A 142502-nucleotide genomic window follows, 5' to 3' on the forward strand; every position below is an offset into this window, starting at 1 on the left:
ACCACCTATCCAAGACAAGAGGAAGACTTGATCCATTGTGTGGAGCAATGGGAAGATACTTGTGTGTAGAAGCCGGTTTAAGAAGCGCAGGCCACGAGGTTGTTGAGCTCCTGGTTCAAGACACACAAGAAGAATACTTGATCCATTGTGTGGAGCAACGGGAAGGTGCTTGTGTGTAGAAGCCAGTTTAAGAAGCGCAGGCCACGAGGTTGTTGAGCTCCTGGTTCAAGACACACAAGAAGAAGAAGGTCATCACCTAAGTCATGAGGAAGGACGGTGATCTGAGGGTACTTGAAGCTGAAGGCAAAAGGGTGGATCAGTGATTTAAGCGCAACTGTTAGGGTGGTGTGCTCCTGGTCTTGAAGTTCATTGAGGCTCATTTCAAGCTTGAACCTATACTCAATTCAAGCTTGCGGTGGGGATTCAAATGAGCAACCTGAAGAGCCAAAGTTCAAGACTTGTTTCCTCCTTATCATTACAAGAGAATAATAAGATGAAGCCTATTGCCAACATTCTGTGGAGAAGTCCACAGTCTGCTCCAAAGAGGGTAGAGAGGATGTTGTGACCATGGAGAGATAAAGCCTATTGCCAACATTCTGTGGAGAAGTCCACAGCCTGCTCCAAAGAGGGTAGAGAGGATGTTGTGACAATGGAGAGATGAATCTTATTACCAACATTCTGTAGAGAAGTCCACACACTGCTCCAAAGAGGGTAGAGAGGATGTTGTGACAATGGAGAGATGAAGCCTATTGCCAACATTCTGTGGAGAAGTCTGCAGCCTGCTCCAAAGAGGGTAGAGAGGATGTTGTGACAATGGAGAGGTGACTTGCGGTTCTGTCCATGGTGGTTTAGTCACCATAGCCTACACATCAGATGAGTGTAGAGAAGACAGTAGACATGCAAGGAAGAGCATCACCAGGAGGGTGATGCAATTAAGACCAAGACCATTGCAATCTGATCATGGAGAAGTGGGGCTGTAAGCATCAAGTCGGAAGAAGATGGAGGTGTTCCCACAAGAATGATCATAGAGCTTAGTATGCGCTCACCTTCAAGCTTGGACCTTCCCTATACTCGGTCTCAAGCTTGAGGGGGAGTGTTGGTGAGCTTGCATGATACAAGGAGCTGTTAAGCTCAGCAAGTAAGGGATTCAAGTGACGAGCCAATCCAGTCACTCCTCACCAAAACAAAAGGGAAGTTTCCCTAAACTCAATTCAATTCATCATTTTCAAGTATTTAGTAATCTATTAGGAATACTAGTGTTACTAGACAGCAACATATCTAGTAATCTATCAGGAATACTAGTTTTACTAAAGACGGTCTGTCGAGAAAAAAAAAAAACTAAAGACGGTCTATAAGCATCATTTGAATTTGAATTGATTGAGTTATGTTACTTGATAAGTACTAATACACTTGTGGAAGAATGTATCAGGTAGCTTACTTGGAGATTCAATGGAGAGGATCAGGTCGCTCCTAGCCTTTCAAGATGGCATGAAGTCCGGTGAAAGGGGGAGACACTAAACCGGTTCTATAAAAGAGTCCAAGAAGGTGTGGTAAAGTGTGCGCAAAACTTGAAGTGTTGCTGCACCTGTTTAGGCCGTGATCTAGAGCTTCTTGTGTCCAACCACACTGGTTCTAGGGCACAAGAGCTCACTGGCCAATCCTTAGGCCTTGTTGGCTCTACTCTTTTTCCCTCATCAAGGTTTTGTCCCAAAGGGTTTTCCTTGGTGAGGTTTTTAATGAGGGAGTTCTTCAAGGTTCCAAGCTTGACTTAGGATCGCCTAGAGTCAAGCTTGAGGGGGAGTGTTAACTTGAAGAAAGAAATGGATCCAAAGGAGGAGTTGAGTTGAGTTTGAGTCTTGTGCAAGAATAGGGCAAGTCTTCCAGAGATTGTCTGATAGGCTTCAGGAGTGTTATAGAAGGGCTTCAGAGGAGTCTAAGATACTATGAAGCTGGTGCAAAGATAGGGTCAAGTCCAGAAGGGACTTAGACACCATTTGGAATTGTTGGGTGATGGTGCGAAAATAGGGCGAGGTACGGACAGGTGGTCCGTACCATCGACCGTACTTGTTCCGGATCAACCCGAAGTGAAGAACGGCAAAGATAGGGTGCTGGTTCAGCAAGAAGAGAGGTGACTTGAGCTGTAGCAACTTGTGGACGTTTGTGGATAAGGCCAGGCTGTCATGAGCTGAAGTGAGTGTTGGGGTCAAAAACGGTTACGACGAAGTTAACATTCAAAACGTCCGAAGAAGAAAATGAGAAACTTTCTTCGACAAATACTTTTTCGAAATAGATTCTTTCTTACGAAAAGCTTTGCGGAGGAAACACGAGACATCGAAAAAGGTCGCTACGCAGCGACCGAGCTCTTCCGAAACGTCGATACGGCATTAGTCCATGCATTCTCGTCTACCCTTCGATGCTATCTCCCGAAGACCGTAGCGAACCCATTTCATGTTTCCCGCCATTCTAAGTCATCGATCAAACTTTACCATAAAAACCCCGGAAAGTTCATTCTTTATCGAAAGAAGCTGTAATAAACGCTTCGAGTCAGAAGACGGCCCAAAGGGACCTAAGACATGACTCGAGGCCCAACTTATGATTTCTTAACAAACAGCCCGTAAGCCGCATGATGGTTTATGCTTGTTTCGCAAGGAAAGGTAAATGTCAAGTTTCCGCGGATAAATACGAAATTTTGAAGATAATTACGAAGATCGGAAAAAATGGAATATCTCAATTTTTGCACTATGACGGCTTAAGGGCAGAAGAGGAAAAGCGCAAACCGGCCTAGGAGCCAGTATATAAGGAGTCCTAGGTGAGAAGCATGGGGGAGACTTTTTACACAGCAAACTTAGCACTTAGAGCATTTAGGCAACTTTCCGTTTTTGTTATTTCGAGCTGCAACTCAATTAGGTTTAGCCGTCTTGGGGTTTTTAGAACTAGGAATCTCACCGACAGCTCTCGAGCCCAGGCTTATACCTTGTTGTAAACGCTCATACGCAAACTCGGAATAAAACTTCTCTTTACTCTCTTTTTACAATTTCTTATATTTTATCGTTGTTATCTTGTGTTTTGATTGCTTGGCGTATGGTATTAGCAGATATCAGGGACCTCTGGGAAATTAGGGTTTTCCTATTTTCTTAATTTAAATGGAAATCAAAAGTGTGAATTTCGGTTCCCACCATTTGGCGCTAGAAGGAGGGGGCTCTACGGATCAATCTAACCCGCAAAAGCCACTCAACGATCAGGAACGATATGCAAGACTCTACGTGCGCGAATGTCATCTCGTTCAAGGGGGAGCAACGGTTGATCGAGCCAAACCTCGAAACGACCTCCTTGTTATCGAGCTGACGATCCGAGATGTCGACGTCGCTAGGGTGCTAATCGACACCGGAAGTTCGGCCGATATCATCTTCAAGGATACTCTCGAAAAAAATGGGGATCGATCAATTCGAAATCGTGAAATACCCTAGCCCACTACTGGGATTATCGGGAGAAACAACCGTGGCCTACGGGTCGATTAAACTCGCGGTCAAAGCCGGAACCGTGACAAGAGTCACAGAGTTTCTAGTCGTTGACCATCCCGCATCTTACAACGTTATCATGGGAACCCCATGGTTGAATGCCATGCGTGCCATCCCATCAACGTACCATCTTTGCCTTAAGTTCCCAACCCCTAACGGAGTCGAGGTAATATGGGGAAACCCAAGAGTATCACAGGTGTGTTACGCCGCAGAACAAAAACGAAAAAGACCAGACCTCGAAACCACTCCTAGAAAAGCGGAGAAAAAGATCTCCAACAAGGATTCGCGAAGTCAAGATTCAGCGGAACTCTTCTGGCAGTCTCGTAACATCACGGCCCTAGAGGAAAAACGCAAGCCAACTTGTGAACCTGTGGTCACAGTCTGTCTCGACGAAGCATTTCCGGAACGATGCGTCGAGATCAGAGCCAATCTCCGTGAGCCTTTGAGGACAGAGCTCATAACCTGTCTAAAAAAGAACCTCAATACTTTCGCATGGGCCGCAGAAAATATGCCAGAGATCGACATTAACATAACGTGTCACGAATTAAATACCGATCCGACCTTCAAACCGGTCAAACAAAAAAGGCGGAAGCTAGGACCCGAACGGGCTTCCGCGGTAAACGACGAGGTCGAAAAATTGCTTAAAGTCGGGTCAATAACGGAAGTGAGGTATCCAGACTGGCTCGCTACCCTGTAGTAGTCAAAAAGCAAAACGGGAAATGGCGAGTTTGCATGGATTTTACTGACCTAAACAAGGCATGTCCAAAAGATAGTTTCCCTCTGCCATACATCGATCGATTAGTAGAAGCAACGGCGGGTAACGAACTTATGTCTTTCATGGACACTTTCTCAGGTTACAATCAAATTATGATGAACCCTGAAGATCACGAGAAGACTGCGTTCATTACCGATCGCGGAACCTATTGCTACAAGGTAATGCCCTTCAGCCTCAAAAATGCTGGAGCAACTTACCAACGACTCGTGAACCGTATGTTCTTCAAACAACTCGGTAAAACGATGGAGGTTTATATCGACGACATGCTCGTCAAATCCCTCCAAGCAAAGGATCACGTATCACATCTCGAGGAATGTTTAGCGCAGTTAAATTCCCATAACATGAAGCTCAACCCGACAAAATGCAGGTTTGCCGTGGCATCAGGGGAATTCCTCGGCTACTTAGTCACATTCTGCGGCGTCGAAGCTAATCCAAAACAGATCAACGCACTGATCGAATAATAAGCGGGAAGTCCAAAGGCTGACCGGTAGGGTCGCGGTACTTAACCAATTTATTTAACGATCAACGGACAAGTGCCTGCCCTTCTACGATGTCTTACGGGGAAATAAAAAATTCGAATGGACGGAGGAATGCGAAACATCCACGCTTACTGCGACTCCCAATTAGTGGCAAGTCAGTTCAGCGGAGAGTTCAACGGATGGACGCGTACCTCAAACTGGTCCAAAATCTAGCTCAAGAGTTTGACTGTTTTGCCCTTACGCGAATTCCCCGTTCCGAAAATGTCCAGGCAGAAGCTCTCACGGCCTTAGCATCAAGTTCTGACCCAGGACTTAAAAGAGTAATTCCGGTCGAGTTCAACGAACATCCGAGCATCGGACCACCAATCGTCGTCAACCTCATAGAAGGTCAAGATGACGAGGAAGAAGAAGTTACAATACAACCACAATCGGAGCAATCTGATTACGGCTGTGATATCCCATGGCTGCAGACAATTCGAGACTACATTGTCAACGGACACCTGCCCACCGAGAAATGGGCAGCCCGCAAAGTCCGAACACAGGCCGCGCGCTACGTAACAGTGGACGGCGAAATTTACAAATGGAGATTCTCCGGACCACTCATGACGTGCCTGGAAGGGGAAAAAGTAAGAAAAGTTATGGAGGAAGTACATTCTGGGTCCTGTGGCAACCATTCCGGTGGCAGATCGCTGACATTGAAAATCAAACGCCATGGATACTACTGGCCGACGATGATCGGAGATTGCGAGAAGTTCGCACGAAAATGCGAAAAATGCCAGAGGCATGCTCCAACCATCCGACAGCCAGCCGAAGTTCTCTCCTCCATCACATCGCCCTATCCCTTTATGCGTTGGGCCATGGATATCGTTGGACCCCTTCATAATTCAAAGCAAAAGCGTTTTCTTTTAGTCCTCACTGATTTCTTTTCAAAATGGGTAGAGGCAGATTCGTACGCGAGTATAAAAGATGTCCAAGTCGAAAGTTTCGTATGGAGAAACATCATCTGTAGGCATGGAGTTCCTTACGAGATCGTAACCGATAATGGATCTCAGTTTATCTCCACCCGGTTCGAGGCGTTCTGCAAAAAATGGAAGATACAACTTAACAAGTCGACGCCCAGGTATCCGCAGTGTAACGGACAAGCTGAAACGATTAATAAAACCATTCTCGACGGACAGAAGAAACGCTTAGAGGCCAAAAAAGGCAGGTGGGCCGACGAACTCGAGGGAGTCATCTGGTCCCACCGTACCACCCCGAGGCGAGCAACGGGAGAAACCCCTTTCGCTCTGGTGTACGGAACAGAATGCATGATTCCCGCAGAAGTAGAGTTCCCCGGTGTTCGAAGAAGATTTCTTCCCGAACGAGAGGAGCTCAATAACGTCATGCTCCTGGATGATCTCGATCCCATTAACAAGCGCCGAGATCGAGCGCTCATCCGAATCCAAAATTACCAACACGCAACCGCAAAGTATTATAATTCCAACGTACGGAATCGCAGATTTAATCAAGGAGATCTGGTCCTTCGCAAAGTCTTCCAAAACACCGCTGAACGAAATGCGGGAAAACTTGGAGCAAACTGGGAAGGACTCTCTAAAATCGAAAAAGTCGTCCGACCGGGCTCCTACGAAATAGCCAACAAGCAAGGCATAAAAATCCCAAGGACCTGGAATGCGATGCATCTAAAAAAATACTATCACTACACAAACCAACTCGCAATGACCAAACTACGAGACGGCTTGATCTAAATAAAGGAGTACGTAGGCAGTTTGTCGAAAGACAAATTCAGCTGTCCCCCCCTCATTAATAAAGGGGGGGGGGGAGAAGTGGATATGTATACTCGTATACCCTAAAATTCGAAAACATCTGACCACGCATTCGATGTTTCCAATATATCTTAACCAAGCAAATTATTTTTTATCCGCAAAACATTTTCGAGACGTCGCAAGAGATGCCTCGAGAGTTACTTGATGTCTCGAGTTTTAACCCGATTATCTAACTGCAAGTGCACAGTAAAGTACGCAGTAGTAATACGGGATCGAATCCACAGGGACCGATGATCACACGTAGAGTTGCAGACAAGTTAATAGCTACAGCGAATCAAAATATATTTTTGATGGTTTTTATTTAATTTTCTCTAGTGTCACAAAGCATAAACAAGCATGTGAAAAGATGATTTAAACGATTTGAAAACTATTTTAAAACAAACGTTGGGCATTGGGAATTCTCAGGGATTTCTTTTTAATCAAGATACAATTAATGGAAGACACAGGGATATATTAAGAACCGTCTAGAACTCAAACACGATATTAGAATTAACCTACTTCCGTAGCGCTAATTCTCTATGTTATAGAAATCTCCACACTAACTTCCGCTGAGTTTCAATTTCTAAACAAGCATTAAGAACAGGTTCAATATGTTCACAAAGCGCAATAACATCAACTTCCGAGGGTTAAGGACACTTTGCTCATCTAAAGTATTTTCGGAAGTTCAAACAATCACTTTCGGTGCATCAAACAATCTGAAATCATGAACTAAGTGATCAATTCAGTTCAAGCAGTAAGAAATCCATTAGATGAAGAACCAAAACGTAATCCCTTAGTCTACACACGTTTTATGGATCAAAACATCAAGAAATCCCCTATGAGAACCCCTAAACCCAACTAGATGACTACTCACACATAACTAAGCAAGAACAAAACGATTTTGATGAAGAAAACATGATAAGATTGTATTAAAACAGAGTAAAGGTTCAGAAGATCTTCTCCAAATGGTTTTGAGATGAACTCCTTTACAAATCTTCACAAATCACACCAAAACAAGTACAAAACACTCAAATCTTCTCTCTAGAACTTGTAAATCTCCTCCTTGGTCGCCCCTGGTCTTTTCTGAGTCTCAAAGGTCGAGTTCTTCTCTGAATTATTGAGGGGAGTGGGTAAAAAGGAGTGAAAAGCTCGTTTGTGCGTGTGGAGCCCGTAGAGCCTGAGATCGGTCGATCCACATAGACCGGATCGGTCGATCTAGTGCGTGAAAGCATAGGATCGGTCGATCCACATTGACCGGATCGGTCGATCCACATTGACCGGATCGGTCGATCCCACGTCCTGTGCGATCAATACTTCATTCGGTCCATTTTTCGGTCTATCTTACTTCTGAATAAATCCGAATGTGTTCTTTTCTTTCAAGCTATCTAGTAACCTGCATATTACACTTAAGAACACCAAAACGCATCAAATAGACCAAAACATTAATTAAAACCGACCATTTAATTGCTCCAAAACGAGTTTAAAACCGTTAAAAACACGGAATATCATTACTTCTTCTGAATGACGAAAACGGACACTCCGTCCAAAAAAATGATGAACATTTTAACACATATTTTGCGCAAAAACTCCAAACGACGGCATCTGCCGCCAAGTCCGGTGCTGATCACATCAAACTCTCGAACGTCCTAAACAGACATAGCCATCTCACGAAGATGACTCTTGTACATCCGACACAAGGATAATAGCGCTATAAAAGAAACCCAAAATTTTGGTCCAGCACTTCCGGTTGGCTTAAAAATTGTCTCCGGAGAGATGCTCGATTCATATATAACAAGTCATGTAAGCCGAGAACCTATCACGGACTTTAAATCGGTACGAATCAGGTTAAAATTGCGACAGATAAATCGATAGCCGGCTAGTCACCGCATAAAATCTTGAAACCGAAAGTAAATTTAGGTCTTGCCCTAAACCCAGCGCATTGGTCTCTAACATCTCAAGGCATGATATCCAAAAGTTACGAGATCCCAAAACCATGCCTCTATGTTTATATTCGACATCTTCAGATATCCCGCGAAGTCTATATCTCGCAGAAAAACTCTCGAAACGGATGATCGAACAAAACATTTCACATCGTAGAAGGATATGAGACGACAACTCATCACCCTCCTTCCACGCCATACGTAAACTTATGAAAAATGCAACTCGATCATCTTGTCATATAAAGAAAGCCGCAGAGCGGCAGGGATTCAAAGCCACATACGGCCAGTCCCGAAATATGAAATAAGGCCATTTAAAGCCGAAACATCAAACAAAAAAAATCTCTCGCAAGAGATCTAACCAAAGTCATCCTCAGAACTCACGCTCCCTCTTCACCCATCACTTCGTCCAAGTATGGAGCCGCATCACCTCTGCTTTCTCCGAGCACCGGATCTTTTCCCTCTGGGCCATTTGAACACGTCGCAAGAAAGCACGCGGATTTCATGTCAGCTAGGATGAGATCGAAATCTCCATCCACGACTGCCAAATCTCCCTTGCAGCCGGACAGTCGGGCCTCTTCGGTCTCTAAGGTCGGAGGAGTCTCACTCTGGAACGACTGAACCACGGCCACCCCACCCTCAATCGTCGCCAAGGCTAAATTCTTGTTCCGGATGCACTCGAGGGAGCCCAGAAAGGTAGAGATCTTCGCCAAGCGAGCCTGAAACTCAGAACGAAGAGCGTCATTGGCCTCTCGGATCCCGCGGCTCGCTAATCCTGCATCGCCCTCGATCTGACGCTGAAGCCGACGCACCTCCGAAGATTTGGCCTTCCTGGCTTTCTTCTCCTTAAGCAAGGAACTCGCCGTCTTCCCGAGGTCCCTCTCGAGCTCCCCTATTGCGACCTCGAGTTTCGACACTTACACGGAGTGAGAATCCTTGACAGCCGTCAGCATGGCCTCGGTTTCAGACCATCTACCCTGCAGCTCCAACAACTCCCCGACAAGACGACTGGCCTCTGAACCGCACTCGTTGATCATCCCATCGATCAACAACATGAACTGCGAAACGAGAAGAAAGTTAGGGATTTTTTGTCTTTTAGAAAAATATATAACAATCAAGAGATTAAGTGAGCGACAAACCTTTCCGCGAAGCCCCGACGCTATGCTCGAGCCTCCTTGGTGCGAAGATTCCCCGTCACTGCCCTTGGTAAACTTCCTCTTCCGGCCCTTAGGCTGAGCAACCGGAACAACACTGGGAGCGTGCAGCGCTAGAACGATCTCTTTCCTGGCCGGAGGAGGAGGCATAGAGTCAGCAGCCCTCTCCTTATCCTCGACGAGAATCGGAGTCGTGGACGATCCGGCAGGTAGAGCCGAAGCTTCCGGAACGCCCGAGCCTGCGAGAGATCCCGCGTCTCGCGGAGTTACGAACTCAGTCCCGGGACCCGGAGCAATGGCCAGTGCATAAGAGGATGGGAACTCGTCGCCAGCTCGAACCTGTTCCTTCTCGGCTTGGTGACGAACTAATCTCTCTCGAAAGGAGAGATGGTCAGCAACGCAAGCCGGCGCTTCGACCGGAGAAGTCGGAATCGGAGCCAGAGAGGTGGCCTCGCCCATCTCAACATCAGAGCTTATCTTGTCACCGTGGGAAGAAGACATGTTGGAAGCAAAAGATTTGGAGCTAGAGAGGTTTTGGAGGTTTTGAAGAAGGGAAGGTGTGAAGCAAATGAATGACAAGAGCTCACTACTTATAGAAGTATGGGCTCTAAATTTTATATTTTTAATATATGCTTTCTCAAGAATTTTCTTCCGCGGAGTTTAAAGTAAACTTCGTCCAATATGCCTAACTTTGCCAAAATCGTCAAACCGCGCGCTAGAGTCTCGACTCTAACAAGCTGGAGGGCTAACTGTTGGGGTCAAAAACGGTTACAACGAAGTTAACATTCAAAACGTCCGAAGAAGAAAATGAGAAACTTTCTTCGATAAATACTTTTTCGAAATAGATTATTACTTACGAAAAGCTTTGCGGAGGCAACACGAGATATCGGACAAGAGCTCGAAAAAGTTCGCTACGCACGACCGAACGCGTGTTCCGCTCGGTCGCTACGTAGCGACCGAGCTCTTCCGAAACGTCGATACGGCATTAGTCCATGCATTCTCGTCTACCCTTCGATGCTATCTCCCGAAGACCGTAGCGAACCCATTTCATGTTTCCCGCCATTCTAAGTCATCGATCAAGCTTTACCGTAAAAACCCCGGAAAGTTCGTTCTTTATCGAAAGAAGCTGTAATAAACGCTTCGAGTCAGAAGACGGCCCAAAGGGACCTAAGACATGACTCGAGGCCCAACTTACGATTTTTTAACTAACAGCCCGTAAGCCGCATGACGGTTTACGCTTGGTTCACAAGGAAAAGTAAATGTCAAGTTGCCGCGGATAAATACGAAATTTTGAAGATAATTACGAAGATCGGAAAAAATGGAATATCTCCATTTTTGCACTATGACGGCTTATGGGCAGAAGAGGAAAAGCGCAAACCGGCCTAGGAGCCAGTATATAAGGAGTCCTAGGCGAGAAGCATGGGGGAGACTTTTTACACAGCAAACTTTGCACTTAGAGCAATTAGGCAACTTTCTGTTTTTGTTATTTCGAGCTGCAACTCAATTAGGTTTAGCCGTCTTAGGGTTTTTAGAACTAGGATTCTTGCCGACAGCTCTCGAGCCAAGGCTTATACCTTGTTGTAAACGCTCATACGCAAACTCGAAATAAGACTTCTATTTGCTCTCTTTTTACTATTTTTTATACTTTATCGTTGTTATCTCGTGTTTTGATTGCTTGGCGTGTGGTATTAGCAGATATCCGGGACCTCTGGGAAATTAGGGTTTTCCTAGTTTCCTAATTTAAACGGAAATCGACAGTGCGAATTTCAGTTCCCACAGTGAGCTGTAAAGTTAAAGGAGCATGGACCATGTATCTGGTCTGATACATGGGAAGGTTCATAGGAGCCTATAAGCAGCCAATCAGAAGCCAGCCCTTGCCTTGACCAGATTTGAATTAACCAATCAGACACCATCATCTATCATCCAATCACAAGACATATAAGATAGTGATTTGATGTTGAAGTTCCTTATGGGACCAATTATAAAAAGAAAATTACCTTATTATTGAAGTTCCAACGCCCATTTTCAAGGAAAAGGTCCACTCATTGCCTGCTTTCAGATGTTTACAAATATAAAGATCATATGAGACAATAACATTAGTGACATCAAATGTTCCGTAATCAAAATGAAAATGACTATGGGAGAATCAAACCGGATCAAAAACGGCAGTCTCATGCTGAGTATCCTGGTGTGCCTCCATGGATTGCCCACTTGGATTCGTAAATACCATGACTGGGATGAAGGGGAAGCAAGTTGAGATAGGATTCAACATGGGAAGATCAGATTGTGGATTAGATCCTTCTGGGAATCTTAATCCAATCCAAATTGCTAAGAATACAGAAAAATTTGCAGAAGAAGAAATAGAGATTGTGATGGGATACGATGAGTTTTTGGTTAGAGCGCAGCGTCTTTAGGATTATTAAGAAAACAAACGAATATAAAGTGATGGAAACTCAAAAGATACTTACAATTATCGATTTAGGTTTTATTTTCATATTTTGTTTTAAATGATATGGTTCTAGAACAAATTGTGATTGGCTGATTTTTTATGCCTACGTGGACACCATATATGTTGAGTATATTTGGCTTTTAGTATTGTAAGATTGCTACTTGGTTTATTTTTTGGAAAAAATGGGAAAAAAAGGACATTCTCAACTTAGATTTGTTTCAATGGGATTTTTAGAAGATTATTTAGGAAAATAAGATTTTAATTCTTGTAAATACCATAATACCCTTAAAATAAACCAATTAATATGAATTATAATTATAACAATGATTTTCGTAATTGATTTAGAATTAAAAATAAAAAAAAAGGAAAAAAAAGATACGGTTGAGGTAAAACCCGTAAAGTTGCCCTAATTTTTTTTTAATCTTCTTTTCTCTGCCGTAACTCTTGACTTCATCCATGGCGGTTTAGGGTTCTTGGAAAATCATTGTTCTTAATCGGTGTTTCGTCAGATGGTTCGTCTTTAATCTCGTTTTCGTCATCCTCCTCTTCGTTCTCACATACGAAAAAACGAAATCGTACGAGTTTCGACGGTTCATTACAAAATCAAAGTGTTCTTAGATTAATAAGTTCTTGAGTTAAGAAACTTAATAGTTTTAAGTGTGTTTGAATCTTGAATTATAATCATCGCAGGAGCCGAGAGTTCCTCTGGCAAGGACACACTGCTCACGCCACAAAAGAAGACGCAGATAAAGAGGTAACACTAGTTTTTTCCTTTGTGATCTAAACCTTAAGCACTTCTATACTTGAAAAACATGTTAATTTCTGTGCTTAATTTTTTTAGGTTCTTGAGGCTTTGGACCATTACCGTCACATTTATGAAGAGTATTTTGCAGTCCCAGTTGTAAAAGGTATGAAGAGTGAGAAGAAGTTTGCAGGTGCACGTTATACCACAAGGGTAGAGGTAAAAATTACATTTAAAAACTTGGACTGATGTATTAAGAAGTTGTCACGTAATCTCTTTATTTACAAATCAGTAAATGCGATTATGTTTTAGGCTTTCATACCAGAAACTGGTCGTGGTATACAAGGTGCAAAGATGTTTGACATCACATTCACAAATAAAGAAGGAAAAAATAAAAGGTGTGGCGGAATTCTTGGGCTTATAGTGCCAGAACGGTAAGAAAATCTTGAAAATCCTTTTTTAGTTTTGTATAAAAGTATTTGTGCTTGCTCATATGGAACTTACTATTGAAGTTTCTAACATTTGTTTTGAAGATTGGAGTGATGATATTGACTTATGAAGATGACAAAGGATTGGTGAATCCCCCTAACGTTGCACCAATCCAAGTCAGACTCAGTGAGGAAGGAAATGGTCTTGATGTCTGTGATAACTAACCAAGATTGAGCTTAACCGAAGTTTGTGATAGCTTTGATGCAAGGGTCTTGATGTGATCAAGCAAGCTCAATCTGGAACATAAAGACAGCTATGAAATTAAAATCTGGCGTTTTGCATCAGCTTTTACACTCTTGTTCAGTGCCAAGCTTTTGTTTTTACTCCTACCATGTAATGTTAGCTCATTGCAGCCTTGATTCACTTTTTTTTTCCATAGCATATTGTTTAAGTTGTTTGCATGAAGTTGATCTTGAATGTTTGTCTTGCTTTTCTTGTTGGCATGAAGTTGTTTGACGTCTTCACACAATACATAAATTTCATAAATAATACGATACATGACATACATTATATTTCAAGAAACAGTAACAAACAAGAAAATGGTAAAACTGGACAATAAAGGTAAGCAAGTGGCAACATTTAGTAGTCATCACTTACATAAACTCTCACCGTTAACTTTGTAGAGTAAAGAGGCATACAATCTCGGTATTTTTGGTAAGAGAATGATATAATAAACAAGACAAAATAACATAGATTAAAACATTGTTGTATTGATAGAGAGAAAAGGTGACTTTGTGGATGAAGAAGAGAGAAACACAAACGAAGAGAAAAAGATCGTGGAAGGAGGAGAAGGAGAAGAACGTGGAGAAAATATTCTCAAATATACTTTGAGAGATTTATGGTAGATTTAGTTTAGATTTAGAAAACTTCTTTAACCGAATATGGAAGTTTCCATATTTTCACGATTTGCCTAGAATATGTACATTACCTAAGCAGAACACCGTATACTAGGTGAGAAATGTATTCTTCCTTTAGGCTTCATATAAGGTAAAAGTCAGAACAAATTATGTCACGTAATATAACTGACCTATATCATTGAGTTGTGGCTATATATCGTTATCGAGCTGTAGGTATACCGAAGACATCTTTCTTGATTATAACGTAACCGATTCTATCTTTGTTAGAATATACAAGAAATGTTAGTTTACGGTATATACCCTTGATATATCAATGTTTAAAACTTAGAATCGGACATGTAACCTAGGTAGATTACCAGAATGAGTATTCTAACTGTAGTTAGAAGATAAAATAAAATATGATTCCAATTTTTTTTTAAGTTTAAACATATATATTCTCATACTTATGTTTCCAACAGTTTTCATATTTTTTTATATTTTTAAAATTTAATTTACTATTTTTTCCATTAAAGAAGGGTAACACATGTCCAGAATTGCCAAAAGTATGAAAAATCTTATTGTGACAAACAAAAGTTCAAAGTGTCTCATTTTTCCAATTCTCCCTTATTTTTTAGTAGGTCATAACAATCGTAATAAAAAGAAAGAGGAAACTGTTTTTGAAAGATACAGTTACCAAATAAAAGATAACGTGGTAGTTAATGTTTAAAAAAAATAGATTAATTATATAAAGAGAATAATTAATGGTTCCTTAAATAAAAGAAATAAATAGTTGGACTCAACTAATATCAATGGGACATGTTCCTGTTTTAATTGTATTGATTCATAATTCATCAATCAACCTAATATGAAGGTTAACACACAATGTTGAGCCTCATGAAGTATATTAGCAGTCTTTTATACTCTAAGTACCATGATACCAAGTTCCAATATAGGTTTTGAATCATTATTTTAAGGTCTGGCAACCTATATATATATTGTAAGAAGTGATAATTTTTTAAAATGCTGCTAATTCAATTAGAACTTCTACAGTTTCGGTTAAAACATATAATTGGAGTAATAAATATACGGGAGTTGAATCACTAATTAATTAACATACCAAATATACTTGGACAGTAGATAAAAAATACTATGAAGAATTTGTGTTAATTAAATCAAATATAAAGTGGACTTGCTATGTAATAAGTGGGGTTTATGGTCTTATATGGAAATACAATACTTGATTTCCACTAAGAACATCATCGATTAATTTCAATTGATTTTTAACATGTTTACAACCCTTCATAATACATATAGGGGTCATTGGTGTTAATTGTGAGTGCTCTACACAGCAATAATTTTCTCTAGAGCAATAAAATCAAAGCAATTAAGCTTTATTAATAAAAACTAAAGGTAGAGCCCAAAATCTTTAAAAAGAAATATAATTGCTCTAGAAATCAATTTTTCTACAGCTTTAGGTTTAGTGCTTTTAAAACTTTGAAATAAACTTACAGTAATAAAATTTAAAGCCACAAAATCAACAGCTTAAATTTTAAAGCAAAAAATTCAAAGGTAGAGTCTTTACCAATCAACCCATATATACTAAACTTAAAAGCCTTTTAATTTCTAAACGTATTTTAATTTAGTGATAATTATAAACCAAAATAATTAAAAATTTATTAACTGCAAATGCACATAAGGTAATCCTAAATTTTTAAAACTAAAATTTTAATTTTGATAAAATATATTTTAATTTTTTTCACACTGCGGCATGTCATCACCTAGTATATATATTACTAGTGGTATTCCCGCGCTTCGCGCGGGATTTTGTATATTTAGTTGCATCTAGATTGTTGTCATTAAGTTTAAGCCGTAGTTAAATTTCAATGTTAATGTTTAGGCGTTAGGCATCTGTTCAGATTTGGTTAAGATTTAGTCGGGTTTGGATTTTCACAGCTAAAGATTTAAGTCTCACCTATATACTTATCAATTTTTGTTCGGATTCAGTACTATTTTGTCTGGTTTAATTCGATTTGGTTCTTTGGATATGTATATTTTGCGTAGTCTTACTAATATTGGGCAATGCAGAGAAGATAGTGTTATGATGAGAAATAATTATTTGAGTGGTATTTTGTTTTTTTTTTTTTTTAGTCATTGAAGCTTTTTTCATACGTGGGATTCTATGAGGAGAGAGGGGGGGGGTTACTATGTTGTGTGTGGGGGCACTGGTTTTATTAGTTTAATTTAGACATGCTTATTATGTTCGTACGTAGGCTTAAAAGTTAATAATTGTTATCGTTTAAGTTTTCTGCATGTTTTTATTTAGTTTGACGAATGTGGCGTTTTTATATTTTAAATACTGTAAAGTACCTTTGATTCCTCTGGTGGGACGTGATGAACCTGCAGGCGAGTTGCACATACCTTGCAGAGAGAGCCTTTTATGGTCAGTGTTTTTGAAGCCTTGAGTGAGTCATCGGTTCTTGCAGGAGGGGGTTTCTTAGTCCTCTTGTGTAAAAGATAGTGTTGTTGCCTGCCGTGGAGGTTACGTTTTTTTCTTTTGCTGACAAAATACATAGGAACTTGTTAATAAATTGAGGGGTTAGAATATATTGGTGTTAGTGTTTGCAAGCATGATCAGGTGATCATAAGCACGGAACCTGAACATCTCTTTAGGAATAGGTTGATGGTTTCTGCTATTTCAATGAACTTTGTTTTCTCAGTGAATCTTATAGCAATGTGGGAATCTGAGACCTAAAGTTTTTTGTTGCTCTTTGTTACATCGAAGCTGGAGAGCTCATATATAGCACATGGCTTAGGAGGTGGTGGAACTTAATTAGTGGAGGCCTGAATAAGGTTAGCCTGCGATCAACCGAAGGAACCATACATAATAAGTTTGAATTCTACACTAAAACAAAAACAAACTCGGCTAAATTACAAGTAGGACACCCCCCTTCTTAACTTTCCTTCGCCTCCCAAAAAACGCAAAACCTTAGTGACAACAGGCTGCCTACACCGGAAGAGTTTAAAGAGGCTGAGAATTGGTCATTGTTAGCTGTGCTGTTTAAGAGAGATTGTATGGTACCAAAAAAAGACAAAGAAATATGTGAGCTAGAAGCCTAGAACTACCTGTGGGTCTATACATAGATTGAATGATTGTACTGTGGAAAGTGGTGAGTCTCAATTCACGAAGACGTAGTGGGAATCTCGGAGTAAATGCCTTTATTCATTAGCAACTGAAGCAAATTTAGTGGAGTTGAAACGTTAGGGCAACGTCTTGGAAGAGACGACTGTAGCTACGCAGAAAATAGTAATATGACTGCATTACTTTCATGGACCTTGGCCTAACAACTATGTCGTTAACGGATACAAAATTATTAATGTAATACGATGCCCTTATAGACCTTTACGAAAATTAGAAGCCAATACATTTAGGGCCCGTTAAGCTATAAGTGACAAAACAAAGCGACAAAATTTTAATAATTTTGGGCTTAAATCAATAAAAAACCAGTTCAAAGTAAAGAATAAAGAAACCCGGCAGGATGCAGAAAATCGCGAGTGGTTAGTGTGCCGACACGTGTCGCCAAAAGCCCCATTCTCCTCGATGACGTGGCTTAATGAGGAGAGAGGCAAGTCTACTTTATTGTATAAGATAACCTCCGCAAACATTTGAGACATTTACGTAAGAAAGACTAATGAGAAGATTAATTCGTAAGCTATAAACTTTATAGTATAAAGTGAACAACATTCAGATAGAAATGGACATACTATTCTGTTTCTTTTGGAGGGTCTACAAGTTTTAGAATCCAAAGAAGAAAAGTTAAACCAGACAGGCAGTACACATATGGTGGCTTAAGCAGCTTTCATGTCATCCATACCAACACTAGCCTGCGAATAAATAAAACAAGAATAACAGAATGAAATCTGAAGACATTGCAATAATTTGAGGTTTTTAAAGTCCATGTTTACCAGAAATTTGTGATTTTCTTGAAGGAACGGACCAAACTCTGAGCAAAACCTTTCCATGTCAGCATTGATGTCACCAGAACCAGCTGTAACCTCCATGAACTTCTTCCTGTCTGGAGCAAGCTTTAAACCCATCTGATAAAAAGAAAAGGTTTACCATTTATCAGGAAATTAAAATGAGACACGGTTTGTAGAAAATGTGGTTCAAACAGTGAAAGGAGTGACATAAAGGCGCAAGTAAAGTTCGTACAGAAGAGGTAGAGCTAGCGAACCATCCGTGCCATTTCTTCAGTGTTTTTTGGTACGAGTCACCACAAGCTTGTGACATTGACCAGTCTTGATGTGCTACCAAGTTGCGGCATAACTCCACTAAGAAATCCATTGCCCTGAAAGAATCAATATATGTTTATCTGTTTCTGAGAAGCAATCATTTTCGTAAGAAAAGTGTGTATTGTGTTTACATGCCGATATTGTTTACCTGGTTAACCAGAGAAGACCATTGGTACAACTAGACGATCCTTTTGCTGTCCCTGACTCAATTTCACCTTGAACAATGGTGTACAAGTACTTGTACTTTTCTGGATCAGACAAGTAGTTCTTCTCCAACCTCTACAGAAGAGACAGACAAACAATTTTATATTGTAAAACAACAATCCAATGTACAGAGGTCGTGACGCAGGTACAGGACATTTTCTCTACATCAGAGTTACACATTACTAGGTCAGAAGAGTAAGAACTGAGACAATGCACTTTTACCAATGGTTTGTACTACGCATGCTAAACGGATTTGTGATCTATGATTACCAAAATCATGGAAACTAGAAGAGAACTTGATATGAACAAAAAGCTTAATTCCTTTTAACATAATCTATCTTAGAGATTAAGTTAATTCTTGAAGCTTGTATATTATTAATCATATGAAACCCATATATAGGAATACAACTTTATAGAATACTGAAACCTCTTATACTAATACAGAAAAAATAAAACTTCAAAACCAATTATTAATAGAAATTACCAAAACTTTTAATGTAAAATATACTAATCTATCTAACGATAGTCACGTATCAAAACTTTACCGTTATGTTGCCACTAATGTCAGATTTCACGATAGTCATAGCAGCTCCAAACTTATCTGGGAAAACAGAAACCAAAAAAATAAATGAAGTCAACTAAAAAGTAAACAGAACAAGATATACACGTGAGCTTATATTGCTGAAGAACAATGAACAATCATCCAAAAATGTCAGAATCGCCATTCGGAAGCATTTAGAGAGCAGAAAAGTATAATCCTTTCGTTACCTAAAAGGGAAGAGGGTCTTGCAGAGGTCAAGAAAAGGCATAGTAAGCATCTCGCCTTGTTCAGATTTGACATGCTTCATTCCTTCCAAACAGGCGTGAACACAGTCCCTTCCATTTCCAACTCTTGACTGAACTGAAAGCGAGACAAAGAGGAAATCTCAGATATTATTATTACATTTCCATGTTTAGACACAACACCAGGATAACATGCACAATGGAAAGTCTAATGAACCTATTATACTGACCTCAAAGTTACTTCCATCTTCATCTCTCTTTCCATTTATAAATCCTTCGTTGATCCAATACTCTATCAACTCCTCCTTCTTTATTTCATAATCTTCCGGGAACAAGACAATATAGGAAGCATGATTTCATTCTCACCGTTTCGTCCTCTAAACCATCATAGCTGAACTTCAAATTGAAAGAATCTTTTCTTCCATACCTGGAACTTGTGCCCTAGATGTATTGAGAACATCAATGCATGACGCCATTCATGTACATCCTCTTTACATGACATGGCCTTCGCAATCACATTGAGTGCAAGTGGCAAGCCATAACATTTTTCAGAAATTTTTTTTGGCAAGTGTGGGAATATCTGGATGCCGCTTTAATGAGACTTCTCCAACTACATTTTGGAACAGTTCCCACGCTTCATTCGTTGACAAAACATTAAGTTTTAACTCATCATCAGCTTCCATGTATCTGCAAACTTCCTTTGAGCGAGTGGTGAAAACTATCTTTGATCCATTTTCTTGAGTTGGACGTGGAACTCCAATCTGTCCAAATCTACCTCGCTCCACAGATCATCTAATAGCACTATAAATTTCTTTCTTCCTAGGATTTTGTCTATGGAAGATGTTTTCTTTCTCCTCTTCTTTTCTTTTCCTTTTCCCAGTCCTTGTCAACACGTAATTTTCCTAGAATCTGATTCCGAATGCCGTTGTATTGCAAATCTTTAGAGACCACAACCCATATCACAACATCAAGTTCATTCACCTCTTCGTTGAATTTGTTGTTGATACGAGCTAAGAGGGTTGTTTTCCCAACTCCCCCCATGCCATAAATACCTAAAGTTCTTCGTTCAGGTTTCATGATGCTGTCCCATGCCTTTCTAACCATTGAATCCAAACCTATTGTTGTTTGGATACTTTCTTCACCACCTTTGGTGCAGGTCTTTTTCCGGCCAACTCTTCAAAACTCCTTCAGACAGAAGCTCTTTAACTTCTTCCAACTTCTTCCATACTCTTTACCATACTTACGCTTGATATGCATTTTTTGGAAAAATATCCAAAATACACAATCTTTTGATTTCAGTTGGTTTAAACCTAAGCAGATCACTGACCTGAGAGTCAATACTCGCTACCTTGAAAACCATCCTTCAACTTGAGGTAGCCGCTCCAAACCTCTACCTTCTTCTATGGAAACTCTTATTAACAGATCCTCTCGCCTTTCTTGAAGTTTTTGCCTAGCGTCTCCAGAGCCTCGAGATTAGCCTTCATCATAAAATGTAATTTCTATTACCAAATAAGCAGCTGCAGGTTTGATTCACACCGCTTGATCACATGAGAAATTTAGTGCTACACAGCCTCCCTCTTTGCTCAAACTTTCAGAAGAAACCAAAACCCAAACTCACTGTTTTGATTAATGAACAAGAGAAAGAGGAACACCAATAATTTTGATTGAATTGGGAGAAAAGCCACCAGCGAAGACCAATAACTCTACCCAATAGTCCATAAAATAATAATGAAAACACTTGGATTATATTATCATGAGATGAGGTATAACAGCCAGACAGTATTAACCACTTGTGGACTTTAGTTTAATTTCCTTTTTGTCATCTAATTAACATGAGATGAGGTACAACAGCCATATTATATATTTATATTAACCACTAGTGGACTTTAATTTAATACTTTTTGTCATCTAATAGATAATATTAACATTAGATGAGGTACAACAGCCCGATTATATTAACCACTTGTGGACTTTCATTAAGATTTGGGATTTTACGTTCCAATCGAATTTGTTATGTTTTTTTCCAGAGCAATTTAGTGTAACGAAATGTGAATTGGCCTTGGTTGCAGTGCAGACATTGAATCAACATCGTTGTATATCACCCACTACTTTTAGATATTTCAAAAAAAAGGATGATTACTTGCACTATAAGATATGTACTATGTATATATAATACAGATTTTTCTATTCTTTAAATATTTTTATTATAAAAACTCATTAAGTTTATTTAAAAATAAAAAACTCGTTTAGACCAGACACAACACAAATAATGGTTCTGGGACAGAAACTAGGTTCAAAACCGCTAGCAGCTTGAAATGTCAAGAAAGTTTAGGATTAGCTTACAACCAAGGAACCTGAAAAGTTTTCTTCTTGAAAGGTTTTAGCTTGGAAATGAGTTGATACACACCTTTAACGGACATGAGAGAAGAAGAACGACCAAGAGACACCACCATAGCTTCAAATAGGCCTGGACGTTCGGGTCTTCGGGTCGGGTTCGAGCCGGTTCCTTTCGGGTCCGGTTCCTTTCGGGTCCGGGTCTTTTGGGTCCTAAATATTTAGACCCAATAGGTACTTGAGAATTTTCGAGTCGGGTTCGGGTCAGTTCTTTTCGGGTCCGGGTCGGTTTAGGTCTATAATTAAAAATATCTATAAAATACCCGTAATTTTTCGGGTCCATCTCGGTTCCTGGTCGGATCCAGGTATTTAGGATCTGAAAAAGACATGGCATGCCCAACGCGATCAAATTTAGTTGATATTTGTCATATATATCTAAAATTTTATAAAATAATTTAAATGAAACTATTAATAATTAAAATAAAACAGTTTTAAACACTAAATTTTACATTTTAAAGCTTCATATTACTTAAAAAAATGTTACAAGATAATAACAAATATTGTTAACAAAAGATATTTCAACTAAATCATAAAATAATATATATAAAATAGAACAAAAAAATCATAGTTTTAGATATACATGTTTTTAAGTCGGGTACAAATCGGTTCTTATCGGGTCGGGTCTATTCGGGTTAGGTCTTTTCGGGTCCGGGTCTATCTGGGTCGGTTCCTTTCGGTTCCGGTTCTTTCGGGTAAAAGAAATTTAGACCCAAAATGTACTTGTAAATTTTCAGTTCGGTTCCGGATCGGGTATTTTTTAGTCGGTTCCGGTTCGGATTTTCGGGTTCAGGTTAAAATGCTCAGGCCTAGCTTCAAACACTTTCTTTTGAAGCGAGAGAACCGGCCGGACATCTTCAATGCCACTACAAAAATATCGGTATTGGTAGCACCCGAAAAAACGCTACTATAGGGCTTTCGTAGCGTTTTTGTAAACGCTCAGACAGCCGCAGCTATAATAAACCTCCCCTTTATCGTAGCGTATTTTCATGTGCTATAATAATAATAGAGATATCGTAGCGTTTAAGTTTTGTTATATTAAACATTTAATAGAACCGTAATTTTGCTATAATCAAAAATAAAATAATAAAAAATGTTTAAATTAATTTATTAAAATTTAATTAATTAAAATAAAATTAAAAATTAATTCATATATAAAAATTAAATTTTATTGATTAAAATCAATATGCAAATAATTAAAGAATACATTAAACCATAAACAAATTAAAAACATTAAACCAAACATGATTAACCTAAGGTTTACACATAAACCCGGTTTAGAAATTAAAAAAAAAAACTAAACCAGCTTAACCTAAAAAGAAAAAATCCTATCTCTGCACCAACTCTTCGCCGCCGTCAACCGCATCAATCTTTACTCTTCCACCGCCATCAAACTTCTTATCTGTATCTCTTCCCTTGCCTCTGAACCAACTCCATCTCTTCTCTTCTATATTTCTCGACTCCAATTCCATTGACGCTTCAAACTCCCACCACCTGAATCATCAAAATTTGCAATTTATCAGAGCTCCAATGAACATAAAAACAGAACATACCAACAAAATCTAAAACTATGGTTACCAGAAGAAGTTCACACATGAATATAAACAGATTCATGTATGTAATTAATTCCAGTCCTGCATACCACCATATATTGCTCTGCTAACGACCACCAGCTCTGCCCATGAACAAAAAAAACAGATTCAAAACACAGAGAGAGAGAGATATAGACAGGCGAACCGACGAGCCTCTTCCCATGTCTTCTCCGACACATCTCTATCAGACCCGTTCACCTTCTCTGACGCCTAACGAGGTTCAATCAAGGGTGTGAGAAAGGATAGTACCGGCCGTCGCATCTTCTCCTCTCTCGACCATCTCCATCTCTTCTCTCTCTCTCTCTTTCTCTCGTCTCTCGAGAACGAGATCTCGGAAAATAATTAAAAAAACAAATTAAAAACAATTAATCTCAAGCGTTGATTCGATACCATCTAACGGTGCAAATGGTAATCCACGCCTAACCAATATAAACAAAAGGTGAGAATAGATAGAAGAGTTATTTTGGATCTTTGATCTAAACTTATCAATGGTTCAAAATAAACAATACAAATTATCTTTTTATTTATTTATAATTAATATAAAACTATCTAAAACTTTAAATAATTTGGTATTATAATTTAAAATTTGAAATCTAAATTTGTATAAAAAATTCCACATGTTGTGTGATTGATTAAATATTAAAAGTAAAAATTTAATATACTTTTGTTCTAGTAATTACTTTTTATAAATGTTCATTTTGAAGTTTATTATGTATTGGATGTTGAAGTTCAAGGCATGTTTAGGGTTTAGATCTTGAAGTAGAAAAATAAAAAAATTATAATTTATTACTAGTATAAAATTTTCTTTTTACCATGTTACTTGTTGTGTTATCTTTGGATTTTATGATGAAATATTCAAAATTTAGGGTTTAGGGTATGATGAAAGTTAGCATTTTTTATTAGTATTAGATTTTTTTTAAAAAATTAAAATACTGATAAACAAAACTTTTTTAAAAATAATCTGATACCATAATTTAAAATTAGAAATCTAAATTTAGTATTCAAATTTGTTGGTTGTGTGATTGACTAAAATATTTAAATAATAAAATCTAAATGAAAATATTTCTTATATTTTGTGTTTAGATTTAAGATTTATTAGACTTTGAGGTTAAATTTAAAATTTGAAGTTAGTAAAAAATATTAGGTTTTGGCTAAATATTTCAATTTTAAAAAAATATATATATTAGAATTTGAATTTAAACTTAAGATGTGAAACTAAATAATAAAAAGTGATATTATTTCAACAGGATATAAGGTTTGAAGAATGTAGTTAGGGTTTAGGGAATGTTTAGAGTTTGTAGTTAGGGTTTAGGGCATGTTTAGGGTTTAGAAGTCAAAGTAAAAAATATTACATTTGTTTTTTTCTAATTTATTATAAGTTTGAAAAGATTAGATTTATGATTTTGTATATATGCAAGGTTTAAGTTTAGGGTAACAGATTTGGAGTGTAGGTTTAAGATTTAGTGTTTGATGTTTAGAATTTAAATTTGAAATTATATATTTAAAGTGATTAAATTTTGAATTTAAATTTAAGATTAAAACTATATTATGAAAAATATTAAAATTTAGAAGTTTATGTTTAGGGGTTAGGGTTTAAAACCCCAATTAATAATATACCCAAAGGCTAACTAAAACTCTTAAAACTCTATTTTTTATTATTTGACTAAAGGTTAACCCGGGCTACGCCCGAGACTATTTTTCTTATTTTGAAAAAAGAAATTGATTTTTTGTTAAAATTGTAAAAAAAAAATACTAAGCTAAACTATAAAATTGTAACAGCATTTTCCCAAAAACCTGTAAAAACCTGTTCTTTTATGAATGATGTTGATATGTTTTTCTATGAATGATGCTGATATTTGCATTGATATTTATCATCTTTTGAGTGGTGCCGATTTCCATTGATTAATGAAAATTTTGTTATTTTGTTACGTGAATCATATCTAATTGTTGTGTAATTTCTTTTGTACTTATATAATTATATTTTGTATATTTTTCAGATAAATAATAAAAAATATATAATAACAAAATATATAATAATAAAAAGATTTTCAAAGTTAATTAATTTACAAAAAGGGATGCGGTCACTTTCGGAGTAATACACGGAATCATCATTCTCATCTTCTGCATCGTCTGCTTCATCACCATGGAAGGCGCCTGCTGTAACAACCGCCGCCCCTCTTAGTCTCTCCCTGCATTAGATCAATCAGATGTCGTTCTCACCTATAAGACTGGTGATTCTGTTTCGATATTCAGAAATAAATCAGCTGTTAGGGAGAAGCTGTCTTTGGCATCGCGAGACGTCGCAAGAGATGCCTCGAGAGTTACTTCTTCTGAATAACGAAAACGGACACTCCGTCCAAAAAAATGATGAACATGTTAACACATATTTTGCGCAAAAACTCCAAACGACGGCATCTGCCGCCAAGTCCGGTGCTGATCACATCAAACTCTCGAACGTCCTAAACAGACATAGCCATCTCACGAAGATGACTCTTGTACATCCGACACAAGGATAATAGCGCTATAAAAGAAACCCAAAATTTTGGTCCAGCACTTCCGGTTGGCTTAAAAATTGTCTCCGGAGAGATGCTCGATTCATATATAAAAAGTCATGTAAGCCGAGAACCTATCGCAGACTTTAAATCGGTACGAATCAGGTTAAAATTGCGACAGATAAATCGATAGCCGGCTAGTCACCGTATAAAATCTTAAAACCGAAAGTAAACTTAGGTCTTGCCCTAAACCCAGCGCATTGGTCTCTAACATCTCAAGGCATGATATCCAAAAGTTACGAGATCCCAAAACCATGCCTCTATGTTTATATTCGACATCTTCAGATATCCCGCGAAGTCTATTTCTCGCAGAAAAACTCTCGAAACGGATGATCGAACAAAACATTTCACATCGTAGAAGGATATGAGACGACAACTCATCACCCTCCTTCCACACCATACGTAAACTTATGAAAAATGCAACTCGATCATCTTGTCATATAAAGAAAGCCGCAGAGCGGCAGGGATTCAAAGCCACATACGGCCAGTCCCGAAATATGAAATAAGGCCATTTAAGGCCGAAACATCAAACAAAAAAAATCTCTCGCAAGAGATCTAACCAAAGTCATCCTCAGAACTCACGCTCCCTCTTCACCCGTCACTTCGTCCAAGTATGGAGCCGCATCACCTCTGCTTTCTCCGAGCACCGGATCTTTCCCCTCTGGGCCTTTTGAACACGTCGGAAGAAAGCACGCGGATTTCATGTCAGCTAGGATGAGATCGAAATCTCCATCCACGACTGCCAAATCTCCCTTGCAGCCGGACAGTCGGGCCTCTTCGGTCTCTAAGGTCGGAGGAGTCTCACTCTGGAACGACTGAACCACGGCCACCCCACCCTCAATCGTCGCCAAGGCTAAATTCTTATTCCGGATGCACTCGAGGGAGCCCAGAAAGGTAGAGATCTTCGCCAAGCGAGCCTGAAACTCGGAACGAAGAGCGTCAGTGGCCTCTCGGATCCTGCGGCTCACTAATCCTGCATCGCCCTCGATCTTACGCTGAAGCCGACGCACCTCCGAAGATTTGGCCTTCCTGGCTTTCTTCTCCTTAAGCAAGGAACTCGCCGTCTTCCCGAGGTCCCTCTCGAGCTCCTCTATTGCGACCTCGAGTTTCGACACTTACACGGAGTGAGAATCCTTGACAGCCGTCAGCATGGCCTCGGTTTCAGACCATCTACCCTGCAGCTCCAACAACTCCCCGACAAGACGACTGGCCTCTGAACCGCACTCGTTGATCATCCCATCGATCAACGACATGAACTGCGAAACGAGAAGAAAGTTAGAGATTTTTTGTCTTTTAAAAAAATATATAACAGTCAAGAGATTAAGTGAGCGACAAACCTTTCCGCGAAGCCCCGACGCTATGCTCGAGCCTCCTTGGTGCGAAGATTCCCCGTCACTGCCCTTGGTAAACTTCCTCTTCCGGCCCTTAGGCTGAGCAACCGGAACAACACTGGGAGCGTGCAGCGCTAGAACGATCTCTTTCCTGGCCGGAGGAGGAGGCATAGAGTCAGCAGCCCTCTCCTTATCCTCGACGAGAATCGGAGTCGTGGACGATCCGGCAGGTAGAGCCGAAGCTTCCGGAACGCCCGAGCCTGCGAGAGATCCCGCGTCTCGCGGAGTTACGAACTCAGTCCCGGGACCCGGAGCAATGGCCAGTGCATAAGAGGATGGGAACTCGTCGCCAGCTCGAACCTGTTCCTTCTCGGCTTGGTGACGAACTAATCTCTCTTGAAAGGAGAGATGGTCAGCAACGCAAGCCGGCGCTTCGACCGGAGAAGTCGGAATCGGAGCCAGAGAGGTGGCCTCGCCCATCTCAACATCAGAACTTATCTTGTCACCGTGGGAAGAAGACATGTTGGAAGCAAAAGATTTGGAGCTAGAGAGGTTTTGGAGGTTTTGAAGAAGGGAAGGTGTGAAGCAAATGAATGACAAGAGCTCACTACTTATAGAAGTATGGGCTCTAAATTTTATATTTTTAATATATGCTTTCTCAATAATTTTCTTCCGCGGAGTTTAAAGTAAACTTCGTCCAATATGCCTAACTTTGCCAAAATCGTCAAACCGCGCGCTAGAGTCTCGACTCTAACAAGCTGAAGGGCTAACTGTTGGGGTCAAAAACGGTTACAGCGAAGTTAACATTCAAAACGTCCGAAGAAGAAAATGAGAAACTTTCTTCGATAAATACTTTTTCGAAATAGATTATTACTTACGAAAAGCTTTGCGGAGGCAACACGAGATATCGGACAAGAGCTCGAAAAAGTTCGCTACGCAACGACCGAACGCGTGTTCCGCTCGGTCGCTACGTAGCGACCGAGCTCTTCCGAAACGTCGATACGGCATTAGTCCATGCATTCTCGTCTACCCTTCGATGCTATCTTCCGAAGACCGTAGCGAACCCATTTCATGTTTCCCGCCATTCTAAGTCATCGATCAAGCTTTACCGTAAAAACCCCGGAAAGTTCGTTCTTTATCGAAAGAAGTTGTAATAAACGCTTCGAGTCAGAAGACGGCCCAAAGGGACCTAAGACATGACTCGAGGCCCAACTTACGATTTCTTAACTAACAGCCCGTAAGCCGCATGACGGTTTACGCTTGGTTCACAAGGAAAAGTAAATGTCAAGTTGCCGCGGATAAATACGAAATTTTGAAGATAATTACGAAGATCGGAAAAAATTGAATATCTCCATTTTTGCACTATGACGGCTTATGGGCAGAAGAGGAAAAGTGCAAACCGGCCTTGGAGCCAGTATATAAGGAGTCCTAGGCGAGAAGCATGGGGGAGACTTTTTACACAGCAAACTTTGCACTTAGAGCAATTAGGCAACTTTCTGTTTTTGTTATTTCGAGCTGCAACTCAATTAGGTTTAGCCGTCTTAGGGTTTTTAGAACTAGGAGTCTTGACGACAGCTCTCGAGCCAAGGCTTATACCTTGTTGTAAACGCTCATACGCAAACTCGAAATAAGACTTCTATTTGCTCTCTCTTTTACGATTTCTTATACTTTATCGTTGTTATCTCGTGTTTTGATTGCTTGGCGTGTGGTATTAGCAGATATCCGGGACCTCTGGGAAATTAGGGTTTTCCTAGTTTCCTAATTTAAACGGAAATCGACAGTGCGAATTTCGGTTCCCACAGTGAGCTGTAAAGTTAAAGGAGCATGGACCATGTATCTGGTCTGATACATGGGAAGGTTCATAGGAGCCTATAAGCAGCCAATCAGAAGCCAGCCCTTGCCTTGACCAGATTTGAATTAACCAATCAGACACCATCATCTATCATCCAATCACAAGACATATAAGATAGTGATTTGATGTTGAAGTTCCTTTTGGGACCAATTATAAAAAGAAAATTACCTTATTATTGAAGTTCCAACGCCCATTTTCAAGGAAAACGTCCACTCATTGCCTGCTTTCAGATGTTTACAAATATAAAGATCATATGAGACAATAACATTAGTGACATCAAATGTTCCGTAATCAAAATGAAAATGACTATGGGAGAATCAAACCGGATCAAAAACGGCAGTCTCATGCTGAGTATCCTGGTGTGCCTCCATGGATTGCCCACTTGGATTCGTAAATACCATGACTGGGATGAAGGGGAAGCAAGTTGAGATATGATTCAACATGGGAAGATCAGATTGTGGATTAGATCCTTCTGGGAATCTTAATCCAATCCAAATTGCTAAGAATACAGAAAAATTTGCAGAAGAAGAAATAGAGATTGTGATGGGATACGATGAGTTTTTGGTTAGAGCGCAGCGTCTTTAGGATTATTAAGAAAACAAACGAATATAAAGTGATGGAAACTCAAAAGATACTTACAATTATCGATTTAGGTTTTATTTTCATATTTTGTTTTAAATGATATGGTTCTAGAACAAATTGTGATTGGCTGATTTTTTATGCCTACGTGGACACCATATATGTTGAGTATATTTGGCTTTTAGTATTGTAAGATTGCTACTTGGTTTATTTTTTGGAAAAAATGGAAAAAAAAAGGACATTCTCAACTTAGATTTGTTTCAATGGGATTTTTAGAAGATTATTTAGGAAAATAAGATTTTAATTCCCTGTAAATACCATAATACCCTTAAAATAAACCAATTAATATGAATTATAATTATAACAATGATTTTCGTAATTGATTTAGAATTAAAAATAAAAAAAAGGAAAAAAAAAGATACGGTTGAGGTAAAACCCGTAAAGTTGCCCTAATTTTTTTTTAATCTTCTTTTCTCTGCCGTAACTCTTGACTTCATCCATGGCGGTTTAGGGTTCTTGGAAAATCATTGTTCTTAATCGGTGTTTCGTCAGATGGTTCGTCTTTAATCTCGTTTTCGTCATCCTCCTCTTCGTTCTCACATACGAAAAAACGAAATCGTACGAGTTTCGACGGTTCATTACAAAATCAAAGTGTTCTTAGATTAATAAGTTCTTGAGTTAAGAAACTTAATAGTTTTAAGTGTGTTTGAATCTTGAATTATAATCATCGCAGGAGCCGAGAGTTCCTCTGGCAAGGACACACTGCTCACGCCACAAAAGAAGACGCAGATAAAGTGGTAACACTAGTTTTTTCCTTTGTGATCTAATCCTTAAGCACTTCTATACTTGAAAAACATGTTAATTTCTGTGCTTAATTTTTTTAGGTTCTTGAGGCTTTGGACCATTACCGTCACATTTATGAAGAGTATTTTGCAGTCCCAGTTGTAAAAGGTATGAAGAGTGAGAAGAAGTTTGCAGGTGCACGTTATACCACAAGGGTAGAGGTAAAAATTACATTTAAAAACTTGGACTGATGTATTAAGAAGTTGTCACGTAATCTCTTTATTTACAAATCAGTAAATGCGATTATGTTTTAGGCTTTTATACCAGAAACTGGTCGTGGTATACAAGGTGCAAAGATGTTTGACATCACATTCACAAATAAAGAAGGAAAAAATAAAAGGTGTGGCGGAATTCTTGGGCTTATAGTGCCAGAACGGTAAGAAAATCTTGAAAATCCTTTTTTAGTTTTGTATAAAAGTATTTGTGCTTGCTCATATGGAACTTACTATTGAAGTTTCTAACATTTGTTTTGAAGATTGGAGTGATGATATTGACTTATGGAGATGACAAAGGATTGGTGAATCCCCCTAACGTTGCACCAATCCAAGTCAGACTCAGTGAGGAAGGAAATGGTCTTGATGTCTGTGATAACTAACCAAGATTGAGCTTAACCGAAGTTTGTGATAGCTTTGATGCAAGGGTCTTGATGTGATCAAGCAAGCTCAATCTGGAACATAAAGACAGCTATGAAATTTAAATCTGGCGTTTTGCATCATCTTTTACACTCTTGTTCAGTGCCAAGCTTTTGTTTTTACTCCTACCATGTAATGTTAGCTCATTGCAGCCTTGATTCACTTTTTTTTTCCATAGCATATTGTTTAAGTTGTTTGCATGAAGTTGATCTTGAATGTTTGTCTTGCTTTTCTTGTTGGCATGAAGTTGTTTGACGTCTTCACACAATACATAAATTTCATAAATAATACGATACATGACATACATTATATTTCAAGAAACAGAAACAAACAAGAAAATGGTAAAACTGGACAATAAAGGTAAGCAAGTGGCAACATTTAGTAGTCATCACTTACATAAACTCTCACCGTTAACTTTGTAGAGTAAAGAGGCATACAATCTCGGTATTTTTGGTAAGAGAATGATATAATAAACAAGACAAAATAACATAGATTAAAACATTGTTGTATTGATAGAGAGAAAAGGTGACTTTGTGGATGAAGAAGAGAGAAACACAAACGAAGAGAAAAAGATCGTGGAAGGAGGAGAAGGAGAAGAACGTGGAGAAAATATTCTCAAATATATTTTGAGAGATTTATGGTAGATTTAGTTTAGATTTAGAAAACTTCTTTAACCGAATATGGAAGTTTCCATATTTTCACGATTTGCCTAGAATATGTACATTACCTAAGCAGAACACCGTATAGTAGGTGAGAAATGTATTCTTCCTTTAGGCTTCATATAAGGTAAAAGTCAGAACAAATTATGTCACGTAATATAACTGACCTATATCATTGAGTTGTGGCTATATATCGTTATCGAGCTGTAGGTATACCGAAGACATCTTTCTTGATTATAACGTAACCGATTCTATCTTTGTTAGAATATACAAGAAATGTTAGTTTACGGTATATACCCTTGATATATCTATGTTTAAAACTTAGAATCGGACATGTAACCTAGGTAGATTACCAGAATGAGTATTCTAACTGTAGTTAGAAGATAAAATAAAATAAGATTCCAATTTTTTTTTTAAGTTTAAACATATATATTCTCATACTTATGTTTCCAACAGTTTTCATATTTTTTTTATATTTTTAAAATTTAATTTACTATTTTTTCCATTAAAGAAGGGTAAAACATGTCCAGAATTGCCAAAAGTATGAAAAATCTTATTGTGACAAACAAAAGTTCAAAGTGTCTCATTTTTCCAATTCTCCCTTATTTTTTAGTAGGTCATAACAATCGTAATAAAAAGAAAGAGGAAACTGTTTTTGAAAGATACAGTTACCAAATAAAAGATAATGTGGTAGTTAATGTTTAAAAAAATAGATTAATTATATAAAGAGAATAATTAATGGTTCCTTAAATAAAAGAAATAAATAGTTGGACTCAACTAATATCAATGGGACATGTTCCTGTTTTAATTGTATTGATTCATAATTCATCAATCAACCTAATATGAAGGTTAACACACAATGTTGAGCTCCATGAAGTATATTAGCAGTCTTTTATACTCTAAGTACCATGATACCAAGTTCCAATATAGGTTTTGAATCATTATTTTAAGGTCTAGCAACCTATATATATATTGTAAGAAGTGATAATTTTTTAAAATGCTGCTAATTCATTTAGAACTTCTACAGTTTCGGTTAAAACATATAATTGGAGTAATAAATATACGGGAGTTGAATCACTAATTAATTAACATACCAAATATACTTGGACAGTAGATAAAAAATACTATGAAGAATTTGTGTTATTTAAATCAAATATAAAGTGGACTTGCTATGTAATAAGTGGGGTTTATGGTCTTATATGGAAATACAATACTTGATTTCCACTAAGAACATCATCGATTAATTTCAATTGATTTTTAACATGTTTACAACCCTTCATAATACATATAGGGGTGATTGATGTTGATTGTGAGTGCTCTACACAGCAATAATTCTCTCTAGAGCAATAAAATCAAAGCAATTAAGCTTTATTAATAAAAACTAAAGGTAAAGCCCAAAATCTTTAAAAAGAAATATAATGGCTCTAGAAATCATTTTTTTCTACAGCTTTAGGTTTAGTGCTTTTAAAACTTTGAAATAAACCTACAATAATAAAATTTAAAGCCACAAAATCAACAGCTTAAATTTTAAAGCAAAAAATTCAAAGGTAGAGTCTTTACCATCAACCCATATACACTAAACTTAAAAGCCTTTTAATTTCTAAACGTATTTTAATTTAGTGATAATTATAAACCAAAATAATTAAAAATTTATTAACTGCAAATGCACATAAGGTAATCCTAAATTTTTAAAACTAAAATTTTAATTTTGATAAAATATATTTTAAATTTTTTCACACTGCGGCATGTCATCACCTAGTATATATATTACTAGTGGTATTCCCGCGCTTCGCACGGGATTTTGTATATTTAGTTGCATCTAGATTGTTGTCATTAAGTTTAAGCCGTAGTTAAATTTCAATGTTAATGTTTAGGCGTTAGGCATCTGTTCAGATTTGGTTAAGATTTAGTCGGGTTTGGATTTTCACAGCTAAAGATTTAAGTCTCACCTATATACTTATCAATTTTTGTTCGGATTCAGTACTATTTTGTCTGGTTTAATTCGATTTGGTTCTTTGGATATGGATATTTTGCGTAGTCTTACTAATATTGGGCAATGCAGAGAAGATAGTGTTATGATGAGAAATAATTATTTGAGTGGTATTTTGTTTTTTTTTTTTTTTAGTCATTGAAGCTTTTTTCATATGTGGGATTCTATGAGGAGAGAGGGGGGGGGGGTTACTATGTTGTGTGTGGGGGCACTGGTTTTATTAGTTTAATTTAGACATGCTTATTATGTTCGTACGTAGGCTTAAAAGTTAATAATTGTTATCGTTTAAGTTTTCTGCATGTTTTTATTTAGTTTGACGAATGTGGCGTTTTTATATTTTAAAAACTGTAAAGTACCTTTGATTCCTCTGGTGGGACGTGATGAACCTGCAGGCGAGTTGCACATACCTTGCAGAGAGAGCCTTTTATGGTCAGTGTTTTTGAAGCCTTGAGTGAGTCATCGGTTCTTGCAGGAGGGGGTTTCTTAGTCCTCTTGTGTAAAAGATAGTGTTGTTGCCTGCCGTGGAGGTTACGTTTTTTTCTTTTGCTGACAAAATACATAGGAACTTGTTAATAAATTGAGGGGTTAGAATATATTGGTGTTAGTGTTTGCAAGCATGATCAGGTGATCATAAGCACGGAACCTGAACATCTCTTTAGGAATAGGTTGATGGTTTCTGCTATTTCAATGAACTTTGTTTTCTCAGTGAATCTTATAGCAATGTGGGAATCTGAGACCTAAAGTTTTTTGTTGCTCTTTGTTACATCGAAGCTGGAGAGCTCATATATAGCACATGGCTTAGGAGGTGGTGGAACTTAATTAGTGGAGGCCTGAATAAGGTTAGCCTGCGATCAACCGAAGGAACCATACATAATAAGTTTGAATTCTACACTAAAACAAAAACAAACTCGGCTAAATTACAAGTAGGACACCCCCCCTTCTTAACTTTCCTTCGCCTCCCAAAAAACGCAAAACCTTAGTGACAACAGGCTGCCTACACCGGAAGAGTTTAAAGAGGCTGAGAATTGGTCATTGTTAGCTGTGCTGTTTAAGAGAGATTGTATGGTACCAAAAAAAGACAAAGAAATATGTGAGCTAGAAGCCTAGAACTACCTGTGGGTCTATACATAGATTGAATGATTGTACTGTGGAAAGTGGTGAGTCTCAATTCACGAAGACGTAGTGGGAATCTCGGAGTAAATGCCTTTATTCATTAGCAACTGAAGCAAATTTAGTGGAGTTGAAACGTTAGGGCAACGTCTTGGAAGAGACGACTGTAGCTACGCAGAAAATAGTAATATGACTGCATTACTTTCATGGACCTTGGCCTAACAACTATGTCGTTAACGGATACAAAATTATTAATGTAATACGATGCCCTTATAGACCTTTACGAAAATTAGAAGCCAATACATTTAGGGCCCGTTAAGCTATAAGTGACAAAACAAAGCGACAAAATTTTAATAATTTTGGGCTTAAATCAATAAAAAACCAGTTCAAAGTAAAGAATAAAGAAACCCGGCAGGATGCAGAAAATCGCGAGTGGTTAGTGTGCCGACACGTGTCGCCAAAAGCCTCATTCTCCTCGATGACGTGGCTTAATGAGGAGAGAGGCAAGTCTACTTTATTGTATAAGATAACCTCCGCAAACATTTGAGACATTTACGTAAGAAAGACTAATGAGAAGATTAATTCGTAAGCTATAAACTTTATAGTATAAAGTGAACAACATTCAGATAGAAATGGACATACTATTCTGTTTCTTTTGGAGGGTCTACAAGTTTTAGAATCCAAAGAAGAAAAGTTAAACCAGACAGGCAGTACACATATGGTGGCTTAAGCAGCTTTCATGTCATCCATACCAACACTAGCCTGCGAATAAATAAAAACAAGAATAACAGAATGAAATCTGAAGACATTGCAATAATTTGAGGTTTTTAAAGTCCATGTTTACCAGAAATTTGTGATTTTCTTGAAGGAACGGACCAAACTCTGAGCAAAACCTTTCCATGTCAGCATTGATGTCACCAGAACCAGCTGTAACCTCCATGAACTTCTTCCTGTCTGGAGCAAGCTTTAAACCCATCTGATAAAAAGAAAAGGTTTACCATTTATCAGGAAATTAAAATGAGACACGGTTTGTAGAAAATGTGGTTCAAACAGTGAAAGGAGTGACATAAAGGCGCAAGTAAAGTTCGTACAGAAGAGGTAGAGCTAGCGAACCATCCGTGCCATTTCTTCAGTGTTTTTTGGTACGAGTCACCACAAGCTTGTGACATTGACCAGTCTTGATGTGCTACCAAGTTGCGGCATAACTCCACTAAGAAATCCATTGCCCTGAAAGAATCAATATATGTTTATCTGTTTCTGAGAAGCAATCATTTTCGTAAGAAAAGTGTGTATTGTGTTTACATGCCGATATTGTTTACCTGGTTAACCAGAGAAGACCATTGGTACAACTAGACGATCCTTTTGCTGTCCCTGACTCAATTTCACCTTGAACAATGGTGTACAAGTACTTGTACTTTTCTGGATCAGACAAGTAGTTCTTCTCCAACCTCTACAGAAGAGACAGACAAACAATTTTATATTGTAAAACAACAATCCAATGTACAGAGGTCGTGACGCAGGTACAGGACATTTTCTCTACATCAGAGTTACACATTACTAGGTCAGAAGAGTAAGAACTGAGACAATGCACTTTTACCAATGGTTTGTACTACGCATGCTAAACGGATTTGTGATCTATGATTACCAAAATCATGGAAACTAGAAGAGAACTTGATATGAACAAAAAGCTTAATTCCTTTTAACATAATCTATCTTAGAGATTAAGTTAATTCTTGAAGCTTGTATATTATTAATCATATGAAACCCATATATAGGAATACAACTTTATAGAATACTGAAACCTCTTATACTAATACAGAAAAAATAAAACTTCAAAACCAATTATTAAATAGAAATTACCAAAACTTTTAATGTAAAATATACTAATCTATCTAACGATAGTCACGTATCAAAACTTTACCGTTATGTTGCCACTAATGTCAGATTTCACGATAGTCATAGCAGCTCCAAACTTATCTGGGAAAACAGAAACCAAAAAAATAAATGAAGTCAACTAAAAAGTAAACAGAACAAGATATACACGTGAGCTTATATTGCTGAAGAACAATGAACAATCATCCAAAAATGTCAGAATCGCCATTCGGAAGCATTTAGAGAGCAGAAAAGTATAATCCTTTCGTTACCTAAAACAGGGAAGAGGGTCTTGCAGAGGTCAAGAAAAGGCATAGTAAGCATCTCGCCTTGTTCAGATTTGACATGCTTCATTCCTTCCAAACAAGGCGTGAACACAGTCCCTTCCATTTCCAACTCTTGACTGAACTGAAAGCGAGAACAAAAGAGGAAATCTCAGATATTATTATTACATTTCCATGTTTAGACACAACACCAGGATAACATGACACAATGGAAAGTCGATGATCCAGTGACCTATTATATCTTCCTCAAAGTTAACAATGAGGACAGTCAACATCAAAAACCCAAAACTCATAAACAATTCACTAAAGGATCTGAAACTAAAAGTCATCAAACTTAGAAACACATTAACTCAAACACAGAGAAATAAAATGGACTAGAAACACGAAAAAGGAGAAATATCGTACCTTTTGGTAGTGTTCAAAAAAAAAAAAAAAAAAAAATCGTACCTTTTGGTCTGAGAATCAAAGAAAAGTGGGATCAGATTCTGCTAGAGTCAACGAGGTTTCTTCTTCTTCGCTCTATGGAGTTAAATAAATTTCAAATGATTCTGTTATACCCCAAACCTTAATGAAGTTTCTGATAATATCCCTAGGATTTATTAATTTGTCAATTATATCCCATTTCATACGTGAAGACGAAACGGCGCAGTTTCATTGCATTTGAAATGAGAATTTTACTTGTAACGTTTGCCGTCAGTAACAAGACATGGCTCTAGTAATTGTACTCTGCTTTGACGTTGAAGCAACCTTGGATTTACTTTTGGTTGCTTCATCTTTTCATTTGAATTCAAATTTATGAACAAATGTTGTGTGTTTGGTTGTAGAACACTCGACTCCGCACATGTTGATAGGCTACTGCTAATATGCATGCAGTTAAATGGAGCTGGGAGAATTGGTTGACCAGTGAAATTAGTTAATGGCAGAAGCTGAAATAGATTTTGCCCTAGACGTAAGTTTGTATGTTTGTGTACGTTGAAATATGTTATATAAATAGTTTCAAAGTCTTAAGTATATTTAATTTCGTATAAGTATAAATATTTGATTATTTGTATTTTAGTAAGATATGCGTTTATATGATAATTAAAAACATGTTAATGTATTTATATAAATCAGAAACAATCATCACCAAAATTTTAATTGGATAAGATGAAAAAGTATATTAGTTTCTATAAATTCAAATTTGTAATAATATATCAAAAGTTACTTTAGTTTAGTGATTAGTGTGCCCCTTTTAAATGGGTATCAAGACACATATTCGAGTCTTAAAACGAACATATTAAAAAAATTAGATTTAAGCATGTTTGGTTAATTTTTTGAATTATAATTGAGTTAAAGTCATATTTAATATTGATTGTTTGATCGGATTGTATTTTGATTTGTTCGGATTGTATTTGGCACACTAAAATTGTTAGGGTTTAAATCGACACTTTCCCCTCTCTTAGATATTAAATCGAACATTTGAATCAACTTGAGGGCACACGTATCTTAAGTTCTTAACAGAGACGTCGTTTCTTTAAAGTCATATATAAAGTCCCAAAGTTTTGTCAGACGCACTATCTTTCCCTCTATATTTGCTTGTTCTAGCTCTTTAATTCAAGGAAGCAGGGAGAAAATCCATTAACCAACTTCAGAACCCGCAGCCATTGTGAGCATCAATCAAGTATTATAGCAATTTTTGCCGACCATGATACCCGATGCTGACGAAGTTTAACCGCTGCAGAAACTGAAGAAGACGAATGCTCAGCCACTGTCGTTTTCTTACTATTAACAATGAGGTTTTTCGTTAGAGATGCATGAATTGGAACACAGACACAAATGAAAGCTTTGAGGAAAATGTACCAAATGGATACAAACTGGAGAGAAGTGGAAATGCAACAATGATAAGTTTCCAGGTTTGAGAAATACAACTTTGACAACAATGCCATTAAAGTAAAAGAAGAACATAAAACCAAACCAAGTTTAAGAACTGAGAGGATACACTCACACACATATGACATATGCGACGGGGCTTCGGAGCCTCATTCATCAACTTCATTATTCCTGTTCATGTCTCGGAAACTCTCTGTGGCAGCTTTCGGCAGCTTTCGGCAGTGTTCGACAACAATTTTTTTCAGGGATGGAAGAGTTGGAGGATTTGAGCATATTCTCTTTAATTCATCCAAACCCCTTAAACTGAAGGATTCTAGCTTCTGAAAGGGAACCATCATATCAGGATGCACATTGCTAATACGCATTCCCTTCTCCTTATTTATTATTTCTTCTAGGCTTCCTGAATATGCCACCTCTAGATGCTTGAGATTTGGAGCAAACAATAACCAGGTCAATTCTTTTGGACCTTCCAAACTGCGTAAAAAAATACTTGAGAGGTGCTTGAAGCATGGAGAACTGTTACATGGAAGATCTTCCTTCTCTTTGCTTTTCAAGTCTATCTTTATCTCTGAGATTCCGGACAACTCAATATCAAGTTCTCGAAGACCACCCAGAGCTACCGTGTTAAATGTTACAACCTTGGCAGACAAATTGATAATCCAAAGGCGTTGAACACAACTCGCCAATCGCTCAACTCTTTGGATACTTTCCAACATTAAAGCATCTACCACGTTTCCTGTTAAAATCTTCAAGTGCTCTAAAAGTTGAAGCTCTTCAATTGAACGTGCATCAATAAAAACAGGAGAACGATATAGTTTCAACACCTGAAGATTTGGTAAGCTTGTTCCTATTCCATCAATGCTTTCAAGCCAGGTAAACTCCAGGTCTAGGCTTATTAGTTTCCTCAACCTCTTCAAACCAACCGATAACGAACTTATACGTGTGTGTGATAAATTGAGGTATCGCAAGGAAGTCAAGCTGCGAATTCCTTCCGGCAATTCACTAAGATCACGGTTACGCGAAAGATCCAAGACGACAAGGGCTGGCATAAACTTAAAGAATTTATCTGATATACCCTCCAACTTGTTATCCCCGAGAAATAGAGTCGAAAGGTTGGGGCATTTGGGACAGCAAGATACCTGTTCAATTTGATTACTCACCAATGAGATCCTTCTCAAAACTGACCAGTTGATGTCCTTTGGTATAAAGCTTAGCTTCACACCGGTTTTGACGCACTGTTTTTCTTCCTCTTTTCCAAACGTAGACCCTACCCAAAGAGCCATTTCACGTAGCACATCATGCATTTTCACAGCGGGTGTGAATTCTTTTTCGAACTCCATCAATAGATGCGCACGAACTAATGAACCAATTATAACATGACCTTGGTTGTTACTTCCATCTTCATCTCTCTTTCCATTTATAAATCCTTCGTTGATCCAATACTCTATCAACTCCTCCTTCTTTATTTCATAATCTTCCGGGAACAAAGAACAATATAGGAAGCATGATTTCACCTTTTCGTCCTCTAAACCATCATAGCTGAACTTCAAAATTGAAAGAATCTTTTCTTCCATACCTGGAAACTTGTGCCTAGATGTATTGAGAACATCAATTGCATGACGCCATTCATGTACATCCTCTTTACATGACATGGCCTTCGCAATCACATTGAGTGCAAGTGGCAAGCCATAACATTTTTCAGAAATTTTTTTTGCAAGTGTGGGAATATCTGGATGCCGCTTTAATGAGACTTCTCCAACTACATTTTGAAACAGTTCCCACGCTTCATTCGTTGACAAAACATTAAGTTTTAACTCATCATCAGCTTCCATGTATCTGCAAACTTCCTTTGAGCGAGTGGTGAAAACTATCTTTGATCCATTTTCTTGAGTTGGACGTGGAACTCCAATCTTGTCCAAATCTACCTCGCTCCACAGATCATCTAATAGCACTATAAATTTCTTTCTTCCTAGGATTTTGTCTATGGAAGATGTTTTCTCCTCTTCTGTTTCCTTTTCCCAGTCCTTGTCAACACGTAATTTTCCTAGAATCTGATTCCGAATGCCGTTGTATTGCAAATCTTTAGAGACCACAACCCATATCACAACATCAAGTTCATTCACCTCTTCGTTGAATTTGTTGTTGATACGAGCTAAGAGGGTTGTTTTCCCAACTCCCCCCATGCCATAAATACCTAAAGTTCTTCGTTCAGGTTTCATGATGCTGTCCCATGCCTTTCTAACCATTGAATCCAAACCTATTGTTGTTTGGATAACTTTCTTCACCACCTTTGGTGCAGGTCTTTTTCCGGCCAACTCTTCAAAAACTCCTTCAGACAGAAGCTCTTTAACTTCTTCCAACTTCTTCCATACGTCTTTACCATACTTACAGCTTGATATGCATTTTTTGGAAAAATATCCAAAAATACACAATCTTTTGATTTCAGTTGGTTTAACCTTAAGCAGATCACTGACCTGAGAGTCAATACTCGCTACCCTTGAAAACCATCCTTCAACTTGAGGTAGCCGCTCCAAACCTCTACCTTCTTCTATGGAAACTCTTATTAACAGATCCTCTCGCCTTTCTTGAAGTTTTTGCCTAGCTGTCTCCAGAGCCTCGAGATTAGCCTTCATCATATAAATGTAATTTCTATTACCAAATAAGCAGCTGCAGGTTTGATTCACCGCTTGATCACATGAGAAATTTAGTGCTACACAGCCTCCCATCTTTGCTCAAACTTTCAGAAGAAACCAAACCCAAACTCACTGTTTTGATTAATGAACAAGAGAAAGAGGAAACACCAATAATTTTGATTGAATTGGGAGAAAAGCCACCAGCGAAGACCAATAACTCTACACCAATAGTCCATAAACAATAATAATGAAGAACACTTGGATTATATTATCATGAGATGAGGTATAACAGCCAGACAGTATTAACCACTTGTGGACTTTAGTTTAATTCCTTTTTGTCATCTAATTAACATGAGATGAGGTACAACAGCCATATTATATATTTATATTAACCACTAGTGGACTTTAATTTAATACTTTTTGTCATCTAATAGATAATATTAACATTAGATGAGGTACAACAGCCCGATTATATTAACCACTTGTGGACTTTCATTAAGATTTGGGATTTTACGTTCCAATCGAATTTGTTATGTTTTTTTTCCAGAGCAATTTAGTGTAACGAAATGTGAATTGGCCTTGGTTGCAGTGCAGACATTGAATCAACATCGTTGTATATCACCCACTACTTTTAGATATTTCAAAAAAAAGGATGATTACTTGCACTATAAGATATGTACTATGTATATATAATACAGATTTTTCTATTCTTTAAATATTTTTATTAATAAAAACTCATTAAGTTATTTAAAAATAAAAAACTCGTTTAGACCAGACACAACACAAATAATGGTTCTGAGACAGAAACTAGGTTCAAAACCGCTAGCAGCTTGAAATGTCAAGAAAGTTTAGGATTAGCTTATAACCAAGGAACCTGGAAAGTTTTCTTCTTGAAAGGTTTTAGCTTGGAAATGAGTTGATACACACCTTTAACGGACATGAGAGAAGAAGAACGACCAAGAGACACCACCATAGCTTCAAATAGGCTTAGACGTTCAGGTCTTCGGGTCGGGTTCGAGCCGGTTCCTTTCGGGTCCGGTTCCTTTCGGGTCCGGATCTTTTGGGTCCTAAATATTTAGACCCAATAGGTACTTAGAAATTTTCGAGTCGGGTTCGGGTCAGTTCTTTTCGGGTCCGGGTCGGTTTATGTCTATAATTAAAAATATCTATAAAATACCCGTAATTTTTCGGGTCCATCTCGGTTCCTGGTCGGATCCAGGTATTTAGGATCTGAAAAGGACATGGCATGCCCAACGCGATCAAATTTAGTTGATATTTGTCATATATATCTAAAATTTTATAAAATAACTTAAATGAAACTATTAATAATTAAAATAAAACAGTTTTAAACACTAAATTTTACATTTTAAAGCTTCATATTACTTAAAAAATGTTACAAGATAATAATAAATATTGTTAACAAAAGATATTTCAACAAAATCATAAAATAATATAAAATAAAATAGAACAAAAAAAATCATAGTTTTAGATATACATGTTTTTAAGTCGGGTACAAATCGGTTCTTATCGGGTCGGGTCTATTCGGGTTAGGTCTTTTCGGGTCCGGGTCTATCTGGGTCGGTTCCTTTCGGTTCCGGTTCTTTCGGGTAAAAGAAATTTAGACCCAAAATGTACTTGTAAATTTTCAGTTCGGTTCCGGATCGGGTATTTTTTAGTCGGTTCCGGTTCAGATTTTCGGGTTCAGGTTAAAATGCTCAGGCCTAGCTTCAAACACTTTCTTTTTGAAGCGAGAGAACCGGCCGGACATCTTCAATGCCACTACAAGAAATATCGGTATTGGTAGCACCCGAAAAACGCTACTATAGGGCTTTCGTAGCGTTTTTGTAAACGCTCAGACAGCCGCAGCTATAATAAACCTCCCCTTTATCGTAGCGTATTTTCATGTGCTATAATAAATAATAGAGATATCGTAGCGTTTAAGTTTTGTTATATTAAAACATTTAATAGAACCGTAATTTTGCTATAATCAAAAATAAAATAATAAAAAATGTTAAATTAATTTATTAAAATTTAATTAATTAAAATAAAATTAAAAATTAATTCATATATAAAAATTAAATTTTATTGATTAAAATCAATATGCAAATAATTAAAGAATACATTAAACCATAAACAAATTAAAAACATTAAACCAAACCATGATTAACCTAAGGTTTACACATAAACCCGGTTTAGAAATTAAAAAAAAAAAACTAAACCAGCTTAACCTAAAAAGAAAAAAATCCTATCTCTGCACCAACTCTTCGCCGCCGTCAACCGCATCAATCTTTACTCTTCCACCGCCATCAAACTTCTTATCTGTATCTCTTCCCTTGCCTCTGAACCAACTCCATCTCTTCTCTTCTATATTTCTCGACTCCAATTCCATTGACGCTTCAAACTCCCACCACCTGAATCATCAAAATTTGCAATTTATCAGAGCTCCAATGAACATAAAAACAGAACATACCAACAAAATCTAAAACTATGGTTACCAGAAGAAGTTCACACATGAATATAAACAGATTCATGTATGTAATTAATTCCAGTCCTGCATACCACCATATATTGCTCTGCTAACGACCACCAGCTCTGCCCATGAACAAAAAAAACAGATTCAAAACACAGAGAGAGAGAGATATAGACAGGCGAACCGACGAGCCTCTTCCCATGTCTTCTCCGACACATCTCTATCAGACCCGTTCACCTTCTCTGACGCCTAACGAGGTTCAATCAAGGGTGTGAGAAAGGATAGTACCGGCCGTCGCATCTTCTCCTCTCTCGACCATCTCCATCTCTTCTCTCTCTCTCTCTCTCTCTCTCTCTCTCTCTCTCGTCTCTCGAGAACGAGATCTCGGAAAATAATTAAAAAAACAAATTAAAAACAATTAATCTCAAGCGTTGATTCGATACCATCTAACGGTGCAAATGGTAATCCACGCCTAACCAATATAAACAAAAGGTGAGAATAGATAGAAGAGTTATTTTGGATCTTTGATCTAAACTTATCAATGGTTCAAAATAAACAATACAAATTATCTTTTTATTTATTTATAGTTAATATAAAACTATCTAAAACTTTAAATAATTTGGTATTATAATTTAAAATTTGAAATCTAAATTTGTATAAAAAATTCCACATGTTGTGTGATTGATTAAATATTAAAAGTAAAAATTTAATATACTTTTGTTCTAGTAATTACTTTTTACAAATGTTCATTTTGAAGTTTATTATGTATTGGATGTTGAAGTTCAAGGCATGTTTAGGGTTTAGATCTTGAAGTAGAAAAATAAAAAAATTATAATTTATTACTAGTATAAATTTTTTTTTTACCATGTTACTTGTTGTGTTATCTTTGGATTTTATGATGAAATATTCAAAACTTAGGGTTTAGGGTATGATGAAAGTTAGCATTATCTATTAGTATTAGATTTTTTAAAAAAATTAAAATACAGATAAACAAAACTTTTTTAAAAATAATCTGATACCATAATTTAAAATTAGAAATCTAAATTTAGTATTCAAATTTGTTGGTTGTGTGATTGACTAAAATATTTAAATAATAAAATCTAAATGAAAATATTTCTTATATTTTGTGTTTAGATTTAAGATTTATTAGACTTTGAGGTTAAATTTAAAATTTGAAGTTAGTAAAAAAATATTAGGTTTTGGCTAAATATTTCAATTTTAAAAAAAATATATATATTAGAATTTGAATTTAAACTTAAGATGTGAAACTAAATAATAAAAAGTGATATTATTTCAACAGGATATAAGGTTTGAAGAATGTAGTTAGGGTTTAGGGAATGTTTAGAGTTTGTAGTTAGGGTTTAGGGCATGTTTAGGGTTTAGAAGTCAAAGTAAAAAATAGTACTTCTAATTTATTATAAGTTTGAAAAGATTAGATTTATGATTTTGTATATATGCAAGGTTTAAGTTTAGGGTAACAGATTTGGAGTGTAGGTTTAAGATTTAGTGTTTGAAGTTTAGAATTTAAATTTGAAATTATATATTTAAAGTGATTAAATTTTGAATTTAAATTTAAGATTAAAACTATATTATGAAAATATTAAAATTTAGAAGTTTATGTTTAGGGGTTAGGGTTTAAAACCCCAATTAATCATATACCCAAAGGCTAACTAAAACTCTTAAAACTCTATTTTTTATTATTTGACTAAGGGTTAACCCGGGCTACGCCCGAGACTATTTTTCTTATTTTGAAAAAAAAAATTGATTTTTTGTTAAAATTGTAAAAAAAAAATACTAAGCTAAACTATAAAATTGTAACAGCATTTTCCCAAAAACCTGTAAAAACCTGTTCTTTTATGAATGATGTTGATATGTTTTTCTATGAATGATGCTGATATTTGCATTGATATTTATCATCTTTTGAGTGGTGCCGATTTCCATTGATTAATGAAAATTTTGTTATTTTGTTAGGTGAATCATATCTAATTGTTGTGTAATTTCTTTTGTACTTATATAATTATATTTTGTATATTTTTCAGATAAATAATAAAAAATATATAATAACATAAAATTGAAATGTGGTTAAATCTATGATTGTAACTTAAAATCTGATTATGACAAAAATAATTGAATTTGACCTGAAATTTAATTGAGAATTCAAAAATAGTTCGAAACACTTGAACGTGCACATCCACCCAATCTCATAAAAGGGGCTTTTCTGGCTATTTAGAAAGTGAGGGTTAAAATTACAAATAAAGAAAAAGATTTTCAAAGTTAATTAATTTACAAAAAGGGATGCGGTCACTTTCGGAGTAATACACGGAATCATCATTCTCATCTTCTGCATCGTCTGCTTCATCACCATGGAAGGCTCCTGCTGTAACAACCGCCGCCCCTCTTAGTCTCTCCCTGCATTAGATCAATCAGATGTCGTTCTCACCTATAAGACTGGTGATTCTGTTTCTGGATCTGTGCGTAGAGACGCTGGACTCTCTCACTCAACGCCGGCGTGTGAGGATCACGTGCATCATGACGGAGGTGCGTGTAGTCACTTGCATGATCACGATCATCATCATGAGGTGGTGAAGATGAAGTTGCCGGAGGAGCTGGTTGAGGAAGAGGATATGAGGTTATGTGGGTTTGAGCCTTGTCTTCATCATGACCATGATCATGAATCAAGTTCTAATATTTCTGGATTTGGTAATTGGTTTATTGAATTTTGCAAACTCGTAAATGAATTTGATGTTGATTATTAGAGTTCTCTTTTCTTGTATGCAGCATTTTGGTTAGCTTGGCGTCGCTCTTTTGTCTGATATTGCTGCCAGTTATGTTCGGTAAGCGAATCTCTGAGGATAGTGTGAAACAAAAAGGCATTTCGGTGTTGACTGTCTTGCAAAAAATGGTTTGTATATTCATGTGTAGCCAGTTTATTTTTCAGTCTACAGTTCAAGGGAAGCCTGCAAAATGGTTTGTTGATGCATTGGCTTGACACACAACTGCAGCAGATTTGGCCAGATCACCCTATCCTATTTGACTTCTGGCGAAGAGGTTAGTAAGTCTCTGTATACCATTCCTGCAACAAACTTTTAATGCAGCGACACCATTTACAGAGCATTCATATATGTGCTCGTCACTTGTGAAAGTTAATGTGGACAGGAAAGTATGGAGCTCGACTTGTTCTTCTGATCTAGCTGGTCGAAGAATCCATCTGTCTTGGTCATACAATTAATGGACACCAAGTCTAGAGGCAGATCTTCCCAAGAATGTTCAAAGATTACCCTTAGAAGACCAGTTATGGTGCCAAAACAGTCAGGTACACCCATTGCCTACTCTTAGCTTTAGCATTGGGAAATTGTCTGCTTTTAGTTTTAGGAGTTTGTTTGCCATCCATGAATAATCACTTCTTAATATTAAAGCAAAATATAGATTACTTTCGTTTTTGTATGTCAAATAATCTAAAATATTAATTTTTCTAAAATTCTAATTGATGAGTAATATATAGCTATTTTTTGTTGCTTTTAGTCATTCTTTATTTTCGATTTTGTGTGTCAAAGAATTTACTAAGTGAACACATGAGTGCTTTGTAATTTGAATTATATGTTTGTGTGAATTGGTTAGATTCTGTGGATAGGAAAGCATGGAGAGCAACCAGATAACATGGATATATAACTTAATCTGATATATATTCTGTTTATTTTGTTGCTTTTATACGACCATATGTGTATTACATGGCTCATCGAGATAGAAATAAGGAAGCAAAGCGATGACTTTTCTCCAACTGTTCTGCAACAATTTAATCAGTAAGTTACTATTAACCATTTTCCAGATTTTTAGAAGTTACGAATGGAACTAATTATCGGTAGTTAGGATTGAAACCGGAGTTTGATTGATTTGGTGTTATTATTTGAAAAAGGCAAAGATATGTGATTACCGTATTTTAGAACTTTTCCAAAAGTTCATGGTTGTTAAAAATAATAGAGACCTACATATTGTCTGGAAGCAAATGATAAAGTTTGAAACAAACAAAGTCTTATGTTTGTGTAAGACATCGTATAAATCTTCTAACAACAAACATTCAACGTTTGTTTCTGAGACTTTACAGCCTCATCAAAAATATTCCTTCTTCATTTGTCTAATCCATCTATGTATATTTCATGAGAAAGTTATAAAAGACAAAACTCAAAACCTAAATCATATATTATCAAAAATCTCACTGATTAATATAAAACGATTACTAAACATCAACCAAGGTATTAATTAAATAAAAAACTATAAGGTAAACAATTCATAACATAAATGTATCCTAGATTGATGTGGTCTCAGTATGCTGAGTTATGTGTTCTGCTGCGATCAACCAGTTGTGTGGTCTTCTGTTCCTCTTTACTTGTCAGATTTGAGAACCTGTATAGTGAATAGTCAGGTATAATTTTTTTGTGTGTATATATATACAAATAGATTTGTCTATGATTTGCAAACCTTACTACTGAGGGATGTTGTTGAATATTTCTTTGTAGACGATGTTATTCACTCCAGTCACTGAGTCTTTTTCTTCTTGTAAAATACTTAAGCCTTCAGCTGATGTTACTCTTGAGAGAGCAACGTATAGCTGGCCATGACTGAAAACTGGTTTAGGCAAATATAGAATAACTGATTTCAAGCTTTGTCCTTGGCTTTTGTTTATGGTCATTGCATAGCATACTCTTATTGGAAATTGTCTTCTCTTAAGTATGAATGGGTGGTCTGAGACTAATGGAGATAAAATGATTCTTGGGAGTGAGACTCTTTTACCAACATGTGTACCTGTGACTATTTCACCTTCGATAGCTCGTTCTGCCATATGAGTCACGATTAGTCTTGTCCCATTGCAGAGACCTTCTTTTTGGTTGATGTTTCTCAGCAGCATAGCTGGGATGCCTACTTTTAGGACAAGCTTATGTTTGGGCAAGCCTGGAAATTCTAAGCAGTTCAAGTACTCCGGGGGATACATTGTTTTATAGTGAAGCCCGATTGTATCTACCTTTTCTATGCTGTCGTAGCTTAAGTATTCTCTAGCTTATCCAGGTGCTTGAGATAACATATAATTATTTATCTCATCGACTGTTTCGTTTCGGGGTGTGATGATTGCTGTTTCAGTTAAATAGTCTATAGGTGTCTTGGAATTATTACACAACACATCTGCTGCATCTGCAATTTGATGAAGTGGATCTCTGGAAGGCTGCATCATAAACCGATTCTCAACAGCCACAATCTCCCATTGGTTATCTTTGTTGTCTATAAGTTTGTCTGCTTTTGGTGCTGTTCCATCTCCGACACTTACTAACCATTCTGCAAATTTTTTTTCTGACTGTTGTAAGCGCATGTTCTCATGTAGGACGTACACACTGCACTCATTCCACAAATATGATTGACTTATTGATGCTAGAACTGTATCTGCTCGTGTTCCCTGTGGTATAACTGGAAGTATTTGTCTGAAATCTCCTCCTAGTAGTACAGTTATTCCCCCAAATAGTTTATTGCTTGCGGATGGGTCTTTTGCAGAAAGAATATCCCTTAGAGTTCTATCTAGGGCTTCAAACATGCGACGATGAGACATAGGTGCTTCATCTCATATTATTAGATCAGTTTTGAGTAGCAATTCTGCAAGCATTGTGCCGGGTTTTATTTCACACATTGTGTCCTCATTTAGTTGTAAGGGTATCTTGAATCTTGAATGAGCGGTTCTCCTGCCAGGTAGTAGCAGTGCTACAATACCCGATGAAGCGACTGGCAGTACCACTTTTTTGATAGATCTAAGCTTGGAGATGATAGTTTTGTAAAGAAATGTTTTACCTGTTCCACCAGCACCATTGAGGAAGAAAAACTGTCCAAGATTGTTGTCTATTGAATTTAGGACTGCATCATAAGTCTTTTTCTGGTCGAACCCGAACTCTCTTTGTTTCTTTTTAAGTATGTCTTCAGATAATAATTTCCAACAATGTTCCCACAAACCTAATGGGTTGCTGACCTCGCAATATATGAGGAGAGTGACAAACATATGACGTAGCTGATGAGGAGTAGCCCAATTACTTGCTTGATCCATTGATTTGTGTCATTCCTTATCATTTTCAAGTAGTCCTCTAGCACGACATGCTTCTTTCAAAGTCTCTTTCACCTCACCATTAACTTTATAAAAGTCTTCAAAGCTTGTTGCTCCTCTTATGATATTTACCAAAATTCTGAGATAGTATAAATCACCAGCATAAGGGTGGATGGTAATTATTCTGCCTATTGTATCCCCCTGCTTCCTTGTATGCCATACTTTGGCATCACTGTTCCACACAGTATTTTGGGAATTCAACATACAGCAGCTTCCTTGCCTCTGGACACTTTGCATTCATACCCATCCATTCAGTGAACATGGTTTTCTCAATACCATATCTACACAGGACGCGGCCAAGATCAGCTGTGCGTCTGTAAGAGATGCTTTGCTGGTTTTCTAAATGAATTATTAGCTTCTGGACCGCTGGTTTGCGTTTGTGAATATGAAACGCGAATGTACGCCACATTGATTCACATGCTGATAAATATCAAGAGTCTATAAACTCTTGTATTTCGTCCCTTTCGTAGACAACATGTTCTGTGTCTCTGTCATTTTTTAACTTCTCCTTTCCTTTTTCAATCAGAACAGTAGCTTTATCCACTCCCTTTGTAATATACTTGAAAAGGTATTTGATAGCGTTTGTTGTGTTGCACCACTCCACGTTTATGTGCGACTCATATTTTTTCAAGATATCGATGTTGTGAGGTATGACAAATCGATTATCTAATCTTGTTTTCCCTTCGAGGACGAAATTGGGATCTTCTTGTCGGCGACGGTAGATAATATAGCCGGATTTGTCTATGGTTGTGGAGTCAGTATATCTGCGTGGATATTTTTTGCTGCATACCTGGTTGGACATGCATGGAGATGATGGCATATCCTTTCCACATGGCCCATGCATCATGTGTCTTTCCACAAGAGCAAACCAGACTGGGTCATCTGTTTTGTTTGGTAGTTCGGCTGAGATGATTGCATTAATGTCTGAGGCCGATGGTATTTTAGGTGCATTTTCCAACCATAAGAGCATGTGTGCATGTGGCAATCCACGTTTCTGAAATTCTATTGTATATATTACTGTACGAAAGAAGGCAATAGTTAGGTGTGTAATATATGGGAGGGAAGTTAAGTTATTAATGATAGATTATGTAAGAGTACCTGCAATGTAGGGACTGAAGAAGGTGCCTTTCTCAAGATCTTTAAAGAGCTGGTCGAGTTTCATTTTGAAAACACGACACTCAATGTCTGGTCGGTCATTTCCAGCTAACCCACCATATTTTGTGAGATGATCTTTAATATCTGGCCAATTTGGGTTAGCGGTCATGGTAATAAACAAGTTAGGATTTCCATATGTCCGACAGATTGCCATGGCATCATGATATTTTTCTATCATGTATCGTGGGCCTCCAGTGAAACTCGATGGTAATATTATCCTCTTCCCAAGTTGTTTCGCATCGGTCAGACCTTTGCCTACTGATAAAATACATTATTGTATAGATCTGCCCTTAACTGATCTTGATTGTTTCTAATCCACTGTAGTCGTTCTTGCTCAATTACTGTGTATGCGTCTACTACATATTGATGTAGGAGACGACCCCCTTTTATAATGGTCATTCATTCAGAAAGTCTTGTATGCATTTGATATGCATAATATTCCCGTACACTAATAAACGTCCTTCTTGTCTCGCCATTCTGTGTTACAGCATGGGGGATCTCTGTGTGAAAACCATATTATCCATATGGAAAGAGAAGTGGGTATTGTAAGCTCATAAATAGAGGGTGGTCGTCCCTGATTTCTTGCAATTGGTTTGATTGCAATTCCAGCACCACATCTCGATAGCCTACGGTTGCTGTTACGTCACCCAGAATTAACCCTGCAACTTCGCTGATTTGTGGAAGATCATATTGTCTACCTTTCCCTTTCTGACCAACCAACCTTATTGTCAAGTATTGGCACTCATTTGATTTGTACAGGTCTCGCGCCTTCCGGAAAAACTTGGACAAATAGTTGTTTTCATCGAGCATGTTAGTTAAACCGGTGATTATATCTTCTTCAAGGGCTTCTGATGGCTTTCTCCTTGTCATCGTTTTCATGCGGTTAGTGACCTCATTATCAGTATCGACAATCCACATTTGTAGGAATTGAGGTGGTTTACCGGGCATGGGGATGAGAGATCCTATACGATGGAAAAGCTGACCATGTATTCGGTAAGCCGGGGGTCCGTTTTCAGATGTGATGCTGTGATCTATACTAGCTCCCACAGACGTGAATGCGAGCATTGAGTTGTAAACACGGATGTTGTTACGGAAAGGAGTACTATTGGCAGGAAGGCTTTGCAGATAATCAGGTGGGTCTTTCAGTGGCGGGAGTTTGACTCGTCCTTGCTGGCAGCATACTGTGTAAGTAGGCTCTCCTGTTCTAACATCAGTTCCAGAGCTTTCTGAATACCATACCAAAGCTTTGCAATATGTGCATTCTAAGATGAGATTCTCTTTTGCCATCAACCCTGAAATAATGCAGAAACTGTTATTTTGATGTTGTGTTATTGTATATGTAAGTATTGTGAAGACAAACCTTTCCTTATTTTAACTTCTGCACGTGACAATACTTGTGTACTGGTGGATGTTTGATCTGGATATATGTATTTTTGTTGTGTGTGTTAGTTTTGACACATAATTCTCAATAAGAATTTTCAAATGTTAGCTGACCTTGTTTTTTGATAATCTCTTGGATTGAATTATGGCTCGTCTCATAGCTCGAGTGTTCTTGCTCCTAACTGTAGCATGAATGCGAGGACAGAATTAATTTTCTGGTTTGCTATGTAAATAAGTTGAGTAATGATCTATTTTGGAAGTTAAGTTTGCTTGATAATAGTAATGTTACCGTATTCAGAGCACATTGTACATCCACCTGTTTTTTTCCATTCATTGTCAGCTGTGTTTAAAAAGGCGCTCGCCTTATGCGCCAAGGCGCAAGGCGCACTCAGGCGATAGCTCCATCGCCATGCACATCCCAGGCGAGGGTATGGTCCCTAAGGCGCTCGCCTAGTGCGCTTTGGCCATAAGGCGGTGCCTTCAAAAGCGATGCAAAGGCGCGCCTTGGAGACCCTATGTTAACCGACACTAAACCAGGTACGAAACCAAACCCTGCTTTAACTAATTCACCAATCTTATAACAAAACGTCAAAAATACTCACCAAAACCCTAGCTCCCTCTTCAAAGTTAAAACTAAACGTCAAAAATTCTCACAAAACATAGATCTCACAGTGTTTTGCTTAAGGTTAGAGTATTATCTACTCTTCTCTAGTCTCATAGGTTCTTCTTCTTATTATTATGACTACTTGGGTTTCTTGGTTACAGTCTAGAATGCACTGCGATTGTTTATCTCTGTAATTTTGGTGCTTCTTTTCTTTTATACAGTAAGTGATTGACGCTTACGTAATTGACGCTTACTAGTATATTGTAGCTTGAGGACTCCTGTGATCAAGTTGATGTATAATCTTTGTTTGTAACTGAAACAAATCTAATATATATTGAAATTCATTTTTAACATGTATTTTATTGCTCTTTATGGTATAGTTTGTGTTTGCATGTTTTTTACGTAATTGAATGCTTTATTTGCATGTTCATCATCATAGTAATTTAGTTTTTTTTTTAATCACAGTTTCAAGTGGTCTTCAAGGCGAGCGCCTCGATGCGCCTTGGCGCAAGGCGCAAGGCACATACTTCATCGCCATGGAGCGCCATGCGCCTTTTTAAACACAGATTGTCAGTAAATTGCAGTCAAAATATTTTTAAAATAAAGAAAGGTATGTAATAAGTAACTTACAGTCATAATATTTTTTAGGCATGGTCCTTAGCTTTTGTTGTGAAACTGCATGAGAAGTAGAGGAACATGTGCTCATGTCTTGATCTGATATGACAATTTAGAAGAGGTCTGCGTAAGTATATTGTACCTGTTTTGGTTGCTGAGGAAGAAACTGAATTCTGTGTAATTTGAGGTGTTAAACCTGTTGCTTGAATATTTCCTTGCCTATCTCGCTTTCGCCATTGTTGTGAAAGCATGGCCGATTTTCGCATTGAACGTGCATTCTTCTGTGAGACTGTAGGACATTTGGATTAAATAATCAGTTTTGGCCACAATGTTTGGCCATAATCAGTTTTGGCCACAATGTTTGGCCATAATCAGTTTTAGTAACGTACCGAATTTGGCACATATGTCGCACCCACCTATGAAAAATTATTTGCATGCAAGTAAATTAGTGAATTTCAAATTACTTCAATTTTGGGTGGAAATTTGTTGTAAACAGTTCTTACAATGATAACATGCTAGCAAGGGATTTTGTGCGTGAAGTGTAGATGATTCTTCTCTCGCTCTCTTAGTTTTTGCTTCTTCAGTGCTTGTGCGATCTCCAGATGTTTGTGCTACATGATTAAAGGTTAACATGATGTTAAAAATGTTATGGTAAGCAATATATTGGAGTGGAGTGTGACCCCTAACGTCCACTGAGTTAGCTGGTGTACGCTTTCTCTTCCCAGGTTGTCGTGAAGCCATAGATGCTACCTTGTTTTTTTCTATAGACTCTAGAGAACATACGGGTTAGATTGAATATAAATTGAATACATGTTTGATATTTGGAAATATTAAAAATGTAAATTATACAATATTTTAGATTTGACATAAGAAAATATTTGAATGTGGTTAAGCTTTAAAAAAATATTTGAATGTGGTTAAGTCTCTGTGGACATGCCGTCATGATCAACATGCCATCTTCAACAAATGGTTATGATTTGTTCAGCTTCTAACTCTTTGCTCTTCCTTGGATACTCTTTTGCTGCAAGAACTTGGTATTTGTGATTGCTCTGGTTATGTGATTTTAATTGGGTGATGATTATTTGGGAAAAGTCTGCAGTTGGAGATAAGCCTGAAGTTTTAACTGATGAAGATAAACAGATTAGGATTTGTGAATTCATTTTCAGCTTGTGGCTGCCAATGTCAAGTTTATGTATTACTGCACAACTTCTTTGTATTGATTTTTTAGAGATAGAGAGGAGCTATTTGATTTCATATCGAACTTGAATTCATTGTATTGACTTTCATATGTTTTCTTGTTCACATTTGTCTTTGCAGCCTGAATCATCTTCATCTAAGGTAAAAGTGTCAAACCTTCACAAGAGAAAGCATCAGATCACTGCGTTATTCATGGACATGAAGAAGATCATGCCTTCTTCTTAAACACGTTTGCTCTTGCTTTGCCTATCCATCTTTCTCATCGCTTCAACTGATAAGATCACTCCACTGCTCAACTTGGTATCTCTAGTCACCCTTTTTACATTTTTTATATCTTTTGTTTTGAGAAATTTTTCAGAGGTGATGATGGTGGAAGGAAGAGTTTGCCAGAGGCGAAGCCAGACATGGACAGGATTTTGTGGCAACACTCGCGGCTGTGACATTCAGTTTAAGAGATGGGAACGGGCTTCACACGGGGCTTGTCATGCTCAGTTCGCATGTTTTTGCTACTTCAACTGCTGAAGCAAGCAGAAAGTTCTCTGAATCTTCTTCAAGTGTCACGGTGTTGTCTTCTTTTGTTCTGTTGCGAATCATGTACGTAGTCTCTATGACAAAACCATAACGTTTACCGTGGGTTCTAATAAAATCCAGTTTGTGCTTGGGAGTTACCATTACATGTCTATTGTCTAGACAACTTGGCCAAAAAATATATCCTATGTTTCACAAACTTTCTATATATTACATTGGGCTTTTTGCAAGATTAACTCAAAATTCAAAGTCAAACCTAAAACTAACCCATGCTTTTCTTGGATTTTTCTTTTGTCCTATTCACCCCACAAATTCATATTATTCACGAAAATGCCATTAGTTTTTTTTTCTTTTCGAAAATGGCATTTTTACTCTCTCAACCTCATAATCTTCAAGTATTTACAAGATTACCATTACAATCAATACACCAACTACCATGAACAACCAATTTGAAGCTCTTAATGCACCTCAAATCGATTTACACTCCCTCTTTCTCACTTGTTATGAACTAAAAACAACATCTCTTTCACTTTGCCTCCATATTCATCCAAAAAAACTCAAGCTTTTGATTCAAATTTTTTTTATGGTTGATAGAGCCATTCAAGCATACTATTCTTGGTGGGTTACTTTCGTTTGAGGTTCTGGGTGGTTGGAGAAGAATCTGTGTGCTAAGGAAGTCATCTCACTAGTTTAAGGTATGAAATTGAAATTTTTTCCAGATCTGTTCTCGTAGAAGACTTACGGGTAAGTCTTCTGGTCAAACAGACGACTTATTTGTAAGTCGTTATCTTTGTTTGTTAAAAAAAAAACTATAGAATACCCTAGACGACTTACTGGTAAGAGACGAATAAACGGGTTAGTTTTGCATTTGACCGAATTGTGTCAGATATTTGACTTTTCCTGGACGACTTATCAGTAAGTCGTCTCCGAGAAAACAAAAATTTCAATATTTTATTAAAGCTAGACGACTTATCTGTAAGTCGTCTCAGGTTACTTTTGCAATTGGAAAATAAAACTTAAATATTTAACTTTTCCCAGACGACTTACGCGGAAGTCGTCAAGTAAGACGACTTACTTGAAAGTCGTCCTACTTACTTGAAGTCGTCTAGGATAAGCAAAGACGACTTATCTCAGACGACTTTCTCGTAAGTCGTCTGCCTGGACGACTTTCAAGTAAGTCGTCTGGGTAAAGTTAAATATTTAAGTTTCTTTTTCGAATTGCAAACTAACCTGAGAAGACTTACAAATAAGTCGTCTAACTTTAATAAAATATTGAAATTTTTGTTTACCCATAGACGACTTACTGGTAAGTTGATGTGTTGTGATTTTGCATAGTTTTAGCTTTGTTATTTCATATATATTCATGCATTAACCTTACATTTATTTGCATTTAGAGTCTATTGCATGTACATTTGCATCTTGTAGGTGTTGGATGAATTGTTTGGAGTTTTGGAGGTGATTAGAGCACAAAAGGAGCTTTCGAGGAGTCTTGAACCGAACATGTGAAAGACAAGCATGGATGAAGGTCTTAAAGATATCTTTTGAGTTAGGTTTACAATGGAGGTGGTTTCAAGTCGTTTGGAGCTGTATTGTGGGATTTATGATCAAAATACTACACACATATCAGTATGACATTCCTAGCGGTCACCCTAGCAACATCAACAATAGCCTTCGAATTTTAAGCCTTTAGACTCATTTTTATTCACTTAAAACCTATAAAACTCATTACTATTCATTATTCTTCTTATTTTTGGTATTCTAAAGGTGTGTGCAACATGGAGAAAGTGGAGAAAACTTTAATGAGTGAGTTTTATCTCTTTAAAGCTTGCAACATGGGGGATGGGTTGTCTATCATGAGTTTGGTGGCTCTTTTGGCCTAACTTTCTCTACCTTTTCTGAAGAGGCAAGACTACTTTGGCCATATGAAGGGGCAAAAGGTGTTCTATAATGGAAGAAAGTGGAGAATAACTTTTATGAGTGTGTTTTATGCTTTATGCTTTCACATGATGGATGTGTTGTCATCCTCCTTTACTTAGGCTATAAAAGAGACTGCAAGGGGAAGGAGGAAGACACAATACACAGAGTACAATACAACAAAGAGTAGAGAGTGAAAGTTTTATAGTTTCATATTTTGTATTTTGAGAGTTTGAGAGAAAACATTTGTTCTTGGAGTGTTCTTGAAGTTTATGTTATAAAGTCTTGTTTTCCTTTAGCCATTCTCTTCATCTAATTTCTGTTTCTTGTTTTCATATATCATATCATCTTGGTTATGCTTCTATCCATCATGGGATTAAGTGTAAACAAGATGATTAGTGAGTAATCACCCTTAGGATCAATGGGTTAGGTAGATTAATGGGTGATTAGGGAAGAGTTAAGGTGTTCTAATGGTTAAATGCTTAGATTTCTATGCTTACTAAGTATTCTTAATGCTAGATTAATTTTGGCCATTTTAATCTAGATTCTAAGTGTTTGTAGGGCATCGAAAGTGTTTGCATAATGCTTGAATGGACCTAGTAAAGCTCTAGCTTGAATAACCAAGGAATTGTTGTTAGGATTGCTAGATGGTTAGTAGACTAGAACTTAATGTATGTTTGAGTGAACAAAACGAACGGAAGTTGATGTTTAGTTCATAATTGCATAAGGGTTTCTACCACGGGAGTGGATTAATCTAAATTGAATGAAATCTAGACCTATAGAAAGTTAAGATTATTTGAAGTTAGACGCCTTGATTTAGAACTATCACCTTGAAATCAATTGCCTAATACCCATTGGTTCTTCTTTGTTATATTTGAATTAAAACTCAAGTTATTTCGCACTATTACTTGTTACAAACAAACATCATTTGATTGCACTTAGATTGAGATAAATGGCTTGCATTCTTAGTGCTTAGAATCACTAGAGATTGGATTGACATCTTAAGTACTACAACACTTAAGGATTAAACTTATCCTTTATCAAGTTTTGGCGCCGTTGCCATTCTCTAGATTGATTTTGACATTAGGATTTGGTCATTACTTGAGACTAAGTCTTATTTTTCATTTTTAAGTTACTAATTATCTATCTTCATCTCTATTTGGATGACAGGTGCATGAACTTGAGAAGCAAAGGATCAACAAATCTTGCACCAAGAGTGGACAACATCAAAGCCTTAGAAAGAGAGTTGGGAAGACAGAGAAGAGAAAGAGAAAAGCAAGCCCACTTACATAGATTGGGGCTTGAGATGGAGAGAAACCCGAATCAACCGGAAGGTGTCTATGAAGTTGATGATCATAGACAAAATGTCCAAGGAGTTCCTCCTGGAGCTGCTCAAGAGGAACATGGCCAAGGAGCTGCAAACCTTAGGCCTCAAAATCAACAACGCCTGGGAAGATCCATTGGCACTTATGATCAACCTAACATAAATGGGAATAGGTTGGGCATTAGGGCACCGCCAGTTGCCAACAACAATTTCGAGATCAAGTCAAGCCTCATCAACATGATTGAAAACAACAAGTACCATGGACTTGCCTTGGAAGACCCACTAGATCACCTTGACAGATTTGATAAGTACTGTGGCTTGTCAAAAACAAATGGAGTTTCAGAGGATGCTTTCAAGCTCAGATTGTTTCCCTTCTCTTTGGGAGACAAGGCTCACACTTGGGAGAAAAACATCTCAAGTGATACTATCACCACTTGGGATGAATGCAAGAAGGCCTTCCTCAACAAGTTCTTCTCAGCTACAAGGACTGCCAACCTTAGAAATCAGATCTCTGGTTTTCAACAAAGAGGACTTGAAGGATTTTTAGACGCATGGGAGAGATTCAGAAGCTACCTGTCTCAATGTCCCCACCATGGCTTCAACAATGAGAGCTTGCTAAGCACTTTCTACAGAGGAGTCTTGCCTAAATTCAAAAGCCAGCTTGACACTGCAAGCAATGGAAACTTCTTGGGGAGGACTGTGGAAGATGCTTTAGAACTCTTGGAGAACATGACACAGAGTGACTCTGTCTACAATGATGAATATGATAGAAGAGACAGAGGTGGTGGAGGAGAAGATATGACCACAAAGAGAGAGCTGAAAGCACTTCAAGACAAGATTGACATGCTACTATCAGAAAAGACCAAGAAAGAGGAGTTACATATGGTTGCTGAAGTTGATAGAGTAGAATGCCAAGAAGATATGTACTATGTCAATGCTCAGGGTACATGGTACAAGAAGGAGCCTGACTATCAATACCAGAACAACTACCAACAGAAACCCTTCTACAACAACCAACAGAAGCCATTCAACAACTACCAGCCAAGACCATTCTACAACAATCAGCCTAAGCCATTCTACAACAACAACCAAGGTGGTTACCAACCCAAACAGAACTTCCCTCCTGGATTCTCACCAAAACCAAGTCAACATGCACAAGACCAAGCTGGATCATCAACACAACCTCCAAAAGAGAGTAGTACTGAAGCTATGCTGAAACAATTATTGGAGGGACAAGCAAGAAGTGAGAAACAATTAGGGTATGAGCTGAAAAATCTCCACAACAAGATTGATGGGAATTACCATGATCTAAACAAGTTCAAAGCCTTGGAGAACCAGTTTGTCTCTATGACAGCCAGCTCAAGTCGCCAACAAGGTTCCCTACCTGGAAAGCCTGAACAAAACCCAAAGGAGACAATAAAGGCAATCACCCTAAGGAGTGGAAGAGAGTTGCCTCCTAAAGTTCTCATTAAGGATAATGAGAAACAAGGTGGGGAGGTGGTTATCAATGTAGATGATGATGTGGTGATTGTGGATGAGAAGACTAATGAGGAAATCTTGGAGAAGATAGTTGAAGCTAAGGGCAAGAGAAAGATTGGAGAGGAGAAAGTTGAGAACAAAAATGAGGCTGCTACATCAACAAAGGAGAAATTGTTCACTCCTCCTCCCTATGAGCCAAAGCTTCCCTTTCCTGGAAGATTCAAGAAGCAACTCCTAGAGAAGTACAAAGCCTTGTTTGACAAGCAAATGAGTGAAGTTCATCTCACCATGCCCATAATTGATGCATTTATGCTGGTTCCACAATACAGCAAGTTCTTGAAAGATGCTGTAGAACAAAAGAAGAAAGAGATGGAAGGGATGGTGATTCTTACTCATGAGTGCAGCGCCATTATTCAGAGACTGACTGTCCCAAGGAAGCTAGAAGACCCTGGTAGTTTCACCCTGCCATGCGCCATTGGACCTTTGACATTTGAGAGATGTCTATGTGATTTGGGAGCAAGTGTCAGCCTCATGCCACTATCCATTGCCAAGAAGCTTGGGTTTACACAATATAAAAAGTGCAAGATCTCTTTGGTGCTAGCTGATCGATCTGTCAAGCTCCCCATTGGCATCCTAGAAGATCTTCCTGTCAAGATAGGAAATTGTGAAGTGCCTACTGACTTTGTAGTGCTTGAGATGGATGAAGAGCCTAGAGATCCTTTGATCTTTGGAAGACCTTTCTTGGCAACTGCTGGAGCAATGGTGAATGTGAGAGATGGCACAATTGATCTCCACCTTGAAAAAGATCACACTCTCCATTTTGATATCAAGGAGATGATGAAGAAGCCCACAACTCAAGGAGAAATATTCTACATTGATGAGATGGATGCCTTGGCTGATGATTTCCTTGAGGAGTTAGCGATTGAGGACTCTCTTCAACATGCCCTGACCATTGAAAGAGAGACCCAAATGATTGAAAACAAGGAGAGTGATGAGCTAGTAAGAAGGCTAGATGTTCACCTTGAGGAGGATGGAGAAGATGAGTTCATGGAGTTGCCACAAGTGACTCAACATGCTGCCTCAGCAGACATTCAAGAGAACCTCCATGAAGCTGATTGGAGTGAGCTCAAGGCACCAAAAGTGGAGCTTAAACCTCTTCCCATGGTGTAAGGTATGCTTTCCTTGGACCTAATGAGACATATCCTGTCATTGTGAGTAGTGAGCTGACTGAGAATGAATTGTCTATGCTTTTAAATGAACTTAAAAAGTATAGAAAAGCACTAGGATACTCACTTGATGACATTAAAGGAATCTCACCATCTTTGTGCATGCATAGGATACATCTAGAGGATGAATCTAAAACTTCAATTGAACACCAAAGAAGATTAAATCCTAATTTGAAAGATGTTGTTAAAAAAGAGATAATCAAATTGTTAGATGCTGGTGTGATCTATCCTATCTCTGATAGCAATTGGGTTTCACCTGTGCATGTAGTTCCTAAAAAGGGTGGCATAACAGTTGTTAAGAACGAAAATGATGAGTTAATACCAACAAGAACAATAACTGGACATAGGATGTGCATTGACTATCGAAAACTGAATGCAGCCTCTAGAAAGGATCATTTCCCTTTACCATTCATTGATCAGATGTTAGAGAGGCTAGCTAACCATCCCTATTATTGTTTCCTTGATGGATACTCTGGATTTTTCCAAATCCCTATACACCCAAATGACCAAGAGAAAACGACATTCACTTGTCCTTATGGTACCTTTGCATATCGAAGGATGCCATTTGGACTGTGCAATGCACCAGCAACATTCCAAAGAGCAATGATGTCGATTTTCTCTGATCTTATTGAGGATGTAATGGAGGTGTTTATGGATGATTTTTCTGTATACGGTTCTTCGTTTGCTACTTGTTTGTCAAATCTTTGCAGGGTATTACAGAGATGTGAGGACACTAACCTGGTGCTCAATTGGGAGAAGTGTCACTTCATGGTCAAGGAAGGGATTGTTCTTGGACACAAAGTTTCTGAGAAAGGAATTGAAGTGGACAAAGCCAAGATAGATGTCATGGTTGGTCTAGCTCCACCAAGAACAGTGAAGGATATAAGAAGCTTCCTTGGCCATGCTGGTTTCTACAGAAGGTTCATCAAAGACTTCTCCAAAATAGCTAGACCATTGACCAAGCTGCTGTGCAAGGAGATCATCTTCAACTTTGATGAAGAATGCCTAGAAGCCTTTAAGAAGCTGAAGGAGGAGCTCACCAGTGCCCCAATAGTTCAACCACCAGATTGGAGTCTACCCTTCGAAATCATGTGCGACGCCAGTGACTATGCTGTGGGGGCAGTCTTGGGGCAAAAGAAGGACAAGAAGACACATGTGATCTACTATGCTAGTAGAACACTTGATGATGCCCAAATGAAGTATGCCACAACTGAGAAGGAGCTGTTGGCAATTGTCTATGCCTTCGAGAAGTTCAGGAGCTACCTGGTAGGGTCTAAGGTCATTGTATACACTGATCATGCTGCACTACGACATCTACTAGCCAAGAAGGATGCCAAGCCAAGGCTGCTCAGATGGATATTAATACTACAAGAGTTTGATCTCGAAATCAAGGACAAGCCAGGAGTGGAGAATGGTGTAGCTGATCACCTTTCAAGATTAAGAGTGGAGTGTGGGATTCCTATTGATGAGGGACTCCCTGAAGAGCAGATTATGGCTATAGAAGCAATGGTCACAGCTTGTGAGACTGGAAGGAAGATTGAAGAAATGAAGGCAATTGATGAAACAGGCCCATGGTATGCTGATCTAGTGAACTACTTGGCATGTGGAAGGGAACCATTGAATCTGACAGGCTATGCAAGGAAGAAGTTCTTCAAGGATGTGAAGAGATACTACTGGGACGAGCCTTACCTCTACACTCTTTGCAAAGATCAAATCTATAGAAGAGTAGTAGCTCAAGAGGAGGTGGAAGGAATCCTCACACACTGCCATGGATCAGCCTATGGAGGTCACTTTGCCACCTTCAAGACTGTCTCCAAGGTGCTACAAGCAGGATTTTGGTGGCCCCATATGTTCAAAGACACACAAGAGTTTGTGTCAAGGTGTGACCCATGCCAAAGGAGAGGGAACATCACCAAGAGAAATGAGATGCCTCAAAATCCTATCTTGGAAGTGGAAGTGTTTGATGTGTGGGGCATTGACTTCATGGGACCATTCCCATCTTCCTATGGTAATGAATACATTCTTGTTGCTGTGGATTATGTCTCCAAATGGGTGGAAGCTATAGCCAGCCCAACCAATGATGCTAAGGTTGTCCTCAAGATGTTCAAGAGCATTATCTTCCCAAGGTTTGGAGTCCCAAGAGTTGTGATCAGTGATGGAGGCACCCACTTCATCAACAAACTTTTTGAGAACCTTCTTAAGAAGAATGGTGTCAAGCACAAGGTGGCAACTGCTTATCATCCCCAAACAAGTGGCCAAGTTGAGATTTCCAACAGGGAGATAAAGTCCATTTTGGAGAAGACTGTGGGGACAACAAGGAAGGATTGGTCTACAAAGCTTGATGATGCACTTTGGGCCTATAGGACTGCTTTCAAGACACCCTTGGGAACCACTCCCTTCAATCTTGTCTATGGGAAAGCTTGCCATCTGCCAGTGGAGCTTGAGTACAAGGCATTATGGGCTGTTAAGATGCTGAACTTTGACATCAAGAGTGCCAAAGAGAAAAGACTTTTCCAACTCCATGAGCTTGATGAGATTCGACTTGATGCTTTTGAGAACTCAAGGATTTACAAAGAAAAGACCAAGGCATTCCATGACAAGAAGATCCTGAAGAGGGAGTTCAACATTGGAGATCAAGTGTTGCTCTTCAACTCTCGATTGAAGTTGTTCCCTGGAAAACTTAAGTCAAGATGGTCCGGCCCTTTCAAGATCAAAGAAGTGAGGCCATATGGAGCAATTGTGCTTTGGAACAAGACCGGTGGGGACTTTACAGTGAATGGGCAAAGAGTCAAGCTGTACATGGCGGCCACACCTGAGAAGGAAGGAACCTCGGTTCCACTTACCGATCCCAAACCAGCCTAAACCAAAAAGGGGTAGTCAAGCTAGAGACTTAAAACAAGCTCACTTGGGAGGAAGTCCCACATCTATCCCTATATATATTACTGTTTTACTTGTGTGGTTTTTCTTTTGTGTGTTTGATAAGTGTGTTTAAAATTTTCAGGTGATTCTCCACTTAATCAAAGAAGAAAGATGGCCATCCAGCAAAGCTACAAGTGTTAAAATTATTCAACTCCATCTAGCAACTCCAAGCTAAGTGTCTCTACAACCATTGTAAATATATAGTTTTCATGTTTGTTTCTTCTAGACCTCTTCTTTCACCTTGCTCTCATACAAGAGACTGTGTGAAGTAAGTGTGGGGGGTAGAGTCTACTTATCTCACATGTTTTCTGTTTTGTTTACTTGTCATAAGCATTGCATATCCATTTGCATAGAAAATCCATAAAAATTTGCAAAATTCCAAAAATTACAAAAAAAAACATTTAGTTATATCATTTGCATCTTTAGGTTTGAGTCTAGATCATATAGAATGCATAGGTAAAATCCCTACAAAGGACTCATGCAATGAACTCATTGTTGATACCCTTTTGAATCATAATAAGTAGCTTGAGCTTCTTCTGAATTTCTTGTAGACTTCGAGCCTTGAAAACTCCTCTGAAGACTCATTGAATCTTACTCTTTGAAACCAACTCCGATCTTAGTTGACTTAAATGAACTTAATGCTTCTTGCTTATGGTCTCTTGAGTACTAAATCATGGCTTTCCACACACTTGAGCTTGTATAAACCGTTTTACCAATCTTTTTGACAACTCAAGTGGTAGTCCATACCCTAAACCCTTCCCTTCTTTCAAACCATCATTAATTGTTGAGTGAGGTCTTTTTGTGAAAGCTTGTCATGTGCAAAATCTTGAAAGTATTAGGAGCGACATTGATTTGTTCTCATCTCTTGCTAGCATTAGGACCTCTTTTGGGCTAGCATCTAGGATGGTGGTTGGAATGATGTGCTTTAATTATTTTGATCTTGGGGATTGAATTGGGAAAGATTATGTAAAGGAAATGAATCAAAAAGTGTGTCTAAAACAAAAAAATTTAAGAAGATAGCTCAGATTGTGTCAATAAAAACCCCAAAAAGAAAAAAAAAAAGAATGGGGAAAAGAAAATTTTGAGCTAAGATACATAGTTGTTAAGACAAAGAAAAGAAAAGAAAAGAGTGTTCATTGGGTAAGAGATGAAAATGGGTGTATATTTGGGATTTGAGATGAAGAAAAGAAAGAGTAGAACTTAAAAATTGTCTAGGAAAAGGGTACAATGATGAGAACCGATTTATGTATGCATTAATTGCTCCTTTTCTTAGATAAATTTTGCATAATGATCAAGCTCCTATTCTTGAGTGTAAGTCACCATAGCAAAATGTATTTGGACCCTTCTCATTCTTCACATTAAGCCATTTTTTCTCACCAAACCAAATGATTTGGACCAATTGGCAATTTGCGAGAATTCACTTATGATATTTCTTATTGAATGTGAGAGTTGGTTGATTTGAGGATTCATGATAATGAGTTAAAAGATCAAAGGAATTGATAGGCCTAGAGAAGTTAGAGCTAATAAAAACATTTTGCTCTTGCTATTTGGTATGATTTTGTAAGGATATCACAACGATGGCATTGAAGAGTTTCTTAAGGTCATGAATTTCCATTTGTGTATTGAAACATCACTTCCCATGTTCTTGAAAGTTTACTTGAGGACAAGTAAAGGACTAGTGTGGGGGAGTTGATGTGTTGTGATTTTGCATAGTTTTAGCTTTGTTATTTCATATATATTCATGCATTAACCTTACATTTATTTGCATTTAGAGTCTATTGCATGTACATTTGCATCTTGTAGGTGTTGGATGAATTGTTTGGAGTTTTGGAGGTGATTAGAGCACAAAAGGAGCTTTCGAGGAGTCTTGAACCGAACGTGTGAAAGACAAGCATGGATGAAGGTCTTAAAGATATCTTTTGAAACTTGTCTTTTGGGAAGACATGGTAAATTGAGTTAGCTTTACAATGGAGGTGGTTTCAAGTCGTTTGGAGCTGTATTGAGGGATTTATGATCAAAATACTACACACATATCAGTATGACATTCCTAGCGGCCACCCTAGCAACATCAACAATAGCCTTCGAATTTTAAGCCTTTAGACTCATTTTTATTCACTTAAAACCTATAAAACTCATTACTATTCATTATTCTTCTTATTTTTGGTATTCTAAAGGTGTGTGCAACATGGAGAAAGTGGAGAAAACTTTAATGAGTGAGTTTTATCTCTTTAAAGCTTGCAACATGGGGGATGGGTTGTCTATCATGAGTTTGGTGGCTCTTTTGGCCTAACTTTCTCTACCTTTTCTGAAGAGGCAAGACTACTTTGGCCATATGAAGGGGCAAAAGGTGTTCTATAATGGAAGAAAGTGGAGAATAACTTTTATGAGTGTGTTTTATGCTTTATGCTTTCACATGATGGATGTGTTGTCATCCTCCTTTACTTAGGCTATAAAAGAGACTGCAAGGGGAAGGAGGAAGACACAATACACAGAGTACAATACAACAAAGAGTAGAGAGTGAAAGTTTTATAGTTTCATATTTTGTATTTTGAGAGTTTGAGAGAAAACATTTGTTCTTGGAGTGTTCTTGAAGTTTATGTTATAAAGTCTTGTTTTCCTTTAGCCATTCTCTTCATCTAATTTCTGTTTCTTGTTTTCATATATCATATCATCTTGGTTATGCTTCTATCCATCATGGGATTAAGTGTAAACAAGATGATTAGTGAGTAATCACCCTTAGGATCAATGGGTTAGGTAGATTAATGGGTGATTAGGGAAGAGTTAAGGTGTTCTAATGGTTAAATGCTTAGATTTCTATGCTTACTAAGTATTCTTAATGCTAGATTAATTTTGGCCATTTTAATCTAGATTCTAAGTGTTTGTAGGGCATCGAAAGTGTTTGCATAATGCTTGAATGGACCTAGTAAAGCTCTAGCTTGAATAACCAAGGAATTGTTGTTAGGATTGCTAGATGGTTAGTAGACTAGAACTTAATGTATGTTTGAGTGAACAAAACGAACGGAAGTTGATGTTTAGTTCATAATTGCGTAAGGGTTTCTACCACGGGAGTGGATTAATCTAAATTGAATGAAATCTAGACCTATAGAAAGTTAAGATTATTTGAAGTTAGACGCCTTGATTTAGAACTATCACCTTGAAATCAATTGCCTAAATACCCATTGGTTCTTCTTTGTTTTATTTGAATTAAAACTCAAGTTATTTCGCACTATTATTTGTTACAAACAAACATCATTTGACTGCACTTAGATTGAGATAAATGGCTTGCATTCTTAGTGCTTAGAATCACTAGAGATTGGATTGACATCTTAAGTACTACAACACTTAAGGATTAAACTTATCCTTTATCATTAGTCGTCAAGGAAAAGTCAAATATCTGACACAATTCGGTCAAATGCAAAACTAACCCGTTTTATCCTAGACGACTTACTGGTAGTCGTCTAGAGTTTTTTTTTTAATAAACAAAGCTGGACTACTTACAAGTAAGTCGTCCAATTTAAAATTCAATTGCAAAAATGACCTCCAGTAAGTCGTCCAGCTTTGTTTATTAAAAAAAAAACTCTAACGGGTTAGTTTTGCATTTGACCAAATTGTGTCAGATATTTGACTTTTCCTGGACGACTTAGTGGTATGTCGTCTGCGTCAATGTTTAGTAAACTTTCATTTTCTCTATGTTTACTAATGTATTTTATTTTGAATTTTTGTAGATGATGCGTCAGTTACATGCAATGTATGGAGAATGGTTGTTGAAAAATTGCCGTTGGGATTTTGTGGTTGATAATGTCAAAGGAGCGAGAGTCATTTTTTGGGGGGAAGGTTCGACACATGCTGAACTTCTTGCAATGGCTCAAGGAGATTATAACCTGGACATGAGCACATAATATGTGGAGATAACCTACTCATTACCAGCAGAAATGATGTTGGCTCCAGACACCCCTCCTATTCATGTTACAAGTGATAGACAAGTTCGACACTTGCTCGAGATAACCAAAACGCATGGAGTATGGCTTTGTGTATCAAGCCGTAGCAAGGTGGAAACAATTTCAGAGTTCAGGGAAGAAGATGATGAAGCTGATGATGATGATGATTTGGTTGAAGATGAAAATCATGATGGAGAGGAGGATGATGGGGAGGAGGACGATGGGGAGGAGGATGATGGGGAGGAGGATGCTGATATCTCTATTGTTGCTGAAGCGGACGAGAATGGTGGGGATTACAGTGTTTATGGAAATGTTGAAGATGAGGATGAGGAAGATGATGATATGTGTTTTGAAGATTTCAAAAAAATTAAAAGAGGAAGATCGAATGGTAACAGTGTCTATGTCAACCATAGTTTTGTTAGCAAGGATGCACTGCTTTCAGAGCTGCGGTTGACAGCAGTGAGGTTTAGGTTCTCCTTCAGAATATACAAGTCAACAAAAACTCTCCTTGTGACAACATGTCCGGTTAGTGATTGTCAATGGAAGATCAGAGCGAGTGTGAAACATGGGACAAACACGTTTTGGGTAACAAAGTATGTGGAAAAACATACATGCTCAGTGGGAGACCGACTCGCTCATCGGAGACACTGTACTCCGAAGTATGTTGGTAGGCTTTTCATTGATCGTGTTGAAATCATTGATGGGTTGAATCCGCAGCATATCACTGATGCAATGAAGAACATGTTTGGCATGACGCTTGATTACACCACTTCATACATAGCACTTTTATATGCACAAACATTGGTGAGAGGATCAGCAGAAGATGGGTATTCACGTCTGCCATCATATCTCGAGCAAATCTCCTTAGCAAATCCCGATTCTATCACGGCTATAGAACTTGATTCTATCAATAGATTTAAGTATCTATTTCTCTCTTTTGGAGCTTCTATCAAAGGTTTTAAGTATCAGAGAAGGGTCATTGTGGTGGATGAGACTCACGTAAGTGGGAAGTATGGAGGTGTTATGTTAGTTTCAGCCGCACAAGATGGGAATTTTCAGATATTTCCATTGGCTTTTGGGATCGTAGATGCTGAAGATGAACCTTCTTGGGAACGGTTTTTCACAAAATTGGCTAGTTGTGTATCTGATGAGCAGCCTCTGGTGATAGTTTCTGACCGGCACACGGCCATTAAAAGTGCGTGTGATAAGGTGTTTCCTTGGGCAACCCGAGGAATATGTTATTATCACCTTCAAGATAAAATTGTCAAAAAGTATAAAGGGAAACATCTCTTGTACTTGGTGAAAGGTGCTGCTTATGCTCATACGGTTTCAGATTTTGACCGGTACATGGCTGAGATACGGAGTGCAAACCCGGACCTTGCAACGTATTTGGAGAATGTCGACATTAGCCTATGGTCAAGGGTTTATTTTCAGGGGGACAGGTACAACATAAAGACAAGCAACATCGCTGAATCTATTAATTCCGCTCTGAAGCGAGCTAGAGGATTTCCGGTTAAGTTCCTGTTGGAGTTCATAAGGGAGAAGCTAGGAAAGTGGTTTTGAAAAAGGAGAGAAGATGCTTTGAGTCTCCTAACTCAACATAGTCGAGGTGTTGAATACTTGCTTGCTGTTCGATCGGAGATAACAGATACGATGACGGTACAACCAATTGATGGATGGCGATTCTTTGTGAAAGGTGGCAAAATGGACTGTGTGGTTGATTTGGAACATGGAAAGTGTGATTGTGGTGTCTATGTAGTGGAGAAAATACCTTGCTCTCATGCTATAGCTGCTGGAACATCTGCTGGTTTGCATATCTTCACACTTGTATGTCCAGTGTACTCAAAGGATTTTCTGTTTGCATGATACTCAGAGAATATATATCCTTGTGTTGGACAACAAGTTGAGGAACGCACATGCTTTCCTCCGGATGTAAAGCGTGGTCCGGGAAGACAGAAGAAATCAAGATGGCAATCTTGGTTGGAGCTATCCAGGATGATAGGACGCAAACCCCGGAAGCACCACATGGTTTATAGATGCTCAAAATGCAAGGAAACTGGCCATACGAAACCACAATGTAAGAAATGACGTGGACGACCTTCAAGTAAGTCGTCCAGAAGGTCGTCCAGTTAGTCGTCCAGGGTTTTTTCTTCCAGAAGACCTTCAAGTTAGTCGTCCAGTGTTTAGTCTTCAAGAAGACCTTCAAGTAAGTCGTCAAGAAGACCTTAAAGTTAGTCGTCCATGGTTTTTTCTTCCAGAAGACCTTCAAGTAAGTCGTCCAGAAGGTCGTCCAGTTAGTCGTCCAGTGTTTAGTATATGTATTAAAAATTTGTGTTATGAACTTATCTGTGTCAACTTCTTTGTCAAATTGCACTACCAAACAAATTTAAGAAGGTCTTGCCCTTTATATTATCCGAAAGGTTACAAAAAGTCACTACACAAAAGAATTTCCAGACTACTTATAGGTTACAAAATAGGGATCAAGTTCAAATACACACATCAGACTAATCTATCATACAAATAATCTAACGTAGCCTGTTTATCATCCCTCATACGCACCCAGGTTGGCATCATTGTCCTTGTTTTCGAACTCATGCGCGTCAGGAAGCTCTTGAAATATATTCACCACCATCTTATCCTTCATAGTCTTCTCGTTGGGCTTAGCAAAGTCTTTTTTACTAAACTCTATCCCAAGAGCATGACATTCAATGTACTTTAGAGAGTACACGCCACAATCACCAGCTCGGGCCGGAGGTATATTGGTCGGTCTCTCATATGTGAATGGCTCCAGGATGTATTGGGCACGTTGTTCGTCTGAAGAAGCGCACTCAACAAGCAGATAAGGGACCATGTAGAGAAAAGGCTCCATTACCACATCGAGTTCTTTTGGGGAGATACTGGAACAAATGCTGTCCCAGATGACTATGTGCATTTTTGGGATCGATATCTACATAGCAATCCAATGAGTGTCGTTGTAGTTCACTGGCGCATAGACATCATCAATATCCGTCCCCCAAACCTTGTTCGATTGGCAAAATGATGGTATAGTGCCTGCATAATAATTCCACGCCCCACCAGGGAGTCTTCTTCCTAAACCGTTCTGATCGGGCTCCGAGTCCTTAAAATCCTTGTAGTTGAATCTCCATTGCTGAGTAAAGAGATGATCAAGGAAACACATTCTCTTGCTCCTGAAATGTTGTGGGTTAGCGTCGTAACTCTTCCTCAGCACATTAATCCAAGCATCAATATGCTGCATATAAAATAGGGTACAAGTCAGAAGATATCAGACGACTTACCAGACGACTTATTGGTAAGTCGTCTACAAAGAAGACTTATCAGTAAGTCATCTAAGTCATAGCAGAAGACTTACACAATCCTCCAGCCACTCTAAGGAGGTCCGGAGGATTTGATACCACCAAGTTCTACTTGTACATGATTTTTTATCGAGAGGTGTTCTATAATGACTGCAAACACAAAATGTTGAAAAGCAATCAGTTTTTGTAGACTAAAGCAAGCTATTATGGGAAAAGCAAACACTTACGGACAAATTTTCAACCAATCAGCGAGCTCCTTCAACTTCTTCTTGTCAATTGGTGCAAAAGGATTATAGCCTGGATAAAGCTTTTTGTTTGGAATGATCACTTTGGCCGTGCTGTTTGTCGTATAAGGAGATTGCTGTGAGGCAGCAAGTTTCCTTGTTCGATCACTCTTTGCACGGCAAAGTGCCAAAGCAACATCCCTCTTTTCCAGATATGTAGCATCCTCCTTCTGTAAATCCGAAACAGTGGATTGATTTTTGTCCAATAGAACAAGGCTCGGTTCTGGAGCTTTATCTTTCGAGGAACTAGCATCTGCGGGCACATCTGGACCTTTATCCTCCGGCAAGCTCTTCCTTCCCTCGTTCGTCCAATTAACACTTTCACTCTGCAATATACAAGATGGGTTTATACAATAATAACCAAAGATCCATTTCAAACAATAATAACCAATGACTTTGTCCAAAAATCCATTTCATACACTATAAACAAAGCACACATATTCTGACATACAAGAAACAAAGCAATGCAACTTTTCAATTCTTATTCTTAAGACTTTGTCTAGTCAATCTCTTGTTGGGAGAGGATTCATTACTAACCTCGGGTTCGAGCGTCGGTTTAGGTCGAGGGGTAGTGTTTTGAGCTGATGTCCCTTTCCGTTTTGTGGTGATACCAACTTTCTTCTCCACAGCTTCCACCCTTTCCGACAGATACTTGATCTCCTTAAAGCACGTCCCAAACTCTTCTTTCATGGCATAAACTATGTCCTTGAACATGGTTTTAATATCCTCTTTGGTCAACCCACCAACAGTCGTATGAACCTCTTCACTAGCCACTGCAGCTGCCTCTTCACTAGCCTCTTTACGAGCTTTCTTCCGAGGTTTTGGACTGTCTTCCTTCACTACCTTTTTCTTTGCTGGACTCACAACTGCCGGCTTTGTATTGACCCAAGTACCGGTGACTTCCCAGCAATCCATGGTCCACTTCCACGGTTTCTTCACAAACATGAGTTTAATTATGTTCTCCGCGGGCGTGTCCTCAACATCAAACTCCCATTTTGGAAACATTTCACCAATGTCCTTCTGAACAAAATTGATCACCCTAGTCTGCAGTAAATAGACGATATGAAGTTAGATATTTGACGGATTAAGAAAAATGGAAAGAAAAGACTTCGCAGACGACTTATAATTAAGTCATTTGGAAAGTCTTCCAGCTGGACGACTTTGTAGACGACTTATAATTAAGTCGTCTGGAAAGTTTTCCAGCTGGAAGACTTAGTAGAAGACTTATAATTAAGTAGTCTGGATAGTCTTCCCAGACGACTTAATTATAAGTCTTCTACTAAGTCATCCAGCTGGAAGTCTTTCCAGACGACTTAATTATAAGTCTTCTACTAAGTCGTCCAGTTGGAAGACTTATCAGACGACTTAATTATAAGTTTTCTGCGAAGTCATCCAGATTGAAGTAAATACCTGATTGAGGATAACCTCTTTAAACTTTCTGCGTCCTTTGCGACCCTTGTAAGCCAGTATCGGTGGAGACGGATTGTTTGGGAGAGGATTACCATAATTAGCACCCAATTCCGGTAGAGCTGTGTACACCCAGACCTAGAGAGCTTGCACAAACCTATTAATAGTGTAACAACCCGAAATATCTTTGCCCTTCACAGAGTCCATCAGTACCTTAAACGCGACTCTCCCCCATGGATAATTCTCAAACCGTTCTAGCTCTATCACTAGCCTTGCCAGACTAACCCGTGTAGGGGTTGAATACTTTCTCCCTTCAATGTATCCAGTGAAGATGGCAAGGTACACGAGCCGCTTGCGATCATCCCGAGACCACCCTTCGCATCTCTCAAATGCTGCTATTATCTCCTGAGTAGATGGCCCAGCTTCGACATGAACTCCCAACATCTCCTAGAAAGAAGTCAACTCCTTTGTAACAACACAGTGAGGTCTCTCAAGGTCCTCGATGTACTCGCAGTTTAGACCAGTGAGGTTTTCAAAATCTAACAATGAAAACCTCAGTGAAAACCTCACAGGTTCTGGACCAACGAGACTCCACAGCTCATACTTCTTCTTTATGTCCAGCTGGAAACCGAGCATGTAGTGAACCAGCCTTGAAGCCCAATCAAATCCCAGCTCTTGGACCTTGATGAAAACTCCCAACTTCGACTCCTTCAGCTCTTCATATTCGTCATCATGAAGAGCTTTCTTTAAAGCAGTATGCAACGTCCAACAAGTATGATACGAAATGCTATGCACTGCGGGGGGCTCTTCCCCTAATGTATGTATCCTACGGTGGAGTTCTGGTATATTCATTTTTTTCCTGCAAAACAATCAAAGACAACCATCTCAAAACAATCAAAGACTTATAATTAAGTTAACCATCTCAAAACAATCAAAGACTTATAATTAAGTCGTCTAGCAAGTTTTCCAGCTGAAAGACTTATACTTAAGTCGTCTGAAAAGTCTTCCAAGACTTCCATTAGAACATTTTAAAGCCGACCTGAAAATTCGGAGAAGATATAGTCGCCTTCGACATAGCGGTTATATATCTGCAAAATAGACGTGAAAAAAAGAACGAGTGTATAAATTGATAGAGACAACGTTTTATGTTCATCTTTTCCTCAATCAATCACTCGACAGTAAGAGATATAACTTACCGGCGGCGGAGTTCAACGAGACGCCTCTAAGAGAATGCGCGCTAGGGTTTCCTCTCAGATCTTATATAGAGGAAGCGGCTGTGAGAACGGTGGTGAGAACGACAGTGATAACAGCAGAGAGATAACCGGCGGTGAGAACGATGGATTAGAGATAATCGACGGAAATCACCTTCGAAATCTCCTTTGAGAGAAATGGCGTTAGGGTTTTCTGAATTTCGCGAAACACTGAATAAAAAAACACCTTATATATGCCCGGTAAATAATCCGGTTAGGTTTAAAACTACATTGAAAAATTAAAGGTTCGGTCCGGTTTGGACGACTTACTAGTAAGTCGACTGTTGAATACTGTACATCAGACGTCCCAGACCCTAAATTTAACCCCTAAACTAAATTGTCTAAATTAACTAACTAACCACACGTTATAAAGCCGTAGTTATACTTAAATAGTGTTTACTGTACACAGAAATAAACAAACTTAAGTAAATTTTAAAGTTTTAAAAAAACATTTATGCATTCCAAAATCTAACCCTAAGAACACATACAATACTACAACATATGTTGGCAAAACCTAAACCAAAGAGTATCATGACTCACTACTTTCACTCATCTATGTTGAAAACAATTAACTTTTGTTATATCTTAATTTATATCTCTTAAAACATATGTTAATTACATGATTTCAATTTTTTACTTATCAAAATATTTTTTACAAAAATTTTAAATTATTTCTAAGTAGAACTAGTCCAGACGACTTACGGGGGTTAGAAACGTATTTTTTTTTTGGTTTTTTTGTTTGTTCAAAAGGGGCTGGTTGTAATTTCAATAGCCTTTTAGGTTACTTTTGCATTTGATTCAAGTTTGAGTTTACTTTTGCATTTGAAATCAAGTTGTGAGTCATATTTGACAATTTTCCCTATTACATTTTAGAAAGTAAGAATAAGTAACTATACAACTTTGCCAAAAATATATCCAATTTGTATCACACCTGACTATTAAAAGACTATTCAAATATACAAATGAGAAGGTTTGATTGAGAAACCTCTAAATTTTTAGTATTCAAATCCAAGATCTATTCACCAGATTACATGGCATAAACATGTGATTAGTTAGACTGACACATAAGCTCTGTTAAACTTTTCGATTGTTCTTACCTCACTCATCTCATTCATGACGTCAGGTGCCTGTCTTACCACCAGTTTCAGTGCTTCTTTGTCGAAAATGACAAAGGTTCCTTCATTGCCACTGTCGTCGCAAACTTTAACCTCGAACCGGTATCTATACCACATACGATAGATCAAAATGAGTAATCAGATTGAAGTTTGGTAGCTCGTTAGTTATGTGCGTTAGCATATGTTTTCTGTATCTGTTTTTAAATGAACCTAACTTGATGAGCCCGACAGTGTTTGGTTTCTTGCACTTGAAATTAGGGCAAATGAAAGTTGTTTCTGACCTTTCAAGTTGCCACTTTCAGGCGGTGCAGGAGATGAAGTATCAACCATATTCTTCCATGACATCCATTATTGTTGCAGTGCAAATGAAGCTAGCGACCTGAATGTTTAGATGGGTGTAAATACTAAGAATAATAAAGAAAAAATTTAAATGTGTGCGAGGAAGGCCAGACCTGTGGTGACTCATTTTCTAAGAATTTGTGAATTTCTTTCAATGTCACTGTCTCCACTTTAGTAACTGCAGCAGAGGACCTGTTGACAGTTGGTGGGATTTTTCCATCAGCTTCAAACCTAGGTCGAACATGTTTGAATATGAGACATGATAACTTTGCAGTAAGAGAGGGGTTGATTCACAACTACCTTGATAATAATTTTTCTGTCTCAATGATGTCCGAGTCAAAGAAGAGGCGTGTGGAGGCTGTGGAGCTTAGGGTAACAACACCTGAGAAGTGGACAGTAATTGATATTGGTAGTGATACACACGAAATTAAATTAATATATGACTCTATGAAACAAAAAGATGAAAATAGACAAACCTCCAAGTGTTTTTGAATTGAGAGTGGTGAGCAAGATTACTGACGGTTTTGTCTTGCTATCATTCCATCTACTTCGGAAAGCAGCAGCAATTTTGTCCCATAGATAAACACGAGCTGTCTTGCCGCTGTTTAATTAAAGATAGTAAGGTATTTAACACCAAATCTCTTAGACGCTTAAATTAATACGTTTGGTATTAGTTTGGTCTTACTCTTCAAGTTGGACATGCAAGAAGACCATATCCTTTGATCTTTCACCAGCAGGTGCTGGGGCAGTAGCCATGGGTGTCTGAGTGTCTAAGTTGTCCCCATTGATGACTCGCAAAAAGCCAATGATATCTGTCAGGGAGTAAAAAGTGTTAAAGTGCTGAGAATCAATCTGGTCTACATAAATCATTAGAGTTGTTTAAACTGAGACTGTCAATAAACTAGTAAAGAGAAGAGACGAGTTCTCGTCGGTGGGTCAAGACAAAGACGTGTTTTATCAGATCAATGAGTCGAAACCAAGTTATAAAAAGGGGAAGAGAACAGAGGAAAAAGTCCGGCGAAGACAAATTCGTCGGACCGTACAAGTCGGCGACATGTAAGATGTAAAACCCTAATTCTAGCCGAAAGTGAGTGTAGTAATTTGCGGATCCCCTCCTTGTTGCCTTGTCTCCTCCTTTTATAGGTGAATGCTCGTTGACCTAATATGTCTTGTCTCGATGGGCCTCTTCGAGTAGTTGGGCTGACTCGTCGGGCCGTTGTGTCAGGTCGACGAGCCGATGACGTTTAGTCAATCACCTCATCGACTGAAAGTAGTCTGAGCCGAGCTGAACACCGGCTTTTGAGTCGACGAGCCGATCTTCTGTGTTGTAATCATATGTCTGGGTAATTGTCTTGCGGGCCTTTTGGGAGGGCTAACCCCATACCCAACAGTAAGTTCCCCAGTTCGCTGGTGAGTCAGCGAATTTGATAGTAGGGTTTGCGAGACAATTATCTCAAATTTGTGATTTCGATCGACGATCGACTACTTGACTATCCAATCGACTCCTCGACTATCCAATCGACTCCTCGACTATCTAATCGACTCCTCGACTACCCTGTCGATTCTTCGACTGTGCAGTAGACTTTGTGCGCTCGCGTTCGAGGATCTGACTGATCTTATTCTGATGATGATTTTCTTTTATTTAAACCGGTGGTTAGTTCCGGTTTTGATTTGAACCAATTTCGGTTCCCCTCGAGAAGCTGAAAAGTCGCGACGTTTGGTGAGCTCCACGTGCCTTAATGGGCCGACACTAGGCCCATCTAGGTCTAATGATGACGCCTCGGGGTGCGAGGTGCTCCCCCCCTATAAATACCCCTCTTCCTTCTTGTTTTCCCTACTCTTCATCCGGCTCAGGTACTTTCTCTCTCTAACTCTTTGCTTCTCTCTCTAACTTTGTAGTCTTAGATCTGAGAATGACGTCGGTCGGTAAGGGTAAACTTTCTAGGGCACAGAAAGGGAAAGCCGCGGTGAATGTGACCGAATCGAGTCCCGTACGAGTCGTCGAGTCGAATTCCTCGCCCGATTTTGAGACGATTCATCGTGAAGCCATGATGGATACGGAGAATATGGACACGCCCCAGCGAGTCCTCGTTGCTGATTCGGCGCGGCAGCTCCGCGAGGAGAGAGAAAACGTAACATTAATTTCAAGAGACGGTCAGGGTGGAGCTGATGTCGGAGAGGCTTCCCTCCCCGATTTCGTTCCGTGTCGTTATCATCCGGGGGGAATCTTCGAGGATCTCCCGGCCTTGGCGGTCGAGCAGATGCGTCCTTCTGTAGTAGAGGGACAGTCGTGGGAGAATATCGAGGAGACTCGTTCGACTCCTAGTAGCGTGAAAGCTTTATTGAGGGAATGTGAAGGAACCGGAGTGACCTTCTTGATCCCAACTAGATCTCAGAGGCCGTGGTCCCCTCCTTTGGGATTTCAGTGCGTCTATGAGTCATACTTTCAGGATGAGACCAAACTTTGGTTTCCAATTCCTCGACTAATCACATCTTACGTGAGACGTCGTGACGCGGCGATAAGTCAATTCTTTAATGGTGCGTTCCGTACCTCAGTGACATTGATGGTGACTGCGGCGGAGATCAACGTTTCGATGAGTTTTCAGACACTCTAGGAGTTGACCTATACGAAGTCCATGGGTGATGGTTTATTCTCGATCCAGATGAGGCCCAACTACAACGTGATCGTCGATCATCCGTGCAGGACGGCGCACTGACAACGTTTCTACTTTTACGTCAAATCTGATGGTTTTGCCTTCGAGGAGCCTCCCGACTTTTCCTTTCGATTTTTGTGGAATCATAAACTCGGTAGAACGCTGTTGTCAGCTCATCGACTGGCTCTTTTCCTTGTTGTCTGACGAGTTTTCGTTTATTTGCAGATGATCATCCGGACACGGCCTCTTATCCGGAAGATTTCGTCTCTGATGCTCGTGAAGTCGTTTCGCGCGTCCAAGTGAGCTGGAAGGATATCACCGTCAAGAGGATTAAACGAGTGCTTGACAGAATCTCGAGGAGTAAGTTTCATTTTGCGATCACTCGTTTTCTTCCAGCTCATGCCAGTTCCGAGATTTATCTGAACCAGATTGCTGATCTTTTTCAGGGGATTGGAGGTCTGATCTACTACCTTTGATTACCGGTAACAAGCGGCGTTTTTCGATATTTAGTAGTGCCGAGCAAAAGATCATCAACGCGGCCAGGGAAATGAAAGAGCTTCCAGATTTGAGTGCCTTAATCAAGAAAAAACTGAGCGAGGCGAAAAAGGCATCCTCTGCGGCTCCTAGTGAGACAACTCTTAGTAGGACGACTCCTCGCGAAGAGACTCCTCGCGAAGAGACTTCTCGCGTGAAGACTCCTCGTGGAGCAGTTCCTCCCGCTCCTCTTCCTCTTGTGATTTCCCCCGGACCGTCCGAAGGCCCGGATAACGTCGACTCCTCGAGGGGGGATCTCACATTGATCTCTGAACGAGAGATTGCCGAACCGTCGGTGACTGGTGGTAATAAGAAGAGATCTGCTCCTGACTCCTCTGCATCGGCTGCTTCTCAAGCGAGGTCTGAATCTGATGGTCCTCCAAAAAAGAAAAAGAAAAAGGAGAGGAAGAAGAAGAAATCTGTTGAGGGACAGTCGGAGCCTGCTGAAGGCGCCGAGGCTTGCGAGACCGTTATCGAGAAAGATCTTCCTCGCGATGCTGAAGCTCGGAGAGTCGTCGACTCGGACAACTCCCCGTCCATCTCTCTGAAGAAGAAGAAAACTGCCCGCATTCATGAGTCGTCTACTCCGGCTGCGTCTGCTTCTGCTGCGAAGATTTCTCCAGCTGCACCTCGGACTCTCGTTGAAGGCGGTTCGGCCTCTGAGGATCGCCGAGTTAAGTTTCATGACCGCGTGGAGTTCAAGTATGTCGGCGAGACTCCTCTTTCCTTCGCCCCGACTGACTGTGCTGAGCTTGTTCGACAAATTAAGGGTGGTCGCAAGGACTTGCCCGCTGTCAAGGACCTTATTTTCAAGGACGCGTACGTCGACGCGGCAAGGACTAAAATTCTGGTAAAAATTACTCCCCTTATTTTGTATTTTTCATGTTCCTGGTTCTGATATTTTCTTTTGTTTATGTAGAGCGACGGGAGCATGAACTACATCGTCGAGTTATACGATTCAGCCCTTAAGGAGGCCACGTCCAAGTTGAGGCATGCCGACAAGCTCGCTCGAGCGAAGGATGCAGCTATTGACCGCAAGACGAAGGAATTTAAAGCGACAATTGATAAGGTCGCGGAGGACCGGGCTCAACTGATCGAGAGGAAGAAGGCTCAGAAGGCTCGTTTCCTGGAGAAATTCGGGGAGTTGAAGGATAAATTTGTTGGCTGCGGGTGCAAAGGTACGAGGACTCGAGGAGGAGAAGAAGGCTTGGTTAAGAGAGAAGGCAGCTATGGAGGAGAAGATGGTGTCCACCGCGCTTAGGCACTTGAAAGAGGTCAACAGACTGAGGGACTCTCGAGGTTACGAGGTTACTCATGAGCGGTTCCATGTACAAACGGCCATGATTGCTAAGAGCAATAAGCGTTTTTCCCAAATTCGAGATCTCGAGAAGCGTCGTAGCGAGTTCGAAACAGCCAGATCCTTGCAGAGCCAAGCTTTTGGGACAAAGAAGTGTCTCGAAACGCTTAAGGAGAGCGGGATCAACATTCCGCAGGAGACGATTGACTTGTTCGCCGAACAAGAGAAAGAGTACGAGGTTGCGGCTGGACGCCTAGCTGTCGGAGGGATCCCCGAGGAGCTTCTCTGTCTTTCTCCTCTTCATCTTCGATCTCCTTTTCTGAACGAGAATGTGTGGGCGACGATTGACCCATATGGATCGAATGCGGGCCTGATTGATGCTGGGACCGCTTCTTTCCTTCAAACTCCCAGTAGTTCCCAAGGAGATCATGCGAACGAAGGATCTGTAGAACCGACTGGGAGAGAGCTCGGGGAATTATCTCTTCAAGAAGGTGGGATCGTTGGCGAGGTCGTAAGGCTCGAGGGTACGACCGTTGCATCTGCTTTGGATCCGACTACGCTCTCCACCAGCCTCGTCGCGAATGAAGATCCGCTGGTCCCGGTTGTCGAGACGGAGACAGAGCCTGTCAATCTACTTGAACTCTCAGATTCTTCGACTGAAGAAGAGGGTGGCGAACAATTGGAGAAGACCGAATCCGGCTTAGTCGGTGACCCGCAAAATGAAGAGGGAGCGGTTGTCGGAAACGATAATCTGCCAGTTCTGCCAGCGGATGTAATCGGGGAGGCTTCGGATCAGCTTGCTGCTCAGGTCGTTGAGGGGGGCTCCGACCATGTCGTGGACTAGTTTAATATGTTGTTGTTGTTTTCCTTAGACTTTTGGTTTTTAGCCCTTGGAGGGTTTTATCGATGTAATATCCGGATTTACTTTGCTTTTGTGGCTATCCGTCGTTTCAGAATTTCAGTAGGTTTAAACGATTTTGGTTTGGCAATCTGGTCGATGTCTTGAATCAAACCGAAGAGTCGATGACTCAGCTTTATCAAATTTTGACACATCATGCCGTCAGTTCGAGTCCTCGATAACATAAATTTTCGAGTTTCGAAGACAATCGTTTATACTTTCGAGCGACAACGGTTCTCAAATCGATCTTTAAGTAATCCAAAAAAGAATATTAGGTTGGCCAAGTCCGGCTTTAGAGGATTATAAGATGATTGAAAGTTGTCGTCTCGATCGCATGGCTCGGGACCGCGATGCGACCGAAGAATCCCTCGAGCACGTGTCTGATCAGGACATGCCCGTTAGTGGGTGCGAGTGCTAGTACGTTTGTCCGAGAGACAAGGTCGTGCTCGTGCGTAAGTATCGCTTAAAACAATTTGCGCTCCTACTTGTTGGGAGATTGTTTTTGTTATAGCTGGACCCGGTAAAGGGCTGCCTACGTACCTCTAGGAGAGGATCAAGCCATTCGTAGTTCGTTTTGGTTAGTGAAAGTGGCATTGGATGCGCATTCACTTTTTTTTTTTTTTTTTTTTTTTTTGGGAGTGAAAGTGACAAGGGTGTCATTCACTCTTCGAGTGTTCGATCTTCGGACTTGTGCCTAAGAGTAGTATCGTCGTAGGTGCATCGAGTTCCACGCTCTGGGGACGGGCTCGCCGGTCGACGTCTCGAGTCGGTAAACTCCTGGTTTGACGACTTGAGAAATTTTGTACGGCCCTTCCCAGTTAGTTCCGAGCTTGCCTGCATTCAGCTCCTTGGTGTTTTCAAACACTTTGCGTAGTACTATGTCGCCCAGTTCGAGAGGTCGAGACTTGACCTTCTTGTTGTAGTAACCTTCGATCTGATGCTGATAGTTCTGGATGCGGAGTAGTGCTTGGTCGAGGCGTTCTTCTATAGCGTCCAGGGCGTCGAAGAGCATACCGCTGTTGAGCTCGACGTTTTGTGGCATCCTCGATCTTCGTAGGCTGGTTACGTTGACTTCTGCGGGAGCCATGGCTTCGACTCCGTGTGCCATCGAGAAAGGAGTCGACTTTGTTGCTCCTCGAGGAGTTGTTCGATGTGACCAGAGGACACCGTCGAGTTCGTCTGCCCAATATCCTTTTTGAGATCGAGGCGCTTTTTCAAACCGTCTATAATGATTTTGTTGGTCGCCTCGGCTTGGCCGTTGCTCTGGGGGTATCGCGGACTTGATGTGTTGAGTCAGATTCTCCATCTCTCGCAGAACTCTTGAAATTTGTTCGATATGAATTGGGAGCCGTTGTCAGTCACTATCTCGTAAGGTAAACCATGGCGACAGATGATGTTCTTCCACACAAATCGTTGAACCTCTTTTTCTGTAATGCTTGCGAAAGCTTCCGCCTCAATCCATTTTGTGAAGTAATCTGTCAAGACCAGGACGAAGCGTTTCTGTCGAGAACTCGGCATCGGGCCGATTATGTCCATCCCCCATCGCATGAAAGGGTATGGAGCTGTCATCGTTCACAGCAACTGTGTCGGGGAGTGGATCGTTGAGGCATGTCGCTGGCACTGATCGCATCGCTGGGCGTAAGCTTCGCAGTCTGTATTCATTGTTGGCCAGTAGAAACCGAGACTTTTTACTTTTAAAGCAAGTGCTCGACCTCCAGAATGATTTCCTTGGTTGCGGTCCATCGGTGGAGTTCTCCGTCGAAGACGATATAGTGGGCACTCCGCGTCTTGAGTCGTCGTGCGATCCATTTCTCGGGGGGGGGGGGGGGTAACTTCCCATCGACCAGATAATCAATAAGTTCTGTTCTCCAGTCGTTGGTGTCGTTTGGCGCCTCTTCGAGGACTTGGTTCGCGGCTGTGGCTTCGGTTATTGGCGCTACGATGGCGGTTTCGATGGGAGTCAGGTCGATGCTTGGTTTATCGATCTTGTGGATAGGGATGGTACGTTTCACCTGATCGCGCAACCTGCTACCTAGGGCAGCAAGAGCGTCAGCGCATACGTTCTCCCCCCTGGGAACTTTGGTGAGTTCGAAGAATTCGAAATCTTTGGCAAGTGTTTGAACGGTCTTAAGGTATGCGTCCATTCGTTCGTTGCGGGCGTCGTAGTCACCACTAAACTGACTGGTTACGAGTTGTGAGTCGCAGTATGTGCTGAGGCGTTTCGCCTTGACTGCCTTGGCGAGTCTTAGTCCTGCGATCAATGACTCGTACTCTGCTTCATTGTTTGAAGCGGCGAAGCCGAAGCTGAACGACTGTCTGATCAGTTCTCCTGTCGGGGATTGCAGCTGCACTCCTGCCCCTGATCCTTTGTTTGTCGACGACCCATAGACGTGGAGTATCCAATTTTGACTCGGGAGAATTAGATCTTGCTCGAGCTCTGGTGCTAGCTCGATGAGAAAGTCTGTGAGGACTTGAGATTTCGCAGCTGTTCGATTTTTGAAGACAATGTCGTGCTCGCTGAGTTCGATAGCCCACTTCGATAACCGTCCGGATTGGTTTGTGTTCTGCATTTCCGTTCGCAATGGTTTATTTGTCAATACTTCGATTGTGTGGGACTGGAAGTAGGGGCGCAGTTTTCTCGCCGACGTTACAACGGCGAGAGCCATCTTCTCAAGGGTGGGGTACCGAGTTTCTGGATCAGTCATGCGTTTGCTCGTGTAGAAGATAGGCTTCTGTTCTCCTCGATCCTCTCGGATGAGGACGCTGCTGACCGCGGTTGTTGATACGGCAATATAGAGTGAGAGTGTATCGCCGGTTTCGGGTTTGGATAATACGGGAGGAGTCGTAAGATACTCCTTGAGTTGTTTGAACGCCTCTTCGCACTTCTCGTCCCAGATGAAGCGTTTGTTTCCTCGCAACAACTCGTAGAAAGGAAGGCATTTGTCCGTGGATCTCGAAATGAAACGGTTCAAGGCTGCGATCCTTCCTGTAAGTCGCTGGACTTCTCTGCTGGTTTTTGGGCTGGGAAGATCAAGTATGGCGGAGATCTGTTTAGGGTTTGCCTCGATTCCTCGCTGGGTGACGATGTATCCTAAAAAATCTCCTGAGGTAACGCCAAAAGTACACTTGGCTGGGTTGAGTTTCATCCCATATTCGTTCAATGTCTTGAAACATTCTTTGAGATGATCTAGATGGTCTGTTGCGCGGAGTGATTTTTACCAGCATGTCGTCGATATAGACTTCCATCGTGCTCCCTAATTTGTCGGCGAACATTCGATTGACGAGTCTTTGATAAGTCGCACCCGCGTTCTTGAGACCGAACGGCATTACTTTATAACAGTACGTCCCTCTATCAGTGATGAACGCCGTCTTCTCTTGATCGTCCGGATGCATCATGATCTGATTGTAACCAGAAAATGCGTCCATGAAGGTCAGGAGTTCATTCCCGGCAGTCGACTCGACGAGTCTGTTGATATGCGGGAGGGGGTAACTGTCTTTTGGGCATGCTTTGTTTAAATCGGTAAAATCGACGCAAACGCGCCACTTCCCGTTCTTCTTCTTTACGACGACTGGGTTAGCTAGCCACTTGGGGTACCGCACCTCAGTGATTGAGCCAGCTGCGAGGAGTCGCTCAACTTCTTCGTTGACAGCTTTGCTTCGGTCGTGACCTAGCTTTCGTCTCTTCTGGCAAATCGGTTTGATGGTGGGATCGACATTCAACTCGTGGGATGTGATGGCGGGGTTTATTCCTTTCATATCCGACGTCGCCCAAGCAAACGTTAAAGCGTTCTCCTTGAGAAACTTGATGATTGCGCGTTGCATCTCTTCGTCGAGGAAGGCTCCGACTCGGACTACTTTGCTCTTATCAGAGTCGTCGATGGTGACTTCTAAAATCTCGTCTTTCTGTGGTTGGATTTGCTTTGCTATCGCGTTGATGCGATGAGTTGATTATTGCATTTTCACCGTTGCGATGAATAGTTTGCGAGCGGCCTGCTGGTCTCCGCGAAGCGTCTGCACCTCACCGTTTAGTCCTGGAAACTTCACGCACTGATGATATGTCGAAGACACTGCCTTAACGGAATGTAACCAGGGGGTTCCGAGGATTGCGTTGTAAGGAGCTTTCGTTCGGATGACTGAGAACTTAACCGTGCGTATCACTCCGCATGCATAGACGGGGAGTTTGATCGTACCAATCATTGTCTCAGAGGCGCCGTTGAATCCTGTAAGGGAGCGAGATGATGGCTTCATGTCGCGCAAGTCGACTCCCATCTTATCGAGCGTATCTCGAAAGATTAAGTCGACTGAACTGCCTGTGTCAATCAACACTTTAGCGACGTCACACTTCGCAATACCTACCTCGACTAGCAGTGGGTCGTTGTGAGGTAAATGGACGCCGATGGCATCGTCTGGCGAGAAAGTGATTGAGGAATCGTGTTCGGGTTTCGATGGCCATTTCTTCGAGGTTACTGCCTGTCGTCGATGGTCCTTTACAGACCGGACGGAATCACCGCAAGGAGGTGAGCCGCCCATGATTACGTTTAAGAAGTTAGACTCGACGACTCGTTTATTTCTCAGTCGAGTCCTCGAGTCGCTAGGCAAGTCTTCGATGATAGGTGGATTTTTGACGTTGGGCGAGTCCTCGACAACGGGTGAGTCCTTGACAACAGATTTGTGTACGTCCTCATTCTTGGATCTCGCCTCCTCGATTCTCCGTCGTAAGTCCGAACGTTTTGGTCGGTTGAGCTTGATTCTGAGATCTTCCGACTTTGAGTTGAGCTTTTCTCGAAGGTCGATGACTCGTGGCCTGAGACGGGATTGAGCATTCGAGTCCTCGATTTTCTTAGCCTTGGATTCTTCGATAACTGAGCGGAGATCTTTGTGTGAGTCGTATGTGCGATCAGGTGTTTGCGAATTTCGCCTGAGTTTGTTTCTTAAGTCGTTTGACCCTTCTGACCCTATGCTCTCGTTCGTTCATTTGCTGGAATACTGGCGTGAGTCATGGATCTGTTTATCCTCTTCTTCGTCTGAGGAGGAATTGGGTCGTGCGAGGATGACTTGTACACGTCGACGATTACGCGGTTGCTCCTCGTCGACTTGTACGTCACCGTCTTCTTCTTCGTGCTCTTCTTGCTTGTCATCCTCAATATGCTTCTGCCGGTTTCCAGACTTATCCTGATTCTTGTGAGTTTTCTTTTCTTTGTTTTTGCTCCAGCTCTTGGTGCCGTTGGGCCTAGGCTTAGGGAGTTCGACGTTTGACGTTCCCTTTTCGTACGACGAGAAGAGGGCGTCTAACAAATGCCTGCAGTTCCTTGTATCATGTGCCTTAGACTTGTGGAAGCTACACCACATATTTGACTCAGCTGGTCCAGGACTTGACGCTGGAGGTGTCGAAGAGGTTTGCGGCTTTTCGTCGTTCTCCCAGACATTCCAACCTTTTTCGCGTACAACGACAGTGGGCTGTGGGGACGCGTTTTTGTCTTCAACCACGTAGACGAAACGTTTCGGCTGGTTAGGTTTACTGCCTGAGGTGTGCTGACGAGGTTCCTGGCGTGCCTCGGGAGCTTTGGGGACAGTTGCCGGTTTGGTTGCCGTGTTCAGTTTCTTAAGTATCGCAGCTGTGTCTTCTTCAATTCGGATGAAGTTGTTTGACCTGGCGATTGCGTCCTGGAGCGAAGTGGTCGGATTTCTGTAGAGATCCTCGCGAAACAGGGACTTGAAATAGAGAGTGTTCATCAATGCGTCGACGGCAACACTGTCAGGGACTTGGACTTTTGAGGCGACTGCTTTGAATTTTTCCATGAAGTCGCGGAGGCTTTGGGTCGGTCCTTGAGATAGATTCCATAAATCGGACAGAGTTGCTCCTTGTCTTGTAAACATGATGTAGTGCTTGAGGAACGCAGTTGTCAGATCGTGGAAATCGTTGATAGAGTCGCGCTCCAATCCAGTGAACCATCCGAGGGCTGGTCCTTGAAGACTTTCCACGAAGAGTCGACAGTAGCCAGCGTCTCTTTCTTCTTCAGAGAAGTTGGTTCGACCCATCGTGATGTTGAAAGCAGTGATGTGGTCGGTTGGATCTGCCTTTCCGGCGTAAGTCGGGAGGCGAATTTTCTCGGTCGGACGGTAACGTACGTCGGTGATCTTCCGGGAAAATGGGGTTTTTAAGGTTTCGGCGAGGACACGTTCGATCAGCGGTGCTGAAGTAGGTCCTTCGAGCATTCGGTCTTTCATGTCCAGGACTGATTGCTTAAGCTCAGCGAGTTTCCGGATGGTAACGAGGTCGACGCCGCCGGGAGTTTGGACCTGTTCGGCACTCGTGTTTGCTGGGTTTCCGGCACTAGCTGTTCGGTAAGTGTCGAACAGTTGTTTTCGGACCGTCGTAGCCGGATCTCCCGAGCCTCCGGCCAGCGGAGCTAGAATGGCGGCGATTGCGACGAGTTGTTCGGTCGTCGCCTTTTGGGCGGCGCCTTGCTGCGCCATCCTCTCGAGTATGGTTTCTGCAAAGGCCGCTGCTGTTGGAGCGCCTTCGGTCACAGGCGACTCGTCGTCGGACGGCGAGTCGGGTCGAGTCATGATCTTTTCTGACGCTACTCTGTCTGCCCCACGGTGGGCGCCAACTGTTTAAACTGAGACTGTCAATAAACTAGTAAAGAGAAGAGACGAGTTCTCGTCGGTGGGTCAAGACAAAGACGTGTTTTATCAGATCAATGAGTCGAAACCAAGTTATAAAAAGGGGAAGAGAACAGAGGAAAAAGTCCGGCGAAGACAAATTCGTCGGACCGTACAAGTCGGCGAGATGTAAGATGTAAAACCCTAATTCTAGCCGAAAGTGAGTGTAGTAATTTGCGGATCCCCTCCTTGTTGCCTTGTCTCCTCCTTTTATAGGTGAATGCTCGTTGACCTAATATGTATTGTCTCGATGGGCCTCTTCGAGTAGTTGGGCTGACTCGTCGGGCCGTTGTGTCAGGTCGACGAGCCGATGACGTTTAGTCAATCACCTCATCGAATGAAAGTAGTCTGAGCCGAGCTGAACACCGGCTTTCGAGTCGACGAGCCGATCTTCTGTGTTGTAATCATATGTCTGGGTAATTGTCTTGCGGGCCTTTTGGGAGGGCTAAGCCCATACCCAACAAGAGTCAAAGATTTATAATGTTTAGAGAGTAAAAAGTGCTCACCGAGAAGATCTGTGTGTTTATCAACAATGTCGGTGAACACTTGGAGATCTCGTATACGAAAGTGCTGAGAATCAATCTGGCAGTCCACTTCATGAACAGGAGCAAAGGTTGTCTTGTTGTTGAAGCTGATCCCGTGCTTATGTGGTGAGACTCTGCAAACTGATTTGGAAGGTCTGATGCTGAACCCGTTGAGCTTGTAAATTGTGTTGGGTTTCAGTTCCTCTTTGAAGCGGGGAAGGAAGTGTGTGGAGATAAACCCCTGAATGGTTGTTGACTGTGGTGGTTTCATTACGCAAGAGTTAGTAATGAATGTTAACAATAAAAGTATGGTAGTTTAAGTTGAGAGAATACCTTTGAGTCTATGAGGAGAAACTCAACTCCCATGAGTATGTTCGCCTTTTTGAAGTTCCGGGCTTCCCAGCAATGAATCAGTTTGACAAAAACTTTCTTGTTACAGAAATCTCCTTAGAGGTCATCAAACGTTGTTGGGACAGCGAGGGTTGTTGGAGGAGCCATTGTCTTTTTTTGCTGGATTTCTTTGGAGTCTTCTTTGATGGGTGTGAGGTTGATGGTGTTGAGATAATGGGTTTTATAAAGACGTGTTTGATGTAAATTTATACATTTTCCTTTTATTGTTTAATGTAGTATTTCTATTTTTTTAAATTGTATATTTGCTTCTTTTTTCTTATATTGTATATTTCCATTTATTATATTGTATATTACCTTTTATTTTATTTTATTTTTCATTTTAAGATAAATGTTTAATGTAGAATTTCTATTTTCTAAAATGTATATTTACTTATTATTTTATCTTATATTGTATATATACATTTCTTATATTGTATATTACTTATTATCGATTTTTTACATTTTAAGATAATTGTTTAATGTAGTATTTCCATTTTTAAAATTGAATATTTACTAATTATTTATTTTAACTTATATTGCATATATAAATTTCTTATATTGTATATTACTTATTATCGTTTTTTTTACATTTAAAGATAAATGTTTGATGTTTATGTTTAAAATAAATTATTTCAAATATAATGTTTGATATTTAAAATACATATATTATATATTCTTAAATACCAAACATCATCAAATTTAGTTACAATATTATAAATATTTCGTTAGTAAGACTGACAGATAAGTTATGTTTAACTTTTGGATTTCATACCTCACTCATCTCGTTCATAATGTCCGGTGCCTGTCTTTTGCGGAGCACATAAGCCACTTCAGGATTTGAAATCATATCCACATACCTAGTAAGATCAAGCACAGTAAGTGGAACCAAAATAAAACATATGAGCTTTCAAGAGTGAGAACCACATACAGATTCACATTAACAAAAGATAGAGTGAGTATATCGAAAGGAATTCACACATATAGAAACATAAAGATCATAATCAAGAACAGTTCTTAGGACAAAATCAACACCAGGAACAGGATGCAACCACTTACCAGGCGGCTCACACCAGAATCTGGACGAAGCTCAATAGCAGACGTAGCAAAATCCTTCCCGTACTTGGTCGTGAATTGCTTAACGATTTCTGAGAGCTCAGGGACATCTGATAACCTCTGGGAAGTGAATTACTACACACACAACATGATTGACATAGATTCTCTCTTCGATACTCAATCGAATCAGATCCAGTGGCTCCGTAACGGTGGCGTCTTCCTCGGCGGACATAGAGGGTTTTGAAATTGCGAAGAAGAAGACACTACAAGAAATATTGGTATTAGTAGCGTCGAGAATGTGCTACCATATCGAAGAACGCCGTGACAGCCGCAGCTATAATAGATCCCCTCCCTATCATAGCATTTTTTCGTGTGCTATATTAAATTGAGATGTTATAGTTAATCGTGAGCTATACGATAGTCGTTTATAGCATTTGATTTGTGCTATTACGTAGTTTTTATGGCTTTTTTTAGTGCTGTAAAATATTTTATAATAACATAAATACAATGCTATAATTTAAAATAAAATACAAAAATTAATTTGTAATTAAAAATAAATTTTTATTTATTAATTAAAACTTAAATTACAAATAAATATAACACTAAACCAGAATTAAAAAATTAAATACACCAGAACACATTAAACCAAAACTAATTAAACACACATAAAACCAAACCTAATTAACAAAACCTAAACCTAAGCCGCCGCATATCAGCTACGCCTTCGTCTCCGTCACCACAGCGCTTCAACGTCACCATCTTTCAGTCACATACCACTTCTTCTACACCGACGCCTCAACCGACTCTGGATGCTATGGCTGAAGAAATGATTCAATCTTGTGTTGGAGCCACCGTTCGAGCCAAATCTTCAGTCTCCTCCATAGAATCTCATGTCTTTCTCCACATTCTAAAAAACAAATCAGTATGTAAACACATACAAGATGAATTTATCAAGAGATCTAAGATATAATCAACAGATGGAGGTGGTGGCGCCTCCTTCTCCTCTGCCAAATCTTCTGTCTCCTCCGTAAAATCTCATGTCTCCTCCACATTCCAAAACAGCAAATCAGTATGTAGACAAATAAAAAATGAATCTTATCAACAGTTTTAAGGAGAGCCAAACGAAAACAACTTACACAAATTCGGAAATAAAGGAGACAGATTTCGTTTGAGCTGATGGGATTGAGGCATGAACCAACGAGGTGAGAAGTGGAGTCCTTCGTAAAAGATGGAGAATTTTTCTGGGTTTCTTAGGGTTTATTCCAGAGAAGAAGAAAAGATGGATTCATTTTTTTTTTAGGTTTACGACGGTAGAAGAGGAGAGGAGCAGAGATCGAGAAAGAGAGGAAACCATTAAAAAAAGAAGCAAATATTTATGTCCCTTAGATTAAATTCATCAATAGTTAAGGTTAAAAAAGAAGTTATCCCCACATTCTTGTATTAGCCAATAGAAAAGAATCACTACGATTGCTATTAAAAAAAAAGAATAACGTAAAAGGAGGTGAGATAGAGATTGTAGTTTGTACCACACAATTCTTTCTTTTTTATTTTATTTTATTTAATCTTATTAAGTTTGACATATCATTTTATATGTTTACAAAGACTAATGTTTGAAGATTAAGTGATGGTTAATTTCAGTAATTACAATTTGTAATTGCAAAAATATCAATTATGATATATAATTATGATTTTCTTTAAAAAAATTAAGAATTGTTATAAAAGGATTTAGAGTTTGAGTATCAATTTGAAGAATAGGGTTTGAGTATCAATTTGAAGAATAGGGTTTGATGTAGGGTTTGGTGTTTGGCATTTATAGTATATGTATTTGATTAAATTTAAAATTTAGATTTTGTATTTAGAGTTCACAGTTATAGTGTATATGTTAGAATTTAGAGTACAATTTAAATTTTTGAAATTTGTAAATTAGGATTTATGATGTAGGTTAATTTGAAGTATGTGGTTTAGAGTTTAGGGTTAAGATTTATAATTAATTATATGGTTTGAATTTTAGAACATATTTGGAGTCTAATTAAAACTTATATTATAAATTAAGAAAATAGATTTATGACTTTGTATTTAAGATTTAAGTTTGGGGTTTAGGGTATTATATTTAGGGTATAGATTTAAGATTTAATGTTTGAGGGTTATAATTTAAATTTGAGATTCTATTTTTAAAATTATTAAATTTTAAATATATATGTAAGATCGAAATTATATTATGAAAATATTGAAATTTTAATGTTTATGTTTAGGGTAAGGGTTTAAACCCCAAATTAATCATATACCCAAATCTAACTAAAAATCTTAAAACTCTACTGTTCATTATTTAAGTTCAAATATTAAATTTAATCTAAATGTTTAATTATCATTTATACATTGCAATTCAATCATATACCCCAAATTAGATTTTTTTTTTCTTTTTTTTTTGTCACCAATTGAGATACATTGCATTTGAGTTTTTATAAATCAAAATTCGTTTACAAAACTGTAACCGTTTTATCAAACTAATATATATATAGCAACAGTTTAATGTAAAGTACCAGAGACATCAAAGGTACCACCACCAAGATCAAAGACAATAATTATTTAATTGCTTCTCCTTTCAAAAGCATAAACCAAAGAAGTAGCAGTAGGCTCATTGATAATACGAAGAACATCAAGCCCAGCAATGCGATCAGCATCTATAGTAGCTGTCATCCGCGAGTCAATGTGAAACCTCCCAGCTGCAAACTGTTGTTTACTAATGGCGGTACACTCAAGTTTGACGTTTCCGTTCTCATCTTCTTGTGTGAGGACCTGCAAAAACGGTAACGAGACTTGTAACAAAGGCGTCTTTGAATAAGACTGTTTCACTAAACAATAGTTCTGAGAACCTCATAGAGAGAGACAGATCAATGTCTAATTCATCATAATCTGAGACAAACTAGAATATGTACACGAGTTATGTAATAGCATTTTTACAGCTAAGCCTCAACTCTCAGCTGATAATGTCGCATAAACTAGAATACGTACACGAGTTATGAGTTTGGAGACTACTTAGAGGGATTATAAGCAACCAAGACTCAAACTTTAAACTTATATATTCATAACAAACAAACTTCAACCTACTGTTCAAACCTTCAAGGAAGAACAAAGCATAGATCCCGCCAAGAGGACAGATTAGCCTGACTCGTTTTGCTGCAAGTTTCTGTAGTTGCTGTGATCAGTTCCGGTATGACATAACTTACGGTGTAGGGGTCCATCCCTGAACTGGTACAACTCCTTGAGGCATCATTAAAATGGTAAAACTTTTCACAGAAAACGCATATCAGAACTCAGTTCCCAGTTGCATAAATCAATAGAAGAGAAACAATCAGAATCACACACCAAAAAGACAAACCAACATAAACAATCCAGTTCTGGTCATACCGTAAACAAATACAATAGTAAGTGAACAAAATCAAGGTGGAGTTTTGTCAAGAGGAAACAGCAGAAAGGAGAGATTTTTAATAGAAATGAACATAAACAGTAATGCCGAAATCGATTGAACAAAATCAAGGGGGTTTTGTCAGCTAAATCGAACAAAAGAAACTCGTGAAAACTGTAAACAACAAAAAAAGGGAGATTTTTATAGACACAATTGAAATTGGAGCACTGGAGTAGAAGAAAACCTGGAATCTAGTGGGCTATTAAGGTCATAAACGTCTTCACGCTGAGCCATACCTTGTCAAAGGATATAGGTCGATGACCTCTAGAGTTTTGATTTCTGTGCAATTGAGATTGATAAAACAAAGGGAATATGAAGAAGAAGCGGCAAATGTGATGGTGGTGAAAAGCAGCGGAGGAAGGTGAAGGAGCCAATTCGCCGTGGATGGAGGAGTTTGGGTATGACGAAGAAGAAGAGTCCAGCGGCTTGACAGATTAGGGTTCCTGAGTTTGACTTTGAACAAGACCAATCCATATGTGTTTCTTCAACCGAAATGGATAGTTTTAAACAAGGAGAGTTTCAGTTTCTATTGCTTTAAACACTAGAGTTTTTTTGACTAGCACTTTAATCCTTCAAAGTGACATTTTTATCGTAATAAACCTCAAAACACGTTTTTCTGTTAGTACTGTTCATTTTACGGGTCAAAATGATAACGTGTCGGATTTTTTTAAAAATAAAAAAATAAAATATAGAAAAATACAGAAAAATCAAATGAAATTGGAAAAAATTTTAAAAAAAAATTTAAAATGTCAAATTTAAAAAAGAAATTTTTAAGAAAAATTTTAAATTTTTTTTAATATACGATCTAAAATTAAAACTTCAAACTTAAAAATTAAAATTGTAATTGATGGTGACCACACGCAGGGCTAATAGTTCTCTCAGATAGATTATATTGAGTTTTGCTCCAAAAATATTTTCTAAGAAAGAAAATGACTAAAAATGTTTCATTAAAGATGCAAAAGACTCTTATGATCTAAATAAATAAATACAAATAAATAAAGAAAAATTTCAAATTATTTTTTTTTTAAATATTTTAGATCTTATTTTAGGATTTTTGAAATTTTTTTTTCGTTTTTAAATTTGACATTTTAATTTTAGATGTTATTTTTTAATTTTTTTGAATTTTTAGTATTTTTATTTATTTTTACGTTTGAAATTTTAATTTTTATGTTTTTTGAATTTTTTTAATTTTTTTTATTTTGTTTTGAATTTTGTATAATTTTTTATAAATTGTTCCAATTTCATTGGAATTTTTCTGTATTTTTATGTATTTTTTTTTATTTTTAAGAAAAAAAAACCGACAAGTCATTATTTTAACCCGTAAAATAAACAGTACCGGTCTCCTATGAACTAGAAAACGTCGTTGGAGGTTTATTATGATAAAAATGTCACTTTGAAGGTTTAAAGTGTTTGTAAAAAAACTTCGGTGTTTAAAGTGGTAGAAAGTGACACTCTCAGTGTTTAAAATGTGATTTTCCCGTAACGAAGACGATGATAGAGAAAATAAATAAGTTTTTTTTTCTTTGTAAAATGAAAATGACTTGGGCAAAAAAATAACAATTTCTACCAAAACATAATTTTTAATTTTTTGGTGGGAATGTGAAATTTCGTTAAGTGTTTTACCCTCCAAAATAACATTTCAGCTACAAAACTGAATTTTGCGTTTCCGCTTAATAAATTTTTTTCATAGCACGAATTTAATGCTACGATTGAGTTGTGATCTGATTTTGGCACTTTTGGTAGCAGTTGGCGAATTCGTACTACCACGAATTGCTACCAATACCCACATTTCTTGTAGCGAGAATCTATACTCCGATGTCTCTCTCAATTTGGTCACCGATGAAAGAGAAGAAGAAGAAGAATCTATTTAAAGATGAATCTATACTCCGATGTCTTTCTCAATTGCAAAGAAGAAGAAGAAGAATCTATACTACGGTGATGTCTTCCTCGGCGGACATTTTTTTTATGTCACCGATGTCTCTCTCAATTAGGCTTCATCGTTACGGTTTTTTTTTACTTTTTGGCTTTAATTTGCCACGTGTCATCCAAAAAAAGCTGTATTTTTTGCTGAGGTGGACGCTCCATGGAGCCTCAAAAGGTCTCTTTTATTAGTAAGGACTAGGAGTTAATCCGCGCTACGTGCGGGGCTATTTTAATTTTTAAATGTTAACTACATAGTTATTCATTTGGACGTTGTATTCTGAACAACAATAAAATTCTAAATTGTATGTTTGTGTGAATAGTAATTTCTTTAGAAAAAAATAAAAAAACTATACATTTTTCATATAGATGTTTCATATAGTTTTTCATTTTTTTATATTATATATTTACTTATTATTTAAATTTTCTTAATTTGTAGGACAACTCTTTCAAATAGTCGTTTTTAAGTTTTTGTCACAAAATAGTCATCAATAAGGAAATGACCAAAATAACCCATTTTATTTTGAAAATTTTAATATTTCTTTTTTATTTTTCAAACTTTAAAATCATATCCACAAAACTCCACCCCATAACTCTAAACCCTAAGTATAGTTTATTTAACCTTATAGCATAGATGTATTTTAACTCTTTAATAAATGTTTAATTTATTTTTTTCTATTTTTTATATTGTATATTTACTTACTGTTTATCTTCTCTTATTTTGTTTAGTTATTTATTATAATTTTTTTTGCTTTTATATCAATCATAATATTACGATATATATTTTAATATAATATTTTATTTCTTATACACTATATTTACTTATTATTTATTTTTTCTTATATTTTATATTTACTTATTATAGTATATAACATTTCTATATGATTAATATTACTAACAATAATATTAAAATATTACATAATATTAAATTATAAATCTATTATAATATTAGAATAAAAATAAAATATCATAATAATATTTCTTATTATTTATTTTTATACTAATATTTTTATGTCTTTTTTTTACATCAATCATCTACAAACTCATGCTGACTCTGTAAACCAAACCGGTAACTCTGTCCATGTGAACGACGAAAGACGGTTGTTTCCTAGCACTGCGTGCTAAGCTATCCGCCTTTTGATTTTCTGTCTGAGGTACATGAACGATCTCTGAGTTTAGAAAGCTTCTTTTCAGCAGTTTAATGTCTTCCTGATAATTATCAAACGCTGACCATTGTTCTGGTTCCGAAACCATCTTTATCAATTGAGAACAATCTGTCGCAAATGTGACCTGAAATTACCGTAAATTCTTCATGCATTCCATTGCCCATATTAGCGCTTCTACGTCCGAATGAAGAAGTGAAAGACTTGCCCGGACATTCCGTGCCCCTAGCAATCCATCAAAATCCGCTAAAGTGATGTACCAGCCTTGTCCTGAGAATTGTTCCTTATCTCTCCATGAGCAATCTATGAAACACCATTTTCCTGGTATTGTTGGTAAAATTCTTTCATGTACTTGATTTGCAACCCTCTGATTATTTGTTACATGTGCCTCCGCCCAAAGTGTTGATTCTAATTCCGGTAGTTTAAGCGTATCTCTTGGATCAACATCCAAATTGCTAAAAACTTTGTTGTTTTGACCTTTCTAAATATACCATAATATCCACGCAAATTGGTGATCCTCCATTTTTGGATTAACTCTCCAAAAAAAAAATGATCCATATTTTTATGTCTTATAGTCTATATTTACTAATTATTTATTTTACTATACATTTTTCAGATAGATGTTTAGTTTAGTTTTTCCAGTTCTAATATTATATATTTACTTATTTTGTATTTTTTCTTATACTGTATATTTACTTATTCTAATATTACGGTAGATGTTTAATATAATACTTGTAGTTCTTATATAGTATATTTACTTATTATTTATTTTACTATACATTTTTTCAGAGATATGTTAAATTTAGTCTTTTCATTTCTTAATTGTATTTTACCTTTTTTTCTTATACTATAAATTTACTTATTCTAATTTTCTTGTTTTTATATCAAATGATAATATTATGATAGATGTTTAATGTGATAAAAATATTATCTTATATTCTATGCTTATTTTTATTATATTGTATATTTACTTACAAAAATATTTGAAAATAGTAAAATGTTAAACTATACATTTTCAGATAAACTTTTAAAGTAGTTTTTTTATTTTTTATATTGTATATATATTTATCTAATTGTTTTGTTTTATATCAAATCATAATATTACGATAGATGTTTAATGTAGTATTTATATTTCTTATATTATATATTTACTTATTATTTACATTATTATATATTTTCAGATAAAGGTTTAATGTATTTTTTTGTATTTTTATATTGTATATTTACTTATAATTTATTTTTCTTATATTTTATATTTACTTATTCTAATATTATAATTGATGTTTAGTGTAATATTTTTATAATGTAAATTTTACATTTTTCAGATATATGTTTAATTTATTTTTTCCATTTTTTATATTTGTATTTACTTAATGTTTATCTTTTCTTATTTTTTATTTTTATATCAATGATAATATTACAATATATATTTAATGTAATATTTTTATTTCATATATACTATATTTACTTTTTTTTTTTATCTTTTATATTTACTTATTCTAATAATAAGATAATGTTTAATACGATAATGTTTAGTATAATATTTCGATTTCTTATATTTTGTATTTAGTTATTATTTTATAGATGTTTAATTTAGTTTTTCATTTCTCAATTGTATATTTACTTATTCTAATTTTTTTTTGTTTTTATATCAAATGATAATATTGTGATAGATGTTTAATGTAATATTTCTATTTATTATATTGTATATTTACTTATTATTTATTTTTCTTTATATTGTATATTTACTTATTATTGTTTAATGCAATATTTCTATTTCTTATATTGTTTATTTACTTATTATATATTTTTTATATTGCAAATTTACTTATTATTTATTTTCTATTTTTATGTCATATTTTGGTAGAATTGTTTCGCTGATGTGGACACTCTATGGAGCCTCAAAAGGTCCATTTTATTAGTATAGTTTTTTCATTTTCAATATTGTGTATATACTTAATATTTATCTTTTCTTTTCTTTTTTATTTTTATATCAATGATAATATTACGATATATATTTAATGTAATATTTTTATTTCTTATATACTATATTTACTTATTATTTATTTTTCTTATCTTTTATATTTACTTATTCTATTAATAAGATAATGTTTAATATGATAATGTTTAGTATAATATTTCGATTTCTTATATTTTGTATTCAGTTATTATTTTATAGATGTTTAATTTAGTATTTCATTTCTCAATTGTGTATTTACTTATTCTAATTTTTTTTTGTTTTTCTATTAAATGATAATATTATGATAGATGTTTAATGTAATATTTCTATTTATTATATTGTGTATTTACTTATTATTTATTTTTCCTTATATTGTATATTTACTTATTATTTTTTAATGCAATGTTTCTATTTCTTATATTGTTTATTTACTTATTATATATTTTTCTTTATATTGCAAATTTACTTATTATTTGTTTTTTATTTTTTAAATAATAATGCCACATGTCATATTTTGAGAGAATTTTTTCTGCTGATGTGGACGCTCTACGGAGCCTCAAAAGGTCCCTTTTATTAGTATTGATTTTATATCAATGATAATATTACGATATATATTTTATGTAATATTTTTATTTCTTATATACTATATTTACTTATTATTTTTTTTGATCTTTTATATTTACTTATTCTAATAATAAGATAATGTTTAATACGATAATGTTTAGTATAATATTTCGATTTCTTATATTTTGTATTTAGTTATTATTTTATAGATGTTTAATTTAGTTTTTCATTTCTCAATTGTATATTTACTTATTCTAATTTTTTTTTTATATCAAATGATAATATTGTGATAGATGTTTAATGTAATATTTCTATTTATTATATTGTATATTTACTTATTATTTATTTTTCTTTATATTGTATATTTACTTATTATTGTTTAATGCAATGTTTCTATTTCTTATATTGTTTATTTACTTATTATTTATTTTTTTATATTGCAAATTTACTTATTATTTATTTTCTATTTTTATGTCATATTTTGGGAGAATTGTTTCGCTGATGTGGACGCTCTATGGAGCCTCAAAAGATCCATTTTATTAGTATAGTTTTTTCATTTTTTATATTGTGTATTTACTTAATATTTATCTTTTCTTATTTTTTATTTTTATATCAATGATAATATTACGATATATATGTAATGTAATATTTTTATTTCTTATATACTATATTTACTTATTATTTATTTTTCTTATCTTTTATATTTACTTATTCTATTAATAAGATAATGTTTAATATGATAATGTTTAGTATAATATTTCGATTTCTTATATTTTGTATTCAGTTATTGTTTTATAGATGTTTAATTTAGTATTTCATTTCTCAATTGTATATTTACCTATTCTAATTTTTTTTTGTTTTTATATTAAATGATAATATTATGATAGATGTTTAATGTAATATTTCTATTTATTATATTGTATATTTACTTATTATTTATTTTTCCTTATATTGTATATTTACTTATTATTTTTTAATGCAATGTTTCTATTTCTTATATTGTTTATTTACTTATTATATATTTTTCTTTGTATTGCAAATTTACTTATTATTTATTTTTTATTTTTTAAATAATAATGCCACATGTCATATTTTGAGAGAATTTTTTCTGCTGATGTGGACGCTCTACGGAGCCTAAAAAGGTCTCTTTTATTAGTATAGATTTTATATCAATGATAATATTACGATATATATTTAATGTAATATTTTTATTTCTTATATACTATATTTACTTATTATTTATTTTTCTTATCTTTTATATTTACTTATTCTATTAATAAGATAATGTTTAATATGATAATGTTTAGTATAATATTTCAATTTCTTATATTTTGTATTCAGTTATTATTTTATAGATGTTTAATTTATTATTTCATTTCTCAATTGTATATTTACTTATTCTATTTTTTTTTGTTTTTATATTAAATGATAATATTATGATAGATGTTTAATGTAATATTTCTATTTATTATATTGTATATTTACTTATTATTTATTTTTCTTATCTTTTATAGTTACTTATTCTATTAATAAGATAATGTTTAATATGATAATGTTTAGTATAATATTTCGATTTCTTATATTTTGTATTCAGTTATTATTTTATAGATGTTTAATTTAGTATTTCATTTCTCAATTGTATATTTACTTATTCTATTTTTTTTTGTTTTTATATTAAATGATAATATTATGATAGATGTTTAATGTAATATTTCTATTTATTATATTTTATATTTACTTATTATTATTTTTTTCCTTATATTGTACATTTACTTATTATTTTTAATGCAATGTTTCTATTTCTTATATTGTTTATTTACTTATTATATATTTTTCTTTATATTGCAAATTTACTTATTATTTATTTTTTATTTTTTAAATAATAATGCCACATGTCATATTTTGAGAGAATTTTTTCTGCTGATGTGGCCGCTCTACGGAGCCTCAAAAGGTCTTTTTTATTAGTATAGATGTTTAATATGATAATGTTTAGTATAATATTTCGATTTCTTATATTTTGTATTCAGTTATTATTTTATAGATGTTTAATTTACTATTTCATTTCTCAATTGTATATTTACCTATTCTAATTTTTTTTTGTTTTTATATTAAATGATAATATTATGATAGATGTTTAATGTAATATTTCTATTTATTATATTGTATATTTACTTATTATTTATTTTTCCTTATATTGTATATTTACTTATTATTTTTTAATGCAATGTTTCTATTTCTTATATTGTTTATTTACTTATTATATATTTTTCTTTATATTGCAAATTTACTTATTATTTATTTTTTATTTTTTAAATAATAATGTCACATGTCATATTTTGAGAGAATTTTTTCTGCTGATGTGGACCCTCTACGGAGCCTAAAAAGGTCCCTTTTATTAGTATAGATTTCAAATCTTAAATTTAATCTAAAAGTAATATAAATGATAATTTTTAAACATGACCTTCATAATATATATTGCAATAAGAAGAACAAGTTTTGCATAAGATCATCCAAACACTAAACTAACATGACTATCGAGAAAAATGAGAAAATGGTTGCTTGGTCCCTTCAAGAGTTGTGGCTCTTCTTGGTATCCACAATCTTTTCCTCAGGCATCGTTGCTGAGAAAAGGTACAGAAACAGACAGTTCAAGACATTCTTCTCGATTAGTGATCAAAGTTCCACTTAAGAAATTTTCAATCTAAGTAGCCAAAACTGGGTACACAAGCTTCACGAAAACAGAAAATCAACGAACCTGATGTTCAAGCATAAACTATCCTTCACAAGCTTCCTTATGTTCTGGCTTGTAGTTTTTTTTCAAAAACAAACCAACATCCTTTTTAGAAAATGAGAGATTGATATCTATTCATTAAGCAAGACAGTAATAAAAAAATCTTCAGATTAACAGGCCTTCCATTCACTAATCTAATGATTCAGTAAACACTATCTCCACCAAATCACAGCTCTACAAAGTTAAGAACAAGTACGAGCTTTACATTTGCAGATCGGGAAAGGACAAAAACATAGTCCTCGTCCTCAGATCAGAGGATTTACTGCCGCCGCCTTCGACGCTGCTCCGCCTTGTCACTGCCGCCTTCAAGCTCACGACAACAAACTCTGCTCACGACCCACCTTCCTGTACCAAAATCAAAACAAAATCACCACATACGCCACAAACCAAAACTGCAAGTTCAAGAACTTAGCTTCTTCTATACATGAAACCTTCATTTAGTTCCATGAAAATCTGCAAGTTTAGTTAGTAAGTTCTCTGTGAATGGCTAACCTTTGAACGTTTTGCTAAGGACGAGAGTATTCCGTCTTTCTCTTCTATGTAGCAGAACTCATCACCACTCGCATAACTCATCACCAGGCTAATCAGATTTCACAAAATTTGTTAAAACTCAATTATCACTATGAAAGCTCCAGCAGAGCCGGCCCTTGCCATAGGCCAATGAAGCATGGGCTTCCAGCCTTATTATTATTAAGTATAATATCGGCCACAAAATCCACAAAAGTAACTTTAGTCCATTGGTTAAATGGCTGTATACTCTATAAGAGGTTAAAGGTTCGACCCCAACCAGCCACATTATTATTTTTGGCTTGTAGCCTCAATAAAACAAGGACCGGCCCTGGCTCCAGCCACCCAAGTGCTAGAAACTAAACCAGCTGATAAAGTGATATACATGTTTTATACCTTGGGTCGGTTCATGACGAGACTGGCCAGAATCTGACCAGAGATGTTGGAGCAAAGTGATAGAGTCTTGATATCAAAAACTCAATGAAACTCTCCTCTGCACATGCCAAGTCCGTGTAAACACAAAGATTCACAGAAGCCACTTTGTATATCTGTTCAAAGTTTGAAGCTTTATGAAATTCATTAAATTGAAATTCATTAACTTTAGTGATGAGATCTAAGTATTCGTCAGTAACAACCATCCTCTTCAACCTTGTTTCTTCAAGCTAAGTGTAAGACTCAGACATCAGCGACCTCTAGAAGAAAAAGAAGAAGCGAGAGAAGGCAAAGGTGATGGTGGTGAAGAGCGACGGAGGAAGGCGGAAGAGCCAATTTGCCGTAATGGAATGAGAGAGGCTGTGTAATAACCTCACGAGCATATAGAATTTTGGTGGAGAAAAATTCCACTCGACCAATTTGGAGTTGGCTCCACCAGAATTAAAAATAAAAATCGATCCCGTGAATTATTCTCGACGGACTGTGTCGTGGCCAAAATACCTACTCTTGATAGTTCTGGTCGAGTTTATTATGGTCAAGTTTTATTCAAGCCAGAAGATTTTATATAAAAGCAAGACAAGATTCGATGGACGAAAAAACGTTTGGTTGAGAACTGGCTAGGAATAGTTTGAACTGCTTGTTAATTTAAATTAGTCATGTGAGTTGCACCAGCTTGTGTGCTTGCTTGCTGGCTGGACCAGTCATGTGCCATGCACCTTCTTGCCTGCCTTCTTGTTGAATGATCAGTCATGTGCAAGGCACACCTGCTTGAAGTTTTTCTTTATGGGAGGGAAAGGTCAGCTGCTCGCTGCTGGAAGTAATGAAACAGCTCACCACCTGTCTCCTCTCAGCCTTGCCTTGTGTTTTGTGAAACCCTCACCTGAAATAACTTCCTAACATATTTAACTCTTTCTCCACCAGTTTGGTCGTGCATACACCTGTGAGAAACACATAAAAATCAGAGAGAGAGAAGAGAGAAAAGTGACAGAAAAATTCAAAGAAAAATTCATGAAAAATTCAGAAAAAAATTCAGAGAAGAAGAGTGAGCATGGACAACCCTTTCCCACCATCTTGTGACTTTAATCAGTGAGTATTTGTGTGGTAAAGAGTTGGAGATTTGGTGTCCTGAAGTTGAGAATCACCCATGTTCTTCAGCCTTTGATTTTAATCTGTAAAGATGTAAGTTGTTGTGTGGATCAGTTTTATGTGAGCATTTATGTTGGATTGACTGCGATTCAGCTTTGTTCTGATTGAGTCCGACCTTTTCTTGATGTGGTACTAATCAGGTTTCGCGTGGCTTCATCTTAAAGTGGTGTATCAGTTGAGTTCAGACAGTGTTTGATTTGAACCGGTAAACTGTTTTGCCTTTTGATCCAGATCAGTTTAGATTGTAACCAGCTGGCTGAGTTGTTGTTCTTCCTCTCTGGATTAATTTCTTAATCCCTTGTATAGATTTATATTAGTTCAGTTCATGGTCCCCTATCATCTAGAAAACTTTGCTGAAACGATTTATGTTTGAACCGAACTGAAGCTGCCTTGAACTTTCCTTAGTAGCTGTCCTGAATCTTGAACTATGGGGTTGAAACAGACTGATTAACCTTTGTTCCAACCATTCTGTTATTGGTACATATGGTCAAGGATAGTGTTCGGATCAGCCGGATCCTTATGGTGGTTTTAAATCAAGAATTCCAGAAGTCGAGTGTGATTAGCTTGAGCTTGAGTATAGTCTTCCTTAGCCAATCTCATGGATTTAAAGGTGAGTCTAGATAAATGATTAAAGAGTTATTAATTAGTGTTGCATGATTGAAAATGTAGATGATTGATAGGCTTTGTCCCTTGATCAATATTTAATTGGTGAGGTGTTTACTTAGTGTAAACACTTAATAATTATTTATGAATGATCATAGAGGTTTATTCCAAACTTTAGTACTTGTTCTCAAGTACTAATACATATGTATAGTATTAAATATATAAGTATAAATCATGTGAAGTCTTATTGTATACTCACTCTCCCGAAAGTTTCCGCATTACCGTGAATTGTTCATGCGATATGGAACAAGGTTACGAAGACACGATGATGGGGTCGCACCCTGGAGGCCGTGTAACTGCATGCAGCGTTAGATGTTCGATCTTGGAATATCTAATGGAGATGATGGTTATATTTATTTCCCTCTAGGCTTGGTTAGCCTTGGTGGTTTTCCGATTTTAGTCTATGTATAAATATTATAAGTATGAGTGAATGGCGGGTGTCGTGGAGATGATGTTTAAGATAAGATTCACATCGATGGAATGATAGACCTTATATATGTATTTTTATTAGTTATGGAATATATTTCCACTGCATACAAATGGAGTTGATTGCTTGAGATATTATTAATATATGTTGGGGTGCGGGACTAGGCTCACTGAGTAAACTAGTTACTCATGACTCATTTGTGATGCAGGTAACCACTAGACGGGAGACCTTACTCTAGGACAGGAAGGAACATCATTAGCCAGCGGTAGCTGTATTGTCCTTGCAAAGTCGTTTTGATATTTCTTATTTATAAGATTTATTGACCGAAAACCTCGAGGTTAATTTATAACAAATTTTGTAAGAGGCTTTTGAATGATATATAAAGAATGTTTTTTTTTAAAGTATGGGTTCCATATGATATTAGTCCTTGTCCGGACGAACTAACTATCGGGTATTGCTTCTTTGGGTTGAAAAGCCTAGAGTGATATCTGATAGGAGTGTTGGTGTTCTTTGGTTGTTGGTCTAAGGCGATCGGAAGTATTCTGAGAACCTCGGATCGACCATCGAGGAACATCAACCGTGTCATTTCTGGTCATCTACGATCGGGGGTGTCACAGGCGGATAGGTTGGTTTCCGGTATGGCGATTCAGAATCAAGTGAACGGCGGTAGAGATACGATTCGGAGGAAGCATCCCGGAGGCAACCACACACCTCTATCTATAATCTCCGCCATCTTTCCAGCTCCGATGAGCCCTACCTTGTATGAGGTTTTCAGAGTACCAGTGCTTGAGTGATGTAAGAACAGATGAGAGATTTGTGTATGATGAAGTATGGAGAATAAAAAAGAGATTAAGAGAATCAGAGAGAGTATGGGTGAAAGACTAAGGGATTAATGGAGAGTATGAGAGACTAGAGAGACTGAGAGACTTAGTAACAAGATTAGGAGAATTAGTAACCAGAGAATAAGATTCAAGAACAAGTTTATGAAGAAGAGAGACTCTCTCAGCTTACATCATCAAAACGCATACATAAGGCTTTTATTATATGCCTTACATGTCTCAAAGAATAAACCTAGATCCTATGGACATAAATGCAAGATAGATTGGATGGTTAGGATGAGAGAAGGATGGTCTTTGCTGTTCTGGTGCTAGCTGTAAAGGGGAGGCGCGTATGGACTGATGGATGGGTGAGATTGGCTCGGTTTGAATACACAGCCAAGATGCATCCGTGAGAAGATAAAGTGTCGTAAAGGTAAAGCTTATTTTTCTTTCCAGCCTGTCTCTTGAACCACAAGGATACACATGTATATTCCTTCCCTCCATAAGTCACCAACGGTTATGTGTAATCCAGCAAGCCGCGCCCATACATTGCACAACTTCAAACTTAGCTGATCCGGGTATATGGTCGAACCGGATGGGATGTACGGTCGATGTACGGCCTTGAGGTCCGTACACTCGCCCTATATCTGCACCTTCATCCAAACATCTTCTATGGTTGACCCATATACCTTCTTGGATCGTCCTAGGCCGTACAGGGCCGTACCATGGCCGTACCACTTGCCCTAGCTTTGCACCTATGGCCATCTTCTCTCTAACTCCTCCAAACTCTTCACATGATCAGTCTAAGTCTCTCCTAAACTTAACTTCACAAGATAGATACTTCAAGACACTTCTGAAGCTTGATTGAACTCTTCTGGACATCTTCTAGAGCTTGCCCTATTAATGTACAAGCTCTATCTCCTCTTCAGTTCAACACTCCCCCTCAAGCTTGACTCTAGGAGATCCTAAGTCAAGCTTGGAACTCTGAAGAGTCTCCCTCATTAAAAACCTTACAAGAAAAACCCATTGGGACAAAACCTTGCAAGGGAAAAAGAGTAGAGCTCTCCAAAGCCTAGAGATTGGCCAGTGAGCTCTTGTGCCTGAGAACCAGTGTGGTTGGACACAAGAAGCTCTGGATCACAGCCTAAACAGGTGCAGCAACTCTCCAAGGCTTTGCGCACACAACACACCTCAGCTTCACCTCTTCATGGAACCGGTTTAGGACTCCCCCTCTCAACAAGCTTCATAGCCTTCTTAGAAAGGCAAGGATGCGACCGGTTCTTCTTTAAAAACCAGTGAGGCTGAGCAAGACTTCAAACTATGCTTGCCCTCTTCATAGAACTGGTTTGGATCTCCCCCTCTCAACAGACTTCACAGCCATCTTAGAGAAGCTAGAAATTGACCAGAAACATCTTTAGTGAGGCTCAAGCAATGGTACCTGATACATTATCCCAAAGGTGCATCCGTACTTATCAAGAAACATCACACAATTCATTCAAACATTTTAAGTATTATTTCTAGACTTTTATTTGAAATGATGAATGTATTGAATTGAATTGAGCTTAGAACACTTCCCTTTTGTTTTGATGAGTTCCCACTCGGCCATTGAACCATCTCCATGGCACCATCAACTTCTTGGAAAGGCAGAATGGATTCATCAGCTTCTCATCAATCACTTCACCATAGAAGCCGCTTTGATGAGTTCACCTTCACCCTTAGACTGCCTAGACTTGCTCCAGCTGATGATCCTTTGTAGGAGCCTTTGCAAAGACTTGTTACTGACCATGGATCATATGCATTTAGACTCCCCCTCAAGCTTAGAACCGAGACTAGAAAGAGCTAAGCTTGTGATGATCCTATGCATCCCCATGGTCTTATAACTATCAGTCTTTCATGATAGCATTCTTCTTGTGAGTTTACTCTCTTCCTTAACCAGGAACTAGGGTGTTTGAATCACCATAGAGAGCCTCACAAGACACTTCTCATTGCATAATGACCCATACTACACTTCCTGTAGACTAAGGACTAGATATGTCCAATGGTATTATGCAATGGCCATCTCTCATTGCATAATCAATCACCACTACACTTCCTGTAGATTATGGACTAACATGTCCTAGTGATGATATGCAATGGCACAAGACCTTTGTCTCTACACTCTTGGTTGTTGACGAGTTACATGTATCACACTTCTTGTGTACCTAACACCACCACAACTCAATGCAAGATCAGATCATCCCATTGGGATCAAACCAAAATCATTTATCCTGTTTGATCACCAATGCCACAATAATATATAACACTTGAAACAAGCCAGACAATCAAGGCAAGAACAAGCATATTTCAATCTCTAAAATGAAAATGCAAGCTCTAAACAATACATTGACATTCTAGGTTCATATATATATATATATATATATATATATATATATATATTTTAATTTCTCTAAATACAATGCAAGCTTACATCAGTACATTTGCAATTTAGGCTTATTTTTAAATGCATCAATACATAAATGCACAATCTTAAAGCATTAGCTATATGAATGCAACAGGTTCAATCCATGAGAAGTATTCAAGCTATGCACAACAGTTTCAATCAAAACCAATGATGCAAGCAACTTAGACAATTTCTAATTGATGCAAGCCATTCACTGATGGATTAAACATAGGCATTAGCATCAGACAACAATAGGATTGAACTTAGACAGAATGAGACATGCTTATGTATGCAAAACAGCTTTTCAAACATGATGCAAGCAGTAAAGACATTCTACTCAATTCTACAACACATTCATGATGATTCAAGCAATGGCAACACACAAGACAATGCAATAACCAAAACATGAGATTCTGGGACTCTAGACACCACTCACAACATAATAAATAAAGACACAAGCTCTTATTAAGGGTTAGGAGGTTTGCTTACAACCAAGGGATCCGAGCTGATCCCTTGAACCACCATGGACATGGTTCACTTGAACTTGGCAGGTTTGAGGCTTGGATTCAGTATCCAACACCTCTCCTTGGTGTGTCCATCGCTCTTGCAATGCTCACACTTCAGGCCTCTTCTATCCCCCTTCCTTTGTGGCGCCTTGTTGCGCTGAGAGCTCCTTTCAGCTTGAGATGCAAAGGAAAGTGTTTCCTTTGTCTCAAACAAACCGATTGACCCCTCTTCCTTTTGGACTTGGGAACACACTTCTTCAAGTGTAGGTAGCTTCTCAGACCTCAAAATATGTTTAATCAAGGCGTTGTAGGCAGGGCTGAGAGTTAACAGAAGCCAAACACCTTATCTTGCTCCCTTCTTTAAATCAACACCTCCGGATCAACTGATTGAGGTCTAAGCATCTCTAGCTCAGACCAAAGGGCTCTGAACTTGCCTAGATGCGCAGTGAACTCCTCATCTTCTTGGGATAGGATGTTGATAGACCTCTTGATCTCAAATACTCGGCTGATGTTTGAAACGTTCCCATATATCTTGTTAAGAGTACTCCAAAGGGCTTTAGCACTCTCACAGTATGAGTATGCTTCAAGAATGGATGGAGACAGTGAGCTGTGGAGAATGGACAAGACCTTGAAGTCTTCTTGTTGCCACTTCTCCTTAGATACATATTTGGAACCGGTTTCACCATCTATTGAGCTTTCACTTGAGCTTGTAGCCTTGGAGAACTTTGGAGCATCCGAGAGGCAATGGCTCCATAAGCCTCTTCCTCCTAGAGCTGTCTTCACCAGGCGGGACCAGAGGAGGTAGTTGGGACCGTTGAGAGTAATAGCAATGACAATGGCTCTTTTAGACTCCATGTTGAAACCGGATGAGCAAGACTGTCTAAGGACTCTTCAAGGTGGAAGCTTGGGACAAGGTGAGCTGTATCTTCAAGGGCGTGAGCTTGGGAGCTTGTGTATGTAGCGGAAGTCTTTACCAGGAGTCTGAGCAACCTGGCTCTGATACCATATGAGGTTTTCAGAGTACCAGTGCTTGAGTGATGTAAGAACAGACGAGAGATTTGTGTATGATGAAGTATGGAGAATAGAAAAGAGATTAAGAGAATCAGAGAGAGTATGGGTGAAAGACTAAGGGATTAATGGAGAGTATGAGAGACTAGAGAGACTGAGAGACTTAGTAACAAGATTAGGAGACTTAGTAACCAGAGAATAAGATTCAAGAACAAGTTTATGAAGAAGAGAGACTCTCTCAGCTTACATCATCAAATCGCATACATAAGGCTTTTATATGCCTTTACATGTCTCAAAGAATAAACCTAGATCCTATGGACATAAATGCAAGATAGATTGGATGGTTAGGATGAGAGAAGGATGGTCTTTGATGTTCTGGTGCTAGCTATAAAGGGGAGGCGCGTATGGACTGATGGATGGGTGAGATTGGCTCGGTTTGAATACACGGCCAAGATGCATCCGTGAGAAGATAAGCTGCTGTAAAGGTAAAGCTTCTTTCCCTTTCCAGCCTGTCTCTTGGACCACAAGGATACCCAGGTATATTCCTTCCCTCCATAAGTCACCAATGGTCATGTGTAATCCAGCATGCCGCACCCACACATTGCACAACTTCAAACTTAGCTGATCCGGGTATATGGTCGAACCGGATGGGATGTATGGTCGATGTACGGCCTTGAGGTCCGTAGCCCTATATCTGCACCTTCATCCAAACATCTTCTATGGTTGACCCATACACCTTCTTGGATTGTCCTAGGCCGTACAGGGCCGTACCATGGCCGTACCACTTGCCCTAGCTTTGCACCTATGGCCATCTTCTCTCGAACTCCTCCAAACTCTTCACATGATCAGTCAAAGTCTCTCCTAGACTTAACTTCACAAGATAGATACTTCATGACACTTCTGAAGCTTGATTGAACTCTTCTGGACATCTTCTAGAGCTTGCCCTATTAATGTACAAGCTCTATCTCCTCTTCAGTTCAACACCTTGAAGCTCTCAGCGGAAACTGGAATTGTCTCCATCACAAAACGATGGATTGTTTAGGTTCTATTGATAAATCTCACTAGATCCAGTGGATTAAGTTTGAAGAAGATGGAGAAGAAGATGGATATATTTTTTTTTGTTTAAACAAAGATAAGATAGATTGAAGTGAATTAAAAAACCATTGTTAGAGAAGAGAGGAAATAATGAGTTATTTTTCTAAGTGTTGGCGGGAAAAAATAATTTTTTCGCACAAAAATATTACCGTAAACAAAATCCGCGAATTTTGTTTCCGTGTTTAATAAAGTTTTGTCCTACCGTTAATTTAATGCTACGGTAAAGTTGATGTCCATATTTGCTACTCTTAGTAGCAGTTGGTGAATTCGTGCTACCGCGAACTGCTACCAATACTCATATTTCTTGTAGTGATGGTTTGTATCTGAGATGTGGCTAGGCTTGTGATGGATATACGGAAGCTTTGTGATTTTCAGGAGCTTTAGAGCTCTGATAACATGTGAGAATAGACAGATTATGGTGTGTGAGTGGTGTTTAGAACAGGGTGGTTGGATTTAAAGGGAAAAGAATGAAGAGAGTCAGTGAGAATTATAAAGACCACAATGGAGAAAAAGAAAGATTAAATGAGAGTATAAGAGACTTTAGAATGGTGAAGAAGAAATGGGAACTCCGCCATTCAGCTTAGAACCAAGTATAAAGAAGAACTCCTCAGTTCTTAGATCTGAAAAAATATCATTACAATAGATTATAAGGAAGAAGAAAATAAACTAGAACTGTCTTACACAAGAAGCCAAATACATTTGGATTACTAGGGAAACTACAGTAAAATATTTGTCTATTTTTACTTTAGTTGTGTAAGTACTGTTCATGCTGGCAGACTTGCTTGTTTCTCTTTGGTAAGCCTTACTTGTTTATTTTTTGCAGGCTTTGCTAACATTAACCTTGGCAGATTTTACTGGATAATTTCTTCTTCATTCCAACATGTTTTATGAAGGCATGCTTACAAGGCAGAGAGAAAGGGAGGTCGCTGTGTCCTTATCCTTATGTTTCGATCACCAAAGCACCGTGTTGATGTCCCTTTTGTGTGTGTTTCTGCAGTTATACTTCTTCAAAGAAGGCTTGCAGGAGCTGCAGAAAAAGAGATGAAGGTGTGAGAGAGATATAATAACACCTGAGGAGTCACTGTAATCTGAAAGCATCGTTTTGAAGTATCAAGCTCACTTTCACTAGAATGAATATTTCTGTCACACAATACAATAGTAAAGAAGAACTCAATGCTCTCACCAGCTCAACAATGAATAGACAAGGAAACTAAAATCTTAAAAAGGCAAAAAAAACAATAAAACACCTTTAAAGTCATCAGCAAGTATAGATTAAAGAGCTTCAATCTCCATCTCATGTTCCTACTTATACTCTTACATAGAGAACATAACACAAATCTAATCAATACGAATCCAGTTGCTCTCCCGTGGATTCACAGATACTTAGAGCACCATTATCCCTAGCACCCCTAATGGGTATCTTAATCACTTTTGTACTAATAAATATGTGTTAAGCACTTTATTTAAGAACTTTCTAATTTTTTGCCTCCAATGCAAAGTTCTTATTTTGGGGTTCTTAAAAAAAATATATTAAACATTGTTTTATATAAAATAAATTTTATTTATTATTGAAGACATATTAAAAGATAACATTTAAAACATTGAATTTTAAATAAAAACATAAAAATAAAGATTAGTAAAATAATCGAGAATAATTTGAAAGAAACATCCGAGCTCAATTGTTGTCTTCATCACGTCCAAATTTATGCCATACATGTTCAACCAAATCAGTTTTCAGTTGTTCATGCATTTGTCTATCACGAATTCTAATTCGAACACCCATCATATTGGCTATATTTGTAGGGATATATGTAGAATACGTGAGATCCACATGTATTCATCTCGTTCGTCTTCTACTATCATATTATGGAGTATGATACATGCTCTCATAATCTTCCCAATTTTGACTTTATCCCAAAAAGTGCGGGTTTTTTAACGATCGCAAAGCAAGCTTGCAAGACTCCAAAGCGAGCTTGCAAGACGAATATGAGTTTGGTGAGAAAGTGATTAAGAGAGAAGATGAGAGAATATGAGTTTGATCAAAGTGTTTTTTGATGAATTTGGTTTTATACACAAAGAGAGAATATAAGTTTGATCTTATAGGTTTTTTGATGAATAATGACACAAAGATCCGTGACACAATAATCTGATAGACTATGGATTTGACCCATTTTCATCCATAGTTTATAGGTGTTTTTACTAATAATTATTATATTATAGAATCCATTTATTATATTTATAATATCAGGAATGTTTTGGAGATAAGTGATGATTTTGGAGTTTTTGGAGTAAGCACCCGAGATGACCATCGAGCTCGACCATCGGTCGATATTTGAGAGAAAGAATCGATCGATACGCATGTCTTGGTATCGATCGACAGCGAAGCGCGCAGAAAGCCCGTTTGGTCACAGCCGACTTGAATCCCAAGACTTCACTATTTTACAAGATTACCCCTGACGAGTTTTACCCTAACTATATAAGTTTTGCCGCCATGTTAGAGGCAAAGTGTGCTTTTATTGTTTTACTATTTTCACAGCAAAGGTTTTTAGGATTTTGATAGATTGGAGAGAAGATCCAAAGTTATAATTTGTGATTGGAACTCTATTAATATCTATTTACTATTCTAATGAAGTTTTCATACTTAACTGCTGTTATGAATTGCTTAGCCATGTCTGAGTAGTTCCATTGTTACATTTTAAGGTTTAAATTAGTTAGGATGGATTAGCCCCAACTATAGATTGCTGAGTTGTGATAATCATCTTTAGGATTGTTCATTAATGCTTGTGTCTAGATTAGCTACCTAGAACATGCCCTTGCACTGATTGATAAAAGCGAGAGCTTTATTATCATCCTGAAAACATTCGAATTGAAATATGTTTCTTGCTATGAGCAAGGCGAGAGCTGATCTAGTGAGCTTAGTAAGCCATTATTCAACCTGCGCATAAAGCTTGACTAGAGCGCGTCGATCGATATCACACTTGAATAATCGATCAACGGTGCAAAAGGTGTATCGATCGATATCCCTATAGGATTATCGATCAACACTTTCTATTGATCAAAATACGACAGTTGAGATCATTAGATCTAGTTAATAGACAAGTCAATACATGCGAGAGCTGATTGACTTGTTGATCAAAGTAGTTGAGCTTTACATTATCATGCATGCAACTCATTAGGCATCTGTAAGATTATAATCCCAATTTTCCTAAATAAAAACCCTAAGTCTAGCTATTTCCTTTTTAAGCACCAAAACCTAAACCAAGCTATTGAACAAACTCTTGTTCAATATAAAACTGCAATTTACATTTAAAAACTCTAAAACCATCTTGCTTAACAAATCATATTAGATTTCTTAGGTTCCCTAGCTCCCTGTGAATTCGATCCCTAAGTACTACAACTCGACCTCTTATTTGAGAGAGTATAAATCACTCCTTAGGGTAATTTGAGTGGTATCATAATCCGAGATACACAAAGAGAGAATATGATACACAGAGATCCGTGACACAATAATCCGAGATACACAAAGAGACATTTCAGACATACAAGTCTATCAGTACAGAAGATCACAATACACTTCGCCCGTGACTACAGAAGATCACAATACACTTCGCCCGTGAATGAGACTTCAGTCTTTCACAATACCTGAAACAAAGAACAAGAATAACACATATATGTTAAACAGGAACCAGAACAACAAGTAACAAGAACTTCCATATATGTTAAAGAGAAACCAGAACAAGCAACAAGATAAACTTCATGTTAATAACGAGAACAAGCAACATATATATTTAACACAAACGAGCAACTTAAACCAGAACAATCAACAAGATGTATTAAACAGAAACGAGCAACAATAACGAGAACAAGCAACTTAAACCAGTAAGACAAACCGAGACCTAAACTAAATGGACATCAACTCATCAATGAGTTTCTTCTTCAATGCCTCTTCATAATCCGGTAGTGGTCCTTGTTTAGCAATGAGACTGTCAAGTAGCTTCATTTTTGACAGCCTCTCTTTCAAAGCCAAATCTTCCTTCTTGAAGCTCCACATTGTCTGAAACTCAGACAGCTCTTTCCCATCAGCCATTGCCTTCTTAGAACTGGCCTTTGCTGCATTCACACCCTTGGGACGATTTGTTGCTTCATCATCGTCAACAGAATCTGCTTCAGTTGCTTTAGAGCTTGCTGAATGTGAAACATCCCCACACTTCCTCTTTTTGGAGCTTCCATCATTTTTAGCTGTAGACAGCTCACACCACTTCTGATCATTACGCAACTCTTTCCAAGCATGCTCAAGGGTGAATTTTTTTTTATGGTTGGTGAAGAATATTTCGTGGGCTAGCTTCAGGACATCATTCTCATTTTGTCCACTGGTCTTCTCTCTGGTACTTGCATCATATGCACCACAAAACTTGCAAACGACGTCATTGATCTTCTGCCACCGATTCTTACAGTGCGATGCCTCTCTCTTTTCACAGCCATCAAGCTTAGGACTAGCACTGTAGCACGCAGAAATTCTTTTCCAGAATGCAAGCAACCTTTGCTCATTCCCTATTACTGCATCTTTGCTCGTGTTTAACCACGAGCTGATGAGCACAACATCGTCTGTTGGCGACCATGTTCTTCTTTCTTTCCGACTAGCTTGAGAGTCTTCACCAAAGTTTGAATCCTCGGTGCCTTGACCACCAAAGAAGGGAAGTTGCGATGAAGATAGTGAAACACTATCTGATATGCTACCAAAGACAACATTTTGTTGTTGACTTCTAAGCAGATCAACAAAGTTTCAAGACGATGTAAAAGGATTAAAATCCATTTCCAAAGTGAAAGAGGAGAGAAACAACAGATAGAAATCTGTTGGAGATGGAAGAGAAGGTAGGAGTGATAAAGATGGAAGAGAGATCACACTTTTTTTACAGATAGCATTCAACACTCAAAACAACTAACAACAAACAGTTTTGAGTTGACATGTATCTAACTTATTGTTGGGGTCAAAAACGGTTATTTCGAAATCAACGGCTACGATTATTTCTTATTCACGGATTTCTCGCAAAACATTCACTGAAAGAAAGATCGGAAGTGAACGAACGAGCGAATCCCGTACAAAAGCCACTCGCCGGAGAGCTGAACCGTCACGCGGGTCAGCTCGCCGGCGAGTGGTTGTGTTCGCCGGCGAGCTCAACCATCGCGCCTGAAACGTCGCGTGGTTGTGTTCGCCGGCGAGTTCGGCCGTCACGCAAGTCGGCTCGCCCGGCGAGCTCGACCTGATCCCGGCCTGTCCGACTTACTTCGACTCCCGTATATTCTGTATAGCTGTGATATCCAACCTTCGGGACCATATACTTCTCGTTTCGTTTCGTTTAAAGTTATTCTCGAAGTTTTATGACCAAAACCGAGAAATCGTATAAACGCCATAAGGCCTAAGAACGGTCCGCAAGGATCCAGACTGGTCTAGAGGCCCATCTACGCTCTCAAAAGAGATTCGAGCCCATAAAGGTTATGACGGTTTGTCCTAACTCGCAGAAATACGATAAATGTAAAGATTCGAGGATAACTGTCAAGATCGACAAAAAATGGAATATGCCCGAAAGAGATAGACTTGAGCCCGAAGGTGAAGGATGGGCCACCGACCTAGAGCGACTATATAAGGAGAGCAGGAGCAGAAGAAAAGGGGGATCCGAGAATTTAGACTTAGAGAACTCCTGCTAGCTTAGAGAACTTAGGGCTTAGGTGGTTAGACTAGCACGACAAGGCTTAGGACGTCTTGGCCGCCTCTTATCATGTTGTTCCTATAGTTAGCATATCTCTACTCCTCTCGGAGAAAATCTTGTATTCATACTATTCAATAAAACGCCTCTGAGCGATTATCTATCTTTTTATCGTTCTAAAGTGATTACACAGAGAATTCGGACCTTCAAGGAAAAACGGGTTCACTCGGTTTTCCTCTATTATTATTTATTATAATCGACGGTGTGAATTTTGGTTTCCACAGTTTGGCGCTAGAAGGAGGGGGGGGGGTTTGACGATTTCTCTAACTCAAAAATCACTAAACGATAAAAGACACAGGATGTCTGCTCCAGCAGCTAACGATGTCGTTTCTTTTAAGGACCGGGCAATGGCCGATCACGCTAAATCCCACAACGATCTCCTTGTCATCGAGCTGACGATCCAGGACATCAACGTAGCAAGAGTGTTGGTCGACACCGGATGCTCGGCCAATATTATCTACAAAAGCACCCTCAAAAGAATGGAGATCGATCTGTGCGCCGTTACGGAGAGACCCAGCCAGATATTCGGACTCTCGGGAAATGCTACTATGACTCTCGGCTCGATCGACCTCGTTGTTAAAGCCGGGAGCGTAACCAAAGTCACGGAATTCTTAGTCATCGACCGCCCAACATCGTACAACGCGATCGTCGGTACTCCAAGGCTGAATTCCATGTGAGCGATCCCTTCGACATTCCATCTGTTCCTTAAGTTTCCAACCCCTCGTGGAATCGAAACTATACAAGGAGACCGCAGAATGTAACAAGTATGTTTCGTTGCCGAGTTAAAAAGAAAGAACTTGGCGATCGAAACTTCCCATAAAAAGAAAAGAAAGCTGACTCTCAATGAGAACACTCCGAAACGAGACTCAAAAGTCTTCTGGCAATCTCAAAGGGCCGAAGCCCTAGAAGGGAAGCGCGAACCGACTTCCGAACCGGTAATTTCGATCTGCCTCGACGAATCCTCTCCGGAACGATGCGTCGAGATTGGAGCCAACCTCCGCGAGCCACTAAAGACAGAGCTCATTGCCTGTCTCAAAAAGAACCTCAATGCGTTCGCTTGGGCCGCGGAAGACATGCCAGGGATCGATATCGGCATAACGTGTCATGAGCTTAACATTGATCCGACTTACAGACCTGTCATACAAAAAAGGCGGAAGCTAGGACTGGAGCGTGCCACTGCGGTAAATGAGGAAGTCGAAAGACTCCTGAAGGTTGGATCAATAACAGAAGTTAGGTATCCAGACTGGCTCGCTAACCCGGTCGTGGTCAAAAAGAAAAACGGCAAATGGCGAGTATGCGTCGATTTCACCGATCTCAACAAGGCCTGTCCAAAGGATTGCTTCCCACTCCCGCACATCGACCGACTGGTCGAAGCAACAGCAGGGGACAAACTCTTATCATTTATGGATGCCTTCTCCGGGTACAATATCATGATGAATCCCGACGATCGTGAAAAAACTGCATTCATCACCGATCGGGGAACATATTGCTACAAAGTAATGCCTTTCGGTCTCAAGAATGCAGGCGCCACTTAACAGCGACTTGTCAATCGAAATTTCTCCGAACAGCTCGGCAAGACTATGGAGGTATATATCGATGACATGCTCGTAAAGTCTCTTGACGAGCACGACCATGTCTCCCATTTGGAGGAGTGCTTTGCAAAACTTAACGCCCACAACATGAAACTGAACCCTGCAAAGTGTAGATTCGCGGTGGCATCAGGAGAATTTCTCGGGTACCTAGTCACGTGTCGTGGGATCGAAGCCAATCCTAAGCAGATAAACGCGTTAATAGAGATGGTCTCGCCAAGGACGAAATGGGAAGTCCAAAGGCTAACCGGAAGAGTCGCGGCCTTGAACCGTTTCATCTCGCGCTCGACGGATAAGTGTCTTCCTTTCTACAACACGCTGAAAGGGAATAAGAAGTTCGAATGGTCGGAGGAATGTGAGAAAGCTTTCCAACAACTAAAACGTTACCTAGCCACTCCTCCCGTCCTCGCAAAACCAGTGGAGGGAGAACCCTTGTTCCTGTACATCACAGTCTCCACAACAGCGGTAAGCGGCATTTTGATTAGAGAGGAACGCGGTGAGGAAAAACCAATCTTCTACATAAGCAAAACATTACTGGACGCTGCGACCCGGTATCCCCTTATGGAGAAACTAGCATTCGCAGTTGTGACATCGGCAAGGAAACTCCAGCCGTACTTTCAGTCGCATACCATAAAAATCCTCACCACCTTCCCCCTACGAACGATCTTGCACAGTCCGAGTCAGTCAGGACGACTCGCAAAATGGGCAATCGAACTAAGCGAGTACGGCGTGGAGTACCGCCCAAGAACCTGCGCAAAATCTCAAGTATTAGCGGACTTCTTGGTAGAATTGCCCTCGGGGGATATGACAAACACGGAACTGGACTCAACCTGAATCCTTCACGTCGATGGATCATCGTCCAAACAAGGATCCAGGATCGGAATCCGGCTCACGTCTCCGACTGGCGAAGTCTTGGAACAATTGTTCCGATTTGAATTCGATGCGTCGAACAACGAGGCCGAATATGAAGCACTCGTCGCAGGATTACGATTAGCTCATGGGCTTAAGATCCGTAACATTCACGCTTACTGTGACTCTCAGTTAGTCGCAAATCAGTACAGCGGAGAATACGAAGCAAGGGACGAAAGAATGGATGCATATCTAAAACTCATCCAAGACCTCTCCCGAGACTTCAACCACTTCGTCCTCACTAGGATTCCTCGCTCGGAAAACACTCAGGCGGATGCCTTGGCCGCACTCGCATCAAGTTCGGATTCAGGAAAAAGACGAGTAATCCCCGTCGAGTTCATCGAACACCCAAGCATCGGACCACCAGTGGTTGCCAACCTGATTCGAGCACAAATCAAAAATGCGTAGGAAGTCGAAGACCCACCAGAAGAAAACATGGATCAGTTGGAATACGGCTGCAACAGCCCATGGCTAGAGCCAATCCGACCATGCATAATCAACGGAACGCTTCCCACTGAGAAATGGGCGGCCCGCAAAATCAAGACCCAGGCCGCGCGATATGTAACGGTAGAAGGAGAAATCTACAAATAGAGATTCTCCGGCCCACTCATGACCTGCGCCGAAGGCGAAAAAGCAAGAAGAGTAATGGAGGAGGTTCATTCCGGATCATGTGGGAACCACTCCAGCAGAAGATCTCTCACCGTAAAAATAAAACGCCATGGTTATTACTGGCCGACTATGATCAAAGACTGCGAGAAGTTCGCACAGAAGTGCGAAAAATGCCAAAGGCACGCGCCGACAATCCATCAACCCGCGGAAGTCCTCTCGTCCATCTCGTCTCCGTATCCCTTCATGCGATGGTCCATGGATATCGTCGGACCATACACAACTCGAAGCAGAAACGCTTCCTCCTGGTCCTCACGGATTTCTTCTCCAAGTGGGTAGAGTCAGATTCCTACGCAAGTATCAAAGACGTACAAGTCGAGAACTTTGTATGGAAGAACATCATCACCAGACACGGGGTCCCTTACGAAATTGTGACAGACAACCGATCTCAGTTCATCTCTACCCGATTCGAAGCATTCTGCGAGAAGTGGAAGATACGACTGACCAAGTCGACTCCCAGATATCCGCAGGGCAATGGCCAGGCGGAGACCATCAACAAAACCGTCCTCGACGGGTTAAAAAAGTGCTTAGAAGCCAAAAAGGGGCGATGGGCAGAAGAGCTCGAAGGAGTTTTTTTGGTCGCATCGTACGACCCCGAGACGGGCTACGGGTGAAACCCCATTCGCCATCGTTTACGGAATGGAATGTATGATCCCCGCGGAAGTAGAATTTCCCAGAGTACGGAGAAGATTCCTCCCCAAACGAGAAGATCTCAACAGCGCAATGCTGCAAGACGAACTCGATCTTATTAACGAGCGGCGAGATCAAGCCCTCATACGGATCCAAAATTACTAGCACGCCGCCGCAAAATACTACAACTCAAACGTTCTCCATCGCAGGTTCAAAGAAGGCGACCTGGTCCTTCGCAAAGTCTTCCAGAACACTGCCGAACGTAACGCAAGAAAACTGGAAGCAAACTGGGAAGGTCCATACAAGATCATAAAGGTAGTCCGACCAGGATCATACCAAATCGCAAACATGCAGGACGTCAAGATCCAAAGAACCTGGAACGCGATGCATCTTAAGAAATACTACCACTAATCGTAAAGTGGATCCAGAGAACTACGAGATGGCTTGATCCCCGAAAAAGGGTACGTAGGCAGCTCGCCCAGCGAGTTCAGCTATACCCCCATCTTAAAAAAGGGGGGGGGGATGGGTACGTATACTCGTATACTCCCACAACTTTCAAAAAAGTCGATCTTTTCGAAACTTTTTACAAGAAAAAAAAAACGCGACGCTACAATCGCTAAGCCCACTACCCGACAAACGGCCAGAACGGCGGTCCAGAACTCGCCCATAACGCCTAAATCAGCTATCACGCTAAAACCAACAAACCCACGAATGCTCATAAAAAAAGCATCCTTGGTAAAAATTCCGCAAGAAAAACGCGGCTCAAAACAAAAAAAGATTAACTTCTGGCACTGTGAGACGTCGCAACACGCTTGAAGTTACGGTCTTTCCAACACTTATGGAAACAACACTCTTGTTTCCAAAATCAACATACCTCTAACGGTGAAATGCCTTTAAAATGGCATCGCTTCTTTGTTGCTGATCACAACAAGGCTACCATAGCGCGCTATACAAGAAAATCCAAAATTTTGGCCAGCACCTCCAAACGGCCTTTGGACGTAGCTCGATTCATGCCAAGACAAGTCATATAAGCCGATAATACTTCGCGAACTTTATATCGGTATGAATCAGGTAGAAATCGCAAACAGGCAAAACGAAAGCCGACTTGTCATCGCATAGCCTTAGTCCGAAAGTAAACCTAGGTCTTGCCCTAAACCCAGTCTTGTTGGATCCTGACATCTCAAAGGCATAATATCGACATCCCGATATGAGATCCCAAAACTTGTCTCTTCACTTAAGTCTATACGTTTTCACGAGTCCTCGCACAAAGCAAAAGCTGCACCCTCAACAGACTATGGATACGGTGATCGTCCGGGGGCAAGGAACGAGACGACAACTCACTCCTTCGCCCTCTAACTTCGAAAAACCCGGAGTTTTCTCGATTTATAATAAGCCGAAAAGGTTTTATAGATTGAGCCAAGCATTATACAAAAAGCCCTAACAAGGGCAGGGATTCAAAGCCACCAACGGGTAGTCCCGAAACATGCAAACTGTGGCCGCACAAACAGGCCAAAACAGAAAAAAAAAAAATCCCCGAAAGGATCATTACCCTAAGCACTCCTCGGAGCACTACCTTTATCCTCAACCTCACAGCCAGTGCCTCCCTCGGCCGCTTCGTCGTTTCCTCTCCCGCTCGCAACATCTCCACCTTCTTCAGCCACGGGGCCATGCCCCTCGGTCTCTCCCGAACATGGCGTGAGGGTGCACTCGAACTGCAGCTGAGAGAGGATCGACTCGAAGTCCCCGTCGGAAGCCTTCAATTCCTCCTTGCGAGACAACAGCCTGGTTTCTTCGGAGTCCAGTGTCGGAACCATGTCGCCTTTAAGCAGGTGGATTTCGTTCAGGCTTCCCTCGATGCTCGCCAGAGCCAGGTCCTTCTCATGGACCGCCATGAGGGAATCGAACAGAACAGCTATCCTCGTCAGGCGAGCGTGAAAATCATCCCTCGAAACAACAGTCCTCGACTCTTCTCGATTCTGAATTTCACGCTGGAGACGACGGACTTCGGAAGCCTTGCTCTTCTTCTCTTTCTTCAGCTTGAACAATGCACTCGCCGACTTTCCGAGGCCCCGCTCGAGATCGCTGACCCGAACCTCCAGCTGAGAGAGCTCAGCAGGACGAGCGGCTTCAGTAGATTTCAACGCGGCCTCGGCTTGTTTCAACGCCCCTCGCGATTCAGCCAGGCCCCTTGTCGAACGCTCTATCTCTGATCTGCAGTCGCTGAGCATCCCGTCAATCAGGGATACAAACTATACATGAAATAAGGGTCAGGATAATCGTAGAACAAGGTGGCTCATGCTGAAAATAGTCAAAACAAACCTTGGCACGATGTTGCAACAAAGGTCCCGAGGGCTCCCCTTCCGCGCCAGCGGTACATCTCCTCTTCTTGACAGTCTCGGTCACAGCGCCAGTCCTCTTGCGGCTTTTGGTCAAAGGAGCAGCACTGGACACGGGAAGCCCTAGGACGATCTCCTTCCTATCCAAAGGTGGAGGCATCAACTCCGTCACCTTCTCCTCCTTAGGAGCTGGGACTGGTGTGGTCGAAGAGCCCGAGGGTTGAGCAGAGACCTCTGGAACTTGAACAGGAACCATTGCCGATTCTACGAGGGGCGTGGCATCACCAGGGGACTTGTTTCCTCCAGCCGAGGACGACATCGCAGGCGAAGAAAGGATAGCTGGCACCTCAGGCTGAATCCGATCCCCTTCCTTCCCAGCACTGCGTCTTGACAGTCTCTCTTTGAAAGAAAGAAATCCGGCGATGAAGGTTGGAGTAGCTTAGTGCATGGCCAGAGTCGGAAGTGCCGAGTTGGCCTCACCCATCTCGACGTCGGAGCTTTTCTTTTCACTTGGGGAGAAAGACATTCTTGATAGATAGTTTGAAGAAAAGAGAATGTGAGAGAAACAGATGTGTGAAGAATGAGGAGTGGTGAGTTGCTACTTATAAGGATATGAGGGTGACGTGGATTTCCGCAATAAATATTTTCAGCCAAAGATTTCGATTTCTAATTCATATCACTCGCCCGCAAAATCGTCTCCGAGTCTTACGGGCTGGGGGGCTAACTGTTGGGGTCAAAAACGGTTATTCGAAATCAACGGCTACGATTATTTCTTATTCACGGATTTCTCGCAAAAACATTCACTGAAAGAAAGATCGGAAGTGAACGAATGAGCGAATCCCGCACAAAAGCCACTCGCCGGAGAGCTGAACCGTCACGCGGGTCAGCTCGCCAGCGAGCTCAACCATCACGCCGGTCAGCTCGCCGGTCAGCTCGCCGGCGAGCTGAACCGTCGTGTGGTTGTGTTTGCCGGCGAGCTCAACCATCGCGCCGATCAGCTCGCCGGCGAGCTGAACCGTCGCGTGGTTGTGTTCGCCGGCGAGTTCGGCCGTCACGCAAGTCGGCTCGCCCGGCGAGCTCGACCTGATCCCGGCCTGTCCGACTTACTTCGACTCCCGTGTCTTCCGTATAGCTGTGATATCCGACCTTCGGGACCATATACTTCTCGTTTCATTTTGATTAAAGTTATTCTCGACGTTTTATGACCAAAACCGAGAAATCGTATAAACACCAAAAGGCCTAAGAACGGTCCGCAAGGATCCAGACTGGTCTAGAGGCCCATCTACGCTCTCAGAAGGGATTCAAGCCCATAAAGGTTATGACGGTTTGTCCTAACTCGCAGAAATACGATAAATGTACAGATTCGAGGATAACTATCAAGATCGACGAAAAATGGAATATGCCCGAAAGAGATAGACTTGGGCCCGAAGGCAAAGGATGGGCCACCGACCTAGAGCGACTATATAAGGAGAGCAAGAGCAGAAGAAAAGGGGGATCCGAGAATTTAGACTTAGAGAACTCCTGCTAGCTTAGAGAAATTAGGGCTTAGGTGGTTAGACTAGCACGGCAAGGCTTAGGACGTCTTGGCTGCCTCTTATCGTGTTGTTCCTATAGTTAGCATATCTCTACTCCTCTCGGAGAAAATCTTGTATTCATACTATTCAATAAAACGCTTCTGAGCGATTATCTATCTTTTTATCGTTCTAAAGTGATTACGCAGAGAATTCGGACCTTCAAGGAAAAACGGGTTCACTCAGTTTTCCTCCATTATTATTTATTATAATCGATGGTGTGAATTTCGGTTCCCACACTTATATTAATTACCATTTCACAACAATTATCAAAGACATAAAGTCATTAATTTTCGACAATTCAATTAATTATCAAACACAAAGCAATTCATTTAACTCTCTTCCTCAACCATAACCAATCCTTTATTCATTTCAACACATCAAAGAGACAATCAATTATATTTATTACACGGGTTTCTAACCAACAGAGCAAAACATTATAACTCCCTAACTTAACCATAACATCAAAGAGACAATCAATTCTATTAAAAGAAGCAGAACGTTTACCTGTATTGACGATCCTTCCTCATTTACCTTGATCCATGCAGCTCAACAGAGAACAGCTCAACAGAGAAACAAACAGAAGCAAATCACAAATGAGAAACAAAAAAGCAAACACATACGCACTAACCTAACATCATCTAATCAATACATACAAGAACGACAATCAATTTATTTGAGACCACAGTCCTAAAAACGTTCACTCTATATCATAAACGACGAACAAATAATTTGACAATCAATTCATTTGAGACCACAGTCCTAACATCATCTAATCAATACAGACAAGAACAAACATTCAGTCCATTTCGAAAACAAACACAAGAGACAGAGACATATGTTTACCTTTTTGCAGTTGTAGTCATCTTCTTCAACGAACCTTCATGCCTGTTTCCATCTTAAGAAACACAGACAAGGACAAATTAAAATTAATCACAAGTAACCGACACAACAAACAAATCAAATAACAAAGCCGGATTCAGACATAAAAGGAATAATACAAACGTTTACCTTTCGCTTTGATTTCGTCGAAGACAGCCACCAAGAGAGAGAGGTACAAATTTTCAGCGTCTATGAGATCCACCGAAGGAGAGGACAGAGGAGCAGTCTTCATCGTCTGAGGAAGATCAGGAGACCGAGGCGGACTCTTCGTCGTCGGGGGAAGATGAGGAGACAGAGGCGGAGTCTTCATCGTCGGGGGAAGATCACGAGACAGAGGCGGACTCTTCATCGTCGGGGGAAGATCACAAGAGAAACGGGGAGTCATCAAGGGAGAGAAAGAGAGAAGCAAAGTCGTCGGGTTTCACCACAACGAGGCGGAGTCGTCGAGGGAGAGAATCGAGGAAGGCGGAGCCGCCGAGGAAGAGAAAGAGAGAAGCGGATTCGTCGACTTTAACGGAGAATGACGCAGAGTCGTCGACGATCCAATCGACAAATGCGGAGTCGCCGAGGGAGAGAAAGAATCAAGCGGAGTCGTCGAGGGAGATAATGAGGAAACCGAGTCGTCGAGGGAGAGAAGGACGCGTCTAATGACACGTGTCTCATTAGAAGCGTTGCTTGTGCCGCTTAATTAAGCAGCGTCTGTTCGCTTATTACATTATTTCCTTTTCTTTAATCTGAAAATTATTAAACACCCCCCCCCCCAAGCTCATGCGTTAATCGTGCTCTTAGAGCATGATTAATGAAAGGTTCTTAGGGTGGAGTTCTTAGCGGAATATAAGAGATCATCTCTTAATTTTTAATTAAAAAAGCTAAGAACCGACGTAGAAACATTTGCTGCACTAATAACAACAAGCTTGTCCACATACAAGGTGTTGGAACTATTTTTTGAACATTATGAATAAGGTATTCATCTGTCAAAAATGAAGTTTTATTTGAATGAGAAATGAAGGTCTAATGTGTGTGATTTAAGAATCTTGTATAAAGTAGCAAATACATACATTAGATATTTGATCTTGGATTTGAGTTTTGAGTTGTTAGTTGGACTTCATGTTCATTAACTTAAATCAAATATATGTTGATCTTTTATATTGATAAAATATAAAAAAAAAATCCATTTTAAAGTATATTATTTAGTTTGAATTGGTCAAACAAAAAATAATTTTACTCTTTAATTTTTTGGTCAAAATGTGGAATAAATTCACATAATAATTGACAAGAATTAAAGACTCCATTAGTGCACCATGGAGGTTTCATTTTTTGTGTTGAAAAATGAAACTTGTGCTTCTCATGATTTTTCTATAAAAGGGCTTGCTAGCATTATAGAAAATACACACATTCATACAATCAAGAAACATTTTTCCCACTCAGAATAGTTATGCTAGTATTTTTTTTTTTTGAGTCTGACAGTACATTACAGAAATATGGTCGATAGATTCTGTTTTTCGGTGATGGTAAACAGAAACAATGTTGCATTTGTATCCTGGGAATCTGAGCGCCATGAAACCGTCACACTACTGGGCGTTTAAAGATTTAAGGAAAGATATTAACTATCTCGACTCTGCAATTCTTCTTTATTTTTATATTTCGGTATTGAAATTTTAATTTATGTTCTTATTATTCTTTACAAATATCAGTTGTCCTATAGTAGTAAAATTAAGTTCCTACACTCTTAAATCTTTAAATATTGTTTATGCTTTTGCACTAACAATACTGATATTTGTTAAAAGTTTTTGTTTTTTAAGAACAGGTTAAAAGATGCTCGAGTCCGATCTGCTAGATTATTTTAAAATAATTTTTCTGCCAGTTGAGACAATCGGTTATTAGTATTAATCGTGTTCAGTCAATAGTAGTGATCGATCTTGTTTCAGCGCTAATGATACTAACATTGGCTTAAGTTTTATGAAAATAGTCAACAGGTGCTGATCGTGGGTTCTAGCAATCGAACGGGAAAGTAAATAGCAGGTTATGGTGTTTGATTATTGATTATATTAAATTGCAAAATTTATCAGTTTTGATCAGTTTCAATATGTTTTTTTTAAACAAAAAAGAAACGAAAACTGATGTTGATTTTATATCAAACCGTTACAAATTGCAAAGGAAAGGGGTTTATTGCTTTTGGTCAAAAATATATTTATAACTATTGGTACTTAATTGGTAAAACAATATGTTGAATAAAACGTTTTCCTGGATTAGTTATTGTGGAGTTATTGTTTAAAAATCATTAGTCATATGTTTGGTATTGATGAGTAGTATATTAACCTGGGTTTGGTTTCTAGTGAACAAACTCATATTTCAATATAGCTAAACCAAAGTGATTAAAAATCTCGATCTTTAAGAGATCGAAAGGTATATATATGGAAATGGATTTAGTGAGTCGACGCCCCAAATTTAGTTTGGGAGAGGTCTGCCACATATAAATCATTTGCCATAGAAAATAAAATGTTTGTTGATACTGATCAAAACATTTATATTTCGTCAATGCTTAAATGCAATTTGTAAAAGGATTGACCATGAAAAAAAATGAAAATTCTAAAACAAATATGACTGAAACTGACATGTGTTTTGTAGTTTCTAAAGTCAATATGGTTGAGAATAATCATATAAAATTGTGTGGTTTTGATGGCAAAAATAATATCTTGTAATGATATGTATATTTGCTAAAAAAAAGTGTTTGGAAAAGATCCAAAACATACAAGTTGGATTTATTAATTAACTTGAGAGAACTATGAAAATAGTTGTATGTAAAATGTGAATTTCTAAGAATGAAACACAATTTTCAAGAAAATTGTAATAATTTTCGAAATTACTTTTTATTCATTTAATTCTAAAAGAGTTGTAGATTAACTTTCTAAACTCTTAAGAGATGTTAAATGTAATTATGCATGTTTTTGAGTTATCTCAAGAAATGTGGAGGAAACTTTGCTTACCATATAAAGTCATTGGCAATAGGCCAAATGAACTTAGTGATAGTTATCACAATATTTTTTTTAGAAAACAAGTGTTATACACTGAGTTTTGTGTATAATGATTAATTGTATCTTGAAAAACAGATGACAAAAATCATTAGACAATTGATCTCGACTAATCTCAAGAGATTATGTCCACTATGATGACAACCTAGGATCCTTTTATTAAAGGTGTGTTATGAGATCATATTGTATATCATCAAAAGGAATGGGTAGCCTGTGAATTAAGATGAGGTTTGGCGGTAACTCTACCTAACTGAGTGGAGATCCCAAGAAATAGGTTCAAGGAGACAACTAAGTCAAACTAAGTCTGTCCAAAGCAATGTAAGACTTCGGTCTATACTCAGTTCCTATGATGATTAAACAGTGCTACATGTAAGGATTATAGGATAAGCATTTGCTTTTAATGATTTGTGTCCATAGCTTTGAGATATGAATGGAGTAGTACATGATACTCCTCTAAACAAAGCTAATGGCAAATCACCTTGTGAGTGTGAAATGGGGCCGTTTCTAGGAGAATGAAGGAAAGGCTATATTCTCCAAGTTCACTCATGATTACCAAGACTGTTCACGGCCAAAATGAACACAATAGAGAACCTAGTTCTGTGAGAGAATGAAGCTGTGTTGTAGCTATTGTCTAGGTTTACACCAAAGCCCGGGAGGTTCAAGACATCATGGCCACCTCCTGGCCGAGTAAATCCGATAGCTATTAACAATGACTGGTTCAAGGCTGAAAAATTGCTACCAACTCATCATGCAGTGGATTTTTCGTTTGTACTCTCAAAAGTCCTAAGGTCGAGTCTTGTCTAGGAAGTCAAGTCTGTCGAGTCGTCTAGTGTCTAGAGTCATTTCTATTCATGTGGGGGATTGTTGGAACTATTTTTTGAATATTATGAATAAGGTATTCATATGTCAAAAATGAAGTTTTATTTGAATGAGAAATGGAGGTCTAATGTGTGTGATTTAAGAATCTTGTATAAAGTAGCAAATACATACATTAGATATTTGATCTTGGATTTGGGTTTTGAGTTGTTAGTTGGACTTCATGTTCATTAACTTAAATCAAATATATATTGATCTTTTATATTGATAAAATATAAAAAAGAAATTCATTTTAAAGTATATTATTTAGTTTGAATTGGTCAAACAAAAAATAATTTTACTCTTTAATTTTTTGGTCAAAATGTGGAATAAATTCACATAATAATTGACAAGAATTACAGACTCCATTAGTGCACCATGGAGGTTTCATTTTTTGTGTTGAAAAATGAAACTTGTGCTTCTCATGATTTTTCCATAAAAGGGCTTGCTAGCATTATAGAAAATACACACATTCATACAATCAAGAAACATTTCTCCCACTCAGAATAGTTATGCTAGTATTTTTTTTTTATTTTGAGTCTGAGAGTACATCACAGAAATATGGTCGATAGATTCTGTTTTTTCGGTGATGGTAAATAGAAACAATGCTGCAGTTGTATCCTGGGAATCTGAGCGCCATGAAACCGTCACACTACTGGACGTTTAAAGATTTAAGGAAATAGATTAACTATCTCGACTCTGCAATTCTTCTTTATTTTTATATTTCGGTATTGAAATTTTAATTTATGTTCTTATTATTCTTTACAAATATCAGTTGTTCTATGGTAGTAAAATAAAGTTCCTACGCATGGCTGATATAAGTGTAGTATCTAAACAAGTAATGAAGGAAGTGAAGAAAAAGAGATGAAGGGTGAGAACTAATACCTGAGGAGTAACTGTTGTCTGAAAGCATCGGTTTGAAGTGTTAAAGCCCACTTTCACTAGAATGAATCTCTGTCATAATACAGTAGTAAATAAGAACTCAATGCTCTCATCAGCTCAACAATGAGTGGACAAGGAAAACTAAAAAGCTTAAAAAGACAAAAACAATAAAACACCTTTGAAGTCATCAGCAAGCAAGTATAGATTCAAGAGCTTCAGTTTCCATCTCCTCTTCCTCCCCATGGATCAATTGCTCTCCCATGGATTCACAGATACATAGCTCTCCAATGATAAAGCTTATGTGGTAAAGATTCGCTGGTCAAGAAAGATTTTTGTAAGGGGTATGATCGAACTCAGTCGTCATGATGTCCAAATTTGACAGCTCCGTTGCCAACGGAAAAAATTTACGATCCCCGATCGTTTGATAGTTAGTTTCTGTGCTATTTTAAAGATCCCGAAACGGTGTCGTTTATTTGTTACAAAACTGGAAAAAAGGAAAGACCTTTGTCTCTCTCCTCGCTTCTTCTCCCCTGAGAGGACCCTCTCGCTCTTCTTCGATCCAGCTTGCGTTTCTTCGCCGGAGCAAAAACCCACCTCACGATCCAAAGAAAGCGTGGTTGCAAATCTATCGGCTGATCTATATCAACACTCTTCGATCTGAATTGTCTGTGCAAAGATGTCGAGATTCAGAGACAGAACAGAGGACTTCAAGGACTCTGTTCGTAAAGCCGCAATCTCTGATGGCTACACCGAGGTACAAAAATCCCCTTAATTTCATCTCCAATCTCGTCTCCTTCGATCGAATCTAGATTTAAAATCATCTGAATCTGTTTTGTATTGTGTGGGGAAGGCTAAAGTGGCATCGACGATGGCGTCTTTCATCATACATAAGCCGAAGGAGAGGTCTCCTTTCACCAGGGCTGCTCTCAAAACGGTAACTTTTAATTGACTCAAGCATTACTAGTTTAGTTTGCATTTCATTGAATGATGATGTTTTGTGTGATAGCTGGAAAGCATCAAGGAGTTGGATCAGTTTATGATGAAGCATCGTAAGGATTACGTTGATATGCACCGCACTACTGAACATGAAAAGGATAGCATTGAACAAGAAGTAAGTAGTCATCTCAGCTTGGCCTTATTAGACCATATAATATATGATTTTCCATGAAATTTGTTGTGTAACATATGGATGATGAATGTTCGTTGCTTCAGAGGCTAATGTTGAGGGAGCTACTATATTGTGACATCTAGGAATTTGAATCTTACATTCTTCTATTATCTTGTTTGATTGATAACTATGTGTTCTGTTGTATCATCAACATCTTTCTTGTAGATAGCATTGAACAAAAGTAAGTCATATGAGCTACGCTTGACCATAATATTTAATTTTGGGATTTTACGTATGGAACTATGTAATTTTAAGAAAAGTGCCATCTCACATTAATAAAACTCAAGATGATGAATGTCCATTGCCTTAGAAGATAATGAGGGAGTTACTAGATTGTTATTTCGAGGAATTTGGATGTATGCTTTGCTGTTTGATTGGTAACTATGTGTTATGTAATATCATCAAACCCTTTCTTGCAGATTACTGCTTTTATTAAAGCATGCAAAGAACAGATCGATGTTCTCAAAAACAGCATTAGAAATGAAGAAGCAAACTCCAAAGGATGGCTTGGCCTCGCAGCTGATAACTTCAATGCTGATACTGTAGCACACAAACATGGAGTGGTATGATAATATGGACCAATGTAGTAATCCAATTTTGGTTTTTCTTTTCTTTTCATTCAGAGTTTCTAGATGTAATGATATAATTATGGTTGCAGGTTTTGATTCTGAGCGAGAAGCTTCATTCAGTCACCGCACAGTTTGACCAGCTTAGAGCTACTCGTTTCCAAGATATTATTAACAGAGCTATGCCTAGAAGAAAACCCAAGAGGATCACGAAGGAAGCTAGTCCAGTTAATGCAACTCTAGCAAATCCGGAGCCTATAGAACCCGATGAAATTCAGGCCCAGCCACGTAGATTACAACAACAACAGCTTCTAGACGATGAAACACAAGCCCTTCAAGTAACAAGCCAACAACTCTATCTGGTCTTCAAAAGCTTTCATGAGTTTTGTACTTGTGTTAAATCTTGAATATTTGTCATTCTTGCAGGTAGAGCTAAGTAATCTTTTAGATGGTGCTAGGCAGACGGAGACTAAGATGGTGGAGATGTCTGCATTGAACCACTTGATGGCAACTCATGTTCTGCAACAAGCCAAACAGATAGAAGTTTTGTATGACCAGGTTGGATTTTTATTAACTCCTCTCAAGCCCTCATGTCAACGCCTCTCTTTGCTACCATAAATTTGGATCCTGACTGCTATTTTTATATTCAATTCTTCTCCTTGTGGCATTCAGCCAGAGTAGAATAGACACAGCAAACTTTGCTCTTTAATTTAGTGGTAGAAAGGGAACACTTACTGTTTTCAGCTATGTTAAGATGCTTAAACCCCATTTCTATGACTGAACCGACTTCAGACATCTTATGACTTGTGTGTGTGTATATACCTTGTGGTCTGATTCTCACTCAGATTGACACTAAATATGCAGGCTGTTGAGGCAACAAAGAACGTGGAGCTTGGAAATAAAGAGCTTTCCCAAGCAATCCAACGTAACAGCAGCAGCAGAACCTTTCTCTTGCTGTTTTTCTTCGTCCTTACTTTCTCTGTCTTGTTCTTGGATTGGTACAGTTAAGAGCCACCATCCAATCTCCAACAAACCTCATACAGTTTGTGTAGTTTTTGATTGTTATGAAAATTTGGAGAGATGTTTGATGTTAAACCAAAAAAAGTATGAAACTTTGGAAGTGATTTTGTTCGGTCACCGTCATTATTACCATAGTTGACACCTTTGAGATGTCTGAACATGTAACTCACGGTTTGTTTGACTCGTGGGCCACAGGGGTGACGTAATTAGAGATAGATAACCTAAAAATGGGAGAACAAAGTTTCCTAAAACGGTGTCGTTCATTTCTGTAGTTAAGAGTCTCTCACCTTGGATGTGCTTTTTTGACCTCCTCTTCTCTCTCCCTCCATCCAAAAGAAGCTCTTTCTCTCTCCTCTCTCTGAACCTTCTGTCCTCTTCAAACCGCCGGAGCAAAACCCAAAACAAAAAAAATGGTCTGAACGCAGAAAGAAACTTACTCCACATTGAAAGGAAACGCAGCTGAGTAGCCCAAATGAGTATCTGGATCTCTGGTTCTTCTGTACAGCTTCTCTTCCCAGATCTCTTTCTCTCTCAGCTTAGCCATTGTTCTTCAAGTTGTGTGCTTGTGGGTGCATGTTGTGCTGTCTTTAATGTTTTCCACTGGTCTTTGTTGGTTGCAGGATTCAAGAAAGGAGCATACTTTTGTCTAGTGAAAGAGAGTTACTTCACTGAGATTTTAGAAATTATAAAGTTTTGATTTTTATTGTGTCTTGTTGTGTAATGGAGGGTAATGATGACCAAAACCTGAAGGCTATTAATGCTTCAGTAGGAAGATTGGTCTGGGTTCGTCTCCGTAACGGTTCTTGGTGGCCAGGACAGACTCTGCTTCATGAGGAAGTTCCTGAAAGCTCTCTGCTTTCTCCAAAACTCGGCACTCCTATAAAGCTTCTAGGTCGTGATGATGTTGGCATGTGAGTCTCTCTTGTCCATTATCTCAGTCTCTCTTGATCTTGATTGCTGGCTAAAAGTGTGTCTTTTTTTTTGTTTTGTTTCTTATGAATCTCCAGTGATTGGTATGTACTTGAAAAGTCCAAGAGCGTGAAGGCGTTTCGTTGTGGAGAGTATGATGCTCACATTGAGAAAGCAAAGGCTTCTGCCGCTGCAGCGAGGGCTAGTAGTAAGAAGACTGTCAAATGTACTCGCCGAGAGAATGCCATTATAAGTGCCTTAGAGATTGAGAATGCTCATCTTGCAAAAGAAGACCATCCAGACAATAATTTGTGTAGTGAGGAGGAAGATGATGAGGTTACAGAATCTGAAGATAGAGGAGAAGCTGAAGATGAACTTGACTCAGCGCCAGAGCTATTACAATCTAGTATGTCTTCCCAAAATGTTGGAACTTTGGTGAAGGTGGAGCCAAAGAGAAGAAGAACACCGAATGACTCAGAAGATGATGGGACTGAAGGAACCAAGCGAATGAGAGGGCTTGAGGACATTGGAAAAGAACATGTGGGTGCTACTGTCTTGCATAGGCAAGAAATGGGTTCTATCTGTAGTGTAAACCTCAGTAATAGCTATATTGCTTCCAATGGGTACAAGGCATGCTCACCGTTGTCACTGAAAAGAAAAAGGTCCCAAGTCACTAACGCTAGTGAGTGCTCTAAAAGGAAAAACCGAAGCCGGCAACTGACAAAGGTGTTAGAGTGTACAGCTATGGTCTGTGTCCCTGGTACCTCTGACCAGCTTGTCACATCTGGATTGGAGCCTGTTGAATCCATGAAGAGTGTATCTGTTGTAATCAACAATAACTCAGATAGCACTGGGGTCTCATGCGAGAATGCTCCTGAGCATGTTGTTGGAGACTCACATAACAACAAGGCAAAAGACAGTGAAACTTCCAGCGTATCAGTTTCAGCGGAAGACGACCCTTCTGTGCAGTTATATGATGTTCCATTAACTGAAGGAGAAGCAAAACACTCTGCAGGTATCAATGGTTTTAAACCTTGTTTAAGTGCTATGTTTATGTTTGTACAGCTCTAGCTCCAAGAATCTACATGCTTTCACTGCTGTGAAGTAAAGAATTAAAAGCTTACTATTCTCTTCAAGTGGGTTTTGCCACATCATTAGACCGTTGTCTGCAAAAACTAGTAGCTTAGATGTTTCCTAATATTTAACTTGCTTCTGCAATGTTTTCTGCTATTATTGTGTGTTTCTCCACCTTCTTAGTATCCATAGGTTTAATATCTTTTTTTTTTTGGGTGGTTTGTGAACATTGTCACTTTAGGTTTTCCAGCAGCTTGCACCATTTCCTCATCAAGGGCAGCTCTTGTTTCCGCCTTGACAAGGCGGTGTAGTCATGATGTGTTTGTTAAGAAAGAGGCAAGAAATGGATCAGCTTGTGCAAATCCACCAGATACACAACTTGTCATTTGGAACTCGAACGGGATTGAGAAGAGCGCCTGTAAGTGGCAGCTAAAAGGAAAGAGGAACTCAAGGCAGATGAGTAAGAAACAAGAAGCGAGAAGAAGTGTGTACAGCGAGGAAGCTAATAATAACAGGCCACTGCTTCTTCCTGCGCTGTTCGAAGTGAAGATTGAAGTAAGAGCTAGCTGTAACAAACCACGTGTTCCATTGGTTTCTCGTATGAGTAAACTGAACGGTAAAGCTATTGTTGGGCATCCTGTAAGTGTTGAAGCCTTGGAAGAGGGATACTACAACGGTGGTGTGGTGAAGTCTCAAGCTGTTGTGAAGGCAAAGTCATTGTCTGAAAAGAAATGCAAGAAGAGGAAAACAAATGGTGCTTTTGGAAAGTCATCGAAGTCAAAGAAGAAATCGTCTTCCTTATCGGTAAAGACAAGAAGGCTCTCTACTCTGACAGAAAGAAGCAAGAAGCAGACAATAGAAAAGCTAAAGGAAACGGTTGTGGCTTGTATACCGTTGAAAGTAGTGTTTAGTAGGATAAACCAAGTGTTGAAAGGCTCAGCAAGACAAACACAACATCGAGCATTGCCATCTGCTGTCAAAACATGAGAGAGATGTGGCTTTTACTTCTTCTTTTTTCTGTTTGTTTTCCCTTTCATAGATCTGTAATAGGCTGCTTTAGGAGTGAAGCCATCACTGATGGGTTTTGCTGTTTTGGGTACACAAAGACTGAGACTTTTGAGTCATGCAGTGAGAGTCAAAACATGGGCAAATGTACATATAGCAGTAGTTAGTGGTTGAGATGTAAAACTGAGAGATTTAGAGGTTGGAGAGATTAGTGAAATTACTGCTTAGAGAGAATTTGCTTGTTTCAGTTTATTAACTCAACATTGTTTGTTTTTGAACTCTCAAGTTCTTGTCAGTGATGCAGAAAGTCTTCTCTTTACTTGCTCTGTGATATATCTTAAAGAGTCTCAGTCCTTAAGACGTTGTTAGTAACCGTTTAAGAGAGAATAAAGTTCAAAGCTTTTTGTTTTTAAAGATAGTGTTATTTAGCAGTGGAAAAGTTGACTCTAGGGGTGGACACTTTACTCAATATCCGAAGCCGCACCCGAACCCGAACCGAGATCCAAACCGAAGTAGCAAAATACCCGAACGGGTATTGAATTAGGGGAGATTGGATATCCGAACTCAAATAGATATCTGAAGATAACCGAACATATGTATAATTAAACTTATATTTCTAGTTTACATCTCTCATTTTATATAAAATATTTATATTGATATTACACATATTTTAAGTTCGTATGATATACATACAATTACGAAGAAAATGATTTGCTACTCACTTAAAATGCATGTCAAGCTTTTTATTTCAAGAATTAACAAAAAATTACGTCCAAAACTTAAAAACAATAATCAAATTAATGTCTTTTTAGTTTCAAAATGTTATGTCCAAATCTATTAACCATTCAATTTATTAAAAATAAAAAATTAATTAAGTGAAAGATTTATTCTTAAATACAAGAAATTTAAGAAATGATTTTTTTTTAAAATCTAAATATCTGAACCTAATCTGAAATAACCGAATCCAAACTAAAAATACCCGAACCTGATCCGAAGTACAAAAATACCCGAACAGGTTCTACACATCTATACCGAAATACCCAAAAATTCGAAATATCCGATCCGAACCCGAACGGGTATCAGTCGACTCTATGTGTGTCACTTGATATAGGCGTTTTGTTTTGCCTCTTGTTTTTTCAACATAGTGGATATTGTAGCATCCCCGATCCTAGATAGGATCGTTGGGACGAGCCATGGTGCGAGGAGACGCACCAGTCAGGTCATCAGACCTAAGGACAAGCGTGTCATGGCTCATTGATAAGGTTAAGGGCGTCAGGATACTGAGACTTAACCAGGATGGAGTAAAGAGAAGTTTGAGAGAGCTGGACAAGTGATCCGGAAGCTGGGTGAGGCTCGGATCAAGCTCACTCAGCTGAGAGGAGTGTAGAGCTAGCTCAGTCAGTACTGATTAGCTCACTGGAGCTGATGGACTAGCTCATTCAGCTGGAGACAACTAGTGGCCAGCTCAACTCAGCTTGGCGGAGTGTTCCGGTCCGAGACCGTTTAGCGGTTACATGGGCGGTTATGGAGGCTCGGTTAGGAGATGGGGCTGTGGCATGGACGATCAGCCTAAGGGCTTGGCTTTGGAACCATGATTGAAACCGACAGGATCAGGAGCAGTTGGAGGCAGTTGGGGACCGGTTGGGGCGGTTATTGCCGATTTGCAAGGGAGAGAGAGACACCTTTTCGGTTACAACTCCCACCCTTTCTCCCCCATGGCAGTTCCGACTCCCTCTCTCTATAAATACAGGGCCTTGGACTCAGATTTGCACACACAATTTCCTTAGGGAACCTCTGCCAAAATCGTTAGAGACATTCCCAAAGAAAGAGAGAGAGAACCGGCGATCCAAAGGGAGAACCGGCTAGAGTCTTGGCTGTTCCTGTGAAGACTTGATCGTGGAAGGCAAGGCCTGAAGAGATGGATACCAGACAGAGAGAAAAGGAGAAAGACAAGGAGAAGGAGATGGCGCCTGGGGAAGGAACGCCTAAGGTCAGTGGTGTGGCCGATGATCTGATCGGGCTTGTGGCCGGTTTGCTATGCGGCTACATCCATTCTCTCTATCTCTTTCGATCCGCTTATTCTGTATGTTTATTGTGTTGGATTGGATTGATCAGACATGGAACATTGAACCCAGGCCTTGGCCGGTTCAATAACCAAGTCCTTGGCCTTTGGCCAGACTGTCCATGATCGGATCTGATATTTCTGGGTCGATTTGTTGGAAACTGATTATGGGAATCTCTTAGTTGGGATTTATCAAGGATTATCATGAATTTTAATTAGTTTTTGCGAATTTATTTGAGTATGTTGATTTTTGGACAGAACCTAGATTCTAAGGAACCGAACCATGCTTTTCTAGACTTGATGTTAGGATATCGGCCTTATGTGTATGTAATGCGATTGGTGTAGTTTCAGGATCGGACATGGACCGTGGTAAAGGAAAGGCACCGTGAAGACTCTGGCCATGGGAAGATGTGTGGTGAATGGGTCATTGTAGATAGATGTGAAGTATTGATAGCCTATTGTGCAAATTGTGAACTTATGATAGACTAAGTGTGAATCTTATTAGTATGAACTTATGGATGATGTATGGATCTCATTTACATATATATACAATCGATTTGCCCCTTATGTTATTTTGTTAAGATTGAATTGTCTTGAACCTCAATGGAATTGAATGGAACTTAGAATTAAAAGACTTAGAACCGGAATCAATTAGTTATGGGATAAGTGTTAAGGCCGCAGATCAGATTGGGCTTAAGAGCCGGGATCGGGTCTTACAAGTTGGTATCAGAGCATGCTTGATTCTAGGATTTGTTTAGGTTATGTGTTCACCACACGTCCGGCTGTTGAGTCTCGCGGTTTGTTTGTATGGTCTGATGTTTTGTTTAGTTCTAAATATCTTATGAGGTTTATCAGTTGGAACTAACTTTATGTGTTTTCGCCTAAGGGAACTAAGAGGACCAAATCTCTGGAAAGGAGGCAGCAGGCGTTTCCGGACCAACAAGGGTGGATGGTACTAATCCGACCCAAGTGTTGCTACTAGCTCAGACAGGGTTGGTTGATAATGTGACCGGAGAGCCTATAGTGCCGATCGTTCCTACTGAGGTTCGAGTTGATGAGGTAGGCGACCAGCAAGAGCTGGTAAATGAGGATGGAGCTGAGTCTTCCCATGTTGGGGAATGGGCTGGACTGAACACTGGTTCGGAAGGGTTGGTCGAACCATCCATGAAGGATGTGTTGGCCGCGGTCCAGGCAATTGGCACACATGTATTGGCCTTGACTGGGACGTTCACTCCTCTGGTGAATTCCTTAGTAGGTCAGGTCGCACCAGCTCAGACAACAGCTCGTGCAACTCAGAGAACAGTTGGGATGGCAGCTCGTGTAGCTCAGACTGCTGCACAAGTGGCTCAGATAGCTGCTCGGACCGTCGAGGATCATGCAACGGTCGATGCAGATGTGATAGACCGTTGATTACCAGAGCGTGTTAGCTCACATATCTAAGTTGGGCACGAAGCAGTTTGCTGGTAGTGTTGATCCCATTGAGGCAGACGAGTGGAGGAGCAGGTTGGCTCGGAACTTCTGCTCAACTCGTTGCCCCGATAAGTATATGAAAGACATTACGGTTCACTTCTTGGAAGGTGACACACACAACTGGTGGTTGACGTTGGACAAACACACCAATGGGTCTATTGAGCGTTTCTCTGACTTTGAGGTCGAGTTCAACCAACCACAAGTACTTTCCAGCAGAAGCCTGAGATCGTCTAGAGTCTCAGTTCCTGGACTTGACTCAGGGACGTATGACGGTGAGTGAGTATGAGGGGAGGTTTAACCGGCTCAAACGTTATGTGGGTAAGGAGCTAGAGGATGAGACAATGCAGATTCGTCGGTTTGTCCGTGGATTGAGGGTCGAACTTCGAACCTACTGCTCTGTTGGTCATTTCCATACAGTGTCTGAGTTGGTGGAACGGATGGCTATGGTGGAGACTAACCTGGCCGAAGAGGCCAAACTGAAGTCTAGGAGTCACACGGCTTCTAGTGGATCCGGAGGCGACCAGAAGAGAAAGAGAGACTCGGCCGATGGAGGTAGAGCCTCAGGAGATAAGCCAGAGTGTCCTTCGTATGGAAGGCACCACGGTGGGGAGTGCTGGAAGGAAAAAAGAGCTTGTACCCGCTGTGGCAATATGGGTCACTTTGCTCGGGACTGTCCTTGACGGTCGGAGAACCATGGACAGGGCACGAGAGGTGATTCCAGGAGCTGTTACTATTGTGGGAAGACGGGACATCTACGCTGGGATTATCCCAAGATGCAAGCTGAGGCTAAGGGCGGGGGTTAGGCAAGCAAGCCAAGCCAGAACCGGGGCCAGACCTCAGCACCGCGAGTGTACGAACTGTCCAAGGACGCAGCCGAAGCTGGACCGTTCCTAGCGATCACTGGTAAATACTCTTGATTCATTCTTTTTCCATTCATTATAATTGAATGGTACGGAACTTAGAATGGATTAGATAATTAGAAAAGGGGGGTCTTATATAGGGACCCTAATTATTGGTAGTGTTGAAACACATGTACTGTTTGATACTGGAGCTACACACAGTTTTGTGAGTCCAGATATGATCGGAAAAGGGTTGTTCCAGATCGGAACGGAGGATGATCCTTGCATAGTGAATGCGTCCGGTGGGTAAGTGATGCATTCATTAGGGCGAGTAAAGGACATCCCGATAGTGATCCAGGATAGAGTTATGCCGGCCGGTGGGCAAGTGATGCATTCATTAGGGCAAGTAAAGGACATCCCGATAGTGATCCAGGATAGAGTTATGCATGTGGATCTGGTTGTAGTCTGCGTTAAGAATCACGAGGTGATATTAGGCATGGACTGGCTTGGAAAGAACCGGTCCACTCTAGACTGTCACAGAGGAAGGGTGCAGTTTGAGAGTGGGTGTGGACCCCCAATCTGGTTCCAAGGTATTTGTCCGACCTCTGGATGCTTAGTGATATCAGCAATCCAAGCAGAAAGGATGCTTGAGAAGGGTTGTGAGGCTTACTTGGCCACAATCGCCACTAAGGAGGTTGTAGGGGCTGGTGTCCCAGACGGGATTCCGCTGGTTAAAGAGTTCGAGGATGTGTTTCGGGCGCTACAGGGCGTGCCCCTTGATAGGGCTGACCCGTTCATAATAGAACTGGAACCAAGGACGGCCCCAATGTCCAAAAGTCCATATCGTATGACTCATGCCGAGATGCCCGAGCTAAAGAAACAACTAGAAGAGTTGTTGGACAAAGGGTTTATACGACCAAGTGTTTCGCCTTGGGGAGCACCAGTTCTTTTTGTGAAGAAAAAGGAATGTAGCTTCAGGCTGTGCATTGATTACCGAGGGTTGAATAGGGTGACTGTAAAGAACAAGTACCCATTGCCCCGGATTGATGAGTTGTTGGATCAGCTTAAGGGAGCTAAATGTTTTTCCAAGATCGATTTAGCTTCAGGATATCATCAGATCCCAATTGAGCCTAATGATATCCGGAAGACGGCGTTCCGGACCAAGTATGGCCATTACGAGTTGGTGGTCATGTCATTTGGTCAGACCAATGCACCAGCTGCGTTCATGAAGATGATGAATAGTATCTTCCGAGACTTTCTGGATGAATTTGTAATCATCTTCATAGATGACATACTTGTATATTCCAGAAGCAAAGAGGACCATGAGAAGCATCTCAGGGTTGTGTTGGAATGACTGAGGGAACATACACTCTTTGCTAAGTTGAGCAAGTGAAGTTTTTGGCAGAAGAGTATTGGGTTCCTTCGACACATTGTGTCTGACCAGGGCGTGTCAGTGGATCCGGAAAAGATTCAGTCCATACGAGATTGGCCACAGCCTAAAAATGCCACGAAGGTTAGGAGCCTTCTAGGGCTGGCCGGCTACTACAGGAAGTTTGTCAAAGGATTTGCGAGCTTGGCTCAACCTATGACACAACTTACGGGCAAAAACGTGAAGTTTTCCTGGACAGAGGGGTGTGAGAGGTGTTTCACAGCCTTAAAGGATATGCTGACGAGTGCACCGGTCTTGGTACTGCCTGAGGCAGAACAACCTTATGTAGTGTACACGGATGCGTCCATCTCTGGGTTGGGGTGTGTCCTGACTCAACATGGGAAGATGATTGCCTATGCTTCGAGACAATTGAGAAAGCATGAGGGAAACTATCCAACTCATGATTTGGAGATGGCGGCCGTGGTATTTGCATTGAAGATTTGGCGATCATATCTATATGGTGCTAAGGTGCAGATCCTTACCGACCATAAGTGCCTCAAGTACATATTCACTCAACCGGAATTGAATTTGAGGCAGAGACGATGGATGGAGTTTGTGACTGATTATGATTTGGATATTGCTTACCATCCCGGTAAGGCAACCTAGTATCAGATGCTTTGAGCCGTAGAAGGGCCGAGGTATCAGCTGAGAAGGAAGCAGATGTGCTGGAAGGAATGGTC

At 38.9% G+C, this 142502-nt stretch overlaps 8 protein-coding genes, 9 long non-coding RNA genes, 1 other non-coding gene and 1 pseudogene across 32 annotated transcripts; 6 read left to right on the forward strand and 13 right to left on the reverse strand.

Moving 5' to 3' along the window:
- Positions 1-11801: 11801 nt before the first annotated feature.
- LOC125588724 lies at positions 11802-13814 on the forward strand. Its single transcript, XR_007324854.1, has 2 exons — positions 11802-12868; positions 12956-13814. It is a non-coding gene; the product is annotated as an uncharacterized LOC125588724 (long non-coding RNA).
- Positions 13815-17540: 3726 nt separating this feature from the next.
- LOC125588725 (glycolipid transfer protein 1-like) lies at positions 17541-19311 on the reverse strand. Its single transcript, XM_048760438.1, has 5 exons — positions 19221-19311; positions 18620-18750; positions 18392-18527; positions 18145-18276; positions 17541-18063 (listed from the first exon to the last, which is right to left on the reverse strand). The coding sequence occupies exons 1-5, from the start codon at positions 19257-19259 to the stop codon at positions 18028-18030; spliced, it is 474 nt and encodes a 157-aa protein (XP_048616395.1). The 5' UTR covers positions 19260-19311; the 3' UTR covers positions 17541-18027.
- A 208-nt stretch (positions 19312-19519) lies between these two features.
- Positions 19520-21911, reverse strand: LOC125588313 (annotated as a pseudogene).
- Positions 21912-23002: 1091 nt separating this feature from the next.
- On the reverse strand, positions 23003-24182 carry LOC106402371. Its single transcript, XR_001280658.3, has 2 exons — positions 23428-24182; positions 23003-23343 (listed from the first exon to the last, which is right to left on the reverse strand). It is a non-coding gene; the product is annotated as an uncharacterized LOC106402371 (long non-coding RNA).
- An 11385-nt stretch (positions 24183-35567) lies between these two features.
- LOC106391507 (glycolipid transfer protein 1-like) lies at positions 35568-37734 on the reverse strand. Of its 2 annotated transcripts, XM_013832172.3 has the most exons (7): positions 37593-37734; positions 37134-37269; positions 36911-36966; positions 36309-36439; positions 36081-36216; positions 35834-35965; positions 35568-35751 (listed from the first exon to the last, which is right to left on the reverse strand). In XM_013832172.3, the coding sequence occupies exons 2-7, from the start codon at positions 37249-37251 to the stop codon at positions 35716-35718; spliced, it is 609 nt and encodes a 202-aa protein (XP_013687626.1). In that variant the 5' UTR covers positions 37252-37269; positions 37593-37734; the 3' UTR covers positions 35568-35715. The 2 variants fall into 2 exon arrangements, with proteins under 2 accessions (XP_013687626.1, XP_048616398.1); XM_048760441.1 differs by having other exon boundaries at positions 35747-35965.
- A 1219-nt stretch (positions 37735-38953) lies between these two features.
- LOC106404230 (probable disease resistance protein At1g15890) lies at positions 38954-42005 on the reverse strand. The gene has a single exon (XM_048760440.1). It carries the CDS (start codon positions 41738-41740, stop codon positions 39164-39166), a length of 2577 nt encoding a protein of 858 aa, XP_048616397.1. The 5' UTR covers positions 41741-42005; the 3' UTR covers positions 38954-39163.
- A 1709-nt stretch (positions 42006-43714) lies between these two features.
- LOC106391199 lies at positions 43715-45057 on the reverse strand. The gene is made up of 2 exons (XR_002661130.2): positions 44143-45057; positions 43715-44058 (listed from the first exon to the last, which is right to left on the reverse strand). It is a non-coding gene; the product is annotated as an uncharacterized LOC106391199 (long non-coding RNA).
- An 820-nt stretch (positions 45058-45877) lies between these two features.
- Positions 45878-55878, forward strand: LOC106391198. Of its 12 annotated transcripts, XR_002661346.2 has the most exons (8): positions 46345-46817; positions 46896-46951; positions 47056-47165; positions 47274-47430; positions 47736-47917; positions 53129-53325; positions 53858-54002; positions 55325-55878. It is a non-coding gene; the product is annotated as an uncharacterized LOC106391198 (long non-coding RNA). The 12 variants fall into 12 exon arrangements; XR_002661345.2 differs by having other exon boundaries at positions 45878-46817; positions 47261-47430; positions 53129-54002; XR_007324857.1 differs by having other exon boundaries at positions 45882-46817; positions 47261-47430; positions 47863-47917; positions 53129-54002.
- On the reverse strand, positions 53733-54279 carry LOC111209963. Its single transcript, XR_002661350.2, has 3 exons — positions 54150-54279; positions 54023-54067; positions 53733-53944 (listed from the first exon to the last, which is right to left on the reverse strand). It is a non-coding gene; the product is annotated as an uncharacterized LOC111209963 (long non-coding RNA).
- Positions 55879-57058: 1180 nt separating the features above from the next.
- LOC106420654 lies at positions 57059-66654 on the forward strand. The gene is made up of 2 exons (XM_048759600.1): positions 57059-61604; positions 61670-66654. Exons 1-2 carry the CDS (start codon positions 58821-58823, stop codon positions 64535-64537), a joined length of 5652 nt encoding a protein of 1883 aa, XP_048615557.1. The 5' UTR covers positions 57059-58820; the 3' UTR covers positions 64538-66654.
- LOC125589385 lies at positions 59463-59569 on the reverse strand. The gene has a single exon (XR_007325578.1). It is a non-coding gene; the product is annotated as a small nucleolar RNA R71 (small nucleolar RNA).
- A 24150-nt stretch (positions 66655-90804) lies between the features above and the next one.
- On the reverse strand, positions 90805-92371 carry LOC125588726. The gene is made up of 2 exons (XR_007324858.1): positions 91394-92371; positions 90805-91298 (listed from the first exon to the last, which is right to left on the reverse strand). It is a non-coding gene; the product is annotated as an uncharacterized LOC125588726 (long non-coding RNA).
- Positions 92372-92698: 327 nt separating this feature from the next.
- Positions 92699-94359, reverse strand: LOC111206684. 2 transcript variants are annotated; one of them, XR_002658938.2, is made up of 3 exons: positions 93960-94291; positions 93375-93544; positions 92699-93053 (listed from the first exon to the last, which is right to left on the reverse strand). It is a non-coding gene; the product is annotated as an uncharacterized LOC111206684 (long non-coding RNA). The 2 variants fall into 2 exon arrangements; XR_007324859.1 differs by having other exon boundaries at positions 93375-94359.
- A 7383-nt stretch (positions 94360-101742) lies between these two features.
- Positions 101743-103022, reverse strand: LOC106420601. 2 transcript variants are annotated; one of them, XR_001284018.3, is made up of 4 exons: positions 102614-102946; positions 102327-102466; positions 102086-102129; positions 101743-101951 (listed from the first exon to the last, which is right to left on the reverse strand). It is a non-coding gene; the product is annotated as an uncharacterized LOC106420601 (long non-coding RNA). The 2 variants fall into 2 exon arrangements; XR_007324860.1 differs by lacking the exons at positions 101743-101951; positions 102086-102129 and having other exon boundaries at positions 102222-102466; positions 102614-103022.
- Positions 103023-115064: 12042 nt separating this feature from the next.
- On the reverse strand, positions 115065-116575 carry LOC106420650 (glutathione S-transferase T3-like). The gene is made up of 2 exons (XM_048759601.1): positions 116449-116575; positions 115065-115888 (listed from the first exon to the last, which is right to left on the reverse strand). Exons 1-2 carry the CDS (start codon positions 116573-116575, stop codon positions 115065-115067), a joined length of 951 nt encoding a protein of 316 aa, XP_048615558.1.
- Positions 116576-117227: 652 nt separating this feature from the next.
- Positions 117228-119834, forward strand: LOC125588314. Its single transcript, XM_048759602.1, has 4 exons — positions 117228-117601; positions 117719-118109; positions 118497-119282; positions 119559-119834. The coding sequence occupies exons 1-4, from the start codon at positions 117228-117230 to the stop codon at positions 119832-119834; spliced, it is 1827 nt and encodes a 608-aa protein (XP_048615559.1).
- A 5629-nt stretch (positions 119835-125463) lies between these two features.
- LOC106420711 lies at positions 125464-130663 on the reverse strand. Its single transcript, XR_007324861.1, has 3 exons — positions 130457-130663; positions 125641-130352; positions 125464-125527 (listed from the first exon to the last, which is right to left on the reverse strand). It is a non-coding gene; the product is annotated as an uncharacterized LOC106420711 (long non-coding RNA).
- Positions 130349-133138, forward strand: LOC106420752 (syntaxin-81). The gene is made up of 7 exons (XM_013861594.3): positions 130349-131034; positions 131131-131214; positions 131287-131391; positions 131868-132011; positions 132107-132352; positions 132441-132572; positions 132879-133138. The coding sequence occupies exons 1-7, from the start codon at positions 130957-130959 to the stop codon at positions 133020-133022; spliced, it is 933 nt and encodes a 310-aa protein (XP_013717048.1). The 5' UTR covers positions 130349-130956; the 3' UTR covers positions 133023-133138.
- A 159-nt stretch (positions 133139-133297) lies between these two features.
- LOC106420648 (uncharacterized protein At1g51745) lies at positions 133298-136341 on the forward strand. Its single transcript, XM_013861502.3, has 4 exons — positions 133298-133533; positions 133655-133945; positions 134042-134958; positions 135259-136341. The coding sequence occupies exons 2-4, from the start codon at positions 133755-133757 to the stop codon at positions 136002-136004; spliced, it is 1854 nt and encodes a 617-aa protein (XP_013716956.2). The 5' UTR covers positions 133298-133533; positions 133655-133754; the 3' UTR covers positions 136005-136341.
- Positions 136342-142502: the final 6161 nt, after the last annotated feature.

This window comes from Brassica napus, chromosome C6, assembly GCF_020379485.1.
Source record: "Brassica napus cultivar Da-Ae chromosome C6, Da-Ae, whole genome shotgun sequence".
Taxonomy (NCBI): Eukaryota; Viridiplantae; Streptophyta; class Magnoliopsida; order Brassicales; family Brassicaceae; genus Brassica; species Brassica napus.

Excerpts from the sequence above, each read along its gene's own strand:
- LOC125588725 (XM_048760438.1), bottom strand. The coding sequence starts at position 19,259 with ATGACTATCGTGAAATCTGACATTAGTGGCAACATAACG. Across the intron at positions 18,528-18,619 it reads GGTCTTCTCTGGTTAACCAG|GGCAATGGATTTCTTAGTGG; the intron begins GTAAACAATATC and ends TGATTCTTTCAG. Across the intron at positions 18,064-18,144 it reads AAGAAAATCACAAATTTCTG|GCTAGTGTTGGTATGGATGA; the intron begins GTAAACATGGAC and ends ATTTATTCGCAG.
- LOC106391507 (XM_048760441.1), bottom strand. The coding sequence starts at position 37,251 with ATGGAAGGGACTGTGTTCACGCCTTGTTTGGAAGGAATGAAGCATGTC. Across the intron at positions 36,217-36,308 it reads GGTCTTCTCTGGTTAACCAG|GGCAATGGATTTCTTAGTGG; the intron begins GTAAACAATATC and ends TGATTCTTTCAG. Across the intron at positions 35,966-36,080 it reads TCGCTAGCTCTACCTCTTCT|ATGGGTTTAAAGCTTGCTCC; the intron begins GTACGAACTTTA and ends TCTTTTTATCAG.
- LOC106404230 (XM_048760440.1), bottom strand. The coding sequence starts at position 41,740 with ATGGGAGGCTGTGTAGCACTAAATTTCTCATGTGATCAAGCGGTGAAT.
- LOC106420654 (XM_048759600.1), top strand. The coding sequence starts at position 58,821 with ATGAACTTGAGAAGCAAAGGATCAACAAATCTTGCACCAAGAGTGGAC. Across the intron at positions 61,605-61,669 it reads CAAAAGTGGAGCTTAAACCT|GAGCTGACTGAGAATGAATT; the intron begins CTTCCCATGGTG and ends ATTGTGAGTAGT.
- LOC106420650 (XM_048759601.1), bottom strand. The coding sequence starts at position 116,575 with ATGGCGTTTATACGATTTCTCGGTTTTGGTCATAAAACTTCGAGAATA. Across the intron at positions 115,889-116,448 it reads CAGAATATACGGGAGTCGAA|ATAGTGTTTCACTATCTTCA; the intron begins GTAAGTCGGACA and ends GTAGCATATCAG.
- LOC125588314 (XM_048759602.1), top strand. The coding sequence starts at position 117,228 with ATGTCTGCTCCAGCAGCTAACGATGTCGTTTCTTTTAAGGACCGGGCA. Across the intron at positions 118,110-118,496 it reads GACTGGAGCGTGCCACTGCG|CTCGGCAAGACTATGGAGGT; the intron begins GTAAATGAGGAA and ends TTCTCCGAACAG. Across the intron at positions 119,283-119,558 it reads GAACCTGCGCAAAATCTCAA|TTAGTCGCAAATCAGTACAG; the intron begins GTATTAGCGGAC and ends TGTGACTCTCAG.
- LOC106420752 (XM_013861594.3), top strand. The coding sequence starts at position 130,957 with ATGTCGAGATTCAGAGACAGAACAGAGGACTTCAAGGACTCTGTTCGT. Across the intron at positions 131,215-131,286 it reads CCAGGGCTGCTCTCAAAACG|CTGGAAAGCATCAAGGAGTT; the intron begins GTAACTTTTAAT and ends TTTGTGTGATAG. Across the intron at positions 132,573-132,878 it reads TAGAAGTTTTGTATGACCAG|GCTGTTGAGGCAACAAAGAA; the intron begins GTTGGATTTTTA and ends CTAAATATGCAG.
- LOC106420648 (XM_013861502.3), top strand. The coding sequence starts at position 133,755 with ATGGAGGGTAATGATGACCAAAACCTGAAGGCTATTAATGCTTCAGTA. Across the intron at positions 133,946-134,041 it reads GGTCGTGATGATGTTGGCAT|TGATTGGTATGTACTTGAAA; the intron begins GTGAGTCTCTCT and ends ATGAATCTCCAG. Across the intron at positions 134,959-135,258 it reads AGAAGCAAAACACTCTGCAG|GTTTTCCAGCAGCTTGCACC; the intron begins GTATCAATGGTT and ends TTGTCACTTTAG.